At 39.2% G+C, this 121,896-nt stretch overlaps 6 protein-coding genes across 9 annotated transcripts; 2 read left to right on the plus strand and 4 right to left on the minus strand.

Moving 5' to 3' along the window:
- Nucleotides 1–3,821: 3,821 nt before the first annotated feature.
- On the plus strand, nucleotides 3,822–8,164 carry LOC129731177 (uncharacterized). Its single transcript, XM_055690984.1, has 10 exons — nucleotides 3,822–4,567; nucleotides 4,633–4,793; nucleotides 4,856–5,006; nucleotides 5,063–5,328; nucleotides 5,384–5,522; nucleotides 5,585–5,752; nucleotides 5,812–6,012; nucleotides 6,082–6,201; nucleotides 6,269–6,445; nucleotides 6,511–8,164. Exons 1-10 carry the CDS (start codon nucleotides 4,495–4,497, stop codon nucleotides 6,837–6,839), a joined length of 1,785 nt encoding a protein of 594 aa, XP_055546959.1. The 5' UTR covers nucleotides 3,822–4,494; the 3' UTR covers nucleotides 6,840–8,164.
- Nucleotides 8,165–8,202: 38 nt separating this feature from the next.
- Nucleotides 8,203–8,997, minus strand: LOC129731178 (uncharacterized protein C1orf131). The gene is made up of 2 exons (XM_055690985.1): nucleotides 8,916–8,997; nucleotides 8,203–8,859 (listed from the first exon to the last, which is right to left on the minus strand). The coding sequence occupies exon 2, from the start codon at nucleotides 8,833–8,835 to the stop codon at nucleotides 8,242–8,244; it is 594 nt and encodes a 197-aa protein (XP_055546960.1). The 5' UTR covers nucleotides 8,836–8,859; nucleotides 8,916–8,997; the 3' UTR covers nucleotides 8,203–8,241.
- Nucleotides 8,998–16,131: 7,134 nt separating this feature from the next.
- LOC129731726 (nucleolar complex protein 4 homolog A) lies at nucleotides 16,132–19,301 on the plus strand. Its single transcript, XM_055691949.1, has 5 exons — nucleotides 16,132–16,382; nucleotides 16,559–16,676; nucleotides 16,739–17,704; nucleotides 17,773–17,966; nucleotides 18,031–19,301. The coding sequence occupies exons 1-5, from the start codon at nucleotides 16,248–16,250 to the stop codon at nucleotides 18,154–18,156; spliced, it is 1,539 nt and encodes a 512-aa protein (XP_055547924.1). The 5' UTR covers nucleotides 16,132–16,247; the 3' UTR covers nucleotides 18,157–19,301.
- Nucleotides 19,302–20,694: 1,393 nt separating this feature from the next.
- LOC129729232 (uncharacterized protein K02A2.6-like) lies at nucleotides 20,695–23,187 on the minus strand. The gene has a single exon (XM_055687730.1). The coding sequence runs from the start codon at nucleotides 23,185–23,187 to the stop codon at nucleotides 20,695–20,697; it is 2,493 nt and encodes an 830-aa protein (XP_055543705.1).
- A 2,427-nt stretch (nucleotides 23,188–25,614) lies between these two features.
- On the minus strand, nucleotides 25,615–26,157 carry LOC129729233 (uncharacterized protein K02A2.6-like). The gene has a single exon (XM_055687731.1). It carries the CDS (start codon nucleotides 26,155–26,157, stop codon nucleotides 25,615–25,617), a length of 543 nt encoding a protein of 180 aa, XP_055543706.1.
- An 11,292-nt stretch (nucleotides 26,158–37,449) lies between these two features.
- On the minus strand, nucleotides 37,450–113,795 carry LOC129732453 (b(0,+)-type amino acid transporter 1). 4 transcript variants are annotated; one of them, XM_055693349.1, is made up of 11 exons: nucleotides 113,642–113,795; nucleotides 58,759–58,884; nucleotides 51,030–51,149; nucleotides 50,863–50,964; nucleotides 41,849–42,091; nucleotides 40,778–41,048; nucleotides 40,493–40,720; nucleotides 40,275–40,371; nucleotides 40,058–40,207; nucleotides 39,827–39,995; nucleotides 37,450–39,440 (listed from the first exon to the last, which is right to left on the minus strand). In XM_055693349.1, exons 1-11 carry the CDS (start codon nucleotides 113,679–113,681, stop codon nucleotides 39,370–39,372), a joined length of 1,617 nt encoding a protein of 538 aa, XP_055549324.1. In that variant the 5' UTR covers nucleotides 113,682–113,795; the 3' UTR covers nucleotides 37,450–39,369. The 4 variants fall into 4 exon arrangements, with proteins under 4 accessions (XP_055549324.1, XP_055549323.1, XP_055549322.1 ...); XM_055693348.1 differs by having other exon boundaries at nucleotides 58,759–58,887; nucleotides 113,642–113,766; XM_055693347.1 differs by lacking the exon at nucleotides 113,642–113,795 and adding an exon at nucleotides 68,974–69,274.
- Nucleotides 113,796–121,896: the final 8,101 nt, after the last annotated feature.

Here is a 121,896-nt window from a genome sequence, read left to right on the forward strand (position 1 = left end):
CGTACCGGGTCTGGCTGGGAATTTGTTATCGGTGGGTCGAATTGTTAACGAAGGTTTCGATGTCGTTTTCGAATCCAACATTTGTAAAATATTACGTAGCGATGAAGTGGTAGCAATTGGTGAAAGGCTAGGGGGTATGTATTATATCAAACAACCAAATCAGCAGTGTTCAGTGACAGTGGTTGATCACTCATATTCATGTCAGCATATTTGGCATCGGCGCCTAGGACATCGCCACCCAAATGCAGTGAACAGAATCGTCAACGATGGAATGGGAACTGGTTTAAAAATAAATGACTGCGGTCTCCGATCTGTTTGCGGAATTTGCTGTAAAGGAAACTATCGAGGGAATCGTTTCCGATTTCGGAAACAAAGTCATTAGCCGTTTTAGATCTAGTTCATCCTGACCTATGTGGACCGATGGAGGTCACAACGCCAAGCGGTAACGAGTATGTGATGACGATAATTGACGATTTCAGTAAATTTACAATCGTTTTTCTGTTGAAACATAAGTCGGAGGTGCTCGAAAAGATTCTCGCTTACGTAAGTTTAGTGGAGAACATGTTTGGTAGAAAACCAAAGGTTCTGCGGACGGACGGTGGTGGCGAATACTCCAGCAACAAGTTAAGGGAATATTTAAGTAAAAATGGGATCGTACTACAGCAGACCGCTCCATACAGCCCGCAGCAGAATGGAAAAGTAGAGAGAGCTAATCGTTCATTGGTGGAATGACACGGTGCTTGTTGTTGGAAGCGAAATTGAAAAAAAAGTATTGGGGCGAGGCGGTAATGACTGCTTGTTATTTGATTAATCGTCTTCCCTCTTCCAGCTTGCATTGTACACCCTATGAGCTTTGGTATAGGAAGAAGCCTAAATACGACCACTTGCGAGTATTCGGATCGAATGCCTGGGTGCATGTACCGGCTGAAAAGCGGAGAAAGTTGGATGAGAAAGCCACTAAGCTCAAATTTGTCGGATATGCCGAGAACAGGAAGGCTTATCGCTTCCTCGATACCAGTACCGATCGAATTCAAATAAGTCGCGATGCGAAATTCTTAGAATTGGAAATGGATTCGCAGGCGTCTTTGCCGATAAAAACCAAACACCAATCCACTGAAATGGAAGTACTGCTTGGAAGCAATGAAACACCGAATCAAGTAGGAGAAGATGAAGCTTGTTGTAGTGACGTTAATCAAGAAGGTTTAGACGAAACACTACAACCGAATGCAGTGGATACCAGTTACGATAGTGCCTCAGAGAACGAGTTTTTTGGCGATGCAGAAGAACCAGTGTTTGAAGGATTTTCTCCAGAATTAAGACGTTCTTCGAGAATCAACAAAGGTAAAAGGCCAGGGCGTTTCAATGTGGAAGCTAATGTGTGTTTTGCGAAAGAGAAACCCCGTAATGTTGCGGAGGCTAGAACATCAAATGATGCTGTAAATTGGGAAAAGGCCATGCAGGAGAAATTGTTAAGTCATGACACGAATGGAACGTGGGAATTGACTGAGTTGCCTGCCGGGAGAAAAGCAATAGGTAGTAGATGGGTATTTAGGAGGAAATTTGATGCACTTGGCAAAGTAGTTAAGTACAGAGCTCGATTGGTAGCGCAAGGGTATTCGCAAAAACAAGGTGTGGACTACGAAGAAGTATACGCGCCCGTTACAAGCACAACATCTTTCAGGGTGTTACTAGCTGTTGCGAGCCGGAACAACGTTCCGCTTATACATCTTGATGTCAAAACTGCATACCTACACGGCGAGCTTCAGGAGGAGTTATTCATGAAGCAACCTCCAGGTTTCGAAGTGAGAGGAAAAGAAGATCAAGTGTGTCGCCTAAGACGTAGCATTTATGGTTTAAAACAAAGTGCCAGATGCTGGAATAATCGTTTACACGACATCTTGATAAGGATGGGATTTATACAGAGCTCGGCAGATGCCTGTTTGTGTGTCAAAACTATCAATGGAAAGTTAGCATATCTGCTGGTGTATGTCGATGACATCGTTCTGGGTTGCACTAATGAAGCAGCCACTCTTCAAGTTTTGAAAGGATTGAAAATGCAGCTGGATATAACGAATCTCGGAGAACTAAAATTCTTCTTGGGCATGGAAATCGCTCGCGAGAAGGGAAAATACAGTTTGAGCTTGTGTAGTTATATTGAAAGGTTAGCTGCTCGATTTGGATTGACAAACGCCAAACATGCAAAAACACCTATGGATGAAGGATTTTTATAACAGAAATCCGAAGAAAAATTGGAAGACCCATCGGTTTACAGGAGTTTAGTGGCCGCATTGCTTTACGTAGCAGTACACGCACGGCCGGATATCTCTGTGAGCACTTCCATTTTAGACAGACAAGTTAGCAATCCTTCACAGGCTGCCTGGGTAGCTGCAAAAAGAGTGGTGCGCTATCTTCTTGGCACAAAGTCTTGGAAACTTTCGTTTGATGGGGAGACAGGAGATCTTATCGGCTTTGCCGATGCTGACTGGGCAGGCGAAGTGGCATGTCGGAAATCTACGTCCGGTTTTGCTTTCTTGTTCGATGGCGCAGCTATTTTATGGATAAGTCGCAAACAATGTTCAGTGACTCTCTCTCCAATGGAAGCGGAGCACGTCTCTCTGTGTGAAGCATGTCAGGAAGTTATATGGTTAAGAGCGTTACTAAAGGACTTGGGTGAAAAGCAACAACATGCTACAGTAATTCATGAAGACAACCAAAGGTGCATAGCTTTCAACAAATCGGAACGAGTTACGAGAAGGTCCAAGCATATTGAAACTAAGGAACAGTTCGTGAAAAATATATGCATAGAAAACAAAGTCGAAATTAGATACTGCTCAACAGATTCAATGGCGGCAGACCTACTAACGAAGCCTCTAGGGGCTCTGAAACTTCGGCGTTTTTCGGAAATGTTAGGAATGCAGACTAAGACGGTACGCACTGAGGAGGAGTGTAAAAATTAACAGTGCGCCCCCCGTTTAGCTCTAGCGTTTAAGTATTTCCGCTGTCAAGCACACACACACTCACACATTTCGTTATCTTTCTATTCATTCCAACTTAAGACACTGTGAGACGTACATGTTATTAAATATCGTTCTTTTCTAATTTATTTCCGTGGTCTAAAGACATCTTTTACAATCCGAAACCCCTCCACAATGACAACAGTTTTATGTTTATTGTTACTACAACATTTGTTTCAGAGTACCGTACCGGTCGCTGCTGAACGCGCTAGAGAAATAGTAGCCGGGCCTCCGGGAAGCATCGCGCTCTCAAATTTGGCAGCCCGGTAACAGCGCTGCTAAAGGTTTTTGCTGGATGAAACGTCAAACAGAGACGATAGCAACGACCGGTGTGACAACGGGTGAGTGCGTAAAATAGCCGCGCTGTACACAGTCGCCATAACAACTTAAATAGCAGCGCACTGTTACGGCTGCTAAATTTGAGAGCACGATGCTCCCCGGATGCTCGGCTACTATTTCTCTAGCGCGTTTAGCAGTGACCGGTACGGTATGAAGTGATGATAGAGCGCTACCAAACGGGGTATAGAAGCGCACTGTTAAGGATGCCCTAAGTTATACGAGTCGAAAGAAAAAGTTAGTCAAAATTGCGCTTTTGAAGAGATCTGGCACCTCTGACATGTGAAACCTAGTTGCCAAAATGGCTGTTTTTTTCATCGCTTATCTCTCTCTCTCTGGGTATCTCTGGTGTCATCGTCTGATTCTATACCGTTCTCTTGTACACAAAATCCCTTAAGCAATTGTCAGTCAGGTGAGCTGCAGAATTAAAATTCCTTTCATCTCTTTTCTTCATAGAAAAGTGAGAAAAAAACACAACAGCAACGTCGTCATCGCCCTTATCGGGAATACTGCAAACGCGATAACATAATAAAGTAAAGAGGACAAAAACTGCAAAATTTTCATTATTTTCTCCAGCTACAGATAGACCGTCATAATTGCACAAGGGTGAAAAGAGCTGTTCGAATTTCACATTACACTGTATTCTGCTGTGCCTGCTTTTGGTGTCGCGGTTCGTGGGTGTCTGTCTAGCGCTAGAGTGTTGGGTGTTTCGCATCCGCTGCGCAGTCCTGATTTTTGCGAAGAAAAATGCTGTGAAAGATAAATTGTATTAAATATTTGTCTCCTAAAAATAACGCATTCTGTTTTTGGAAGCGATAATTCATTTGGGCGTCGAATAACGTTAGACTAGAGCAGCGCTTAAAGTGCACTTTTTCCGAACAAAAATTGAACCAGCGACGTAGAAGTAAAGCTGTAAAATCATCGCCAACAAATTTACATAAAATTTGCGACAACAGCGACGTTCAAACTGTGCAGTGAATAGTGAAATATTACCGTTAATTTTTCTTTATGATAAAAGTTGTCTGTTTTGAGTTTTGTTAAACGACTATGAATTCTGATAGCTAGGAGATTTACCAGATTTAGTTTCGTTAAGTATAAAGTATTCAGATATAGTGAAACCGTTCTAATCACGTAATCAGAGAGAATGGGTGGACTAAGTTTCTACAACCAGCTGCTGATTAGCTTTTTGCTATCACTGCTAGTTCTTGCCGGCACTGGTGAGTCACAGAAACGGAACATTTGTTGAGCAATGGAATGAATTTGTACTCCTTTGTCACTACAGTTTCAGCGTCCGATTATAAAATCGATCTGAAAACATCCGGTTCCGTCGTCCTTGGGGGTACGGTGGAGTTCTACGCTACACTGCTAACGGACGGAAAGCCTGTCAACGATAACTACGAGGTAGTTTGGTCAGATAACTTGAACCCACCCCACACACAAGAGGTGAGTATATACTGGAATGTTTCGAAGCTAAGAATTGAATTCATACATGATTTTTAACGCAGGGTGGAGGAAAAATTCCGCACTTCAACTGGACTCAAAGTTATGACAATAAAGTTCAGCCAGGAACTTACAGAACTCAGATTATCGTTCGGAAGTTGTACTTCATCACCTACATCGAAGTGGCACGTAAAGCCATAGAGTTTAACTTGACTGGTGAGCATTTAATTTCATTTTGCTTACGTATTTTATTCGCAATTATTCTATGTTAGGTTTGCTCAATGGTCAAATGCAGTTGGCTCAAAATCAGTCCATTGTTGACTCGGAATACGTATCCAGCGCCTTGGCATTAAATCAGACAATCATTTTCACCGATAGCGATTCAAAGGTGCTGGAAAATGCGGCCTATATCCGAACTTACTGGTTTGTCAATTGTCAGTATCTTGGAACAGCTGATGAGCTCACCAAGCTAAGTAACTTTACGAAAGAGAATGAGGAATATACCATCGAAGCGCTGGTAGTGGCATCGTTTGAAAAGGTATCGCGACTTTTAAATTTCAGTTGATTCGATCAAAAGAATGTTTATTTTTCAGTTACCAGAACCGACGACTACCACTACAACAACTACAACAACTACTACCACGACTACAACAACTACTACTACTACAACTACTCCAGCTACTACAACAACTACTACTCCTATGACTACCACCACCAGCACAACAACTCAAGGTAGGTTGAAGGAGTAATTTTTGCTTTAGGTTTTGTCTAACTTTCAACGTGTTGCATCATAGCACCCCCCAATTCTACCACCACATTGTCAACCACAACTTCCGGTACGACGGTAAGTCCGGGCACCTCCACACAGCCATCACAAGCGAACGGTAGTCGACGTCGCCGAGGGGTGAAGGAAACTCTCGCCAGTGTTAGTCCGGTACTTCTTGGAATGGTTGATGGGCAGAGTAAGTATATAATAATAATAATAATAATGTAATATTAATAATATTATTTCTTGTTTCAGACATACTGAATGGAGAAAAGATTCCGGCCCACATGCTGGAAACAAGCAGTGAAGATAGTTTTAGTCGTGTTATCAAAAAAGTTGACCCTACGTTTAACATTGAAGACTCCCGACAGCCGTTTGTCTGTGGTAACAGTTCGAGGATTCCCCCTGATCCTAAAAAGACTTACGGGCATTTCGTTAGGAAAATAGTTGTTCAAAGTGAGTAACAATCCAGGAGTAGTTGTATTGGAAACTAATATTCTGATTGTCAATATGATTTTCAAATAGATCCAATTACTAAGTTCAACGTTACCGGGCCCCAGTGGGTACAAAAAGGTGACATGGTTGACCTCGTGTTTCAATGTTCCGGATCGCCACCGTTTCAGTTTTGCTACGATGTCAATAATGGTATGGATAGTATTATAGTCCCCAAAAAATGAAATGTGGTTACTGTTTAAATCTTGTTTGTTTTTAGGTCAGCACAATGTCACTACGAATGAAACATGTCACGGCAGTTGGATTGCCAACCAACAATATTGCAAGTTCAACTTCAGGCGGTACTTTTTCAGCAAAGAGCAGCGCTCACTAGTAGTTTTTCTGAAAAATCACGTATCGGAACGCGTTTCCCAGGTGGGGCTGCAAATCTATGAAAGTGAGTATCGCTGATTTCAATGTTTATTGTAGAAATTCTCTACAGCTATGTCTCCCTGCTAACAGATCAACCGAAATCCCAGCTTTCAGTGATTGTGGTCCCGATTGGGTTCTGCCTGGTTGCCGTAATAATAGTAGTATTCGGGGTTGCTTACTACATTCAAAATCGGGAACGATTTATCGTTGAAGTAGCCGATTTCAACTTTGGCGATACAAACTCCCTGGATGAGGACATGGAGTACAAGACATTCCAGCAGCGGCTGATCGACAGTTTGCGAGATTCCGTGCGGTTCCCTCGGTTTCGGGTGGGTTCGAGTAGCGCTAGCGACGACGGCGACGATATGTCACCATCGGCGGTGGGCGAAAGTTCACTCCGGTACGGTTCGATGACCTAAGGAACGCCACGTTTACGGTAGGATCTGCTTTACTATGTTTTTCTAGATTGGATTGTACGTTTTCAAAAGCTGCAGAAACAGTGTGTAGATCATCATGGTTCACGTTAAGCTTGCACTTCTATCCGCCCAGCATTGTGCAGTAAGGAACTGATCGGATACCGACTTAAAAAACTTGTCTGTTGAACTGCTTCTATTCAACTATGGTTACTTCTAGCCATACAATTTAAAATACTTCCTTTTGCTATTGTAAATTTAGCGACCTTGGCATACATTTGGTTGTGTCTAATATATTTTTGTTAAGTCAAACTTTAATTTCGCAATATCTGTTTTTCTGAATCGGATGCTTTTTAATAAAAACATCAATTAAGATGCATTGTCTATTATAAAAATACTCAGCATTTAGTGAGCATTTTAATTACTACAAAACTTGGAAGAGGGCAGATTTTTTTGCTGGCAGAGTCTTTTTGCTGGTTAGTGATATACAGTGGATCGCGAGAAATTTGAACGAATTTAAAAATTGTTTTTAAACAAAGCTTTCGTGAAAATTTTGAAATTAAATTTAGGTTTTTCGCATTTTCGCTCATTGGTCAAGAGACAGAATTATTATTACCTGAGATATATCGTCCTGTGTTGAATTGTTACAAAAAATACTCACGCAGTAGTCAGATCCGGACAACCAACAGCCATTTCAGTAGTGAGTGCCGTTCAAGACGATCAGTTCTTTCTCACAGTCAAAATTTTCCAATAATTGATGAATAACTGCAAGCACATAATTCTACAGAAGTAAAAAAAAACCTTAAGACTGCATTGAAAAACAAAGAATTAAAAACAGAGTGAAATCTAGTTGAATAGTTCGTTCGAAATATAAACATAAAAACCTGCACAGAATTGCGATCTGATACTACCTATAAAACCATTTCTCTATCAAATTGCTTGCAGCACCCATTTGTTTTGTTCAAGCTCACAACCATTATTTTTGCACATCAGCATCCCCATTGTTCTTTTTGATTGCTTTTGCTTAAACAATGTGTTACTACTCTATTATATAATTATGTTAATCATATGTGATATTCCAATAATTTTTAACATTTTGCATTTTGTTTCAATCGATTGGTAATTCGACGACAGTCAGTAAGAGTCATGCTTTCAGATGAGGTAAAAAATAACCTAATAAGCACAGAGGTTTTTAAACAAAAAAGTGTACATATAACTACTATAGAAACAATCAATTATAACTGTATCATAGCGTAAGATATATTGTCCGAATGGTGTTAGGAATATCTGGATTAACTAAATACAATACGGACCACCATTGTTCGATCGTATTACACTCTGGCAATTAATTTAAAAATAAAACATCCCGAAATTTTCAGCAATCTTTATTCCACCTCCATTTACAACGTTATCTTTTTCGTCTCTTCTTGTCCGCTATGGTCGGATTCACAACCCCGTAGTGTTTGGTAACCGAACCAGGATTGGTGGATTTCTGACGGACCCGTAGCTGGCGCTGTTGGAAGGATTTGGCCGCCCCGAAGCTTTGCCCCTTCCGGCGCCGGTTAGAGCGTTCCTCATCCTGCTTTTCACGTTTACGTTCCTCGAGAATTTCCTTATAATTTCGGTACATTTTTTTTGGTGGTTTAGCGCCCAGTTTGATTGCCAGGGCGACTTTGGCTTCGTGCTTGGTTTCACGGTCCAGTCCGGATATGCCGAAATTGATAACTTCCTTGCGAGCCTGGCTGATGTCAAAAAGGCGAGGGTCCTTCTGCTGTTTGGGCTTTCTTCTACGTGCATCATCAAAAATGTCTCCAATATCTGGATCAGTTTCGGTGCCACTTCCTGCTTCTTGAGGTTCCGAACCTATCAGCGAAGGTTTCGGTATTTTGGGTTTACTTGCTTTCGCCTTAGTGGGCTCGAAAACTGTTACTTTGAAGTCATCCTGTCCGTCGAGTTTTATTAGCTGCGATGCCTTTGTCTGAATCGGAACAAAATTACTCATCTCGTTCCAATACTCCTTCAGAAACTGTAAGTGTTTTTTATGTTTCAACTAATATTACATTTACGTTGTTTTCTGGTTACAACTCGTGAAGTTTAATTTATCCGAAACAATAACAATTACTTTCCATTCTCGTGTAAATTGTTCATCTAATGTGTAGTTTTTACTCAAACGTTAACCGAAAACGTCAAAACCGTGTACACGCTCAATCATGTCTGCTCAATGCCGGAGTTAAATCTACTAAATTTGTTTTGCTTGCGGTGAGGAACATTGATTATATTACGTAACGCGAAATTTGGCAATTTTCACAAAACGTGCCTAATAAATAAATAACTAATTTGCGGTATACTCGAAAATAAAAATTACGATGTATTTTGCGTTGAGAACAGTGATCGGACAATGTTTTTTATTGTAACCATAAAAAACATGATATTTTTACTGTAAGCTTGCAAACGATTTTTGTCATTATCATGTTTTAACAACGTTTTTCGTTGTTGCGTCTACCACCGACAGTATTTTTACCATGAAAAACATTGTCAGTGATTCTAAATGTATGGGGAAAATGCCTGAGAAAATGCTGTTAAGATGCACAACAACCCCCCTTTGTTATGGTAAAAATGACACAATGTTTTTTATTGTTCTGGAGTTAAATTATGGTATAACTATAACTATACTACAATTACAGCAACGTTTAAGGTTTTTTTGATGTCATTTTTTCGGGTAGTCACGGGTATAAATAAACCGTATTCATCATCATCCATTTATGGTATTGATCTGTGCTATATCAATTGATTTCAGTTTTTATCGTTTCATGAAGGTGCATGAAGAGTGGTTGATCGGGTACAGATTTGAAATGAAAAGTACAAATTTAAGTAAAATAAGACCACAAGCAAGATATTTGGCACAACCTGTATTGCTTTTCGATTGATTGATTGAATAATGATTAATCTTTTCTTTATTTATTCTTAACAGTTTTTTTAGTTGTTGGGTGATGCCGTTCGATATCACCCACTAGAACGGAACAAAAACCTTCATTCTTCATTTAAAGAACTGTGTATTCAAAAAAATTTACCTATGAGTATTGAATAAAAGTTTTCCGTCAAAATTTTTGATTCGTCCAAACGATGTCTTTTAATGTCTAAAACCGATCCTCATTTAATTTTTTTTCTTTTGGGTTATGACCCGGGACGTTTCGTCGGTTTATCACAGCATCATGCTTTTTAATTTTCTCTTTCTGTATTTTTTTTTTCAAGGATACTGCTGACATTCTATTGCTTCTAGTTGAGCAGTTGAATTTTTTGTAATTGGTACAGAAGGGTCTTTACGAAGAAGCTTTACGGCAACAGTTGCATTGGACCCGTATGTATTGACCCGTGAACAACGAATAAGTATGGATGATAAAATGAAATTCGATAGGATTCCCCAAATTGCCATCAAAGACCAGCGCGTAGTGGTAACGGTCATATTCCACTGTGTCCCAATGGATTACAATTCATAATATAGCAGATTTTAGCAAAAGCTTTGCGAATACAATCGCTGCTATCAGGTGACCATTTGGGGTCGGTTGAACAGTATGCATTGAAACAAGCATCGGTAAGGAATCTTGCTAAATCACTTGCACTGCATAGCAGGGATCGGGTGCTACTCATTTTTTTGCGTTCAAAGCACACGCCGTTTGGAGACTGCACATTAATTTCTAAAGAGACGAGTAAGAGCAGTTCAAATTGCACTGTACATTCGTTTCCAAAGAGACGAGTAAGTGCAGATAGCATGTCACAATACAATTCATCCGTCGCTTGCCGGAGATGTCTCTTATTCAGGGATCATTTTTTTACGAGTAGAATACACTAAGGTCGTTTTTTACGCGGGGGATGCGTTCCAAATTTGTATGGGCCCGCGTAGAAAACCACTTGTTTAAGTTACAAATATAACAAAGAAAACCGTCCTTAAACGTTAAAACCTCGTTTGAATATGATAGTGGCCAATCTAGAGACCAAAATTCAATATTTTAAATTTTGAGTACTTACACCAAAAATTGTGATTTTTTTTGAAAATTGATATATGATTACTCGTGGACTAAAACGGAAACGTGATTGAAATGAGGTCGATATCTTGTACCGTTTTTGAGTAATGGAGGATAGCAACCCGCGTTAAAAAAACGCGTAGAAAGCGACCTTACTGTACACGATGTTGGGAGACTGCTATGCTATGCTATGCACATGGTAAAGCACACAAATTAACTGTGTTTTAGTGAAATTTACTGTTGAAAAATAGTTTTTTAAGATAAGTGCGCGGAAAATGTGCTGCGCAGAATTATCCGCAGTCACGGTAGTTCCTACCTCAGAAAGTTTCTTGGGCTTTGTGCGTCTCTTTGTTGAGAGGGTGTTTGATCACGGCCAGTGATGCCACATATTCAGATTAATCTGTAGTTATACAGATTTTGTTTTCCGACATTTTCACGCATAAAGATTTTCTGGGTTTAATGAGGATGCGGATCACACCTTTTCAAAAAGTGAAAAATGAACCGTTCAACGCACATTGTTATTGTTTTGAAAGGTATGCTTCTATGTTGAACAACATACAGATTGAAGAAAATTGATCTTACAACACTAAATGAAGGCACAGCTTATTGCGTTTAAAGTAAAATCAGAAGTGAACAATCAGTCGACGTGTGGGGCACAATGAGCTCCTCACTGGGGCATAATGAGCATTCACGGGGTATTAGGGACGAATGACCGTTTGGGGTTAAAGTCCCTTTGAAAGGAATCAATCAATCAATCAATCACGGGGTATAATGAGCACTATTCTAGAACATATCTTGAAACTGTGTAGAAGTACAACTAATGGGCCAACGTTTGTCGCGAGATGCCGTGATACTTGGCGGCTTGTTTCGTGAATGTCCCGTCGCGCCTTATGGTGGCCAATTATGCCTGCTGTCTCTTTTTCTGACCGATTCGGTCTCAAGGATTTTCTAATATATGTTCGCACCATCACTGTAAACAAAAACTGACTATGGAAACAGATAAACTCACAAGTGTACTGAGATGAATTTCAGGTAAATTTATGTGACAAGGTGTGTTCATTTCACCCCACGATTGGGTGACCATTTCGGCCCTATCGAATTAGTTAAAGTTAATATGAGATTTTAACGCTAATTATAGCTTAAAATCAAAACTTCAATGATGGTGAAATTCGGGGTACGACCCATACGTCATATTGATCTGACTGCATACTTGATTGAGCCATTTAAACGACCGTAGAAGCTTATTTTGTAGTGCGCAATAATAATAATTTTTCCAACATCCGGGAACCAAGTTGATTTTTTCAATATATTTCCATATTTTATACAGACAAATCACTTTTGTTCTACATAAAGAGATACTGTAGTAACTACGGAAGAGTTTCACATACTATATTGAATTAAAAAATGCGTAGTTTCGCATAAAAGAGGGGTGCCCATTTTGCCCCGTGTGTTTATTATTAAGTGATTCCCCTACACAAATTTTAATGCAACATTCGTAGCAAATTTTGAACGCTTTCATTGCACATAATTGCACAGAGACATCTCCGGAAAGAGACGGATAAAGAGTGCTGTGCACGCAAAAAAAAGAGTAACACCCGATCTCTGATTATCAGGTAGAAAATCTCTCTCTCCTTCGTCTCTTACTCCTTCCAAATATTGGAGAAGTGCACAAGAATCTGCGAGACGCATGAAGATTTTTTGCACGGCTCTGAGTAGTTAGACGGTCCCTGCTGCATAGTGATACTTCACAATTAAAACTGGGTCTCGAGCTCAGCTGAAAAAATATATATAACTATAACTTTGGGATTTAAACGGTATTTCAGCATGAAAAAGCCGGTTGCCGAAAGTCGTCAGATTATTTGTCGAGGCTTCGACGAAAAAACTAAGCTTGACCAATCTCGTCTGAATTTTTTGCCGAATTTATCGTTGAACACTGTTGATGCCGAGGTCAGCAAAAATATTACTGATATCTCGGCACGAATTTCACTCGTTCCCGAACTTCGGCAACACAGCTGACATTCTTAGAAATCATTGGCCGCCATTTTTCTTTGTACAAATCTCTGCAAACGTATTAAACAGGAAGCGGATAAAAGTTTTGCTAAAATTTGTGTAAACTACAGATGTTTTCAAGCCGGAAGTCGAAAAAAGGGAAGTTCAGATTCGTGCGAAGTGGCAGTAGTGTACTTGTAAAAATCGTGTAACGCCAGTGCAAACAAGTACTAAGCGGAAAAAGCACCTCAAAGTGAAATGGACGCGGTTCAACAGAAACAGCAAGAGGAGGACGTGAAACTCTTGATTATTCCGTAAACATTCAATACTCAAAATTAATAAATTACTTATTTAGTGAAACTCATCGAGCTCACAATTTATCTTTTGAAAGAAAACTACTGAAGTTTCAGCGAAATTATTCTCTGCAATTGGATTCCGCTGAAAATCGCCTCTATTGTGCCGAAACATTCAGCTTATATAACCGAGAAGTCGTTAGACTAGTATGCCGCCTCTCGGTTATATCTGCCGAAAGCGCAGTAAAATGCGTACCGAGATTCTCGGCATAAGATTACATCTGTCAAATACAGGTTTCCCGAAATTCTCGGCAAAATAAATTCAGGCGAGATGGTTGCTGAGCACCCGGCTGTCCACATCTCGGCACAAATAATGCCGAGATTCGGCGAAATTTTTTAAGTGTGTTCGTCTCCAACCCTCAAAAGTGAAAATAACGTCCTCAGCCCGCGCCGTCAAACCGTTACACCATGTTCTGCTCATGACATAGAATAATATAAATGTTTCTATTTCTTGGAGTGTTGTTGGTTGCTTCTATGGTGTTTGTTTGCTCATTTTTTTAAATGTTTCATTCAAAATATGGCGTTTGCAAATCTACTTTTATTAACCGAAATAAAATTTAAAAAATCACAGGAGGGTTGTGCGCAAAGCCACAACCGCGAGGTTGAAGTAGAATTCTTTTACACAGCTCTACTTACGGCTGCATATTAACCTACGGCCGGGCGAAACGGTTCACGCCGCTTTTCGCGTTTAGCCTGTCAGAGGCCTAATGTGCACGGCCAACACAATAGAAAGGTGTTTTCACATTGAAAATTAGACACGGCCTTACTGGAGTAAGTGTTGGCAAATGCATCTACCACTAATACCGCCGCTATCGTACGAAAGCGCTTCGTTTCATGTGGGGAATAATATCAACAACGAAAAATGACGCGCGTCTAAGCACACCCGAACTGTTTCGCCATGCCGCTTTCATTTACTTCCTTATAACATCCGCCTCAAGGAAGTACCGCTGAGGCTGTTACCATACTGCTACTGGTACCTAAAACAATTAACTCTTCAAATTAAGTGTTTTATTTGTCCTCAAAAGAACAATTGTTCAATTCCATATCGGATATAATGCAATCGCAGCTCTGTAATATTCCCGACAGTAATATTCTTCTGAACAAAATGATCCAACTTTTCCATTAGAGGAAGTGCCGGCTGATGTACGGCAAAAATCTTGTCCGATCGCTCGCGTTTGCGTTCGTTCTCAGGCAGAGGCCTGAGACGTGGTGACCAACCACAGGGCAAGTGATTTGTTTAATTTGAAGGCAGCCACAGGCGCGACCCGCTGATATATTCTGTTACCGCTGAGTGCTGATATCTGCTGCTGCTGCTGTCAACGTTGTTGACGGTCCATCCAGTTCACCTTCCGACTAATGAATGTAGCTAGTTTTCCCAGAAACACTCTTTTATAGCCGAAGGGTGCTACGAAATAGGCCACGCCTTTCAGTTCAGGTTTACCATTTCCTTATGTTCTTTAGACGAATTATTCCACAATTCTCATTTGATTTTTGTATTCAGCGAATAAACACCGATGGTGCTCTCACACACGCAACGGTTTTAACCCGTATCTTATTGCGGTTTGTAACATCAAGCGATTTCGTTTGCTCGCTGTTGCGTGTCGCATCATGTTGCAACTTGGCAGCTGGGAGATGACGAAATTCTGTTTATGCTGATTGATTGAATCGACTTCATATTAGCTCTGCATAGTCGAACTAACTGCTTTTGTGAATGCGTTCTAACAGGGCAGTTTATAATTCAATGTCGGTCATGCTGATCGCAGCCTTTGCGCTGCCCCTACAGTGGGGGGTTTACTAAATAAAGTAAAAAAAAAATAGACAACTACAACAGAATTTGATTGCATCCCGCACAGAATGTCTGCTTGTGTTGATGCCAGAAAATTATTAACCTTCACTTACTTTTTATTTGCCTTGAAAAAAGCATTTTGCGGTTCAAAATCGGTTGCTAATTACAACCTTTGAGCTGCCCTAACATTGGGGGAATTAAGATACACGGACAACATGCACTGTGGAAGCTATTTTACATTCAGTAAATTCGACGGGTGCGACAGATTTGAATTGCTAGGATGTAACACAGAATGCTTGCTTGCATTGACAAAAATTATTAACTTTCAATGACTTGTTTATTTGCCTTCAAAAAGGCATTTTGATTTCCAAAATTGGATTTCCTGATGGCAATCTTCATGCTGCCCCAACACGGGGGGAATAATGGCTGTCTGGCGACACACGCTGGGAAGAACCGCGCTGCTCCTGGGACGTGGTGACCAACCACAGGGCTAGTGCTGCTGCTAAGGAAGGACGATTGCTGTTGTCGCTGTCTAGAACTATTATGAGCGGCTCCGGCCGAAACAGGCTCTTATATAGGCCAAATAGCATGTTTTCAATTGCAAGGTATATGATCCTGTCGACCGTGCTTGGGAAGCAATCATATAACGACCAATCAGAGGTCGAATTTTTCGTTTTGACAAGGCTTGACTATTTTCAATAGTACAATAGTGTGAATAATAAAATTACAATTATCTTATTTTGGGAAGAATCTTAGAAGATTTTCCAATCTATTGCTGCAAGAACGAAGGAAATCCATCGAATACTAACCGATTTATTAGCATTAGAAATTGGACATATTTTTAACTTTTTTCGGTTTTAGATTTTCATTTCACATCCCTATGTAGCCGAACTTCCTGAGAGAAGTATTCTACTTCAAAAGCCCCAAGTTTTAAATTAAGCTTTGAATCGCCAAAAGAAATAATACATTTGCGATCAAATGTATTCCAATTTCGTACCTTCGAATTAATTTAGAGTTCAATTTCACCCATTTTCGTGTCACTTTTAACAATCGTGTACATACGAGTTACAATACGGGATAGCAACCCTATACGCAACCACACACACGTGCAGTATGTGTCATGCAACTTGTCAAAACCTTTTTCTTCTCTCAATCCTTTCCGTGCGTGCCGTGCCGTCGTGAACGAAGTAGCAGTAGCAAGCAGACAGCAGCAGTTTTGGTGGTGTGGTTCAATATCGTTCCGGACAGATTTAAGTGTAGAAAAATGTCTGCTGCAACAGCTGCACATTCTCAATCTTCCTCTAAGTCTTTTGCGAAGCAGCTGAAATCGAAGACTAGTGAATTCCTGGCATCACCACGAAATACCAGACAACTGGAGGAAATTATTGGCTATCTGAAGGTATATTCTTAAAAGTTCACTCAATACGCAATGCAAAGAAAGAAAAAAAAACGCGAATTGTTCTAATGAATAATGCGATTTTTCTGCGTAGTGGTGAATAGGTTTCATAAAATGGAATCATTCTTTTGTTATATCAATTTGAACTGATATTTTCATCGATTATTTTTTCTGTTTAGGAATGCAATGCCAGAAAAGCGGCTGTGGTTCCATGTTTGCTGGCTCTGGAAACTATCTTTGTTGAACTACTCAGGCGGAATGAAATGCGAATTTGGGTAAAACCATTGAAGCCAGTCGGTGAGTAAAAGATGTGCTTTCAGGTTTCGAAAAATGTTAATTGAGTTGGTGGAATTTTGCAGAAACATCTTCCGATCTGGCTTACAAACAGTGTCTACAAGAACAGTATAAGGATGCGTTTAGTGCCATTCTGGAGGGATTTAACCATGATAAGCAAGCGGAGAGTACCCAATCGTTAACCACAGCGATGAAATTGATAGTGGCGGAAACCAAAAATCCACTGGAGCAAGGTGCCATTGCTTCCAACAATTTTCCACTGGGTAAACTTAAAAACATTCTCCAAGCGGTGCTTTCTTCGGAACGACTGAACACTCATCTGATCAATCGTTTCATGGAGTATGCCTCTCATTTAGATATAGTTTACTTTTGCTGGAAGGTATTACCGTCATTAGCACCGAAGGGATTCAGTCCCAACTCGGTTTTTATTCAAAATTTTATCAGCTTGCTTGGAGTTGTCTGTATCGGGGAAGAATCGCTCCACGATTCGCCTAGTTATTTGTGCGTCGAAATGGAAGAGGTCGACTATCCATACATTCGGAAACACATTAACAAAACCTGGTCATGTGTTATAAACTGGAAACACGACGAGGTTTGTCACCGGCAGGTTCTGATTCTACTGCTGGAGAAAGTTCTGGCTCATCTGGATAAACCAGTTCTTTTGACTGACTTCTTGATGGATTCATTGGATGTTGGTGGTGCCATTAGTTTGCTAGCATTGCAAGGCATTTTTGTAATGATTCAACAACACAACCTTACCTATCCAAACATCTACGAAAAACTTTATTCGATGTTCGAGCCAGAAATCTTCCACACGAAGTATAAAGCCCGCCTGTTCTATCTGGCGGACATATTTCTGAGCTCCACTCACTTACCAGAAGCGCTGGTCGCAGCGTTCGTAAAGCGGTTGGCTCGACTGGCACTGATTGCTCCACCACAGGATATCATTATCATTATGCGGTTCATTGGAAACCTGATACTGCGACATCCGGCTTTAAAGCGACTAATTTTCCATCCCAGCGGAGGTGAAGGTAAGTGGAATACTTCGCCTCAAATGTAGCTCTCATCACTAATGATTGTTTCGTTTGAATTTTTGCAGTATCTCAGGATCCATTCATTATGGAGGAACGTGATCCGGTGAAATCGAACGCCCTAGAGAGTTCCCTGTGGGAAGTTGCGGCACTCCAAGCGCATGTGCTGCCGTCAGTTGCCCAGGCTGCCAAATTTATTTCCAATCCACTCCCTAGTGTTGAGTGGGACTTGGCCTCGGTATTGGAGATTGACGAGGATGATGTAAGTTACATGTCTTGTAGCGTTTGCACAGCCGGCGTTATCTATTTGTTCGTTTTTTTTGCAGATTTTTGACAAAGAGATTGCCAAAAAATCCAAAGAATATGCCTTAAACGACCAGCGACCAACTTCGATATTTCTGAACTGCGGAAGTCAAGGTCAAAAGTTTTCACAGTTCTGGAAATTGTTTTAGAGCAACCACATGAGCTTTCTCTCACTGACTAGACATTCAAACTAACAAATTTCAAATCGGAATTTCAACACACGGTGTTCTTACTGAATTATGATGATCTTATGAAGCATCATACTTGAGCTTGGAGTAATGGCAAAACTGTTCAAACTAGTTGTTTTGTGCTAATTTGTGTTTGAGCTGCGTACCCTTTAAGGGTAACGGGTTTACATGCTATAGTCATACTACAAAATGTATAACGAATGCTATTTAACATATAACATATAGGCTACAACAAATGAATTATCCATAGAACGAACACACATTGACTAATGCAGCACAATATAGAAAAAATTGAAACAGAATTATTTCCTCGTAGGCATCAGGACGACACAATAATGTTTTAAATTTCCAAAACAGGAAATTTTGTCATAAGAATAAATCGGAGGGTTTTTTCCAAGTCGGACTAGTTTAAAATATTGATTTTGGCCATATTTATGTATCATATCGATCTGTGAACATGGTCAGCATATTTATCTAACCGACGAACTGCAAATCTTCATTTACAAAGTAGATCTGTAACATCTACAAAATTGTTATAAAAAACGTTCCTATGAGAGAAAAGTCATTAAAAAAACAATTACTAGCAGTCCAAGTTAGGTATCATCGTGCTTTGTTTCTTATCCATCAAATGCAGCACTATTATCTGGTATAATAAAAATAGTAGTACACGTTCATACAATCATAAGAAGCATCAAACAATGTCCGCACTGGAACGCATAACACGTTCGTATATATTGATGGTTCTATTGAATGTTATTTATTTTTAATCTTAGTGACACAGTGACACAGGTTGAAGGTAGAACATGAGAACCAATTGAAGATAAAAGGGCGCTGTCTTGTATCTCTGGACAGTGTCTGTATGCAGCCAATATATAACAGCCTATCTTACGAACAGAATATCACCCGAATATTTGCAAAACCAGCCAAGCGGAGCCCAAAAATTGTGATTCAAATTATGTTTGTTGATAATGTAGGCATAGCTTCTTCAGCTAGAGGGTAGACCTCTTCAATTTTTCTGCCCTCGTCGAATATTTGTGGGGGTTAGCGAACAGGAACACGGATGGTATGATATTAATTGAATAAACTACGCGTAACTGATCAACGTATTGGTTGTAATAGTGTTAAAAATTTTCCAATTCCGAAACACCAAAACGTTCACGAAGGCAGATGTGCTTTGTCGTTTTTGTCTTTCTCTTAGAAATCTCACGTAGGAGGCATAGTAATCATTGCGAAAACCTAAGTTCTGAATTACATAACAACATATTAGTGACTTTTTTCATTGAGTAAATCAACAAAAAGAAAACTGTCCAAATACTCGTAAATGAGAAGCACTCTTTCGGAACGAGTCTTTCCAATGTATGTTTTAATACAGCAAGAGTTATTTTTACTCAGTGACTTTTGCTTGAATAGTGTCCTTTTAGTGAAAAGGCTCCAAATAGTGATAAAATCACTAAAAAGTGATTCACTATCAGCCCTGGAAGCAGAGATGTAATTGCAGTGATTGAGGCTCAGCAGTCCTGAAACTATTAGGTAGGCGGATTCCGGCTGAACTAATGCTTAATAAGCTGATATACAACCAAATTGTTTGTTGGAATGGTTTAAGTTCGTCCCCGAAGCCGTGTTGTTCTAAAAAAGTTTCATTACTGCCAATCACTGCATATCACAATAAAAACATCAAAATAGGACGTCCTTTCATCTCGAAGTGTGTTATCCGGGAATTCCCTGGTTCTATAAATCAATAAGACGATTACTGTATTAACAAACAACTTTATTTATCTACTCAGCGTTCTAACGGTTCTAACGATCTCACAGTGCAGGACCGTACTCCAAATCCAAACGTCACAACAATATCTCAGGACCTCACTCGGGCACCACATCTCCCCTTGTTTTATAATAAGAAATTACATGAGATAGTCATCAAATTTTGCTGGTCTCTTGGTTGATCTACGTTGACGGCTTGGTTGATGGTTTCCTTGGGTTGAATTTGGTCTTTCGGGATTCTCGTCCAACTCGAATCCATGGAACTCTTCTTCTGATGAGGCCTGCGATTCCATCGTAATATGTTGGTACTCAACAGGTGGCTGACCTGAAACTTGAATGGGGTCACACACTTTTTTCAAATGTGCGATGTTCCTTCCGTAGAATTTTCCGGATCTTCGATTGTCACTCGTGAACCAGACCGTGATACCACCAAGTACTGCTTCGGGTTGTATGTGGTAGATAGCTTGTTTCCTGGCAGCAAGTTCTGCATGAGTACAGTGTCTCCGCTGTCAATTGATGACCGTTTAGCTCGACGACGTGTGTGGAACCCTTGCCGGAATCGATTTAGGAAATATGCTGCTCCGCAAAACCAAACGCTACACACTTACTCTTATACACATCTAACTTTTTTTATCCAACTCTTGGCTTATCTCTCAGTGCTGAGTACAGTAGTATCTTTATGTACGATGGTCTCAATACCCCGGTACCACATCTGGTTTTCTCTAGGAAATGGAAACTTTAGTCTGCGATGATGTAGTCCTTGAACTTTGAAGGGAGTTTTACTTCTCGGCGCGTTCTAGAATTTTCAGAAGCCATTAGTGATTTTGTGGAGGGTTCAGCGACGATCGGAGAAGACCCTGTATCCTCAAGTTCTTGACGGCCAGATCCGTTATTCGGTGTTTCTTCGTTTGACAACCTGTTTTTGTCCATTACACGCTTGAGATGAGCGACGTTCCGTTGGTATATCTTGTCCGTTTTCTTATCTCTGATTTTTGCTCTAGATCCTTCTTTGTTTATAACCTTATACTCATTAGTCCCAAACGTTGTAGTCAGTTTATTTCCCGGTAATAAATTCTTCATTAATACTGTGTCTCCTGTTTGTATTTCTGAATATTTGGCATGACGTCTTTGGTCCTCTTTCTCTTTCCCTTTTTGTTTTGCAACAGAATCTCTATCTGTTACCTCATTGGTCGCTACAGCTGTTTCGATATCGTGTAGTGATGGTATCTTTGAACGAATTGTTCTACCATAACACAGTTCCGTTGGAGTCTTTCCGGTTACAGAATGAGGTGATGTATAGTACATCATCATGTAATCCATAAGGTCAGCCTGCCAGTTACGCCCTAACGCGTGGCTTATCTGAAGCCGTTTCAGTAATGAACGGTTCTGGCGTTCTACTAGACCGTTTTCTTGTGGCCAGTATGGAGTAGAATGATTCAATGAAATGCCATGTTCCTTACAATAATTTTCAAATGTTGTACTTATAAATTGACGAGCATTATCCAAAGTAATGGAGACGGGAAACCCCAGCCTAGTAAAGATCTTGTGCAATCGTGATATAGTTTCTTCAGCTGTTATTTGCCGCATTATCTCGACCTCTTTATACCGGCTAAAATAATCGACTATAACCATCAAGTTTTCTCCCGTTGGAAGTGGTCCCATGAAGTCGAGAGCGACATCAATCCAAGGTCGAGATGGTATTTTCCTGCGTTGCATGGGTTCTGGTTTACTTGGCAGCCCCACAAGTCTACATCCTTCACACGAGGTAACAAATTTTTCGGTTTCACGGTCCATAGCCGGCCACCATACGCGATCTCTTAGACGACGCTTCATTACCGTTTCCCCCGGATGACCTTCGTGTGCTAGAATAAGCATTCTGTTTCGTAACGATTTCGGAATCACCAATTTTGTTCCTCGAACTAAAAGGTCTCCGACGAAACCTAATTCATCTTTCAAAATCTCATATGCCTTAGCTTCTGGTTTTCCCCATTGTCCGTTGCGTGCACATTCATGTACTATGGCAAGTTCAGCATCTTCTTTTGATGCCTTTTCCAATTCGCAAGTGTCAATTGCTGCTGACTCCATTATAGCTAACACGAGAAACTGACTGTCGTCGTCAAAGTCTTCACCTTCTTGAGTTTTGGAAAGCCGTGAAAATGGATCTGCTATGTTCTTGCAACCTTTCCTATATTTGACTTCGAATGTAAAACCTTGCAACCGTAAAACCCACCTTTCAATTCTTGCACAGGGTCGTGACGTGGGTGCAAAAATGGTTTCAAGCGGTTTATGGTCTGTCTCCAACTCGAATTTCCTACCAAGTAAATATGTCGAAAATCGTTCGACTGCCCAGACAAGGGCCAATGCTTCCTTCTCTGTCTGACAATATCTGCGCTCTGTCGCACTCAGACTTTTGCTCGCATAGCAGATGATACGCCTATCACTATCATGATGCATGTTTCCAAATTGGATTAAAACTGCACCAAGACCTACAGGAGATGCGTCTGCTACAACACGTGTTCGTAAAGTGTTGTCAAAGTATTGGAGTGTTGTGGCCTGCGAAACCATGCTCTTGAGTTTTTGAAATGCAATATCGTGCTCAGGTGCCCATTGAAAAACTGTTCCCTTATGCGTGAGTTCCCAAAGGGGTGCACAAACGGTTGCCAAGTCGGGTAGGAATTTTCCGACGTACGTCACTAAACCTAAGAAGCTCCTCAACTCTTCAGCCGTTTTCGGTGATCGGAACGAACTGATTGCTGATGTCTTTTCTTCCGCTGGTCGAATTCCGTTTCCTGATATATTGTGTCCGAGAAAAGTGAGTTCCTCCACTTTGATTACACATTTTTGATGATTCAAAAGAACTCCTCTTAAGTTTAGGGCCGTCATTACTTGCTCGAGTGCTCGATCATGTTGTTTTTCATCTTCGCCGAACACCAGAATATCGTCGATGTAAACAACAACATTTTCGCATTTCGACAATATTTGTTCCAGTATTTTCTGAAACATTTCAGGTGCACACGACACCCCAAACATGAGACGCTTGTACCTGAAAACTCCTACGTGACTGATAAATGTAGTGATATGTCGACACGATTCGTGAAGTTCCACTTGATGAAACGCTTCCTTAATGTCCAAACGCGAGAATAATCTGGCCTTCTTTAACCGTGGCAGGAAGTCATCGAACGTTGGCATAAGATGCCCTTCTCGTTTGATCGCTAAGTTTGCCCTTCGCATATCGACGCATAGTCGTAAATCCCCGTTATCCTTGACAATTGCAACTAGTGGTGAAACCCACTGACTGTACTCTTCGACAGGTTCAATAATATCAGCACTCAGAAGTGAGTCTTATTTTTCTTCGATTTTTCCCAAAAGAGCCAGTGGTGGCCGACGTGCGTGTTGTGTCCACTGGCGAGATTGTTTCGTCGATTGGAATTTTCAGCTTGATACCCTTCATCTTTGGAAATGGATGCTTTTTTATGTGCAGCATATATACTTCTGGTGGATTAGTGCAGGGCAGTCCCAACGTCAATACTCCCAGTTCCTTAGCAGTGGCTCGTCCCAAAAGAGGTTGATTTCCACCTTCAATAACATAAAACGTGGTGTCGATAGACATACTTTCCGGTTGGTTTGGAACTTCGATTCTAGATTCAAAAACTTCCTTAACAATAAGCGGTCTCGAGCATTGTCCGTATGCTCTAAAGGTTTGGTCTGAATGTGTTCGTCGGTTTTTAACTTTTATGCCTTGACTTTGCATTCTGTCCCAAGATATATCATCAATAATGTTTTTCTGGCTTCCCGAATCAATAAGAACTTGAAGAAGGACTCCACCAACCGTCACCCACAAATACTCATCACCATCTCCAATATTGAATATGAATTTTGAATCATTACCTTTTTCATCGTTTTCGATTGATCGAATCTGCTTGAACCGTGGTCGTTTATACTTTTGTTCGGAGTACCTATCGGCATCATCGATTCTCCGCTTCATAGAATGACGATTCTGACCTAGGTTTGCTTGTCGAGACCGACAGCACTTCGCAAAATGTCCAAGCTTGCCACATTTATCACATGATTTGTTACGAGCGGGGCAATTGAAATCAGATCCATAGTGACCAGTTCTACCACAGCGAAAACAATCTACCTTTTTCAAAGACTGCTGAATCCGATTTATCTCAATTGGTTCAGCATTTTGAGTATCACGTACCGTTGACATTTGTGTGGCTTGGTATCGAATGGATTCATGCGCGTTAACTATTTTCACAACGTCGTCCAGAGTTAATTTTTCTCGTTCGAGAAGTTTCTCTCGTAGATCATTAGAAGACATCAAAATAACTTTATCAGTTACGCAAATTTCTTGAATTTCCTGTATGGTTGAACCAAAATAGCACTTATTGGCCAGCTCCATTGCTCGTAACATAAACTTGTTCAGCGGTTCTTTTTCTTGCGGCTTGAGAGACCAGAACTGAAATCTCTTGTATGCTTCGTGCTGCTTTAGAGAGAAGTAATCATCAAGTTTTTCTATTGCTACTTTGAAAGGGTCGACTCCCATACGCTCCTCTACTTCAGCTCCTGGGATACTGCTGAAAACTTCTTGAACGTCTGGCCCAGCACGGGCGAGAAAAATATGCTTGAGACGGGTTTTATTTGTGACACCATTTGCCAATGCCAGATACTCGAAGTGTCGCTTGTACCGTTTCCATTCATCTCTTACTTCGCCCGGAGGAAGTGATTTGAACTTAAAATTTGGAATATCGAATTTGTCCATCTTACTTAATATTTTGAATCCTAATCGTATCGATTCTTCTAGGATAATTATCAGTTTTGTAGGTTGGATACCTGTAATGTATGATATATGTCAGTTTCAATTCTCTGTTTTTCACGTGAATTATTGTAGCTTCTAAAATTTTCAATAAATAAACTCTAACATCAGAAACAAAATATCACTACTAGAATTTCTTTTTATCATTATTATTTTATTTTTATTTTTTACCAGCGATGCGCTTTACTAGCGATTTTAAGAAACTGGTCTAATTAGCAATGCATTTTCATCATATTTTCCTTCCTCTATATATGGGAAATTAAACTGAATCGCACATTTGTGCTTGTTATTCTCTTTTCTTACACATTTGTGTCATTTTCATACTGCGCATTTGCGCCAGGTATTTTTCTACTGCGCATTTGCGCCAGTGCTTTTCACTTTTTTTTCTGCTGCTGCACATTTGTGCCAGCCAAAATGAACTCGTTTGCATAAGCCATTGAACTAGCCTTTTTCCACTTATTTGATTGTTTTTCATCTCCGTGTTGCACATTTGTATCAACCACATTGAATTCACGCCTTCTTTAGGCTTCAGATAATTCACGCGATATTCTTTTTCACGCATTATAACCTACAATTCAATGCATTCGCTACATCAAACTTCCATATCAAGAATCTAACATCTTTGAATGCAATTTTTACGGATGCATTCCTATTTCGCTGCGACCCTGTTGTTGAATGAAAAACATCTTACCGACTGTTTTGAGTGCAGGTAAAATCCGAAGTTTGAAAAATCCTGTCCTCCGTCGCCAATTTGTGGAACCCTTGCCGGAATCGATTTAGGAAATATGCTGCTCCGCAAAACCAAACGCTACACACTTACTCTTATACACATCTAACTTTTTTTATCCAACTCTTGGCTTATCTCTCAGTGCTGAGTACAGTAGTATCTTTATGTACGATGGTCTCAATACCCCGGTACCACAACGTGTGTCCTCTATTTCCTTCCCTTTCGCTTTCAGCACTTGGACCCGATCTCGATACTCCGTAGTAGTCGGCGCCGTCTCAACATCATTCACTGCTGGTAACTTTGATCGAATCGTGTGTCCGTACATGAGTTCTGTTGGCGTTTTCCCGGTAACTGAATGGGGCGTGGTATAGTACATGATTAAATAATCATGTAAGTCTTGCTTCCAGTCTCTGCCGAGAGCATGGCTAATCTGAAGTCTTTTCACTAGTGACCGATTTTGCCGTTCAACCAGCCCATTCTCTTGGAGCCAATATGGCGTTGAATGGTTCAAAAATATACCTTTAGCCTTGCTGTACGCGTCCAAGTCAGTACCCATAAACTGCTTGCCGTTGTCCAAGGTTATGGTTCGAGGATAACCCAAACGAGTAAATATTCTATTCAGCCGGCTTACCGTTCCCTTGGCCGTGATTTTCGACATGATTTCCACCTCCTTATAGCGACAAAAGTAATCAATGATTACTAACAGATATGATCCACAAGGCAAAGGACCGAGGAAATCTATTGCTAGGTCGATCCAAGGTGCTGACGGTAATGTCCGTCTGTCTCTTCATAACTGTTTCTCCGGGATGGCCTTCATGGGCTATTTCGATCATCCTTGTCTTCAGCTTGTCCGGAACAACGAGTTTGTTTCCACGAACCAGTAAATCGCCGATAAAACCTAGTTCGTTCTTGAACGGTAAGAATGGTTTGACTTCCGCGTAATCCCAAATTCCGGAATGTAAGCATCGCTTCACGGTCTCAAGAGTCGCATCCGAGTTTGTCGCATCTTCTAGTTCTTGAATATCAATCGCAGCTGACTCCATTATAGCCAGCACCATGAAGTTGCTTTCAGCATCGAAATTTTCGGGTGATGGATTTTGGACCAGACGTGATAGAGGGTCAGCAATATTGGATGATCCTTTGCGATACTTGACCACAAATAAAAAAGATTGAAGGCGTAACACCCATCTCTCGACCCTAGCACACGGGCGAGAAGTAGGTTGGAAAATCGCTTCCAGCGGTTTGTGGTCCGTCTCAAGCTCAAAGACTCTTCCAAGCAGATATATTTCAAACCGTTCTACAGACCAAACCAAGGCCAATGCCTCCTTTTCGGTTTGGCAATATCTGCGTACCGTTTCTGTTAGGCTTTTACTTGCGTATGCAATGGGTCGTGGTTCAGAATCGGTTTCTCCCTCGAACTGGATCAGCACAGCTCCGAGGGCTACCGGAGATGCGTCAGCCACAACTCTTGTGTGCAGATTATTATCGAAAAATATAGTTGCCGAACGTTACCAATCATTTCTTTCAGTGTCATAAATACGTCATCTTGTTCTTTGCCCCACGTGAATTCAACACCTGAACGGGTCAATTCTCTTAGCGGGCCGGTGATAGTAGCCAAGTTCGGTAAAAAAAATCCCACATAAGTAACGAGTCCGAGGAAACTTCGGACTTCTTCGGAAGTCATTGGGGTTCGAAACTGTTGAAATGCTTCAACTTTACTGTTCGTCTGATGCCCTCTGGCGAAATGGTATGGCCGAGAAAATCCAAGTTGTTGACCTTGAACAAACATTTCTCTTGATTCAACAAAATTCCCCGTTCATTCAGAACCGATTTGAGCGCCCCGTCATTTCTTGTTCCGTAGCTCCGAAAATAAGTATATCGTCGATGAAGTTGACGGCATTCTTACTACATCGACTCAGAATTTGTTCTAGAATGCGTTGGAATATTTCCGGTGCGATAGCGATTCCGTACATCAATCGTTTATACCGGAAAACACCCATGTGCGTTATGAATGTTGTTACGTAGCGGCTTTCTTCTTTCAATTCAACCTGGTGAAAAGCCTCTCTAATGTCCAGACGGCTGAAATACTTTGCTGAGGTGAACTGGGGAAGAAAATCTTCCATAGTAGGCATCACGTGTCGATCTCGAAGGATAGCAATGTTCGCTCGTCGCATGTCGACACACAAACGAAGCTCACCGTTGTCTTTTACAACAGTCACCAAGGGTGAAACCCAGGAGCAACCACCTTCAACAGGCTCAATAATGTCACTGGCAAGCAACAATTTGAGCTTTTCTTCTATTTTAGTCAATAGAGCTTTGCGGGGAAAGTAGCAGTGTAGACACAGTACAGGCGGATCGTCTAGACGTAAACACTTAGATATTATTACCGAGTACGGTAAATTAAATTGGCTGGTAAACGGCTGGACACGTGTCACTTGAGACCCTAATATGGCCATTCACCTCTGTCCAGCACCTCCTATCCCAACCTCCATGAGGTGCCGGCTGGGATACGAGTAACCTTAGCTGAGATCCTGGCGGTTACCCAAACCCCGGTGGAAGCTTTGGTTGGATGTTAACTGGAAAGAAGCGGTCGTACGCGACTGTATCTCCATGTTAGGGGCGGCGTACAACAGCGTCTGACTCGGAGCGGGCGCTGAATCATGAAATGCTGTATCCCACTAGCTACACCTAAGATAGCAGCCCCATCAGCAGGATATAGGTATCGCGACCCTGGTAAGGTAGCATACCGAAATCCCTCCTTACCACGAACAACGAAAACAGAAACACGGAACGGATCAATCGGCAAAGACCTAGGCTACGAACACGGAAAAAAATTAAGGTAAACGATTGGAAATTGGGTACTTGGAACGTCCGATCTCTCAATGAACCGGCGCGAGCTGGCTTGCTTGCTCGAGAACTACAGCGGCAGGGAGTCAGGAGGGTCGGAGGCCAAATTTCGGAGAAAGGGAACTCCGTGCAGTGGACCCTATTGCACACACTTCTTTCAAGTACCACATCTACTACAGAGGCGGCAAGGTAGCGGAACGGGGCGTCGGTTTCGTTGTGCTGGGAAATCAGAAAAGAGTCATCCGGTGGAGTTCGTAGATGACCGTATATGCGTGTTGAGGATTAAGGACAAATTCTTCAAAGATGAGTTCTATGAAAAGCTAGAACGAACTTATGACGAGTGCTCAAAACACGACGTAAATGTTGTCATCGAAGATGCAAACCCACAGGTTGGGAGGGAGGACGTCTTCCGTCCGGTCAATGAAAACGGCCTGAGGCTGATAAACTTTGCCGCGGCCAGAGAAATGGCCATATGTAGCACCTATTTTTTACGTTTGAACATTCGGAAACTCACCTGGAGGCATCCAAATGGAGAAGCCTGCTCCCAGATCGATCACGTACTTGTTACTGATGTTAGGTTTTTTCGGGGACCTAATATTGACTCTGACCAATATCTCGTCGTTTGTAAGATCCGCGCACGGTTGTCGAACGTGCTGAAATCTCGCACAGTGATGCCGAGTGCCAGAGAGAGAGAGACAAACGAGAAGAACCGTGCCAGGATCCGCATGCTCACTGCGGCTACGAGTCAAAATAGAGAGAGGTACAGGGAGGCAAGAGCTGCAGAAAATAGAGTCCACCGTCGGAAGAAGCGCGAGCACCAGGAGCAAGTGCTCGCCACCGCACAGGACAATTTTGCTAGGAACGATGCGCGGGGCTTCTATAGAATAGTCAACAAAGTCCGAAGTAGAAATTTTCCTGCCTCGGTCATGTGTAACAAGAACGGAAGCCTATGTATTGTAGATAATAAATATTTTGTGAGAAGTAATCATGATTTAGCACAGTATATGAGCGGTGACATAAAAACAACATTTTACACCCAACTGAACTCTCCCGATTTGCTTGAATGAGAAATACCAGCAATAAATTTCGTCATAAAACGGGAGGCCGTCAAACGTCATCGCACTTATCCGGGATCAGAGCACAAGTAAAAAGACAATCGCACGTTCAAGTTCAAGTTCAAGTGAGTCGAAATTCATAGAATCAACGGAGCCTGCAATACGGACTCTGAGATAATCGCACGTCACTGGTGAAGTGGACGTGTCTCAAGTAAATCGAAATCAACGACACTCATAAGAAGTCAAGGACAATCGCGCACACTGCACGGAGTGAACTTTCCTCCAACCGAAGCAGGATGTGAGTATTCAGATTGAAGGTTAGAATCGTCAGCTTATGATAGCATTTTCACTTGCAGCTATTTGTTGCAAAGACAGCCTAACTGGAAACGCTTGGAGCATTGTTAATCGTTCGGAATTGGCTCGTTCAAAATCTTGAAGTGGTCCCGTAAAGGGTGAGTCAAAAATACTGCGTTTACGATAAGGATTCGAGCTGATGTTGACTTTGTTTCCTTAGAGTCCGTTTGCTCAAATTGATTTTCGGCCTTGGAGGTGTACGCGAGACGAGAGAAGCTTCCCAGAGAAGTGGTGAAACCCACTGAACAGCGAGCCGGAAAGCGGATTGCGCAAAAACGGATGAACCGGCCTACCGGACACCAAACGAAGCTGTGGAGCCCCCAACACAGGAGGAGATAAAAAAGGCGATTAGGGAACTGAAAAATGGCAAGGCCGCTGGGAAGGATGGTATCCCGGCCGAACAATTAAAAGCGGGAAGCGAGCGGCTGTACTATGCGATTCATCAGTCCATTCTTAGGATCTGGACGGATGAACAAATGCCGAGCGACTGGTTGGAAGGCCTCATATGCCTAATCTACAAAAAAAGCCACCGTCTGGATTGTAGTAACTATCGAGGCATCAACTCTGCATACAAAGTGCTCTCCCGTATCCTGTTCTCAAGGTTGAGACCGTTAACGGAATCCTTTGCCGGCGAACACCAGGATGGTTTTCGGCAGGAGCGTTCCACGACGGATCAAATTTTCACTCTGCGACAGATCCTCGATAAGTTCCGGGAGCCACCATCTGTTTGTGGATTTTAAGGCGGCAGTGAAAAGAAGTGAGCTGTGGCTGATCATGCTGGAACACGGTTTCCCGTCGAAACTAATTATGCTGAGTTGTATGATGCTGGAGGGATCGAAATCATGCGTGCGGATAGCTAGCGAGACAGTCGCGTTTAGTCGCGTTCATAACGTTAAATGGATTGAAGCAGAATGATGCGCTCTACCCTACTGTTCAACATCGCCCTTGAAGGTGCAGTACGAAGAGCATAAGTGCAAAGGAGGAGGCCTTCAGGCTTTTCAAGAAGGAAGCAGCGAGGTTGGGACTCAGCATAAACTCTGCCAAAACAAAGTACATGGTTGCTGGCAAGGAGCGTGGGAGTTACCGGAGTTCTATGGTGGAGATAGATTCATCTTGGTACGCTTGTGACATGCGACAACGATATGAGCCGTGAAGTGAAACGACGAGCAGCAGCTGCGCACTGGGCCTTCTACGAACTGCGTAACCAGCTAAGGTCTCGCAGTTTGCGAATTCGCGCAAAACTAGGGCTGTATAGGACACCGAACCTCCCGGTGGCCCTTTACAGACATGAAGCATGGACGCTGAAGGAAGCTGGTCGACGAGTGCTCGGAGTTTTTGAGCGTAAAGTTCTGCGATCGATACTTGGCGATAAACTGGAAGATGGAGTGTGGCGCGGACGCATAAATTACGAGTTGTACCAGGTATACAAATATGCTGATATAGTAGAGGTAATACAGCTGGACAGGCTTCAATGGGCTGGACATGTAGCCAGAATGCCTGACGAGAGAGCCGCCAAAACTATCTTCAGTAGAGAACCAGGCAGAGGCCGTCAACTCCGTGGTAGGCCTCGCACGCGGTGGAAGAAAATACGCGATCTGCTGGTGTACGAGGAGACTGGAGAACGGCTGCCCGAGACAAAAGAAGCTAGACATCTCTAATTCGTTCGGCCCTAAACCGGTGAACGGTCCGTTAGCCAACAAAGTAAAGTAAGTAAGTAAGTAAGATTCATTGTTAAACTAGTAAACCCCATACTCTGTGCCCTGTTTCAGATCTTCTGCACGATCTTATCTAGTACTATGGGTAACTTTTTTCTTGACATCTCTCTACCTCTGTAAAAATTATCAGACAACTGTGAAAAAAACTTAGTATAGCTGTATCAATTTTGTATTGAAACTAATGGACACTGCAATCGATTCATTGGCGGATCTTGAAGTGACTGAAATAGCGTTTTCACAGGTGAAGCATTTACTGTTACCGAGTCTTGTGCCTTCGAAAATTCGAAGTGATGGCTCGAAGTCGGCCATTTGTGGCTCTAATACCGTTAGGCATTAAACACTTGTGGCAATATGTTACGACTGCCTCGCTTCAAAATTTCGCGCCATTTCTACACAACCTTGGTTGTTTTCAAAAATGATGAACACTTCATCCTTTTTATTTAGTTCTAAGCCCTCCAGTACAGCAGCAATCCAGACCTCTTCTGATACCGCAGAGCTAAGGGCCACGTACTCTGCTTTGCTGAATGATGTGGAAACTGTCGTTTGGTTTTTGCTTGACCAACACACTAGATGTCCAAACACCTTGAACGCATATCCGCTTACAGATTTTCTATCCTATGTTGAGGTTCAGTTTGACTCCTAAGTAGTGAACGGCTTCCGCACAATCCAACATGGAGAAAGTTAACATCAGTTGCTTCTTCAGTGTTATAATTGACATAACATCTACCTTCTACCAACAACAAGCAGCTCAACTACATAGAGGACGAGATCTCGTCTCCCGGATGAACTCTTGTGTACAGGCTGGGCAGGACAGTAATTGTGCATTGATCTTCAGAAGCCTAGCTCCAACAGTTACAGAGAGATTTCATCAATCTGCGCACAATGTTTGGTGGTGATTTAACTTTATCCGGAACTGCCATGAAATCGCCTCCTTCCAATCTCCATGCAGGAACGCTGTTTTCACGTCCATTTGGTGGAACTAACAACCTTTGTTGGATTGCGGTTAACTTGGCAACTGGAGCAAATATTTCGTAATAATCCAGTCCGGGTTTCTGCTGGAATCCGTTGACTACCAGTCGGGCCTTGCATTGCACTCATTTACCGTCAGTATTCTCTTGCACTCGAAATTTTATGTTGACTGCAGCGGTTTAATTCCTGGCGGACAGCCTGCGAAACGCCATACGTTGTTTTTTTTTTCATGGAATAAAGTTCATCTACGGCCTCCAACAACGCCTATCGGTCAGGTCAATTTTCGATCTCGTGAAACGTCTCGGGCGTATCTAGTGAAAAGGAACTGCCAGAAGTTGCTCTGTAGCCAGTTAAGTAGTCTGCGCTACCGTCTGCTATGCCATGACAGTTCTTGTTGTTGCAGATGCATAGGGAGCGCGCCATCCACAGCTGTATCTGGTTATCGTTTTGTGAGCCTCAGTCTGTTTATAATTTGTAGAAACAGGGACTTTTTAGACATAGTTTTTATCTTCAAGTTGATCTTCATTGTCGGTGTTGCGTTCAGCTTCATTTTCCCCTTCTTGCCCGTAAGCGAACCCAACAAGTAACGAAACATCAGTTCAAATTTGTTCGGCAGCATAGGAAAACGAGCTTTCGTCGAACTTTTCATCTCTTGCAATAGTCACGGTTCTCGTCTCACTGTTACAAAGGCGATAACCTTTTTGATGACGGATTCTCTCTACTAAGGTTCGGTTGAACCGCTCCGCTACACCATTTTGTTTTAGTGTATATGCCACCGTGGATTCGACTTGAATACCCATCTGCCAGTAGCAGTTATTCTAATTCGTCGAAAAATACTCCCTTCCTTGATCCACGCTCAACCGAGGTGTTGTCTTGCCAATCCTTATAGTAACAGTTGCTTCGTACTTCTCGAATTCCGAAGTGACTGCAACTGCAGTAATCGATGAAACTGACGAAATATCGGGATCCGTGCCATGCTGGTGAATCAATAGGACCTCAAACGTCCGAGAGGAATTTTTCAAAGTGGCAAGTTGCACGGTCTCTTCTGCCACTAAAGGGATCTCTACACTGCTTATCTTGAATACACGGTTTACAAAAGCCGATCTCTGAAGCCTTGTACATTCCTTTCAATACGCCTTGTCGGACCATTGATTAAAGTTCATGTTAGCTGATGTGTCCCGAACGGCGATGCCAAAATTTGTCGGTTTCCACGTCAAATGCAATTGCACAATGGTTCTACGTTGATAGCTCTAGTTCGAACAAGTATCCATAAGGGCTGCTGAGTCTTTAGAAAACATAACGGCTTTAATCATGTTCTTGACCGACATCAAATTTTCTCGCAGGTCTGGTACCAGCAAAACGCTCTTGATGTTGAACTGTATACGTTGGTGCGCTTCATCTTCTATGCCAATAGCCTTTGCTTGAAAATTTCCAGTGGTTTATCATTTTAAGTAACATTTTCCAAACCCATTACAAGTGGGTATATGTGACTGACAGAGTTAAGAAGAGTTGCGACACCAAATCTGCCTCGACCAGAGTAGCATCAACTTTCTTACGAGCCCATCGCATTCCAAAAAGTGGCTTCAGATATCGGACCCGCTCTTCACGCGTAGCCGCACCAGTTATTTCAAGATGAGAGTCTGATTGGCAGCCGTTTTCTTTGTGTACGTTGCCTCCAAACCTTCCCATATTAGCTTTGTCGTTGTCTTCTCCCCAGGGGCTAGAAGTGGCTGGTTCCTTGACGTTTCTTTTCACGCGCAATCACGAGTATGGAAGACTGGTAACCGTGGTTACATTCTCATGTTTCCAAGTTTGTTTATTTATGTTTCGGGTTCTTTCGCTAACTCTGTTGCGATTTTTATCGAATATAGGGTAAATGTGTATAAAACGCCCCCCGGGGCATAACGCCCCAGTCCATTTATTCAGAAACACACAAAAAATAAGACATGAGACTATTGGGAATCCGTAGCGGGTCATAGGACCAACCTTCTGTGCAAGTTTGATAATTGTCACTAGCAGCAAAAAATAAACAAAAATCAATTTTAATTTGAGCTGCTTCAGATCTAATTTCTTGCAGCGTTTCCGTAACGTTTTTTTACTAGCGTATAAAGTTTATTACCTGATATTTGCACTTATATATCTCAAATGAACCTCTAATAAGCTGTATCTAGTGAAGAAACGATAAAAATTATATAATTTGCCTAAGTATTCAATGCTTTCTGCTACATTACAGCTCCGGGCGATATGCCCCACCGCTAGCCCGGCTGATTTGTTCATTGCTTTAGCGTTCGCTTCTGAGACTTCAAGCGCTGTTTCGCTTCGCGTGTTGAGCTGCCATATGAAGCTACTGCATGGGGCATATTATACTGCATCTGGGGCGTTTTGCCCCGGTAGATTGGAAAGCTTGCAATTATGTCATATTTTTTAATAAAATTATGGCGTTTTTGTGTAACAGTAATTACAAAACAAAATGATAGCAGTGCATTACCAACTAAATAGTGTATCCAACTGCAGGAAAGATTTGTTGTTTGTGATAAACATAGCTACAATATTGACGATGTTCCTTAGGGGGGGCGTATTATACCTGTTTACCCTACTGTTATTGTAACGCTTATCGTGTGATGTTATGAAAGATGAAGTGCATAATTCCGTCCTGTGATAGTAACATGCATTTTGCATGGAGTAAAGGTGGAGTTTCAACACACAGGCGAGTAGTACATCTTGTATCACATGTAAGCCTTACTAATAGATTGTCGAATTCTCTCCATTTCCGGACTGTCAAATTTACCTTCTGCTGGGAGCAAAACAAGCGCAAGGAATTGTTCTCGCCACTTCTGCGAACAAGATTTTTATTTAGTGAACGGCAAGCGTAAGTTATTGCGGAGTGCAGTTTGATGATAGCAGGCATTATCTAGTTGGATGTGCTCGATGACGAAGACATCACCGGTTCAAATGCCGGTAATAATTTTTTTATTACCGTATCCAAATCTTAATTTAAAGTTAATTTAATTTAATAATATTCTAGAATTTTCAACAACACAATAGAGGGTCAATCCCCCCTAAATATTGTAAACAAATGACGCCATATTGTGTTACGGTAAAATCACTTGTCTTAAGGCCCCTACTTCTCCCGGACGACCTTTAGACAGTCATCCGCCAGGCAGCTTACCAACAGTACTTTTTCTTTCCGGTCCTTTTCCAAAAACTTGTACCTCTTAGCTGCTGCCAATTTTTGCACTTCTGAGACACATGCGGTTTCTAGTTTTCGTATTCGCTAGCGTTTCTTGAAACTACATTATTCCTTGGGCCAAGTTTTCTGTGAGGTGCTAATAACCTATTGAAAGATCCTAAGGCCTGAGTTTCAAGTAACGAACAAGCTCTGTTCTTCACAGTTCCGCCAGGATTATAACGAATTTCTTTATTCCATCAACTCACCTCGTTTTGACCTGGAAGCAACCCAACTGCTATCAAAACCCTTTGCCTAGTTCTGAGATATAAGTATGCCATGAGATACATTCTTTTCACTTTAGTAAAAAAAACATGACTTGTTTCATCTAAGTCCCAAACGGGATTAATTTATTAAAATAAAACTTACTCCTAGATCACTTCTTAGATTCTAATTGTTCTATGTATGTAATATGTAAATGTATATACACTAAGGTCGCTTTTTACGCGGTTTTTTTACGCGGGTTTATTTTACGCGCCTTTTTTTACGCGATTTCCGGAATTTACGCATTTATTTTACGCAGATTCCGGAATTTACGCGGTTTTTTTTACGCGGATTCCGGAATTTACGCGGTTTTTTACGCGAATTCCGTAATTTACGCGGTATTTTTTTTTTGTCCGGATTTCGTTTCCCCTTCACTCGGAATGCAAAATTAACGATGGTTTTTTTTACGCAAATTCCGGAATTTACGCGGTTTTTTAAGCGGATTCCGGAATTTACGCGGTTTCTTTTTACGCGGCACGTATCCCCCGCGTAAAAAGCGACTTTAGTGTATATTAAGCGGAGGTGGAGTCAACCGGCAATGATTTGTCATAGTATGGACTTGAGTAGGGAGAGCTTGAAGAGCGTCCAATTCTCTCAAGCGTTACAATCATCTGCGTGTTGCATACGCGTAGGCGTATAACAATCAGCACTGTTTTAATATAGTCGCGGAGTCGCTTTTCTGCTTAGCTGCATGCGATTCCGGCTTGGGGGTGGAAATAGAAAGAGAGTAAAAATGGGTCATGAGAAAAGGTGCATGCTGCTTGCTTTGATTGCAGCGCTTGGGAATTTATGTGGTGACGAAAAAGCGGGTTGAGTAAGGTTTGGGTTGTATCTCATATGACTAGCTCGGTGGGAATTCTCAAGTGGATTGCGTATGGCTAGTTGTCATATGCAACACTTGTCGTGGAAAATCGTATGTTAGAATAAGGATATGTTAGGTAACATGGGTTTTAGGAATTGGGTTAGCTCGGTGGGAAAGAAGTGGTTTTCGTATGGCTCATGTCATATGCAACACTTGTCATGGGAAAAATTTGGAAGATGTTTGACTATTCGGCCCGTGGGAATATGTTTTCTGGGTCCGTTTGGAAAGTCATCAAAATTTGGAGGATCATGTTATCCTCGTAAGGTTTCAGTTTACAGTTCGTAAACCCCCGTGCTTAGTTCGTAAACAATTATTTTGCATCTCTTTCTTACATATGTCGTAAATCGCGATGTCGTTTCTTTATTCCTCGGTAGATTTGCCCTGACCTAGGTGAATAATGAAATTCGCTATTAGTGTAGACAAAAAAAAGTACGGGCATTTTCACAAAATCACAAATGATATGAGTTTTTACGCACGAAACATTGTAAAACCATCGGCGCAGAACAGTCACTACACATCACTGTCGATAAGGTTGCTGATGAAAAAAAAAACTTTCTTCTAAATTACGGAAGCGAAAAATACTGTTCGATACTCACCATGACATACTTTGATGCATTTCACAGAAAGAGTTACAGCAACAGAATGAAAACAACGAACGCACTTTCCTAAAATAATCTGCTCTTTATTCAAAATTCCTTATAGGTGCTGCTTCCAATAGTGTCAATTAGTGTTACTTTATTCCAGTTACAGTATTTTGCTCAATTCAATAAGTACAGTAATATATCCTTCTTTCTCGGTTCCAACCGGTATAATAATAGATCAACAGACTAGGGTCAGTACTTTATCACGACTATTATTTTTTAATTAATCTGCCAATGTTGCTTCAGACTTTGACGTTGTGTAACAACAATTCGTTTCGAATTAGGCGATTGCATTTTATTGTTTGTTTTGTGTGTTTGTTTGCTTGTCACAATGATGAAGTTTCAGTTTTTGTTTTTATTTTTTTTTAATAAGTCTATACGTCTAATACGCTACTACTGTGTAATGTATTATTGAGGACAAAAGCAGTATCAAAGATAAATAAACGGTAATAAAGCTAACCAAACTTACTAGCACTGAATGATAGAACACGATTCGTCGGCACGGAATGATAGCTCCTTGGTGTACCGATCGGATCGCGAGCGAACAACGCTATATACAATCAAAAATTATGCAATAATATCAGCGATAACGTAGTATTATAGTAGGATACTATAAGATGTGTGCATTTACAATGAACTTTTTTAATACATTACGTGTGGTATACTTCCCTTTAGCTCGGGTGTTCATGTTTTTAACTACATTACATCCTCAGTCGAATTGTTTAAATATTTGCCTCATCCATCGGATTTATGGCAGACGGTTTTTCTTTGGTATTTTTTTTTCGCTAGTGTGATTTTCGAATCCTTCAAAAAAATTTTGATATCGCCAGTTCCTGCACCAAACTGACGAGGCAATAGCTGTTCCCCAAAAATTAGTTTCTATCGTGATTTTAAATATTTAGAATCTATATGTCTCAACAAAAGAATGCTCTTCTTGCATAATAAGATAATCTTTCGGGGAACAACCATCCGGGAATGATCCGTGCAGCTTTGCATGGTCTTTTGTGTTTGGAAGAGAGAAAAGGTTTGATGAATTTATAATGCTTTGAAACAAGTTCAAACGGCTTATCTGAATTTCTGCTTTGAATATCACACTTCTAGCTTCAAACATGAATCACTCGCTCAGGGAGGCTGATGAGTATACGAAAATAAAACTTACAGCTACAAAACGTAATTCCGCACTGCAGTAGTGTGGTTCAAAGTTTTTGCATTTGGTAAACTAACCAAAACTAATGACAATGATCAAAAAACTACTACTCTGTGTGTGCCATTGCCGTCATATGCAATGATTTCTAACATTTAAACTACGGCTGATGTTACGCTTGGTCTTGGAGTTTAAATATTTTCCCACTTTTTCCAAATTGGTTTATAAAATATAGCCTTTTCCATTCATACGTCTAGCTTCTTCTTTCACTTAGAGCTACATTCGCCTGATAGCGATTTTCTTCTTTTGCTATTGATTGAAACAATTATTGCATATGTATACTTTTCCAAAATTATTGAAAAACGATTTGTTTAGGGTTGTTGTTCTGATTTGAGCAGTGTTTTCGTTTTGTTGTGTCTCGTATGCTGTTCTTCTTACTTGTATCGATATCAAGAACAGAAATATGTATGTGTTTTGCTTGCTCGATCTTACTGCCCTTGTGTTATTACTTTTCAGTGGTTATATATTTGTTTGATTGGCACGTTCTTACCTTCTGTGAAGCTCATTAATGACATTTCAATCTCTCTGTCTGTCTCAAGCAGGAGACACATTCCAATCTACTTCATATTGCTATTTGATTTGATTTGATTCGTTTGTGTAGCTTGAATTGTGAAGCAAGTTTACGCTCTATTCAACAATCTTTTTCTATTCACGAAAAAAAAAATCTACGGTTAGATATACTTTAACTTGGCTGATTCAGTTTGTCTTTTCGCTACTAGTGCTGGCTGCCCGATCAGTCAAACATGGCCATCGATGTGGTGGGCACAACCTCGAAAAGCATTTGGAAAAATAAGGTGACGTTGCCTGAAAATAGGGGGGGAAAGTTAAAATAATTCCAGGATAATAATTTTATAAACGAAACTTAGTCAAAGCATTTTAAAAAATGTATGGAAAAATCTGAAGTGTTTCAAAAGTTTTTTGTTTGGAAAATAAATGACCATGCGCCCACTTTAATTTTTTAACGGTGGAGGCTCTTTATCGTTTTCTTCAGTACTAAAGTGTAAATCCTTCATTGTATGCAACAAGCATTATTATTGCATGCATCATAATTTTAGCAAACGGAAAACTTGTATCGCAGTAAGCATGCATATTTGACCCGTGTTGCAGCACTGTTGTTATAGAATCAACCTTTGTGATTCTAAACTGGAACGATGTTTTTAAACTAAAATTAAAATTTTTATTTAACTCACCCATAAACTTCGGATGGTATCCAAGATGTACAAATGGCACGTAGAAAAAGAGCCCAGCAAAGATGAACAACACTGCGTACAGGTACTCGATCTGCGGTTTTTCGATGATGGGTGCTACCACCAGATAGCCGGAAATAATCATAACCAGTATTGGAATGATAAGTGGAACCTGCATACGGATGGGAACGGTAGTACTTAGTTTAATCTTTTCACAATTTTCTATTAACGCACCTTGTAGGGTCTCGGATAGTTAGGTTTGGTGTAACGCATCACGATCAGTGCCAGCATCGCGCCGCCGTAGAAAATCCATGCCGTGAAGCTGAAGAAATCGATTAGCGAATCGATCGTGCCGTACAGGACCATCGCGCTGGCAATCAATGACTAGTGATGAGAGAAAATGGATCATTAGCCGCGTGGGCACATGCTGTGGGTTGAGTGGCTACATTACATGGAAAATCAGCCCGGGAGCCGGAGTCAGACGACGCACGTGTACATAGGAGAGAATATCCAACAAATGTCCTTCGCGGCTGGCGGCAAAACACAGCCTGGAAATGTTTGATGGACAGGTAAATAAGTTAGCACGTTATCATTAATAATAAAATTATTAGCCCCCTTCCCTTGGAAGGGGTGAACTTTTATTCTAACGAGGCCGGAAAGTCTACGTACCTTCCGGCGGCAAACAGCGTACCGTTGGCACTGCCAAATGTGCTGATGGTGACACTTAGCGGCATAAGCCACGCCATTACACCCAGGATGCGATTACCGAATGTGATAGCAACGGCTTCCGACTCAATCATCTCGGTCGGTGACATTGCGGCCAAATATGACACATTGATTAGCGCATAGCACAGCGTTACCAGCGGGATGCCAATTATGATCGAACGTGGCAGATTTCTGGACGGTAAAAATGTATTATATTTTATTTTAGCGATTGAAATAACATCGACGTACTTGCTGGGGTTCTGGATTTCTTCGGTTACATAGTTAAGATTGTTCCATCCATCGTAGGCCCAGAGACCGGTGTAGAACGCTGTTGCGATCGCACCCATCGAGGGCATCGGTCCGCTAAATGCATTCTGCAGGTGCTGTGTATTGCCCTGGAACAGCTTGTAGGCGCCACCACAGATTACAATCAGCACCGCGATCAGCTTTGCAGAGGTAAAAACATTTTGAACAGCCATTCCTAGATTAACACTATAACAATTTACAAATAAAATGCACACTATATACGAATAGTAGTAGTAGTAGTAGTAGATACAGTAGTATACAGGCAGACGACGGCAACGACGATTTATTGGTTGATGATTGTGGCGGGAATCATGATGAGGAAGAGAAGAAAAAGAAAGAACAGACTTAATTGTGATCTGAACTGATGGATTCGTTTCAGTAACTGTATCGAACAACAAATGAAGATGATTTGGATGATGAATCTGGATGTTTGTACTTGGTGGTCGATGAGCAGTGGATGGCACCGTAGTTATGAGAAACGAATCCTTTGGTTATAGTTTGATCTTGCCTAAGAGATCTTGGTCTGCCTGGATCGTGATCTGGATCACTACAGGCACACACACACTCGATCGCGGGCGACCTGCGATACAGAGCTAGACAGAGGACACATACTGTTCACAGATGAGATCTCGCGAACGGGTCTATAAGAAAAGATCTTTTTATAGCGCTTAGGAGAAAGCTGAACTTCAGAGTAAAGGACATTTGGAGATTCCCTGCGTGATGCTGTGCAGCATGCGGCTCCATTGTCCAACTCCATTGGCCTTTTCGGGTACTGAGTTTATCCGTTTCGATGGCCGAATCACGCCTACTTTCTATATATTTTTGGTAAACCGTGATTCTGGAACAGAAGATTGAAAACATTTCGCTGACGATTTCAAACGAAAAACAGAAAAGGTTAAACAAATCAACAGCTCAACATGGCGGCGTGAGAAAACAAACGTCATATGTATACCATAGATAAGACCTAATTTGAGCTATCAGTGCTAGAGGGCGGTTCGGTCGCCAGATACTTACCTATCGCCAGTATTGCAACCATTTTCACAACGGTCTGCGGTGGGTCGCATTCGGCCACGAAGGCTTCGACGGCGTACTGGGCGAACGAGAGGCATATGATTGCCATCTGGGACGGTTTGAGCACTAGCGTCGATACCCAGGAGAAGAGGAATGCCGGCCAAGCGCCGAACGCGTCCATAAAGTATGCCCATTCTGCCCCGGAAGATGTGTTCATCGTGCCTAACTCAGCGTACGCCAATGCACCTGCGGGTTGTAAGTGAGGAACGGTTAGTCTAGGAGTGAGGCACTGTTTCAGCCATGAGCAAAAAATAAAACTTGTTATAAACATTCATTCATATAAATCAAGTAACAGGTTTAACCAGTTTTCGGTACACTTTTAAGTGAATTTTTAGAAACTATCAATTTAATCGTTAAAACCTGGTTTCTGAATATTCCTTCCTCTTCGTTAAAATGTATGGCTGAAAAAAATGCTTTTGATATCAGTAGGCAGTCAACATGTGCTGCATATGCATTTTTTTTTATTCTCGTTTATTTTCCGTCGGTCTAGTTCCGCCACTGTTGTGGCCAATCACCGACGCCCAGGGAGGCGACTCCACACCCAGGACCCTAACTCACGACCCGTTTATTAACGGACCGGCGCCAAAGGCTTTTCTTCCTCATGCGATGGAAGGCGTGATCCCAGAGATTTTTCGCCTCAGGAAATCTCCCGGTGTCGGCTAGGGTTGAATCTAGACCAGTTGGGTTGGTTGTGAGTGGATCACGCCACCTCACAACCATCGACACCTATGTCGGCGGTGGGATTCGAACCCAGGCGTCGAGCGTGGTTGGCGGAGACGTTACCAACCACACTAGGCCCCCGCTCGTCATCCATGTGCTGCATATGCATTCAACCCATTGTTTTACTTAAGTTGATACAGCTCTTAAGAAGGTAGAAGGGTTATATCCAAGACACGTCCGCGTGACATTGGATTAACACAAATTTATATTACATCAAAGAAAATAGTAGACAGAATTGTAATGACGAAACTCTTTTAAATTAGCGCCTCCAGTTCATACATATTTGAATTAGACAAACCTTTGTTCGAAGCTTCACTGGCAAGATAAACATTTAATTTAGCAAATTTGGTATAATTTTTTTTTCTCATCAAACGGCAAACTGCAAGAAAGTATTTGGAATTGGAGATCAGAACGATTCGAGCAATTCTCATATTAGAAATTGTTTGACAATAAACGGAAAAATTTCATTATAGGTTAGCTGCAGCCCAGGATATACAGTGGATAAACAAAATATTTGCACATAATCGTTTTCATTGACTTACTTAATCTTAATTCCCTTAATTCCCGATGATCATTTTGGAACATTTGCATCATAAAACAGTGTGATATTGCAAGCACTTCAACGTAATACACGTTAATTCTGCAATCCGAGTAAAGAGAAATCGAAATCCGCGCAAAAAAATACCGCGTAAATTCCGGAATCCGCGTAAAAAACCGCGTGAATTCCGGAATCCGCGTGAAAAAAACCTCGTAAATACCGGAATCCGCGCATAAAAAACGCGGAAATTCCGGAATCCGCGTAGAAAAAGGCACATTAATCGCGAACTTAGTGTATTGCGCTTGTTGTAGGTATGGTAACAATCGAAATAATTTTAAGATTTCTGGAAATCATACTCGAAAAAAGTATTTGCACATAATCTGGAACACACAAATACGTTCGGTGACTTTCCAACACACATATGTGGAGACTTGGGTACATTTTGCATTTTTGATTGGTGTACTTTAAAGTGTGGCTCTGTCAGGATATGTTCGAAGAAATCTGAAATTCCCTCGTCGATTCGAGAAAGGATTGTTTTTTACGCGAATCAGGGGAAAGCCCGGAAGTTAGGATTTCCTACAGTTCGAGATATAACTTGTATTCAATAAAATTGAGGATGATTTTAATATTTTTCTGTAAAAAAAGTAAAGAGTAAAATTCTATCTCACCGAAAGAATTGCTCTCTTGGCTCACCAAAGACTAGCGAACCTATACATTAGAGAGATGACAAGACACTCACCGTTAAGGCAACTGTCAACATCAAAACGGATGACGGCAATGCCAATTTATACAGCTCGCCCGTTTTGATGTTGACAGTTGCCTTAACGGTGAGTGTCTTGTCATTTCTCTAATGTATAGGTTCACTACCAAAGACGGGGCCCGCTCGTTTCTCTTTGCTCGGGTGCTATCAGTTCGATCAAAGATGCCGTCGAAACAAAATGCACCCCGCGAGCGCATTGTATGGTTCTTCGAAATGCATGACAGTCAAGGAAAAAAGTTCACAATAGATCACTTTCGGGACCAAAATGTGACCGTGAGCACTGTCTACCGGATTCTGGCATCCCGGAGCTTCAAGCGGAAGACCGGTAGTGGCCTTCCGGCGAAGATCATGTGGAAAAAGAAGCATGCATCTCTGAAAACTGACTTGACATCAACCAGAAGGTGTACCAGGAGGAGTGTCTGGCGAAGGTTCTGGTTACGTTCTTGAAAGAGCATCGTCCTGATGGGAAGTACGTCTTATGGCCGTACGCACCCAAGAAACAAAACCCGACCAACTTGCCCCTGTGCCGTCCGATCGATTTTTTTTTAATCCACTAGTGCCGTCCGATCGAATTTTTTCGTCTCCCTCTGTGCCCTGGTGTACAAGAATAATTAACGAAACACAGACACGGGATATGGCTATCAGTGCCGTCCAGCGCTCTTTTGAGAGTATCTTCCATAATAAAATATGGCGGAGGTCATGTAATTGTTTGGGGTTTCATGTCTAGCAACCGGATCGGAAATATAGCTTTCATCTAGGGGACTATGACGGTAAAGAGTTACATCGACATATTGCGTAATAATTTGAATCATCACGCAAAAGTTGGATGGTGTAAAACCAGTACAAAATTGTGCGTTTTTAGAGCCATTGTTGATGTGATTTGAAACCAGTACAATGATTGCGTGTTGGGCATAAAGCTATTAATGCTCTAGCGTTTTTTCAATGTATTTGGCAGCCCTAAACTACTACACTTGAACAATTTCAACTGGTATCAAGCAGCATTGCAAAGCGAGCGAAAAGCAAAACCTTTCTCCTTCTTTCTACTTGAGAACGAGACATATGCTACATTTCTCCAGTCTTCTGCACACACGCTTTCAAGATACTCTTTTTTCTTCATGCATTACCCTGAGTAGCAGCAAGCATGCACCGACAGCATGAGTGAGATTAACAACACTGGTATCAAGTACGTACTGCATTGGTGTCTCGCTCATTTCGTAAAGCGACGTGCCATCGCCTTGCACGTCGCAATCCGAACCGAAAGGGAAGCGAAAGAGCAACCTGCAAACTGTATGTGATGTGTCTTGTCTCGTCGCACATACATGGAAATCATACGAGCGAGAGAGAAATTTCTCCGTCGCTTGAAAAAGAGGATGACAAATAATAATTATTCACAATTTACAAGTGTTACCATAAAAAATCGGCAACGCTTTTGTGGCTTTGTGGAATGGAGGGTTTTGCTACTTTTGCGGTGAAGCTAGCGTTGATTAGAAAATGTTGTGAACAGAATTTTGTTTCGTTTTTTTTTTGCAAATCATTCAATGGTACTTTTTAATGACCAAATCCATCGAGATAAATCGATCGAGTATTATAGCTATTTAAATCTAGTGAGTTCACAAGTTGTTGTTTGTTGCTTGCACTGCTCCATGAGTAGCAGTCACTAATAGCGAATTTCTTTATTCCACCAGCTCACCTCGTTTTGACCTGGAAGCGCACTAACTGCTGTCAAAACCCTTCTTTATTCGCTCGATTTTGACCCAGTTTTGATCTGCCGTGCTGCCCGAAGCGCACTGTAAAATTTGTCAGCTTCAACCCACCACCGCACGTGCTAAGTTCGTAAACAATTATCTGGCATCTCTTTCTTACTTGCGTCTTAAATGGCGATGACGTTTCATTATTCCTCGGCAGTTTTGCCCGCACACAGTGGAATAAAGAAATTCGCTATAATACACTCGACGTGAGAAATAAAGTGTCGGTATATGATACATATTCTGATTTCATTCTATGTCAATGTATTCGCCGTACAACTGTTGCGTTATGCGTTTCACAAATTTATTGTGCGATTTCTGTGCAACATTTGTGCGAATCGGGAAGACACAATGATTGTACAAGACTGCAACTTTTGCGTTTAGTTTTAAGGAGCTAAATTCAAACCGCTCGTACTACTCCCAACAGGATAACAACCCCAAACACACAGCGAGAATGACACAAAAACAACTGCTCTATAATATTCCACGCAAACTAGTTACATTACCCTAATCACCAGACAAGAACCCTATAGAAAATCTTCGGTGTATCCTAGACGGGGCAGATTCGAAAGGATTTCCTTGAAAGAGGCACTTGGTCCAAAGTTTCACATGAAACATCGGCTTAATTAATTGATTCCAAACCGAGGATTACAAGTCATCATTAATGCAAAGGGGATGTATACGAAATATTGATTTTTATATTCTGAATACCTGAAGGATAGACATACTTGGTGATACTTCGTGGAAGATGCGTGATCGTGTGGATGATCTGTTTGGGTGACTTTATGCGGTGAATGGTTGTAGAAAGGAGCGACACAATATATGTACATGATCATATCTATATTGTTGCATTAATCCAATTAAATCATGATCATATCACTTTTTAAAGTGAATCTTGATCAAAAACTCACCCCACTAGGTCTCTAACATAGCAAAGACTACATTCTAACATTCATGACTGATTGTAGGTTTCGTGCCGCACTCGCACAACTCGAAATTCATAGTTCCAAGAGAAACGGGATTGAAAAATTAGCGTTTGAAATTACCTTTATCATATCCACGAAAACTATGAGCAAGGTAAAATCTCTATTTTACCATCTTGGGGGTGTGTTTTTGATTTGAATTTAAAGACACATCAGCTGAGGTTTTTTGTGAATTTTGAAACAAGTCTTTATGAAACAAAACATAACCGTATTTGGCACGTTTGACATCAAAATTTCAAAATGATAAAAAATTGAGCTGTGCCTGTGCGGTGTTGTGCGAAACCGACGATATCCCCAACCAGGCCCTTCCACATGGCCTGCGCACAGTGTGGCCGTTTTGAAAAAAGACAGTCAAAAATCTTTTCTCACTTTTCCTCACATTTTAGGGGTTTGGTGTCTTCAGAAGAGTTGTTCAGAATACTGATTAGAATTATCTGACATTTTCACTTAGTTGCTTATTAAGCTAGTTTTACACTTAGAAAAATTAACTTTTATATTTTACGAGATATTCAAATTTTGTCTTCAGCAATGTTGTAGAGCTATCAATTTCATGAAAATTTGCCAAAGACACGAAATTCCTAGGTCTTTTCTATGAAGAGATATAACTGTCTTTCCTAAAGGACTACCTTAAAACTAGTTTTTTTCACTTAAATTATATCTTAACTACTTTTGATCAATGTTGAATGTTGAATGTTTACTCAACGTCATTTGTTTTGGCTTGTTTTGAGGAACAAGTAAACAATGTTTTCAGAATCGGGACTTTTCGGGACCTTCGTATTTTGTTAGTTTTGAAATTACGCTTTTTAACTACTTTGTTCACCTAAATACTGAAAAAAAACTAGTTTTTAAACTCAAATGATATCTCAACTACTTCAGATCAACTTAAGATGTAAGTTTAAATAAAAATTCAATGCAAAACTCATCCGGTTACTGCATATGCGGATGTTACATTAAAATGAATGTATGCAAAACATCAATTGGTAATAGCCTCCTGGGTTTATCGCTTTACCTCAAACAAAGCTATCGTCCATCCTAATGCAGAACCCAAAGCTCGAAGTGGGCGGTGCCTTAACGCTTTTTGTGTACTTGTTATCGCTATCAAGGTCTTGGCGAGTGATAGAGACACACCTTAACTTCTTCAATTATGATTACGAGGGTTGCTAAATGCTTTGGTATTTCTCTCAACACAAACACATACACACTTACACACAAAAACGCACACAGCAGTGATTATATGATTGAAAGTAAAAGCGACGCGACAGATCACGCGACAGAAGTTATTTTGACCCAAAAAACTTGATTTTGAAGCCGTAGTGCCTTCAGCAAAGTTTTTCCATTGATTATTCTTCACTTGCCATTTTGTAATTATTCTAATTGTAAGTGAGAAAATAGTTCTATTTATTTCCAGTTTTCCATATTGTGAAATTCATATCTTCATTGGTGTTATTAAATACAAAAAATATCATCCACATACCTCCACCATCGAGCTGGTTAGAGATTTTTTTTCTCCAAAATATTTTCTATACTTGCCATGAAAAGCTTCAGATTGTATTTTTTTTTTTCAGAAATATAAAATTATCATCGTTACACCAATCAAACAACCTATTTTGACTCTAGAAATATTTGTAAACTACAAATTGCAATAATCGATTCTTTTTCTGCACAGTATTTTTCATAGCTTCTCACAAACGAGTCGTGGTGGCACAAAATGTTATCTTTTGCCAAAAACCATCTATGCAAAGTTTCAACCAAATTAAAAATGGTTGATTAAAACGATTACCAGTTTTTTTCTGTGGAAAATATAATAACTTGTATTTCTCAATTAATCCCCACCTATTTGTGCGTTGTCTAAATAGCCTTGTTATGGTATGCTGATTTCACTTAAACTTACCACACACACATCTGTGTGTGGCTCCAAGTTAAAAAATCTTGAAATAAACCACACACACACACACACCCATACACTTGTGCGTGGCCCCAACAGCACTCTTATTATCTGTTGGTCTTAAGTGATACCAAAAAAAAAATTAGCCAATTGTGCTTTTCTGATTACCCGACTGAACAGAGAATAAACCGAAACTTGCAAAATAGAGACGAGTAGAAATTATATCACCACTTATCAAGGTGAATCCTGATCCAACGTACCCTTCCCTACTAACAAAAATCCTTTCCTGTGACCTTTTTGGAGATGGAGATCTCCAAACAGCAAGGATCACGCTAACATCCCTTACATCTTCCCATCTGATTGCAAGAATGTGACAAAAATGATGCATACATAATCAGTAGCAGAAATGGAGATGACAGTGACTTATAGGATAATTTTAAAATTTAGTTGAGATGAATCTATCACATGCTGAAATTGTGACACTCCTTAGTCATTTCTAGAGGAATTTCTAAGCGAGACAAGATTAATTCGTGTTAATTCTCGACACCCTAATTGAAGCAAATTAATATAATACTACATAATATAGTTATTCCAACAAAACAGCATTTTACCCATCGGTGGTTCGATGTTTGGCATGCAAACATGCCTTCTACAGGTGGATAAAGAAAAAACAAACACATTGGCTTGGCACTAGTGCAATTTTGTTCAGTACATGAAAGGTGGATACCGCAATCAACAGCACCACCCATTTAGTTTTGTAAAACTAGTCGGAAAGATACAAAAAAAGTAATACATTTTCCCTCAGACTATGCATTCGATTGTGAAATTCTGTTGTATATCAAAAGTTAACATGAATTAGGAACCTTTTCGTTTTACGAATTTCGGAGATGCAATAACATATATGAATTGGTTTGGGATCAATCTTGGCTCGCCTTAACAAAGGACCTGAGCGAATATACTATCATGTTAACTCGAAATAAATGATGTTAATGTGATAGTATATTTTGAAGTTTTTAAAACTGACTTCTACTTACAAAAAAGGAACTAAACTATTCCCCTTATGAACGTCTTGCACCGTGGGAAGTTCATTATTACCCGTTCCGCGCTAATGGCATTTCCCGCATAACGCTCTGCTTATTGCCTCGTTTGATTCTTCAGGGGGCCAAAACAAAACCATTACGATGTTCAGTCAACAATCCGTTATATTTAGCTGTTAGCTAGGTAGCCACGTCAGGGGAAACTGTGTGTTGTCTTTTTTTTATTATAATTATAATCATCTCGCCAGGGTAGACTGCATGCAAGTGTAAAACTGTGAAGTATCTTGCATGAAATCATCAGGGGGTGCAGAGGGGAAGCTTCTTCTTTGAAAAATAAAAATAAAATTGTAAACTGCAATGTATAGTAGTACAACAACTGTAGTGTCGTGCTTCTCCATTTTATTATTTTTTATAATTTTATTTCAAAATTCTAATAATAACACATTATTCTCGAGTTGCAAACTTATCCTAACAAGTAAACAGTGATAAAAAAATTAAACGGTTAAAACTGGTAAATTTTTACTCAACAGAAAATTATGACGCAAGTGAATTGGATATAAAATGTGGGACGAAAAGAAAAACAATTGAAATGAATTTTCCGAAAACAAAGATCATATACGTGAACGCGTGAAGATCATTATCGTCAATTTTTCCTCAAATAAATTTGATGAAAACAGATACGAGTGCACTAAAAACACAACATGATGAGCGAAGAAAGATCGCGAGAATGTTGTTAACCCTTTATAAGGCAGTGGCAACTATATTGCCACCAACAACTTTCGTTTTTTTCTGCTTCATAATTACGAGCTATTATCAGTGATCAGAAATAAACAATAAAATTTAATCACATTTTTTTGGCCTCGGCCCGTTAAAGGGTTAAAAGCACACGACTAGAACACACCTCTCGTTGAGGAATTTAGCAGCAGCAGCAGCAGCAGCTAAATGCTCATTCAGGATGCCGTAAATTTAAGCAAAACTGTCCACGACGAAGCGTGATAAACGGTTGAAGATCATTCATAGTTGAAAACAATTTTCAAGCAGGTCAGTTCTGAATCTTTCATTCATCGTAAACACTCGTTAAGTCACTCAAAGTGGACTTTATCTCGATCTTCGAGAGGGTTTAAAGATTATTTTTCAGATTTCACGGTTGAAAAAAAGGTGTTTATCATTTATACTATCGTTAGCAATTCACGAAACCCCAGAATAAATCTGTCACTCTCACTCTTTAATATGAATGATTGGCTATTCGCGTTATCAAAAGTAAACTTGTTTACTCAAGCAGAACTTACCTAACAATGAGAGCAACCCACAGGCCATCCATATAATAAAGCTCACACCAATGGAACCGGTTCGCACCAGTAAACCAGATGGCGATACAAATATTCCAGACCCTGTGAAGCAAAAAAAAAAAAAACCAGTGAATAACTAGCGACGTTTCCACACAAATCCGACTTACCGATCATTGTTCCGACAATTAAAGCCACCCCACTGAAGAGTCCCACCCGTCTCTTGAGGTGAATAAGGTCGTTCTGCGCTGAGCCCGTCCCCTCCAGCGAGTCCCGCATCCCCCCGGTCCCTGGAATAGAAAGTTGAGAGAAAAGGGTAAAAACAATTTAATTTGCGAAGAATTTTTAATTACATTATACCCAATGTTTATTCATAATTTTTGACATGCAAACATCAATTTTCTACGGATTGGGATCTATTTTAGTTGCAATAATGGTAACGGATGAAATAATGGTTCTAATTTTTAAAAATAGTTGTGGAAGGAAGTTTGTTTCCTGTTGCTAGAAAAGCTGCAACTCGCAAGGTCAGCGAAAAGATTTATGGATATAGTTTTTACCGCGAATATAAACTCGAAACTAATGAGGCAGTTTCCAGTGAACTCATTAGCCACAGGATAACCAGAAAAAAAATGAACATCCTCGGAAATAATTTAATTAGTTAGATTGCGAACGTGCCCCTGAATTCTAGTAGCCAACTGCGGAGGGTCATTGCCTTATTTTGCTCTTTCCTCTAATGCACAAAAAAAAAGTTCACTTGACATTGACGACGGTAATATAACACTTTAGCGTTTGGCACGGCCGGTTTCGCCAATTCGGCGACACATTTTAATACTTTCCCTTTGGTGATAATTTTTTTACTGTCTGGTTGCCACTTGGAATTTTTATTCCTGATAAAAAATTGTGAATGATGCCTGAAAGGTGGTTGTTTTCTTGAATTATACAAGTTTGATGAAATTAAATTTGAATTGTCTAGAAAACGGATGCAAAGAGGAATGTTATCTTTATAAGCTTAAATTTTAAAGCAATAAGCCTAATAAGTGTACGTTCGCGACTTGCGATTTATATTCACAGCTCTATTTTTTCCACATAATATCTGCTACAGCTCCTTCCGAATCGTTACGAGAACAAATACCTAGGTAAAAGAATATAGATTTCCTTGTAATTTGAAATTATGACCTGACTTTTATATTTGCTAAAGATTCACCTATTTATATTCAGGGGAATTGCTCCATTATTCATTTTAGCCCTTATATTCATCTCATACAACATGAAAACAAAATTGAAAAGTGGTAAAACGCATATTTTCTAACTAAAACAATCTGCTAATCCATGGAATGGCTTCTTCTTAGTTCACTTTAGATTTCTCATAAAGTAGAATCCTCAAAAATTCACTTAAAAGCTCTAAATTTGATAGTATAGTCGGGCATCTGCACACGAAAACTCATTCAATTCAATCACCTACCTCAAAAAACAAAATCAGCGCATTGTTGTATACGACTACAATGGGACTCGTTCAGCAGCCAACCAAATTTTTTTCCATCACTAGCGGACCTCTTTTTATTTTAATCACTATACAAAATCACTTACTACTCTAAGAATACTTTAATCTTTGAAATGTTCACCTCAAATTTCCAAAAACAAACCTGAATGAGCATGAATATATGAGAAAAATTTCTACAATTCCTAAATTTCAATTGTATGTGTTTTCATTTGTTTCCACTGCGTTAAAGAAAATCAAAAATTGCCTAATCAGTCTCTGTTAATACGAAAAAATCATACTGAAAATGTAACATTATTCCGACATAATTGACATAAATCAACGGCACTGCAGTGGTTACCTAGGTTACCAATTTAGCACGTAAACAACTACAGCGGATATCTAGGCATTCATGATCAACAGTGTGATGAATATGGGGGCGTCGTGAGATGAATTAAGCAGTAATTCAAGTTTTGAGATGGATATGGAAGCGTTGTGAAAAATGTTTTTTTTTACAAAATTCAATTCGTAGCAATCATTGAATCCTCAGCTTGCTTCTATAATTGAGAACGGGATGGTATGAAAAAATGGACCGAAAATCATCTGATAAAGCAGCGGCCAACCAACCGCAAGCTCGCTTTCTGTTCGTGATGTATATTTCAGAATCATGTTGTAAGAGGCTCCACCTTTTTCACAAGCTGTGTCATTTTCCCAGTTTCGCAAGACGCAAACAGTTTTGAGAAAAATGAACCTCATTTCGTATTAGTAACCAGTGCACAATGGCCCAGAAACCAAATTTAGGGGGAAATTTGGATCTAGAGCTCTATAGCAACATTTTAGAGCAAAACTTTCTTCTACAAAGTTGTTACATATGGTAAAGCGCTTTTGAAAAATAATCAAAAATCAAGGTGACCAACATTTTCGAAGCAAAAAAGTATCTAACTTTTTTATTTTTGTAGATAGAAGCAAAACTTGTTCTACAATATTATAGCTCCATTTATTTTAAGTAACTTTGTAAAACAAGTTTTCTCTATCTTTAAAAACAATCGATTTTTATTGAAAAAAACATATTTTACGCTATAACTTTTTAATTTCAAGATTCATCTCAAAACTGTCTTTGAACGACTTTTAGAGCTTTTTAAGTGAAACAATTTACAATGCTGACATCGTAAATATCTCAATTTTACTCCAAGTTATTATTATTTTCATTAAAAAATATGCGTTTTTATTTGTATGTCATTCTTTTTGGGGCAAACAAAAAAATTATCACTTGGTCTCATTTTTAAGGACATACTCGACTCTATAAAAGGAGGAATTTTTAAAAATATGTTATTTTTTAAATTTGAGTAAATTCAATTTAAAAACAAGACAAAAATTTCAATAATTTTATACATTATGCATATGAATGCATCCAGATATATTGTTTGGTATTTTTTCTTATAACTAGACGTAATTACCTTTAATTTGTTCCAGAAAGTTCAAAAGTTATGATTTTTTTAAATAAAATACAACGAATATTGCCGTTTTTTTTGGTCACTCTATTTTGGAGCTTATTTCCTTAACAACCCAACGAAATAATACGGGTTTGATTATTTTCAACATATATGCATCCCTGCGATTTTGAGCACAATTGAAGCACTTTGCATGACCAACTTCGACATAAGGTAACCATAAAAAACGGCAATATTCGTTGTATTTTATTTAAAAAAATCATAACTTTTGAACCAATTGATCGATTTTAGATCTTTCTGGGTCGAATTAAAGGTAATTACGTCTAGTTATAAGAAAAACTACCAAAAAATGAAGCTGGGTGTTTTTATATGCATAATGTATAAAATTATTGAAATTTTTGTCACGTTTTTAAATTGAATTTACTCAAATTTAAAAAATAACATATTTTAAAAAATTCCTCCTTTTATAGAGTCAAGTCTTCTAAATGAGACCAAGAGATATTTTTTATGTTTGCCCCAAAAAGAATGACATACAAATGAAAAACCCATATATTTGGTGAAAAATATTAATAACTTTGAGTAAAACTGAGATATTTACGATGTCAGCATTGTAAATTGTTTCTCTTAAAAAGCTCTAAGAGTCGTTCAAAGACAGTTTTGCGATGAAACTTGAAATAAAAAAGTTAGAGCGTAAAATGAGTTTTTTTTTCGATTGTTTTCAAAGATAGATTTTTTTTTTACAAAGTTACTTAAAATAAATGGAGCTTTAATATTGTAGAATATATTTTTCTTCTATCTACAAAGATAAAAAGGTTAGATACTTGATTGCATCGAAAATGTTGGTCACCCTAATTTTTGATAATTTTTCAATAAGCGCTTTATCATATGTAACAACTTTGTTGAAGAAAGTTTTTCTCTAAAATGTTGCTATAGAGCTCTAGACCCAAATTTTCCCCTAAATTTGGTTTCTGGACCATTGTGCAGTGGAACCAGACTTTTGGAACTCTCAGCCATGCAAGATAAAACACGTTGTATCGTGTTGCGGCTTAGAAGGAAGATAATCGAATTCTTCTCGAGTCGAATGGAAACAGGTAGCAGAAGATGCAGCGCACTCTCGGCCATGCAACAGTTTATTACTCTGTTGCGTGTTGCATATTGCAGCTGTGCGGCTGAAAAACAACAAAACTCTTTTTTTAAGTGTAATGAATTTTGTGAAACAATTTCAGCTTTTTAGCAGAGCTTTTACATGGTGAGCAAGCACTTTACCACCTTAGCCTCCATTGGAAATGACTTGATAGCCCCTTCAAGTCAAGTTCGTTGCCGCTGGTAAAGGCGGCAGCAGACTAGCGCGTTTCAACCTCACACCGATATAGTGAACCCTACTATGACGTGAGACTCTCACGGTTAGAGTGATGAAACAAAAAGCCAGTCACCAAACAACAGCTTTCTACTGAGTAAATGCATGAAGTACGAAAGATAGGAGAGTAATACAAGTATCAGTTGCGGTGGTGTTCAAAAAACCGCAGTCTATCCCCAACATTTGAAAAAACTCCATTGAATTTTCAGACCTTTTTGGGCCGAGTACTTCTTTATCCGCATAATGAGCATATAAACAACTATCCCGATCAACTGAATTAGCTGAGAGAATTCGTTATCGATATTGTTTTTGGCACATTTTGCATTAGTACAACGGATAAGTACAACGATACACCGTGCCCCAGTGCTGAGTCGAGAAAATTTCCAGCTCGAAAAGATCGTCGACTCGATTGGGAATCGAACCCGATATCACAACCGTGTGGGAGAGCTAGCCGACCGGCCTCGCTAACCACAAAGCTGCGGGGTCCACACATGAGCATATGCTTATAATAAATTGTAGGTTGTAACTTAAGTTTTTTTTTAAATTAAAAATAAAAAAAAAGTGAAACAAAATAGATAGAAGAAAAAGATTGTTCCTTTTTGAATTTAGCAATTTCATTTTCGGACTTAAAAATTCATAACGGTAAAAATTGTAAAAAAATAGAAAACATATTTGAAAAGTTGATTAAAATTAAGGATACAGCAACGTTGTAGAACAAAAATACGAAAGCCAACTATCTCACTTCATCGAAAATGTTCGTCACCCTAATTTGTGACAGCTGCATCATATTACATAAATTTGTAGAAGAAATTTCTCGCTGAAATATTACTGTCGAGCTCTAGAACGCTGTCGAATGAATAACTTAGCGTCTCCACCGATTCAACAGAGAAAGGAGGCGCATGGTTATCGTTCACGTTGCAGTGGGTGGGGGCTAGGGTGGCAATGCGATGTATGGAAAAAAATGAATTTAAAGAACCGACCATGTACATTTTGTTTATTTGCCCAAAATAATAACCTGTGCAAAATTTCACCTTAATCAGTCATGTTTCAGGTTAAAGCGCTTAAAGTTTCGATATTTTGACCCTCGAAAATTACCATTTCTAATGGAAAATTATCTTTAAGATGCCTAATAAACATTAAAATGATTTACATGTGGTTTGGTGAATCATTTAAATGTTTATTAAGCATTTTGAACTAGATTTTTTATTAGGGATGTCCATTTTCGAGGGTCAAAACATCGAAACTTTGAACACTTTGAGGCACCCCTAAATCATGCCTGATTGAGCTGGAATTTTACATAGATCATTTCATAGGTCAATAAACAAAATGTATATGATCGGAGACATGACCATTTTCGCTGCCACCCTAGTGGGAGCTTTAGACGCGTTTTCGAAATGGTTAGTGGCATCAAAATTCACAGGAATGGTTAAATAGCTTTAATTTTTTTTTTTTTTAATTTACGTTCATTAGGATAGTTTCTAGGAACATCTCTACGAAGTTGGAACCATAGTTTTAGGACTTCAAAAAGCCTAGAAACCGACTAGATGAGTGCTAAGAGTGGTAATATTTTTTTCATACTAAAATAATAACTGGTTTTTACAATAAATTATTGTTTCTGTTCGTTGTCTTGTTGTTACCAATGTTTGAGTAGAACATTAGTAACCTTTCAAACTTTGATTGTTTTAAAAACTGCATGCTTTACGAATTTTTCATCTTTTGTAGAGCTATTGTAAGTTCTCTGAAATGTTATTTCCATCAATCTTCTCTTTGGGATTGTTTGAACATAGGGTTAGTTCAAATAAGGACCTATTTTTGTTATTACTTTGCTGCAAAATGAACTATTTGATAATGTCTGAAATTTCCCGGGATTCCCAAACCCTGTGAAAAAGTTTTTCAAATTTCGGGAAATATTTTCTAAAACAAAGTTTATTTCAAAATCGATTTAAAATAACTGACACATTTAAAATGGTGTACATTTTCGTGCAATATAGAGTAAGATTTTATGAGCGTGTGCATATGAATGGCTTTTGTTAACCTCGTTTATATTTGTATTGTTATCTCATGTACATTAACCCGGCGATGTGAGAAATGCGACTTGCGTACTAGTTGAGGGTCGTTTCAATTTTATCACGTTTAAAAAATACTTTCCGGTGAATCTAGTGAGGCTGTAGATTCGATGAAATGGTGGAGGTGAGCATTTTTTTTGAATAGCATTGAAATCTAGCAAAAAATACTGATTTTTATCATTTCATCAATTCCACAGTTCCGTTGGATTCACGTGAAGACGTTTTGTGACCGTGATAAAATAGAAACAGCACTGTAGAATGTTTCAGACCAACACACTCCATTTATTCATCATTTCATCATTATGCGACAAAATTTTCGCAGAACTAGACATTGAAGTTTAGCGAATTGCCGACCTGCTCTAAGGTGCAGGTAATAAAATATTTAAAAGAACCTGATTGGATTCTTCAATTTTTTAGTTGACCAAGAAGGTGAGGAAGGCTCGAGTTCGAAAAAGGCAACAGCACACAAGTATAAACTAGCTCTACAGGAAAAGCCATGAATCGCTATCATATTGAACCGCGTGAAAAGTCTTCATAAGAAAGTGATACTCCACTTACTCATAGATGAGTTGGCTAATAATTTCTGAAAATTGTTACAGAACCCAATGTCCATAAAACCGAGCTCCACAAACAGTGAGCGAGTTTGTTCTGATTCGGCTAACGTCAGCAGAAAAAAAACGCTCATTTATATCCAGAGAGAGTCAATTTCACGTTCTTGAAGTTACGAGGTTCTTGAATCCCATGAGTCGTTCTTGAAGTCGTGTTTAAAGAAAAGTATACCATTCAAACTGATGTATTTTTTCCAATTTTTTTACAAATTGATCACCTTTTTTATTGTCTCAATGATTTGTTATAAATTCGAATCTTTTCCTCTGCCTTTTTTTTCTTGATGAAAATAAGGTCCAAATTAAATCAATTTTATTTTAATTAAATTAATTTCATTTTCCGAATTCAAAGAAGCTGGAAACCGTTGGAAAATGGACGCCTAAAGATCAAGACCTAGGTGAAATTCTTTGTTTTCAATAGGTTTTTAAAAGTCTTTAATATACACCAAATGATAGAATAATTTTTACACAATTTGCATGGAAGAGCTGTGGCTATTTTGACGTTTTTTGTTCCAGTTAAAAGTTACTCTCCACCAAGAAAAATGAAAATAAATAAATGCAAATGAATAAATTGGTGCCGTTCAACATTAATTTGTATGTATGCGTATGCGTGTCAAATAAATGATAGATGAGAAAAAAATTATATCAGCAAATGTCAATTCAGATTAGAGACAGTTACGTCCTTCCGATTTACTGTTTGTTGTATGAATGTTTCATTGAAAAAAGTAGACCAGTAGAGTAGTATGAAGTAAACAACTAATCATGCTGAAATAATTGGACCAATTTTTGACATGCTGATTCTTCAAAATTAGTCAACAGGGTCCAATTTAGTAACTTTCTTAGTTGGTCGTTGAACAGAGGATTGCCAATAAGGTTGTAACAAGGTGCACACCTTTAAGGTTATCTTCCCGTGCAAAGGCCGTTCGAACTACTCGGCACTTACCTGATGAGTCGGTCTCTGCCGTTTCGGACGTCCCTCGCCCGATATTCCCGTTGCCATCCTTGGTTCCGTCCCCACTTTGGGAATTCCAGTCTGCACTTGATACGTCTTTAAATAACACATTATGTCCTGCTTCGATAGTGGGGAATAGAAGGCACGGTTTTGAAGAATAGAGAATAGAGAAAACAAAGTACGATTAAGTGACGGTTCTGAATCCCTACAGTTGATGATGGATCACGACAGAATCGTAAGTTATAGTTAAAGTGCACAAAACAAATCGTCAATAATGATCACGGTTGGTAACGTCACCATGATGCAATTACTTCTGCTAGTTAAATCGTGCTTGATAATGCGACTGCCTACTAGATTCGCTTCGGTTCCTTTTTCTTGGCGCCTGGGCCGTGTCAAATTCCAAACGCTGATTTCACAATTTAACAAACATTTTGATGCGCTCGAAATACGCCATTGCTTGCTGTCCGTTGTTCACTGCACACACAGAGATCGCGAAGAGCGGCCTATCGTCATGTGACTTTCTGCGTTGTTTTGCGGAATCTTTCCTCGAATGCGTCGCTGCCGACGCAAACGGACGCGTAGCTCAAAACACCGAAAAGAAAAGCACGTTACGCCATAAAGCGGGGGCGTGTTATGTAAAACGGGTGTAGCCTCGGGCAAATTAGGTAGTAATGGAAAATAAGCATTCGGGAGAATAGTATACGTACCATAAGGTACGATTTGTTTCTACCGAAAATCTGTTCTATTTTGCCGCTACAGTTCGCACGAACTGAGCCGCAAATCGAATATTAGCTGATTAGATTGATATCAAGGTGTTGCGTGACATGGTTCAGGTTTTCCCTCTATCTTTAACCTTTCTACTCATGGCGAATACCAACAGCTCTTGAACTCGCGACTTGAGACTACTTTTGTGTGTTGAGCATAGCCGTGCACAGGGGGGGTTTACGAATCACAAAAAATCACTGGGTGCCACAGCGTTCAATTTTTACGACGGAGGAAAATTGCTTGGAAATATCGGAAAAGCTTTCCTCTCTGAAGAGATCCTCAAACGTAAAGCCTACGCACTGGCATGGTGTTTGGATGATATAAGAGTATACATTGAAAGCATCCTAGGAGAACAATAACTATTAGCGCTAGACGTATCTTACTGTGCAACCCAGACAGCGCCGGCCGAGCTTACATTATAAATAGTTTCTGAAGTAGTTAACCACCGTACGGTTTTACAGTCTGAGCCAGATGTAGAGAAACCGCAAATTTTTCATAAAATATGGTACGAAATTTTTGTCGTCAGTCCAATCGGTTGAAGCGATTCTAAACAGTTTTCATTTGAGAAAAAAAGTGGTTACGTTTTCTCGGCCGCAAACTGTCTCTTCGAATGACGACATACTTCAGCACTCATACTGTAGTTTAACCAATTACCGGGCTAGAAATCAATTGTGCTATATCAAGACAAAACATAAATTTTCCAACATGCATTCCATTATGCATAATCACAAATTCTGAATCATAAGTATGGAAATAATTCAATCGATCCACCAATGCGTGAATCTAATGAACATGATGTAAACTATCGTCCAGTGTAGGTACAATCTATCGTGGCATCATAATCCACAAAGGTCAAGCACTGGTTGCATATGACGACTTGCAAGGCCAAGGGCGTTTTACCTTTTAACACGTGTGCAAATCTCATTATACGCCATGGTAAATAAGTAAAACTTCAGCGGCTTCAATAAAAAACAACATTGTAAGTGAACTGTACCCCGGTGATGACCGAAATTTGCTTGTTGATATGTTTCCTTTGCCGCTCGTCTGTCTCGTGCTAATTAAATTCCAATCAAAAGGCTGTCGCGACGTGCAGTTGTAAGCTTTCGGTCTGCTTTTTTTTGTTGCAGTCTACGGAAGCAGTCTTCTTAATACTGTCGTCATCTGAGCGCTCAACGATAAATCATTGTAGCGTTGAAGAGACTTTTCGCGATGTTTCACTTTCCACCCGTGAAAGGTTTTCCTCTGCTGAAACTTCCATTTTATCAACATAACTGCGAGGTGAATTGAGAGAGGTGTTCTAATAATAGAAAAGGTGACCATCCAATTAATATGAATCACACAACAAACTGAAAAATGTTGATAGTCTAAACTGAGCGGTTTGTGTACCATAATCCCAAATTTTCTAGAGATTACAGTACGTAAAGCTCAAAGTTCAGTCAGATCAAATGCATGTGGGGCAACCACGTTGCGCAAAATTATGTCACTCAAATCAGTGTTGGTCAGTAGACGGCAGACTACCGATACCACTCTAATGGTCTAGTTTGAACAGATCTTTCACTCCTACAAGCAAGTTATTTTACAGTTTACCACACGCATTACGACGGGTGCAAATCACTCCACATACGAAACAGAAGATCGCGTTTTTCCGCCGAAATCCTTCTCTCACAGGTTTGACGGGAGGTTGATTTATACTAGCCAGGTAGTATGTACAAACAAATTACCAGTCGATTTTCGTGTGTGAGCATTGCAACGTTGGGCAAGCTTCGTATTATTGCATATAGCAACATTCTTGCAAACGATCATCTCTGACGGTAATCCGTCATTGCTGGCGCCGAAGCTGGTAATCGTGTCACGAAGCCCCGAGATCGAAAGTGAAACGAAATGATGTTTTCACTTCAATCAAGTGTAAAATTTTTACTTCGTCTGGTGCTGTAGATCGAATGATGTGAGGATCACATCTACTCCATCTACTCAACTTAGGTTCACGTTTTTTCACTGAGTTTACGTTTATGGGTGTTGTAAATATAACAGACATATAGTTTTTTCTTCGCATGAAACAGTAAACTGCAAAAAACACTAAAATAATGATGTGACCCATAGTCTGTTTTGCACGATAGATTTAACTAGTTTACTAAAAAAATTGTTACCTAAGGTAGATTATCAAATTGGTCATTATAAAAAATCATCAAAATCGAATACCATTCAGTTCAGGTCTATCAAACTATTCGTGCATGATTCGTCCATGTCTATCAACACCACTTATGTCGATTCAGTGTCCGAGCTCAAAGCATTTTTATTTTAGATCGTCGCAGCGCATATTCAAGTGACGAAGTCAAGTTCTTGATTCGCCTTTGATACACTGAGATTTATAACAACAACCAGAGCGGCGCGCATTCCAATTATTCGAGAAGATAAAGACACATTAGTATAAGAATGATTTTATCAAATTGAATCTGTTTGTTCGACTTTGTTGAAGTTGTCCAAAAAAATAACATCTTCTGGAGCTTGTTCCATTTGTTCCATTCATTCCATTTGTTCCATTCCATTTGTTTTCCATTTGTTCCATTCATTCAATAAACCATGAAAATATAATTCAATTTCTGACATATTTTTGCAAAGATACACGCAAAACTTGGATGTTGCGAAACTACATCAATACAGGTCGGACTCGATTATATATACTCTCCATTTTTTTCACTGTATATATCCAAATCCTGTTCATAACGCTGGTCGAAGAAAGCGAAAAAAAGTTGAATAGATTGTTTATTAGACACGACCGCAAGGTTAACGTAGAATTACGATGTTTGGGAACTTTCCATTGGGTTCAATCAATTTGATGGTGTGAAGCGGGAAATGTGAGCAATAATTCTCTTTCAACTCTCTCTTTTATACTAAATGATTGGTAACCTTGAAACGTTAGTTAGTTGACTTGAGGTTATTCGAAAATCATGTTGTAGGTTGCTGGAACGCAGTTGTAGGTAGATTGCCACATCACTTTTAAAACAAAACAGCGTGGGCGGAACTGAATCTCGCTCAATAAAAATGTTGTCAAATTTGAAATTCCAATTAAAGGCAAAACTTCATTTTAATTGCTTCACGCTGCTGCTCGCATACACGCGACAGATGCATTCCATCAAGTGGCATCGGCAGCCGATGAAAACAAGCTACTGGGAATTGAAAAGGATGATGTAGAAACCCGTGCGGTTGTCTTGAACACCTACGGAGAGGACTAACGTAAAAACCAGGCGGTGCGGCGTAAGTGTTGGAATGAAGGAATGTGAAAAAAGGGCACACTGTCTATAGGTATACAGACGAAAGTTGTGCGCGAAGTACATTAGTTTTCCGTTAACTGTATAACAATAAGCGTCAACAAGTATAATTGGCGCTAAAGCTCAAAAAAGTTGCCCTGAAAAAATTATAGCACAGACAAACAGACGTGCCACTCGATGACGATTTCATCGACCAGAAAAATAACGACTATTTTGAAATTTTGCTTAGTGGGCAATAATGCCACTGGGGTTGATTTAAGCAAGCGTGCACATTCATTAGCAAAGACAAAAATAATTTTACGAGAATAAGTTAGTAGGCAATAAGCTCACATGATGGCGCATGAGTGTAACGTTTCGAATAAGGACAAAGATTTTTCAGGATTTTTCTTCGAAGAGGCACGTCCCGTTGTCTGTGATTATAGCTTTTTAATTATTCCTTTGAAGTTTGTGCTCCTTGTAAATGCAGAAGTGCGTCAAATGGCCGCAGTGTAATTGATTGCGACACCACAGGAGTTGGTTAAAAGCCATATTTTTTTCAGTTTGAGCTTTAAGGCAAAACTGGTAAACAAATTAGATTCTTTTTATTTACTTTGCATATATGTCAGAAAACAAAAAAAAATGATATCTTGTAGTTATTTCCAATGTTATTGTAGTCAAATGTCTAATCTTAGTTGATCGAGACCGCTATTGGCCCCACAGGCTAGCGTGCGATATTGTTGTTGTTGCTGAATTAAGTAATCTCATCTGACACTCTAAATAAACTATTTGAAAAAGGAAAACCAATAAAAACATACCGCGTAAAAAACGATTTTTCTGAGAAATCCGCGTAAATTTCGATATCCGCATAAATCCCGAAAATTGCGTGAGAAAAGCCACGCAAATTACGAAATCAGCGAATAAAAGGCGCCTAAAAACGACGTAAAAAGACCTCAGTATATTTATATTTTTATTTCACGAATTAATCAGCGAACGCCTATTAAGGCGAAACTGTGTTTCACAGGTGACACACTAACTATTTCCGAGTCTTGTGCTTCCGGTAATTCGAAGTGATGGCTCGAAGTCGGCCATTTGTGGCTTCAACATAGTTTCACTTAAATTACGTAGCGCAAAAATAACTATTTTCGATTCCCTCTCCTTTTGTATAGACCTTTAAAATTTTCCGTATGGGTTGCAATGCTTTGTCAGACAGACCGCTGCGCTCTTTCTTCGCCTCAAACGTTACGTACTTCAAGGACGATATTTCATCTTGGATAAGTCATATTTGAAATTGAAAAAACCAATCCTATCCAATCCTATCCTATTTTATCGTGTCTTAAATTGTATAGGAAAAAGTTACCATAACTAGGTCAGATGTGTTCCCGTTACACCACCGCAGAACGTTAAGCCATAACTAGACCTTCAACTAGAACAAATGAAAGATTATAGCTTTTCAACCATTTCTGTGAATTTCAGTGCCCCTAGTAAATGTAGAAGTGCGTCGAAAGATCGCAGAGTAATTGCTCGCCGGGTTCGTCGCTTCTGAGTTTGCTCATGGAAAACTCTACCAGCTTAATCGAATCCTATATAATCGAGTCTGTATATAATCCTACTATATCAATGTTAAAAAATTCAATAAGGTTAAAAAGATTCAAAGTAAATTGAATACATTTAAATTAGAGCTGTTGTCAATAACGTTTGAAAATGGATAAATTGGAAAAATGGCCAAAAATTGGCGATTTTTCATGAGTATGCCTTCACACGCACTGACGAAACTACACATGCAGCATCAATCATAGCAAACCATGAGTCAGTAGAAAAAAATTGACAACTCTATCAGTCAAACTCTAACCGTGATGGTGAAAACATAACATAACTGCAATCCAATCGAACTAAAAATGAATGCACTCTTCGTCATGAACGGAAGAAACAAGAGACGGGGAAGAACCTTCACAGATGCTTCTAAGGAGGGGAAAAAATGCGGCATAGGAGTCTTTATCGATGGCATCAATCAACGATACAGCACTCGTTTGAAGCACGAAGTCAGTATTACGTCGGCGGAATTGCTTGCCATCCGGCTGGCAGTTGGACAGATTGAAGAACATGAGCTGCACAACCAGGTGATTTACACAGATTCTAAATCAGCTTGCGTGATGCTAGAAAACGCTCAACAGTCCGGGAAAAATGAGAGCATTCTGAGTGACATCTTACAATCCTGTAGACGGTGGAACGTGTCGATACAGTGGATTCCAAGTCACATTGGAATTCTTGGTAACGACCTCGCGGATCAGCTGGCAAAGCTCGGTATTAACTCGGAAAACGAAATGGAAAATAATATTCTGCTGCAAGATGCTATGTTTCTCCTGAAGCAATCTCTTAGCGAAAAGACCAATGACTGGTACACGATTTACTCCTCAGAAAAGGGAAGACAGTTCTTTGCTCTACAACCATCGTTCAACAACAAACCGTGGTATACTAAAGTGGATCTGAAAGGAAAAGAGGTTAAAATAATTAACCGTTTAATGTCCGGGCATGATTTTTCCAAGCCCTGGCTAGCGCGTATGAGAATATTAACAGATCCCAATTGTGAATTATGCGGCATCCAAGAAACTGCCGAGCATTTAATAATGCATTGTCCGCGATACGCATCTCTACGGAGAAAATACAGTTACAATCAGAAATATAACACACTAACAAATTTGCTGAAAACGGCTACAGAAAACATCAAAAACACGGATTTGCTTCGCGAAGTAACTGATTTTGTAAAGAAGGCGAAAATCTCACTGTGATCGTTACAGTTACTGGCAGGCGATGCCGGCTGTAAACCAGGGGTAACGCACATGCACATTACATAGATACAAAATAAACACGTCATTGGTGAGCACACGGTGTCCATACGGACGTTAAAACATACACAGGGCATATAGTCACAGCAACTAGCCCTTTACACAAAGAGCTGTCAAAAGACGACTCAAACGAGAATCAAGAAAAAGAAGAAGTGAAAACAGTGAAGCTACTTCGTTCAGAAATGTGCGCGTTCAAAGAACGGTACCCCGCCGCGTCGAGAATGGACATCGGACGTCGGATACGCCCGTTCCGGCATCAATCTCACCCTGGATGGCAACGATTGGCAGGGCACTTCGTATTTTCCTTCCCCACGGAGGAAGTGTGCTCCGAGGTGACAAACACCGAGAAGGGGATGTCAAAGCCGTTGTTCCTTCACTCCGGACTGGCCGTGAACGTGGAAGTGTATCGTACGAATTGCCTGCCGCAAATTGCGTCGTTTATCGAAAAACACAATAAGGGCGAAGATGCGGTCTTCTGGTTGGATCTGGCTCCGACCCACTACTCGAAGCGATCGTCGGAGAAGATGAAGCGGCTGAATATCGATGTCAAGTCGGCGAACCCGCTCAATCTCCCTCAGCTGTGTCCCATCGAAAACTTCTGGGCATACTTGAAGCGTAAGATCTACTCTCACTGTTTTGTCGCGAAGAATGAGAAGTAAATTGACAAATAAACGATGTCTACGCGCATGTTTTTGTTTGTGATGGCGAACGTTCTGGTTAACTGCCGAAAGGCCGTTCGCGAGGGCGCAGACTTTTTTTGTTAGTAAGCTCATATAATTACAATGCAAAATCGATCGAAATCAATTATCTGTTTAGTTTTTTAATCACCATCCGAAAAAAACTATTTTTTAAATGCAAATGTTATCTTTTTTTCATAAAAAGAAGTGAAAAAATGTGTGTTCGTTTTTTAAACTAACATTTCATTATTTTTAGCAAATTTAATAGTTCCGAGTTATATATTTACAGCAACCGAGAGTACATGAAATTAAAATAGAATCAGACTTTGTGTACAATTTCACTGGAAATAACGTGTAAAATATATATTTGTTTTTTTTTTTTTTTTTCTTAATTCAGTTGTTTAGTTAACCCGTAAAGACCCGGTACGGAATTTTTCTTTTGAAAACAATCGTTCTCAGCACTGCCAAGGCCGATTTGAGAAAACTTAAAATACTCTTCGATGGGGAATAGTTGGTTTAAGTTTTGGTAAAAGTACCACCTATCTGTTCTCGTGTGATGCAAATATGTCTGTGTTTTTCATTCTAAGTTTTCGACCAGATTGAGCAACCACTGAGAAGTTTCACACGTATCAATTGCTCCATGTATCAAAGCATCCCAGGTAGATAAAATGTTGTATGTAAGAGTGAATTTCGAAGTTTAACTATTATTTTTTCAAGTTTTTAGCTTTATATTTTAGATCAAGGACTCCTGAATCCATACGCGATGGAATTTTTATTTTGATGTGCAAAGATTATTGATAAAAATTAGTTTAAATTCATCAAAGTGAGTATTTTCACGGAAACCTGATTTTCTCAGTCTTCCGCGGTAGGTTTCAACTTAGCTATTCGATTTTTAAGCTGTAAAATTTTAGAGTAACGTCTTCTAAATCCAAAGCTGGCGAGAGATTTATTCTAGTATGCAAAGATGAAGAGGATTTTGCATTAGAATGCTACAGCTAACCTTCCGAAGTAACCCCCTACCGAAGTAATTCCGTACCCTAAGTAGAAACAAAAGTTGTTTGTATCATCAAACTAATAAGAGATGCAAGAGGATTGTGTAGTTGTAAAATTATTTGGTGGACGGAGGGTTTATAATCAAATAATTCTTATGCTCGGCAAGGCCTTGGAAAAAAAATTATAAATTGAACAAAGCGTCTGAAAAGCGACGGTGACGAAATGACAATTTGCTGGCCTGAAATTTTGCATCACCCGACTAAAGGGCTATGGGATGAAAGATTTTTACTGAGAGAAAGACTTAGCTTTAACAATTTCTGACTTATGATTCGCATATCATAAAAACAAATCTAGTATATAAATTTACTTCAAAATAGCTCAGCAATTCGGAAAAAAGGTTATCAGCAGTAAAATTCAACAGCAATTTTCACGGTGAAGAAAAGTTGAAAAGAAAAATGAAAAAGTTATCTCTAAGATGATGAAATATTTTCATCCATTGGTTTTCACTGGTGATATTTTCAAAATGTAATCTTTTCTCAACTAAAAAAGCAAACAACAAATTAATAATTTTCACTAGACGTTACTTGAGAAGAACAAAAAAATCCGTTCTATAAACTGAGGCATTGAAAGATCATCTTTTGATCACTCTTCCGATTTTTTTCTCTCATTTTGCCTCGATATGCTTGAATTGTTATTCTTCAACCGTGCGTCTCCACTTTTTACACCATGTGTCCATTCCACAGCATTCTTCTATTTCTGACCAAACGTAAATCCCTCCCACACCCGCAGACCAAAAAAACCGAGCTGCACGGTAATCACCTGCGAAACTATTATCCGAGGATGAACTGCTTTTCCGACAGTCATGGCCTGCTGCAGCTTCTGAAGAAATGTAATGCGAGAGTTTATCGCGCATGGCATGCAAGTTGCGATCGAATCGAGTAAAGGTCGGCTCAGTGCGTCTCGTTAAGCCGCAAAGTCCAGCAAAGTTTCGAAGCTACGTGGTTCTACGTGGATCGATATGGTGCAATCCAATTATTTCACAGCCACTAATACCACTAGAAAATTTCACCAGCCGGAATTCTTGCGAAAAATGAGCGCGGACACTACTGACTGGGACTAACTGTACGAAATTTGCGTAATCTGTGAAGCGAGTTTCCGACGTTTACCGGCGAAGATCCCAAGGTGTACTGAAAGGGTTACTCTTAGGCCGGACCGTCTTATATAGAATGGTAGGACGATCGGCGGCGCAAGCCGAACCGAATTTACGCGTATTAGTTAGCGCTCGGATGCAGTGAGAAGGTGTGTGTTTAATCGTTGTTTGAATGTGTTGAGTCAACCGGTTTTTTCGAGTGCAGGCAACAGGTAAAAAAATATAACCATCCGGCTCGGTTATAATGTGACAATAAACATTTTAGCTTTTTTGTGTTTATCAAAATAGTCTTTCATGACCTTTACAACTTGTTTTCGGAAATTTCTACAAGAAATGTTCTTGTGACTGAACCACTAAATTTACTATTAATTTATCACGTTTTATATTCAAAACTATTTTCGACTAAATAGCTTTTTGGCCTTTCGGAAAAAAATAACCAGGCGTCCCCATCGGACGCCCTTCTTTCATTGCTAGAACCACAATCCGGATGTGCAACTCATACTATTACAAGTGGGTTATGCGATAATCACCTGGAAAGCTGTTATCGGAATCTGAACTGTTTTTCCGGAAGTCATGGCATGCCGTATCTGCTGAGGAGAGGAACTGAGAAATTGTATCGCGCATGGCATGCGAGTTACGATCGGTTCGGGAAGAGATCGGCACCCGCTCAGCTGCGAACTACAGCGAATTTCGTGGAAGTTCTCCTGGGCGACGACGATATCGGTATCTACTTGGCACTTAATTCGGAGCACAATTTCACTACTACCACTACTAAACGCACCAACCGAAAAAAAAAACTGTTGATGGACAGACAACCGCGACGGCAAGGACACACCGGCAATCGAACGAATTCGCGATACTAACCGGTGAAGATTGACGGGTATACTGAAAAGAACTTTTTCACACCAGATCGGCTTATATAGAATGGGCAGACGATTGGGTGCGAAAACCGGACGGAGTCTGCGCGTGCTAGTTTCGCTCCCCTCGGCTGTATTCGTTCGGTTCGGTCGATCGTGATCGTGAAAGACATGTGAGAACACCGGTTTACCCGTGCCCGAAGGTGTGTGCGATGCGCTGAAAATCGTGATCGTTTGACGCAACGACAAAATGTGCCGTCAGCAAAATTATTTCGTACACATAATAATTGCACACTGTAAACTGAATTTTGATAATAATAAAATGTCACTCATGAAACCGTAAAGAATGTGTCTCAGTGATTGATGAAAGTTAATATGTGACTTTGTCACAAAACATTGGTTTGTGGTTCTTGTTGAATCCCAAATATTGCATTATTCCATTATTCGTTTTTCACCACAAACTTGAGCTCGACGTGATTCATACATACTGTTCTTTCAGTAATAGTCACAACACAATCACTGCCAACATATCGCATGCAGCACGCCAGTCATAAATGTTTTGTTTTAAAACAACACGCTACGCACGTTGCTTACACACGATCGTGAATACGACAAATTGAATGTGGACTCAATCAAAATACGCGACGATCGTAGTTTGTGTTTTAGACATGATGAGAATTTAAGTTCTCCAAATTATGACGAAAATGCTTCTGTTTTGATATACTGAACAGGCTTGTTAATACGATAGATTATCGTCGATAATCGTCATCGCCGATACCGATAACGTCTGCTATCGTTATTGACGATGACGATAGCGTCTTTAAACATTACGTTATCGATGATAACGATATTTACCTGACGTTATCAGCTCACTAACGTCTGTCAAAGCAAGTGCACCAGTGGCTATATATCGGTTGCTAAAGCTGGCTGGATAACCAACAAAATAACCGCACCGAGCGATTTGACAAGTAGGTTCAAATCCCTACGAACGATAAGTCCTAACTGCGAAAGCAAATAAATCCTAACAATTAAAATTACAAATTTCTAACAGTGTTGAGAAGTCACCATTTGTGATTAGACACACACTCATTATTTACTAATATTTATCATAAATACTTAAGCTACTAACAAATCCCCCTTTAAAAAAAAAAAAAAAAACCGCACCGAGCGTTGCTATTTACTTTTGGAAAATAACAATTCAAGGAAGGAAAAATTCTCGAGTAGCAAGGAATTCATAAGTTTGGTAATGCAATAGCAACGCACCGATCCGTTGCTATAGGACCAAATGCTGCTTTTTTTGTGTTGCTATCCAAGACAGCAGCCAAACTGAAAACAAACTGCGAATTCGTTTATCAGACGTTATTGATTCGATACCGTCCAGTAGCTATCGTCCTTGGCAATGACGCTAATGTCTGAAGACGTTAGCGTCATCGTCGATAACGATAGCAGACAGTATCGTTATCGGCGTTCACGATAAGTTATTGATTAACAACCTTGATACTGAATATATTAAATTAATAGAAAGTCTGCTTTTCACTAGCAATACTTAAACTAGAGATGGGTGAAAACACTGTAGGGGAAAGTAGGTAAAGACGGACACCCTAAGGTTTAATCTAAATAATTACTTAGGTATTGCTATTTAGATCGCAGTAGTCATACAAATTGAAACTTAAGGTCATTTGTTTTAATAATCATTTTTGGTATAAGTGAACTTCCTCCAAGTTTTATGTGTTTTGGGTCTTTAAAAATAAGACTACAAATTGCTGTTTTTTTTGACATGGTCGGGAAAGACGGACACTTGGGGTGGGTAAGATGGACACTACGAAGGTAAAGGTGGACACTCACAAAAAAGATATAGTACGTTAAGTATTCTTTTGATTTATGTGTTAAGTGAATTACTCTACGTTATTAGAGTCCATCTATACATCACGTGAACAGTTCGAAAGGATGGGTTTCGATGAAGGCGAAAATTCTCCGCCTATTTGGCCTGTTCTAACTGCTAAGTGATTAATATCTGCTGGTTTTTCTCGCGGGTGTACTTTGTGAACATCTGTAGTACACAACAGATGCTACATGTGAAAATTCTTGGAAAATCCGTGTGTCCATCTTTCCCTACCTTAGTGTCCGTCTTGCTCTTCATCGGAACATCGAAAATCTGCTGGATTTTCACTAGAAAACCGAGGAAAGACTAATTCATTACTTCACTATTGTGAACAAATGAAAACACGTAAGTTTCACGAGTTTTTCACTATTTTCCGTGGAATAAAAATTACATCAAATTGCGCGTTTACGAAAATATTCTTTGTTTTACTTACAAATTTGAGAGTTTGCTTGCTAAGAACCGATAATGCAACTCAAAAGCATTAACACACTATAAAGAAGGTATTCGCATCACTCAACTATCATAATACATTCTAGTTTGTGAAATATTAAAAGTGTCCATCTTACCCGCAGTGTCCGTCTTTACCTACTTTCCCCTACTGATGCCAACCTAACTGTCAGAAACAATTCTAATCTTGTTCCATTCTTGTGCTTAAGAAATGATTATAACTGAAATTTCTAGTCTTCTTCACGAAATAAATCAGGAAATTCTCTAAGGTTTGATTACTCATGAAATCCTATTCACTTATTTAAATTCTATTGGAAATGTGTTAGTGAATGGTTAATTATTGCGACACTTTCAAACTTCCGTAACTCTTTTCATATTTGACCGAAATTCATCAAGTTTTACCCAGTTGCTCTTCAGAGTGTTGTTTATACATCCGCTAAGGTTTTTTTTTTTGTTGGTGCGACTCCGAACGAGATAGAAGAAAATTAGCAGAAGGATTTCTATTTCTTACACAACAAATCATGGGTTGCTTCAGTAACGATTGCTGGTGGACCTCAAGTCCACCTGTACGCAAAACGGTATAAACGCGCAAAAAAAAAAACGAAAGTCAGTGTTCGTTTCGAACGGAATCCGAACATTTCGACGTGGAACTTGGTTCGGAACTCGTAGAGGTTAAAGACAAGGTGATGGTCTCTCGTGCCTTACTGTCTAATATTGCCCTGGAAGATGTCATTAGAATAGCTGGGAATAAAACAAGGGGCAGGATATTCCAAATCGTGCATACTTTAATCTCCGGAAAACGCTCCGATCGAGTAGAATTCGTCGTCGCACCAAGTCAACCATCTACAAGACGCTGATCAGACCGTAGTCCGCTACGGACATGGTAGACATTGACTATGCTTGTGGAGGACCAACGCGCCCTTCGAGCGAAAGGTGTTGCGTACGCAAGGGGTTTTCTCGGCTTTACAGTCATTTGGCGAAAGATTCAATAAAGCACTGAAACGTTGGGCATTGAAAAAATGAAACCGTTTTAACCGCTAAATGACTGTAAAGCCGAGAAAAACCCTTTTGCGAACAATAATTCAGTCGAAAGCAAGTCTTGGGTGCTGCGTTCCTACCATCATCGGTGGACTGCTAAGATTGGCAGGTTGCGGTGGGCTGGGCATGTCGTAAAGATGTCGGATGACAGCCCGGTAAAGATGGTTCTTGAGGCCAATCCGTCAGGGACGAGACGGAGAAGTGACCAGCGGGTAAGGTGGATCGATCAGGTGGAAGACGACCCTAAGCAGACTGCAGGGCTGGCAAACTGCAGCCATGGACCGAGTGGAATGAAGACGACTCTTACGTACAGTAAAGGCCACGCGACGGCTTAGGACTGTTTGGTAAGCAAGCGGTATGTAGGGTAAGGAACGGCTCAATCAGTGCCGTCTATTTTAATCAGTTTCAGAAAACGGGCCTCAAACTCCTCAATTTTGATCAATTTTGACAATTTCAATGACGAGAACTCTGATTAATTAGCTGTTTTACATAGAAAATTCTTTGGATAAACATCAATCGAAAAAAAAATCAATCAAAATTGCTGTTATTCAGATGTCACTTCGGGTGCTAAAGAAAATCCCATGCCAAACAGATGCAAACTGCTTGAAATAGGTTCGGGATGATTGGAATAGTGTCCCTCTATATTACAATCTAAAAACAAGTGCTGAAAGAGAGAACCCAGACGAACACATACGGTTCGCATAGATTCTCTAGGATTCCTCACATTGGATTCGTGAGCGTCCTTGAAAAGAATTCCTGAAAAAAGAATCCTCAGGAATGCCCTGTATATGGCTCTAGGATTCTTGAATAAGAATCCTGAGTGGGAATTCTCCGGATCGTGTTTGCGTTTCCTTTCACAATCCCGTCACCGAGCTAAAGGTATCCTGAGGATTCTTACTCAGGATTCTTCGCGTGTTAGTAAGGGGATAGTAAACAAATTGATATACCTGTGTTTGAATTTTACCTTACACAGGTCATTTTTCAAATGTCTCTAAACACTCCATGAAACCTTACACAATTGCACAATTTCGTTGATTGTAGTTTTAATCTTAAATTTTATTCATTAACACGAAACATTTTCGGATGAAATTTTAAATATAAATAACATAACATAGGGTCAAATAACAGAATAGGAATTTAAGCATTTGTAATTTGTTGGTAAATAAAAGGTCTTACAATAATGATATGGTACATTCATCAAACTTTATTCATTTTTCTACGTTTGACGATATTTACAGTTTACTTTGAATAAACTCAATAAATTTTTCGATTAAATTTGATTGAGTTTTGACAAAGTTAGAGAATTTTTACGAAAATATGTAAAATTTCACCAAGGATTCAAAGGTTACCTCAGACAGGTACATGATTCTCGTGAAAGTAAACCTTATGTTGTGTTGTAAATTAGAGATGGTCGGGTATGGGAAATTTGTTACCCGTACCCGACCCGAATCCAGAAAGCGCAAGTTTAATAATCGAAATACGCTGGCAGGATTATTACTGAAAGCTTATGATATTTATTATTTTACGTGGAAATAAAACCAAAATGTTATGTGTACCCGACACTGAATACAAATACTTTTTCAAGCAAGGCGATACTTTCAACTTATTAAAATACCTGCTACTAAAAGATGCTTTTTTTCCTGGTTCTAATTGACAGCTCATTCTGGTTCATTTGACATTCCCACAGCTTCTTATCCATTTCTCCCTCCCAGACCAAAACTATGCTAAACACCTAGGCTTGAAAAGTTAATAATTAAATTCTCATAACGCACGAAAACCGAATAACCCGTTTCCGACCCGTACCCGACCAGTTGAGAATTTTTCAAGCCCGTACCGGACCCGACCCGAACCCGAAGCCTAGGTTTTTAAACTACCCGTACACGACCCGAACGCGAAAAAAATTTTTTGGCGTTACCCGAAACCCGACCCGAACCCGTCGGGTGCGGGTCGGGTACGGGTATCGGTTAAAAATACCCGTACCCGACCATCTCTATTGAAAATCCAGTATCACCTGTTCAATATTTTTAATTCCAAATTTTCAGGTAATCGATTTCACCCCATTGCACGGTCCAATTTGGCGAGCTGATATTTTACTACGCAGTTTTGTTGGTTACCATGACAACTACGCGTTGTTATTGTAGTCTGATCCATCATTAATCGCGATCAACAGTGATAGGGTAGATGTGCCAGTAATAGTGGGTGTACCAGTAGTGGTGGTATACCAGCATTTAGCGTTATTAAGACATTTTCCGGGATAATTTTATATTATCAGATAATTTGTATTGATTCTGTGAAAATTTGTCTACGATTTGGTTAACTATATTGGCTTGAAATCTCATTTAAACACTTCGTATTTATTAATTCATTCGAGAGTTAAAAAAACAGCATGATTCTTACGAAATTTGTAACGCAACAGTGAAATTTCTAAGATTGAAATATCAATATAAACACGATTTCTGTCACAACAGTCTTTGTAGAACTGTTCTTAACTATTTTTCTTACCATAATCAATCGAAAAAATCACAAATAATCATCAAAATACTGAATAAATTGAAACTCCACTACAGGAACAATTTAAGTACCCCTGTTCCAGTAATAGTGGTAGTGCTTCAACCAACATTCGAGGTTAGGTTTGTAACTGAGCAGATGTAAACAAACTATGGTGCGCGAGCTACTCTCGTGTGTAAATTTGATTCTGGTTCACTCAATACAATCCACTTTCCTTTATTCTTACATTTTAATATCATAGGTAAGCTTCTATTTTAATTTGCACCAGTGGTTGTTACCAGTCATGCTTTTTTCAGAATGCAGCAGCAAAAGAAAAAAAACGTCACCAGGTATCTCGTTCGTACACCGAAGAAACCATCTGCGAGTGCCTAGAAAACATCGAAAGCGGTGAAAGAACGATTTACGGTGCTTATTGACACTACGGAATACCTGAGTCAACGATCCGTTTTCGTCTGAGTGGCAAATGGAGTAAAAAAACAACCAAAGGTCCATCGACAATCCTGCTGCCGAAAGAAGAACGGAAAATCATTGCCCGGTTGCAGGTCAAGTTCCAAATCGGAATGTAGTACCAAGGCTTTGCTTGTTTTATGCTAGACGTTCAACCACGGTGAAGAAAGAGGTCTAGGATGCTACCTTAGAGCATTAAAAAAACTAAATCGCGACTACCACCATTACTGGCACATTTTCCACTATTATAGGAACATTGCCTCCATCACTGGTACATAAGATTGGTTCACAATGACTCATTTTTCATACATATTTTGTTTATAACATATACAAACTGTAATTGTGCATGACAATTTATGATATTTTCAATTACACCAAAGTAACATGTGTTGGATATTTGCGATATGAATATTGGTATTCTCGTTTTTAAAAAAAAACACTGGTACTTAGACCCTCCATTACTGGAACACCTACCCTATGGCAATCACAACTTTGACTTTCAATTTTTTTAGTGCGGGACACACAGATTGCACAATTGAATACAGTAACGCATTTTTCTCACATTTTGAAGGGCGGCGAATAATTGACGATGAAAGTGAAAAGAAAAGAAGAAAAATTGTGGATCTGTTCTGTAACTTTGTAGCACAACTCTTCAAGTGATAAAAAGTGATATTTATATAAATTGTAGTGTTACGTAGCTGTGAAGTAGTTGAAGTAGTCAAAAATTTTGCTAAGGTTAGTGGTAAAAATTGCTCAAGTCAGTGGACTGTGTTAAATCGTGTGCTGTGATTCTATCCCGAAACCATGAGCAAGGAATTCTGATTTTTATTGCGAACTGTGGATATTTTACACAAAAATGCTAGTCTATCAGTTTGCGGTTTGGAAACGTTTTTTTACAATGAAAAAAAAAATCAGTCGGCTCTTTAAAGTCGAAAGCTTCGAGTTATTGACCAGATTCCATTCTTTGTGAACCACAGTGAAATTATGACAATCGAAGTTTCATGAAGAGAGCCAACCTCATGCTACTCCAGCACAGAGTTTCCTGGTTCTTGAACCTGCAGTTCGCTTGCCAACCCCGTATCTCTTTTCGGGAACTTTTCGACCTCTATCAGGGAACCGAAGCAAAGCCCTGGTGCTACATTCCGATTCGGAACTTGACCTTCTTTTTAGTTATACACAGACTTCGCAGCCAACTGTTTAATGTACAGGACACAATTTCGGAGCTAGCGCTACGATCCTACTGACACTAACAGTCTCTCCCGAGCCAAGACTCGAACCTACGACGACTGGCTTCCTCGAGATCATCTGGGAGATCATTACGACGTAAATGTATTTTATAAGTAAAAAATAGTTTTTGATACTTGTTATGGTCCAGTACCTACAATTTGTGCTTTGATTGGAAGCTCAAACTCGTCTCTTGATGACAATTCAAGGCCGCGTTTGAAAAAAGTTACCACTTTCGTAAGAATTTTGGGATCAGCAACATTTATGTTGCTGCCACTTCAGGGTTTGCTGTATGGGAGTCGTTCTTTAAACAGCTCAGCCAACTTACGAGTTTGACTACATTTTGTTTTTCATTGCGAGATTCCATGATGAAAACAAATGTTTATAATAAACAATATTACAGATGATAAGAAAAATTTCGAAGCATAAAAAATTGTGTCGACTTTTTCTGTTTCTCATACATTTTAAGGGATAAATTCATTCATTCAAAAATCACAGTCTGCATAATGGGGCACTTTCTTCGACATCAGCAAGTAGCTTGTGTTGACGTAACAAGCAACGAAATTCTTTTTGTCCATCATGTGACAAGCAAGCAAGACGAATGACCTTAACAGATGGACGTTGTATTATGTACAAGTTAAAAGATTTAAAAAAATGCTGACATATGATCAGCACAGTATTTGTTTTCGCATTTGGGTTCGAAAGCGCATCTCAATTACCAGTATGATGGATCACGCAGCAAGAGTGTGTCTTCCTCAGCCTAGAATACCAAGACGAAACGAATGTGATAATCGAATGATAGAAATTTTCCATCAACCTTTTTTTGTATGTAAAAATGTAAACTGAAAACATTACGCTTAATTTAAACATGTAATTGTGCCTTGAATCGGGGCCACACTAAACCAATCGTTTGCTTCGAACCAACCATTCTGTGGCGTCACTCCCGACAAATTTTGACGCCAGTCATCCTAAGCCGAGAATAAATCTAGGAAATATTCATGAAGACAGTAGTCATCGAAATAATAGTTTTGTTGATGCCGACTGGCCCTGAGTCGTGTCGTAGTAAAGTTTGCGAATATGCTGCGTATGCATACATAGATATCACAGCCGGTGTCTCGGAGGACTGCGTCGAGTTGGATGCCGAAAATAACTTGATGAAAATATTTGGCTCCAAACATCCTCTCTGTTCTGTTTCAACCCCTCCTACCCTGAGAAGGCGGTAAATTGGGGGCCGAAAAAACAGATGGCAGCGTTTGAAAACCACGTGAAATTCAGTTCGACTTAGTCACGGATTGTGACGTCAAGCGTGGGTCCGTTTGAAACTGTGAACCGGGAGGTGTGCCTTCGCAGGCAGAAAAAAAACAGGAAAAAAGAAAAGTAAACGTAAACAAACAAGGCATTTGAAGATTTTGAAATCAACATTTGCTGCTAAATCGCCGTTCCGGGGTAAGAAGTGTTGATGAATGAAATTGCACTCGACAGAGTATAAGGGTTACTAAATTAGTTGCTGCTCAATAACGTCGAATTGGATTGAATTATATTTATCATCATAAGTTGATTCAAATGCAGTATTGAAATCGATGTAATACACGATCATACGTGACTGGAAGCAGCAATAACCGCACAGCATCATCAAATCAAGCCATAACAGACTACCTAGATTTAAACAAATAATTAGACTGTATTCTTAAACGAAATCCAATCCCACCTGCACCGTGACATTCGCATATATTACTTTTCGCTTGTGTGAATACTGTATTTCAACTCAACTGGTAAACGGTACTGCAACCAAGCCCCCCACCTCCAATGGTCTCTGGTATGACCCTCAGTCCAAGTGGTGGAGTTTGCTGAACGATTCAGTTCAAACTGAACAGTTCTTGCTGAAAATCTTTACGAACAACACGATTTCACTCAGTTCACTGATCTGAGCCGATCTTATTACTATACCTTTCTAAAAGAAGTAATAAGATCGAGCACAACAAATGTGGAAAATATGGTTAACACTCTTATTGTGATGCGCTGACGGAGAACGTCAGTCAGCTGACGGCGACGTTCGACTTCTGCTTCATCTTTACACTGTATTTTAGTAGCACCACTGTTGTTTGCCATATTAGCGATCAGTCACGCGTTTTTAAACGAAGTTGCCGTTCATATGGTGCGTTGTTCCATGCAGTGAAAATTGTTACGCAACTATCGATCGCGGTCGACTACTGGCGAGTATTCCGTTTTCAAATTTTGTTCCACACTTGACTCAATGCGACATGTCCAGCGTTTATTTCATAAAACACAATAATAAAATGACGTCAGTAGAAACTAGAATGAAAGCGCTACAAACCAAAAACAGAATGGACATTGATATATCATTATTTTCGCCTAGCTAGAGCCGCTAAATGACTTGAAAATAAAACCAGATTTCATAGCTTGATATGTGTTAATCAGCCTTACTGAGTACTGCGTGGGAGACTGGATTGTACAGAATTACCAGTCATGGAAAGAAAAATTGGATGCAATTATCGGAAGAATAAACGCACGAACCTTTCTCTGCGTTTGTAAACAGCCAAAATAAAGGAGCAAACATATTGTTAGCGATTATTAGGCGCCTAATTGCTAATTACTATCGATCAAAAACCAAAAATTTCACCCTGAAGCTTAGCTTTTTTTTGTGTAAAAATTCTTTTTTTCAACATTCTGCAAACCGAGTTAGACACGGACGAATAAGCCCTATTTAGAGAAAAAAAACACTTTTCGAGAGTAAATTTTTTTGTATAAATATTAAATATATTTATTCAACGTTCATATTTCCAAAGTTTTTAGATGAACGACTTGTACTATAAACTCAACAAAAATAACAAAATATCAAAAAACAAATATGATTGTTTTATGTCCTGTGAAAAACTTTCACATTGAAACCAAAACAAGATTAACAGTTAACCAAAATTATTGAATAATTCTACTGATTAGCTGATACTTTGCTCTTAGTGTCAAACATAGAGCTGAATAAATCCGCCATAAGCCAAATAAACTGCGGCCAACAACTTCTGCATCGATTGTGAAATTATTTATTCTTCCGCTGGTTCGAGAGTTAGTTCACTTCCACGTAGATCGCATGATTCTTCAGCTTAAATATTTGGTTTACAATGTGGTGCGAAAAAAGGGGAAAGGGTAAATTATTTTTGTTTATCAACTACTAGAGTAACATTTCAATCAATTTGGCCTTCAACAACAACCTGTAATTCCCGCGGTTATAGCAGTATGACAACTTTGAAAAACCGCAAGTTTAACGCGATCAGAGCAACCCGTTTTAGCAAGATGCACTGATAGCTGTCAAAAGTTGAAAATCAGTGCATCAAAATTCAGGAGTAGTTTCTCGTTTCCGCTGATTCGAGTTTTGTTTCGACCAATTTTTTTAAGAAAATTGATTGTTTTTTGTGATATTTTGTATTTTCCGGATGCTGTAAAGCATTAATCATGTAAACAAAAAGTAGGTAAGGTTTTCGATCTCTAACTCTAGCGACAGACAACGAAAAATGGGTCGCACGCATAATGCCACGGAAACACAGCGGATGGTCATCCGGAAAATGTCCAAACTTTCGTATTTAATGCTCTCTACGGTCGCAAAAAATCCGAAATGACTGAACGGCCTAGGAAAACGACCGTGAAGGATGACTCGTCTATAAAGCGAGCCTGCCTATGAACATTATGGCGTGGGGGTGTTGGCCCTTTGTATCATGGTTGTTGCTACACGCCGAGTGGGAGATGACCCTGAAATGGCAATCCATACGAGATAATGATTCGATCCACACCGCCAAGACCGTCAAAAAGTAATTCCAGGATAACAAAGTCAACGTCGTGGAGTGGCCAGCGTAGTCACCGGGTCTGAACTCTATAGAAAACCTATGGGAGATCGTTTGAAGGTCGGTGTACACGGACAAGTCGAACAAGCAACTGTGAGATGACATACCGAGTGCGACACGACCAAGTGCTGTTCGTCAAACTTTAGTAAGTTCCTTTAGAAAATCTCTGCGCCATTTCCGCTCTTTTCATCTTCAAATTGCTGATAACACTGGTAAACACAGATTTGGCCCGAGACCTCAAACTGGAGAAAAAATAGTTAATAGTTTTTAAGCTATTCCGTTTAAAGCAACTTTTTAAAAGACCTAAATGAGTTTTCCTGTAAGCAAACGTTGAAGCGACTAATCTGACGAGCCATTACTCTGGAGTCTTTTTACGCACTCCTGCAACTACTAGGGACACCAAAATTCACAGGAATGGTTTAAAATCTATGATCTTTTCAGGGGAATTTCTTTGTGCTTTAGGGCAACTTTTTTTTCGCTTTTGTCGACCAGTGTTATCTTATCAGATTTCTTCTATTTACAAATTGAAAACAGATTAATTTATTTTTGTTTATTGAACATTGATGCGCCGTGAACAACATATTCAACCACTATAACGATATCAGCTACGTTTCTATTTTTAAAATATTGTTTTAGATTCGGAGGTGGTCTTAATTTCTACACTAAACTGTATTTTAGTATACAGTTTTTTGTTGTTGTATGCATTAGTATATTTCACTAATAGCATGGGCGCAACTACGGGGGGGCTAGGGGGGGGGCTGAAGCCTTTCACCAGTTCCCCAGACGTCTCATCACTCGCAAGTCTCTTTCGATCTGGTCGAGCCATCATACACGCTGCACCCCTTAGTTTCTTGTGCCGGTAGGGTTGCTGAAGAGAAGTGATTTCACATGGTTGTCGTCCGGCATTCTTACGATGTGACCGGCCCACCGCAACCTAATGTCTTTCGCCAGGTGTGCAATGGGGTTCTCTCCAAGCAGCGCTTGTAGCTCATGGTTCATGCGCTGTAGCCATTATCCGTTGTCCGCTTGTGCTCCACCGTAGATAGTCACCCTCTGTTCGCCGATAGGCACCTTCTGTTCGAAAATATCAAAAGGACTTCCGTAGAGGACTACCGGTTATCAGGGTTTTGTAGTTTTTTGTATCGAAGTGGTCATGTCCGATCATCACCGTGATTGGTGTGTACGTTTGTAATGTCTGAGAAGAACGGGTCGTCGTTGAGAACGTGGTCAATTTGTTTTGCTGTACGTTGGTTGAGGTAAGAAGGGACTTTGGACTGCTAATCCGCGGGAAGCTGCGAAGTTGGTGCATAGCAGGCTGTGCGGGCCGATAACCGGCTTATATAAGTCTATCCTTCCGTTCATGTCCCCAACGACGATCTTGATATCTCTACGCGAGCAGCTATCGTAGAGTTTCTCCAGCTGTGCGTAGAACGCTTCTTTCCCTGTATCAGGTCTTCCTTCGTGAGGGCAGTGCACATTGGAAATAGTGTAGTTGTGGAACCGGCCTTTAATTCTCAACAAACACAACCTGTCGCTGATTGCCTGCCGCTTTGGTGGTACTGCGCCTTGCGGCCACAAATCCACCGTACCTTCTCTCCTTTCAGGCAAAGCTCCTGGAGCGCAACGATGTCGAAGTGGCGGGGTTCTAGCTGATCCAGCAGAATCCGGTCGACATCCGGGTCATTAAGCGATCTACTGTTACATGTACTGAGCTTCTAATCGTCGTCCTTATTTCGTCGGCTGGGTCATTGCCGATTGTTCCGGTTCGTTTTGAATTCTTGATTCTCCGTAGTATGTTTATTTCAGTATGCTGCCTTACTAGGGCTGCGATGCCTAGTCTTGCGACGGAGCTGCCGCCATGGATGTAGCCGGCGAGACACCGCATTTCATAGTTCAACCGTCCGGTCCGGATCAGTCGCTGTTTGAGCCGCCCCTAACCTGTGGGGTAGACGCGCAGACAACCTGCTCTCTAAGGAGAACAACTACCCCACCGGTTCACCGGTTTTTCCTTGGTTGCTCGTATCCCAGTCGGTACCACGTGAAGGTAGGAATAGGGCATTATGCTTTGAACCACAGTGGGGTCTATTTTATTCTAACTAGTACGGGTGAACTGTTAAAAAGCACTGCCCAGCTGTTTACCAAATCTAGCTCTCCTCAATATCGAATCATTGTTGCTGAAAGAGCTTGGCGTTGACGATGTGTTCAAGATATTCAGTACATCTTCGGAGATTCTATCCCGAAGTGATTTTTTCTGCTTTTACGTTACTATTTTAAGCGTCATTAAAAAAGCATATTCAAACTCTTTTTTCTCTTTTTTAAAATGACATACATGAAAACTAGCCCCCCCCCCCTAGTAATTTTCCTTAGTTGCGCCCATGACTAATAGCATTTGGAAATCAACCAATGGAAATTCTTCTTGAGAGAATAATCTCCAGCGTAAAGCCAGGTGAAAACAGTGCCGGGGTTCGGATGATCATCAGCAGTCAGGTACTCATTGTAATATCGGTTTCTAAGAGTGTATATTCCGCATTGCACCTCCTGGATGTCCCATACGCCATAACCTGCAATAGTGCCTCCGACCCAAGTAAAGACACGACGCCTTTCGCCATCGATAGCATAGTTGTTGGCAGCTGCATAAAAATACTCCATCTGGTAAATGTTCCAAGTTCTGTAGAAATCATCCTCATAGTTGGTGATGTTCCAATAGGCAACTTGGTTAGTGGTTTGTATGTTTCTTCGATCTTTGTTGAAAAGTGATCCCACCGTGAGGTATTCGTTGTTGATTGCGTTTTGCAGTTTCACACAACCGGTGGGAACCTTAGACTCCAAAACCGTAGCTAGTATCAGAAGGGATACGGTGATCCAGACTAGGTATCCATTCATCTTCTTCATTGTTTAAATGACTGAGTCGTAAAACTATGAATGTCGCCTTATATAGGCGAAAGTTAACAACCGTCGGTGGGTCGATCATAAATTACGCCTGCTTTTTTGCTCCTTGCTATCATCTTGTGTACTGTTTGTTGATTGCGAAAAATTGGGTTATCTTCATTTTTCCCGAAAAACGTGGCGTAGAATAAATAAAAACTTGAGACCTATCCTATTTTTACATGAATAGTAAATTGTTCAAGGTTAAATAGCAGTTCCCTAGATAAAAGCGAAACGACTAATGAGAAGTTGCCAACAGGGTAATTCGCACGAACTTGTTGATGTTTTTACAAACAAGATAAGAGCAGTCGTTACCTTCCTTTCTTATATGAGCATCATAAAGAAAAATGACCTGTCGTATTTAATTTTAAATGAGAGTACGTTCCACTGTCACAATCAGTTTTTTCAACCAATAATATGATTTTCTTTTCGTGAGCAGTTCCAGTTTTTCAAATAAATTAAATAATCGAAAATTCAATTCATTTGTGATCATTTCAACACGATGAATTTGTTTAAGATCTCAGACAGTAAAAATTGATAAACAACCAGAGACTGGCAAAATAATTTTTAATTGACAATTATCAGGTTATAGTGACGCTGTGACCCGTCGCTTTCAATTGAAAAACATTTGTTTCATTTTCGAGCACTTTCTGAGTCAAGTAGAAACTACTCGAATGCTCTTGTTCTAATTTTGATAGCTGAAGGGCTTGAAGAGGAAAGAAATGATTTTTGGTTTAAACTGAAGACTAACGGCGTCACAATCAACTGACGATTTTTTTTTTCTTCACCTATCGTTTATTTGACACGGCACAAATACAATTTAATGTTTAACGGCGCCAATTATATCTGATGACTTAAAATCTTTAAGCAAATTTTTTATACTCGCTGCCGACTACGAGCTGAAATTAAGTCTATCTTAAAACTAGCATATATTTTTCAATTATTGTTTTGTAGTTGAATGGTCGTCTGATGATCGTCGAATGGGCATGAATATGCAGCATGTATGGATTTGTTCTGCTAAGCCACGATGTTATGAGCTGGGACAGGGGCCTGTAATCCTCGGGTCCTGGAAGTATTGTGCGGGGTTCAGTTAACTGACGATTGTTAATTGAAAATGCCATTGAGCGCTAACGGAGACAGGGGACTTCCATACAGCATTTCACGCATATAGAGCATAGAGGGAGTTGAGTAAATTGCCGAAAGATGCCAATACCAGTTTCACAGACCGGAGTGGCTACGGGACGCCTGGGAGGGAAAGACGGATACGAAGCTGTGTGAGTGTCAAAATAAACCAGAATGAGCTGTCATTGACTGTCAATTTGAACCAAGGGAAAAAAAGCATTTTTTTTGCTATGAGTATTGTTATAACTGAAAGGTAAAATATATTCATCGCAAACGGTTTTTGTATTCATTGCCGTTTTGGTTTATTTTCACGTAATTTTGGTTTATTTTCACGTGACTCAATAAATTTCATAAGCTTTCAGTAATAATCATGTTAGCCTACTTCGATTATTAAACTTGCGCTTTTCTGGATCTAAGGCTTTGGTTGCAATTTCGAACATACTTCATCACGGTCGAATGTTGATTCTCGTTTCACAAAATAGTGATCACAAAATCCTGCTTGGATTGTAAAATTTTTGCAATCGCATGAAACCCCGAAAAATCTGCCTCACAGGTTATGCTCTCGCACACATTTTTAGAAAATCTGCGAGCGCAAATATATATTAACTCAAAATTCCGAAGAAACTTTTATACAACAGCAAATTGAAAAAAAAAAAACACAGACTCGAAAAAGTTGTGCTTTACAGGCAAATTTTCAAATTCAGTATTCCTGATATTAGTTATAACTTCGTTTGTGTCTTGCAGGCCTTACTGCTGTCAAGAAACGGCGCAAGTGCGTGTTCTCTGTTTTGAGTGTAGTATTCGTTTCTCCCTCCCAGCGGGAGTGATCAACATAAAATAAAAAAACTTTCGAAATATTAATCGGAGCTGGCGTGACTTTCTTTTTTAGATAACATTACTGTTACAAACGCGTTATGCGGTGTAAGAAAACTACTTATATTCGTATATTTTGTAACTAGATTATAGCAAGACTTACATATGAACAGACATTTGGGCAAAAAGAGCATCACATTTTTTTTTCGTATTTCAAAAATATTCAAAATTTTACGAATGCTATCTAAAATTTTAAGGGGTAAGCGATATACTTTCGCAATTTCAACTTGTTTTATGTTATTATTCATAAGTACACAGTTAATTATTTAATCGGCGAAATTACAAAAATTCCAGAATTGCAATGTTAGGGATTTGGTCGCGACTCATTTATTTTTTGTTTTTTTCGAACTTTGTCAAGGAAAATTTTCTTGAATGTATTGATGAAAACAACACTTGCGGTGACAATTTAGAAAATAGAAACGTTTCTGGTTTCTCCTATAAATATCACCAAGTTGAAAATATGTAAATGTAGAATTGGGTCCTAAAACTATACCAGTTTTTATATATCATTTGAAAAGCTGCGTTTTCTGAGCAAAACGTGATTTAAAAAAAAATGTTTATTGTTTTCTTCGATTTTTCAATGAAGAATAACATAACTGCTCGAAAGGTCTTAAATTACCAGGGGTCTGACGTTTAATGAGTATCCCGTATCCAAAATCTTAATGCAATATGGCGTCATTTGTTCATTAAACAAATTGAAAACGATGATTTTTCTCGACCACAGTGCAGTTCTAACATGAAGATATATTACCGTGTAAATTGTGTTACCAAAATTATCACAATAATGATTGTCATTACTGGCAAATTTTGTCGAGTCTTGCGGTGTCAGTGGTACCGCAACGTCAGTGGTACCACCATAAAATTTGGTAACGCGACTTTTATATCGGATTTGACGTTTATAGCATAGCCCTGTAAATTACATTTCGCCCATGTACAGTATATGGGAGAACTGTCATTTAAGGCATTTCGAAAAGTTTTTTATTCTTCATTCAAAAATCGAAGGAAAACGATAAACATTTTTGAAAAATCACGTTTTGCTCAGAAAATTGAACTCTTTCAGCTGATATATAAGAATAGGAAAACCGTGTAAAACTTTAGGACCCAATTTCCAAAAGTTTGTATAAAGCTCCAAGCCCCGCCTTTTCGACGCTTTATCAGCATTCCTGACCATTTACAAGACATGTTCTTCATACGAAAATGAATCTTTTCTTTAAAAGGAGCGTACGGCCATATAAGTAAGTAGTTTATGGATGTCACCTCAGCAGTATTCCGTGGTCGACTTGATCGAAAGCAGCCTTCAGGTCTGCGTAAACATTCTTTACTTACTCCTTCCAGACGGCGTAAACAAAACGAGACAAAATGAGTCAAGTTCGTTGGTTTCTTGAGAAAGAAGCCATGCTGATCTACGGGTATGTATTGAGAGTTACAAGCAAATAACGCTTCAAGGGCGAGGAATTCGAACGAGCAGCGTAATTCCGCTTAGTTCTCAATATTTCGTTCAACCCCTTTTTGGTGTACTGGAAACGTTACGGATTTCTTCTATGCCAGCAGAAACGATTTAATTTCCTGGGTTTCACGTCTTTTTTCCGGTGATTTTTAAAATCCCGCCTTTTTCTGTTGTTTCGGTGAGCCCGGTATATTTGTTTTATAGCAGTCAGTCTAATTGAATTGTTCAGCTATACAAGTTTTTTTATCACTTGAAAAAGCTGCGTTTGCTAAGGAAAACGTGATTTTTTAAATTTTATATCGTCCTTCGGTTTTTATATCACGAATTAAAACTGCTCGAAATCGCTTCAACGACAGTTCGCCCATGCACGAACTGTTGTTCAAGCGATTTAGAGCGATTTTTATTCTTCATTTATAAATCGAAGGACCAGCTGATATAAAAAAATAGAAATCCTTAAATAGCTAAACAACCCAATTAGGCCTATAAAAAGGTACCCTTTTCCTTAACCTGAATTGCGATGTTATGATGACATCATGAAACCTTTGTTTTGATGTAATAACTTATTTTTCGAATCAACGATGACACAAAACTCTCCCAATGATCATCAATTTTAATGATAGTTGATGATAGACGCTTCGCTTTGTTATGAATACGGTTGGCTCGGAATAAAAACGGACCCGGAATATATGTTACATATAAACCCAGATCAATAACATAGACGTCTAAGGCCTGAATCTAATGCAAAACCTGCTGAAGAAATCCGTTGCCGAAGTAGTTTGATTCCATTATGTATTTTTGTAAAGTGTTCAATCTCATGGCTTTGCTGGAATGAGATTTTCAAAATCGCTTACATTTTTGTGTACTTTACTTGCCATTCTCAGTAGAATATTTGAGAATGCAAACTTGCAAACGTTGTATTTGAGTGGCAATAACTTTGGATCCAGAAATAAAAATAAATGTGTTAGGAACGCAAACGTTATAGATCTCAGTTTTAAAGGAATTAACTCTAAGTTATTCAGCGGATAAAATCTTTCCTTCACAACAATCCAAATAGATCCAATGTAGCGAAGGTTATCCTTCCAGGATATATTCCTAGACGAAGCACGTTTCCTATTATGCTAACAAACTGTGTGCCCTAGGAACCCATTAATAAGTGCATATATTTGTATATTGACGGCCACCAGCTGGGAACGAATGTTTTTATTCGTCGTTTCCCGTCCGATGATACAACAAGATTTCTACATTTTTTTCCGAGAAGGTAAATTTACCTTTCTCGTCTATCATTTGACAAGGTCGATCCCTGTCCATCAAACCTATTTGCGTCGGTAATCCAAACATTTGATAGAAAGTGAAATTAATCTAAGTTTAATTAGGAATCCTTCCGAAAGAGATCTAATCTCTCATTTATTTGTAAATTCGAAAGTATTTTTTTCATGTCGTCCGATTTTAAGATGAAGACTAGTGAAATACATTTTTAACACTGTAGGGAGAGTTCGGCTCATTATTATAAAACAAAATTAATTAACATTTTTAAAAGCTTTTCAGCGACATGAATCGTGCGTGGTGTGCTGTTCATAGCAGTCATTAACGAAAATTTATTACCAATAAAACCCAATTAAAATTTTGTGCATACGCGAAGTAAAACTGGTAACGAACACAAATACACATTACTTACTCGCAAAACGGCGGCTGCGAATAATAATTTCGCATTCAGTAAGTGTCGCACCTATAGAGAAAAGACGCAAAATCTCACACAGAAAGACCTACACGAAGCATCACCACAAGGAACAGGAGCAGCATCGTCAGCAGACGCAGAAAACATAATCTCAAGGACGAATTCGTCATCAAGCGGTTCAACCTTGCCATTGTGCCCCTTTGTAAGGAAAGGCCTCCTGCTAGCTGCTCATTCCACCAACTTCCTGCCAGACATCTCCACCTCTCCTCTCTGTTTTTTTGGAGTTCTACCAATCACCCAACACCCTTCGTACTACCCAAGCCCACAGATTTTCGCTTTCCATTAGAGCGGCGCCTGTTTACCGGCCGCTTCCACCACGCGTCGTGTTTGGTCGTGGGAATTTCGTTCAACGATAAAAAATGTTTCCCTACCAGGAGCGAAGTTCTTACTGGAAGCCAACAAGAACCGGTTATCCTTTTCTAATTTTGGTTATGTTTTCTCATTTGTTTCAGGAACTTCGCCAGGATACGTGAACATTTGGCACTCTTCAATGCGTGAACTCAAGTTACGCTAGTGTTGGTGGTAATTTATGCGAAATTCCATTCCACCCGAGTAGCAGGAAAGACAGGAAGGTTCGCGCTATGAATGAAGATAACCCGCGTTCGCGAAAGGTGGTACAACCTGGTACCGGCTTTTCGGTAGAGGAAAACATAGCCGTAGTTGTTATTAAGAAGAACTCCATGTTTGGCGGTCAGACATCAGAACAGGCGGCGGCCGCCGATGCTGAGAACAGACGCATGCGCATGGTAGTAGGCGAGCAAACGATTCGCTTTATTTCGCGAGGGCTGCGAAGCAACGGTACAGTGAGTGACAAATTTTGAAAACGGTGGCAGCCGAAAGCAAAAATGGTGTTCGGGTGTCCTTTAGTTTTTTATTCGTATGATTAGAGTTTTCAAATGGACTTTACTCTCCATTGTGTTTGCAATGCATATTATACTTTACTCAGTAACTTATCGTGCTTGCCATATTTACTGAGGACTTATTTCATTCCCTTCACTGAAGCTTCGGTTTGTTTGGAGTTGAAACGAAACCGAGATGAGTGACAGAAATGTGCTTTGCTACAGACGTGCTCAGGATTTTTGTTTTGGGGGAAGATTTTATCCAAAAGAATTTTTGAATACCTATTCTTAAAAATATAATTGAGTTCATTACTTAACCAATCTGTTTCAAGAGAATGAAAATTCGGATTTTAAAACTCGTAAACCACTCCATGGCGCCCAGCAGCGGCTAGAGACTTTTCAACAAGTTTGTCAGTTTGCAAAGGAAACCCACGTAGTGCACAAAGGTCAAAGCTGCATCTGATAGTGAACTGCATGCCACGTGGAATGCACCTACATTGCTTTTTCCCAGTTTTCTCAAATAGGAAGTCTGCACGGACGACATGCATTAGAAAATTGCCTCACTGTTTCAGCGGTGGGTTTTCGTGATTAGGGACTCGGCACAAATTCTTTTGAAGTAAACTGTCGTATCTGAACGTTTGGGGCTTACGGAAAACAGATAAGTTGGTGATGATCGATTTAATATATTTCCCTGTGTTCCCATTCAAGTCGGCACTAAACTTGATAGGAAATAGTGCCCTACAAAATCAAGAACCAAACTTACTGGGCATGCAATTACTTGGCAATGCATGCGCCTTGGCTATATTAGGGTAGAGGTTGCTAGCAGCAAATCACAGCTGACGTGTGCAAATCCATTTCACTTCGTACAAAATAAAAGTTTATTGGATTATCCGTCCATCTGTCTTTGCACCACCACCCAGCTGCTGCTCAACCACGCAGTCAGTAAAGTATGCTGTCAACGGCGGTGGTCTTCGTCTGAAGGCTTGTTGGCGAAAAGGCACCTGCTGTTACAATCACGTATCGTTTGAGAGTGTCACTGCCATCAGCGTAATGGCACAGAGCACAGGGAAGTGAATAATCTGTTGAGTGTTCGTATACCGTATCGATATAGTACCTGGCGCTTGAAGTGTCCATCATAATTTTTGAAAATATAGTATGTACAGTTATGTACAAGTTCAATTTCGTAATTTTGAACCGAGGAACTGATTCGTTTCCGATCAAATTTCAAAAAGAATTTATTAATTCACTGCTAGTACGGAAAATTTTATCAACAATGTAAATTTCAATGCGTTATCCCTCTGCTTCGCCTTCAGTTTAACCTTGACAATGAAAACGCTCTGAGAGATTTGCTATATAGGCGAGGTGGCAAAAATCAATATCGTAATTACTACTACAAGGTACGTTTTGCTGTGACGGCTAAGTCAGATCGCATTATTAGCAAGCAACTATTTGTTCGAGCTACGTTACATCCGGTTAGCAGATAACTTTCCGGTTTGTGGAACACGCTCCTTATCGGCTGATAAAAAGCCCGCACAGAAAGCTTCTCCGTTCGAACGTCATAGTTAATGTGCTAACTTGCTCCATAAATCAGGTTATCGAATCAAAAATGGACGTCAGCTGAAAGTTTAAAATTACCGCCTCCAGCCAAAGAACTCGTGCAAATGAGTAGTAGCTCTAAATACGCAAACCAATTGATGGCCAATTTAGTTTAATTGAGCACAGTATCTGCACGTATGTACGCTGTGAACTAGCAAGAAGCAGATCGCCGGTCTCGCTTAAAACGTTCCACGAATATAAACCGAACTGCGCGGGAACGCCACATTATTCATTTTGATGGCATATTAGTGGCAATTGTGGGTTTGAACTTGACAATGTAACTATCTGTGACAAATTTACATCACCACTAAGCTCGGCATCCTTCAGTGTAGTATGTTCATAGGTAAGCATCGCGTTGGGATGTTATCTTCGAATGTGCATTTAATTAACACTAGCCGTTTAAATCATTAATTAATTTCCGTGCCCCGTTTCAATTTCCGAGAACTATTACATTGAGTTGAGGGTAGTGTTACGTTTCAAGCAAACGTGAGCAATCTAGCACAGTTCCATTACAGTAACATGATAAGAGCGGGTTAAGGGAGTATTCAATATGTTTTCCGATTCCATTTATTTCATCATCATTCCATAATAAAAGTAACAAAAGGTAAATCGAGTTGTCATCAATTTTTGATTTTCTTCGTCAGTTAAAAAAAAAGTTTGTGAAACTATACTTGTTTCATTATTGTTCATCCTTTTCACCTTGAGAACATTGTCGTATCTGATTTTTTAACTGGTTTATAATTCCAAGATGGCGACTCATGGTTTCTAGCAAACAGCGACTTGCATTCAATATGAGTATTCCTGGAATCGGGAGGACTCCAGGTGCCATTTTGGCTGTTTTCAAGTTATCATCTTCGTTTTTAAAATGATGTCTTTGGTCAATTTTTAGCCTTTACCCATTTGGAGTTCAAAATGGCAATACAATTTCTGACCTCTTAATATCATCCTGGTGCAGAAAATACCTATATTGGATAGTATTTGACGTTTTTTTTTTTCCTGTGTGGGCTCATCACTGCGACCAGAGATTAGATCTATTGTGATATTGCCCAAGTGTTTTCTGTACTCCGCACTGCATATTATTGACAGCATCACTATTGTAGTAAGTGATACGCTTATCATTCATATCCGTGCTTGTGTGTAAATTTTACCTTTCCGTTTCAAGCTTACTACTCTACTATAATACCGAGCCTCTGTCCCTCCTAACAATATCGCCTAATTACAATTCCCTGGAGAGAAATTTCATACGTTACTCATACCAGTTTTATTATAACAGGGACTTATTTTTGTTAGAAGGAGAGTCAACAAAGGTACTTGTAGAATTCAGATTGAAGGAAAGGTACTTGGTGGGAAGCCTGAGAATAAACCCATGCTAAAGTCCTTTGGCAACCAAATTGCCTGATTTTACTAAGATTCGAACCCACGTCCTCCCGCTTACCAAGGCGGACTCTGTAACCAAGCGGCTACGGAGCTCCCCTATTTGACCTTTGTTCCAGAAAAGATGTTTTTGTGCCCAAATGATTGAATTCATATTGATGGACCCCTAGAGTTCCAAAAAAAGTATATTTGAAGAAATTCTTGATCTTTTTCTCTTGAATTTGTAAATGAACCCTCTACAAACAGCACGTCATATTAAAGAAGAATGATAAAGCTTTCTGAACTAATCATTTGGTTAGTTCATATTGATGAAACCCTTGGGCACCAAGGGGTTAAACGGTTCTTAGAAAAATTGTGTTTTGAGAAATTTTTGATCTCTTTATTGATCATTTTTGTTGAATTTATCAATGAACCTTCTGCAAAAGCATGCCATTTTAAAGAGGAATGATAGAGCTTTCATTTAAGTAGAAAACAATGGCCGCCATATTAGATTTTGTCAAAAAAACTTGTTTTTGAGCAAGTTCGCAACCACCGATTTTAAATTTGTCACCACCATTGCACAATGGTCGGAAAAGGCAATTTGACGAACTTAATTCATTTGTGCTTAAACTGTTGATGTAAGCCAAAGACAATGTTCTAAAGAATTGTTCACAAAAATATAACGGAAATGTTGATAAGAAAATTTTTTGATCATGGGCGACTATCATAAAAATAAAAAATCTAACTTTTGATACAGCGAAGATACATAAATAGTTTCTTCAGCAAAGTTGTAGAACTTTTCAAAATATGAAACTTTGCAGAAGATATCAAATTTCTATGACGTCTGTGCATTAAGATACAAAGCATTTCCTCTGTCAACCCCCTCAAATTTAGTTTTTCTAGTATAACTTTTGAAATATTTTTTGTTCATGCCCATTCTAGGCAAATATGACCAACATAAAAATACAGGTTTCTTTCGAAGACAGCATGAAGCTACAATCATTCTATACAAAGTTAGAGCGTTTTTTCATTAAATTATTTCGCATATTTAAATGCATATAGGGGAGAAAGAGGCAAACCGGTACACATCACCAAATACTTTTTTTAAAGCTTAGACCCTGTACTATAAGCCAGTTAAACTTTGATACTTGACAATTCATAAATGAATGAGTAGAGTGATGTTTTATGTATGTATGTTTCTAGGGTTTTCTATACAAAAACGCACCAATTTGAACGATGATTTGTGAATTTATGAAACAGATAACTCGCAATACTTTCAAAACTAGTGAGAACACTTCTTATGTGACCTGGACTACACGACCATTTACTTCAAAGTTTGTTGGTTGAAGATTTTCGATTTGCTTATCCATGTAAAAAATTTTCTTGTATAGTAACATCCGTTGTTTCATTGACCAGTTGAATCCAAACAGGTCGACAGTATCTTGTCGAGGATGGTGTTGGATTTTGGAATAGGATTATAGATCCAGTTTCAGCCTTAACTGGAGCCACAGACGTTAGAATTTTCAGAAGATGCTAAGTTTATATTAGATTTCACAGAAAGTGAAAACGAGACAGAAAAAGATGAAATAAATAATTAACGATAAACATTGCTGTCATGCGTTCAATCTACTCACGTCGAATTAGTGATGGATGCACCTATCGACAACTAAATATACCTAATAAGTGTTCTCACTAGTTTTGAAAGTATTGCAAGTTATCTGTTTCATAAATTCACAAATCATCGTTCAAATTGGTGCGTTTTTGTATAGAAAACCCTAGAAACATACATACATAAAACATCACTCTACTCATTCATTTATGAATTGTCAAGTATCAAAGTTTAACTGGCTTATAGTACAAGGTCTAAGCTTTAAAAAAAAGTATTTGGTGATGTGTACCGGTTCGCCTCTTTCTCCCCTATATGCATTTGAATATGCGAAATAATTTAATGGAAAAACGCTCTAACTTAGTATAGAATGATTGTAGCTTCATGCTGTCTTCGAAAGAAACCTGTATTTTTATGTTGGTCATATTTGCCTAGAACATTATGTGCATGGAAAAAAAATATTTCAAAAGTTATACTAGAAAAACTAAATTTGAGGGGGTTGACAGAGGAAATGCTTCGTATCTCAGTAAACAGACGTCATAGAAATTTAATGTCTTCTGCAAAGTTTCATATTTGCTGCAACTTTGCTGAAGAAACTATTTATGTATCTTCGCTGTATCAAAAGTTAGATTTTTTATTTTTATAATAGTAGGCCATGATCAAAAAATTTTCTTATCAACATTTCCGTTATATTTTTGTGAACAATTCTTTAGAACATTGTCTTTGGCTTACTTCAACCGTTTAAGCGCAAATGAATTAAGTTCGTCAAATTGCCTTTTCCGACCACTGTGCATTGGGGAGCTGAGAAAAAAATCATCAATACATATTTCTTAAATTAGGTGAGCAACGAGTTCATTTTATCCTTAATTTTTGAAATCGAGCTTCGAATTGTTCAACGCATGACAATATCAAAGTGTACCACTTCGAATGAAAAAGGTGAAAACAATCAAAGGAACCTATAAATATCACTGTTGTTTGCCTCAGAAAAAGTACATTCAGACAATTAAACAGTATTCCGCGAGTTTCGAGAGTAAAGTTGAAACTTTCAAGTAAAATTTTGAAATATTCGTTTATTCTATTGTTTTTGTAATAGCACTGTTGTTTTCATTTAATAAACTACAATCAAACAACATAGGAAATATATTTCAGATTATAGTATGAACCAAGTAAGAAATCTGGAAAGGGTACGCTTTACGCGTATGCCATCGCAATTGTCAAACAAAATCATCATTTTGATTCCTTATTTTTATCGACAAAAAGTGTACGTTTGCTTTCTAGTGAATTTCAATCAAATTGACTAGAGGGTGTAACGAAGAAAAATTGGTCAACTTCAATTTGCCGTATTATTATTATCGTGTATCAAAAACAACCTGAACACCCCTCATTTCAAAGACGTGTGTAGTACCATGCCTCATTTTTGATTTTGATATTTGCTCTTCAGTTGTGAAACTGACGTCGGCGCAAGAGAAGCAACACATTAAAATTTTGCTCGCGCTTTACCAGAATCTGAACTAATCGCACACCAAGTTGGCAAAATTGTTGAATGTGGTCAAATCAACCGTCACCAACGTAATAAAAGTGTTTGGAGAACGCTTGTCGACTGCCACGCAGTGCTGATAAAAGTCATTTTCCCCAGCAAAATTCTTCGAAAATTACAGCCAATCATTTTCAATTTTCACTTCCAATGATCGCAGCACTCTTTCAGATACTCTGGATTTCCGTCCTAGTAACGTGCTGTTATACTCAGATGGAATAGATCGCGCGCATCGTTCACGGTTACGGAATAATATTTGACGACAAATCCAACCAAATGATCTTCACTTCGAAGCGAAAAAGAAAAAGAAACAGTCCACTCAACCAAAATGAACCTAACCGAAACACTTTTTCACTGACACTGACCGATGCCTTGACAATCTTCGTTAACTGATAAACTGATTTTGTTGTCTTGCTTCCATCGCATGAAACATAATGAGGTGTTTTGACAGTTCACTTCCATGCAAAAAGCGGGAAGGGAGAACTCTGAAAGGATTGTAAAAAGTAGGGGATTGTATCCAAGACACGACCGCATAAATGACGTAGAACTACGTACACTATTAACAAATGCATCAAGTGTTTCATTACCCTAGTAACACAACTGGTTTTATCAAAGTTTCATAGCGCTTTTTTGGCTGTATTGAGCGCTATAAAACTTTGATAAAACCAATATTTTCACTTGGATAATGAGTTATAATGTCTACTAGAAAAGGATTGTGAATTTCGTGAACCGGATTCAGCAGTTAGCAGAACGTGCCGAGTTAAAAACCATACACAGCACACACACACATCATACCATATCATACAGACACATACACATCATACCATATCATACAGACACACACAAATACACACATCATACCATATCATACACACATACACACATAACACCATATCATACACACATCATACCATATCATGCACACACGGCAAGCAAGCGACCAATCAGAGGACGTTATTTTTATTCCAACAAGGCTCGACAATTTTCAATAGTGCAATAGTTCGTAGATTCAAACAACATTATTCCGCATTTAGGCAGATGCGTGTATAATTTTCCAATCGATTGCTGCAAGAATGAAGAAAATCGGTTGAAAACCAACCGACCTATAAGCATTTGAAAAGGGACAAATTTCGTCCCAGTTTCTCAGTTTGCATCCCTGTGTGGTATGCTAAAGTAAAACGTAGTTCTACGTCAAAAAATAACGTTTATGAATGCTTTTTTTCACTTTCACTCAAGAGTGTCAACAAATATCAACCCTGCTGCCACGGAGACAGAATCGGGGGAAAATCGAAATCCAGAGGCCGTAAAAACGACGAAAGAGTGGCCAGCAGTTTCAAGCAGAATCCCAACCTTTCCGTTCGAGATGTCGCAAGCAAGCATGAAAATTTTCACTTACTAGCAACATTTCATGCAAATGTGTTTTTTGATTTATCAGGTATCGGTGAATTATTTCCACTCGCGTACAAGTTTTCCATTGAAACGCTGCTGATTGTTTTTCGCTTCTAAGAGCTCCGAATACCATAGAAAGAGACTGAATGATTCAAACACGATAGTATTTATTGAATCCAAGTTCACTTGCAATCAACAGTATCGCGAGAATCTTTGAGATATTATCGCCAGTGATACAAAATTATGACTCCAAGTGAAAGTTAGATTGCGTTCAACTGTTTGATTACCGGAGCAAGTAGGTATCATCAATGCTTAAGAAAATTGTAGCATGGTGCATTGGCATGTGATATTTTAAATCACTAAGAATCATCGTGGTATATCACGGTGAAAAACGACGTGGAGTAGCCGAATTTCGCCTACAAGCAAACAACAATTGAAAGAATCGTTGCGATCGCTCGAGTGCAATCGTGTAAGATTCTTTCATAAAACACTCGCTATAAGTTGCTCGATCCGCCTAAAGCAGGCAATACTGAAACAAAATCATCAAAGAAAGCTACCATATATTTCTTTGTCCTGAGTTGTTTCTTGCATGCGTGAGAATGTGTAACTTTTAATAGCTATGGTTTGCTGGGATTGAAGGCTTATGAATAGCACGTTCAGAAATGATACCCGAATGATTGTTATGCGATACGATTTTTTCCATCTTTGGTCGCAAATAAACTGGGAGTGTAGTCAACAACTCTACTTCCTTCCTGGACAGGAATAATATACGGCAACTGGAAGACACAACACTTTAGGCTGTCGAAGTTCTCGTGGAGCAGGCCATCTGTTCCTGTGGTTTGAAAAGCAAAATTTTCAGAACAGAATTTATGTGCGGGAGTGCCTGAAAAAACGTCGGACATAAACCCTCCTAACCACAGCTCTGCTCTCTAGAAAAATACTGGGTTATCGTCGAGCGGAACCTCAAGAAGACACTAAATACAGTTGTCAAAGAGATGCATTTCAAAGCTAACTAGCGTTCTACGGCGAACAAAACAAAGTGACCAAGAAGACTGTACAAAACTTGATGGAAGCGTTAAGAGAAAGGTCCGGCAATTCGCATTCGCTAAAAAGGAAGGCTTGAGCATTTTTTCTTCATTCTGTATAAATTGAACTTAACAAATAATTTAATTTTTATAAAAAAAAAATGACTGATTTACACACATTTTTGTTTGACCAATTTTTGATCGTAATTTAAAGGGTGTATGTCACCATCTAGAATTTCAAAATGGCGTGTGAAATTGATTTCCGGTCTCTAGGCAACATCCCAATTCCAGAAATAGCCATATTGGGTGGTTTTCGGCCATTTTTGATTTTTTTCCAGAACCGAAAATCACAATTTTGATATTCAAATGGTCGCTAGTGTCGTTTTCAGGTCTCTGGACATTGTTCCGATTCCGAAACTACCCGTATATACGAGACAGTTTTGCTCAATTTTAGCTATTTACTGGAAACCGAAAGTCAGCATCTTGAATTTCAAAATGGCGTCGAAAGTTTATTTCCAGTCTCTGCGCAGCAACCCGATTCCAGACATACCCATATTGGATGGTATTCGGCCAAAATTAGCTCTCTTCCAGAAACCGGAAGTCGAAATTTTGAAATTGAAAATGACCTCTGTGATCGTTTTGAGGTCTCTGGACGTCGTCCCGGTCGTTTTCCGGTCTCTAGATATCATCCCGACTCTGTAGATACCCATGTTGGACAGACGTAACACTTTGAACAAATTTTCAATAATATCATCGTTCGGATGATACCAGTACTTTACGTTAGTAACACGTACGTGCATGTGTCGAATTGGGAACTACAAAATATGTATGAGATTGCGTGAAAGCGCCCCAGAAGCTAGGTTCCAGTGTTACGTTGTTATTCATCTTGACAACGTGATTATTGTTTGGTTTGAGAAAGGAAGCCCCAGTTTTATGAGGGAAAAATATCGATTGAGTTTTAGAAGCATTGGGAGAGATTTTCCATTTTTGCAAGTAGGAAGTGAAAATATCTATACTTTGATGAGGCACACCTGTTCTGACAGGAAATCCATCAGATTATGAATTCTGGTAGACAACCTGTAGAGTTCGATCAGTTTGATAATTTTTTAAAATTTCGATTATAAAAATTGAAACATTGAAACATTTTTTTTTTTTTTTGAAAAATTGAACATTTTTTGCAATTAAACCTTTATGCGAAACACTGTCGAATGCTTTTTCTATGTCTAAAAGAGCAGCTCCAGGGGAATAACCTTCAAGTTGGTTAGCTCGTATCATATTGGTAGGTCATGGGCAATTAATGAGTAGAGGAATGCCCGTGGCGAAACCCAAACTGTTCATCTGAAAAAATTGAATTTTCATTGTTGTGTGACATCATCCTGTTAAGAAAAATTCTTTCAAACAGTTTACTTATTGAAAGCAAACTGAACGGTCGAGAACTTAGAACCTCGACTGGATTCTTATCCGGCTATAAAATTGGAGTATTATTTGCAGGTTTCCATAATTTGGGAAAACATGCGATTTTGAAACAGCAATTGGAAATTATTGCTAAAAATTCTTCTGTGCTCTCAGGAAAATGTTTGATTAATATGTTAAAGATTCCATAGTCACCAGGTGCTCTCATATTTTTAAAATTTTCAATAATTGATTTAACCCAGAAAAGATAGTCTTATTTTAATGTGTATAAAAGGATAATCATGCGTCTAATTGACTCCCGACTTTTGAATAATTGAACATGCAAGTTTTTCCTCAAAAATTATTAATTAATGGTCATTACGGTGTTAACACATCGATAAATAACAATCACTTGAATTCAGGCTTCTTTTTTTATTAAGAACAAACGAAAAAAGACCAACGCACTGTCAGCAAAAACACGAGTAATATTGCTGAAAGCGAGGAGTGAAAATGACGCAGACGATCTTTTCAGGGTTAATCTCATTCAGGTCAGTTGCAATTATTTCTGCAGGTGAAATCCTGGGAGAAATTAAATCACATTGACGTGTGACTCCATGTTATTATGCATACAAAATCAGAGCTTATTTCTTTGAACCAATGGTTCCCGGCAAGGGGGCTGTGAGGCTCATCTATGAGGCCGCGAAGCTTTTGGGTAAATTTGAAAGGTAATTAAAATTTCTTCCTAGGTATCCCTGTGAAAGCGGATTTTCAATTTTTTTGCGTATTAGGATCGAAACGTGAAACAAATTAGATTTGCAGGACGATATTGAGACTAAGAGCTAGAAATGTTGGAAACCACTGTACTGTGGTTTTTTGGTATGGAGGTCCAAAAACAAGGAATGTTAAACCATTTCTAGTGATTTTGGAAATGTTGTGTTGTTAACGAATATATGAGTGGTAAAATAGGCACATTTTGATATAAAGAGATATCTACAATGAATTTTCATATGTCAATTCAACAATGATCTTAGCGAATTTACGATTTATATGTCCAAAACACAGTTTGGCTACCAAGACCTGCCGACTGGTTTGTGAGAAATGAATAAAAAGGGGTTGTTTTTGGGATGTTTCCTTCTTTTTTTTGTGTGTGTTTTTTTCTACATTTTTCAAACCGATTTTTTTCGACGATTTTCGTTTGACGTTACCGTTTTGTTAGGTTCACTGCTTAGATGTACATTTCCCAGAATGCATATCTTTCTGATATCTAGTAGAAATCATGAGAAAATACAAAATGATCTGGAATCTATACACTCATCATCATTGGATTATCATAACATGAAGCTAGATAAATTCTAAGCTCGAAAACATTACATTCCATCTGATTATCAGTTTACTGGAAATAATCTACAAGAACAAAGAGCAGCTGCGTAAAAATTTTGCCATATGGTTCAATGATGTAGAGCAGATCGATCTTTTATTACCGAACGACACCTGCAAGGAGAAAACAGTTTCTATTCGTGGTCAGCCTACGCAACGAACAATGGTAGTTTGGAAAAATGAACAGTATAGAAATAACAGCATTCACGTTAGCAAAGTTGGTGAAACATATTGGTACTTTCAAATGACCCTTGGTCACGAACCTACAGAAAATATATCAAAAAGATGTAGATTTGTTTGGCTGATTTTTTAGAAAACAATTATCTCGATTGGATAAAATAATTGGAACATAGGATGTATCCGCTAATTGCTTTGTTTTACTATAATCACTGCTCAACCTCAATTGGTGTGTTTGAGCTATGTTTCAGTGGATGAACAATCGGTAACATTCTGTGCCATATAAAAAGGCGATAGATCAGATACAATTTGACCTGAAGCTTCCTAATACTTGTTATAATAATTTAAAAAAAAAAATGTATTAGAAGACGACAGAAAAAAATAGAAAATACACGCATTTTCACCTCTAAAGCTTAAATTATCCACCCTATTGTGTGTCGTTTGTCATGTCTTGTCACGGGCAGCGAAGGGAAAAAATCACCTGTAGCGATTAATGAATACCGTGCTGGATCGAAGCCCGTACAGTATCGAAATCCGTACACCTTGATGTTTTTCTTCAGTTTTAAGCATTATAAAAGTGAAAATTCATATGATAGTTACATGTACATATCCGTTGAGTTGTTGGCCTTCTGTTAAATTAAACTATGCGCCAGTAGGCCATGAAATAAAAATATTAAAAATGAAAAACCAATCGTGTATCGGTTTCAGTTGTCATTTCGTTGTATCATTAGAGAATTGACTAAGGAAACGTTCTTCAGATAAAAACGATTTTCAAGTGGGATATAAGTGTTTTACCCTGTGAATCTTTTTAAAATTGATGGAAAAGGTAAGTCTTTGTCATTTTCGAGCTGTATATTGTCTGGTAAATAGTGTAAATTGTATTTATTCACCAAAAACTGTGCCGTACGGTTTTTGATTCTTGTTATTTGCTTGAATCGAAATCCGTACAGCGTGTGTATCATGCATATATTGTTGAACTTTCTTTTTGTTTTCAGCATATAATGGAAGAAAACAAGTATAAATATACGGCAAACAATTTTAAACGAGCTGTGACTGAGGTGCGCAAGGGAAAGTCGTACCGGGAAGCTTCGAGAAGTTCCGGCGTTCCGGTTACTACGAAACGCTACGAAAATTGCACTATTTCAGCTGATATCAAAAATTATAAAACCGTGTGAAACTTTAGAAGCCAGTTGATCCTCAAAATATACTTATTCGGTAATTCAAAGATAAATTATAAATATAAGATGTTCATTTTTGTACTTCTTCATCTATACGGAGTTTGATTTATTGTTGTATGGACTTTGATCCAGTCTATATCGCGTGTGTGCGGATTTCGATTCAAAAGTGTACGGGTTTTGATTCAGACGAAAAGCTGTGTACGGATTTCGATTCAAAACCTGTTCTATTTAAACATGATTTTTTCGAGTTTCGGAGTGATTTTAATCATTTTGCTGGAAAATAGTGATAAAATATAAGTAGACCTATAACTAAACATGTCAGTTTAAAGCAATATGTAATTTCTTGATTTTATATTTACCGTCGAAGATTATCATGTACTTAGGTGTACGGATTTCGATCCAGCACGGTAGACATAAAACAAGCCTCAGATGCGTTGAAATCGTCGTCAGTATGCGAAAAACAAAGTATCGGTGCTGGTGCACTCTCTTTGCTTTCCTCTTTACGATATATTTCTATGCATTAGTGTACACCACAACACGTGGTTCTCAATGTGCACAACTCGGTATATGAAGTTATTCGTCTCTGTTACACAGAGGGATCAGAACTTCTTATATCCTTATTCGTTTGACTCATGAACAGGCTTTTTTGCCAGAAAAAGAAAGAAAATGACAGTGTAGGCCCTCCTACTCTCGCTTAAACTCAACCGCTGCCGAAGTACTCCCTTCCCCCACACATTCCCTTTCACCGCACCCAACCTCTGCTGCTGTTCAGGCGACATGATATTCTCTTGTTGCTATCCTTTCTTCCCCTAACTATGGGCCTATGGAGAGACAAACGCAACGATCGAATCGCTTCTCAGAGCTGATGTAGTCTAGTCATGTGTATGTTTTCTCCCAGAAACCATTGCACCATATCATCATTTCATTATGAGTTGAGAGGATTCAAGTTTATTCGCGGCCTGTACACGCGTGAAGTGCACAAGTGATGAATAAACGACGATTGCATCATATTCGTTTCGTTTCCATCACTGCACGGGAGCATTGCATTCTGCGCTCCATTGAATTCAGGACAGGACGCTGTCGTACTGTGGGTGTCCACACCGCATTAAATTCACCACCTTTATCAAGCGGAAACCCCAAGCTGCGGCACGTTTTTTATTCCATCTTTCAGAAGCTGCATCTTTTTTCTTCTATGAGATTACACGCTGAACCGTGAAAAAATCCACCGCAGCAATAATAAAAGCTCAGGATTAAATTGGTTTTCAGCTGTAGTTGTACTAAGGCATTAGTAGAATAAACAAGCAGAGCTAGTAGATACAGTAAACGAAAGCTGAAATCTGATATTTGGCTCTGTGTTTTATTTGAACTTAGCTCAAGGATATTTCGCTTTATTCAAATCACATATTTCCTTTACGCCCGAAAGGATGTGTGGAAGTTGACACTTTTAAGGCACTTCAAACAAAATCTTTTGAATTACGCTAGGAGGAATGAGTGCCCAACAAAGTATCTAAATCGTTTCCTTTCGGTTTCATTCTAAGCCAAACGAAATGAAATTTTGAGTTCATTGATAACTCTCTTCTTCCCAGGTTATCTGTTCCGAATGGAAGCTACAGTGCGCAAACGCTGCCCACAGCACCGAGACAGGTCGTAGACACTACGACGTCAATCGTAATGTTATCGGCAAAGTTAATCGTGAGTTATGACAATGGCTCAAACGCAAATTGGCTCGTTTAGAGAGAAATTTTAATGCAATTTGCTTGTTTATTGCACGCAAAGCTTCGTCTAAGTTGCGATAAAAAACGCCATAAAAAGATTCCGGATTAATCTCAGAAAGTCAGGAAAAATCGTGAATTATGCTCAGAATCACGAAAACTCGCTTATAAAGACCAGAACAGGTTAAAAAGTAAAGTGAACACAAATTAAGTTCGGACTGGTGAAAAAAAGGTATTGAAAGGTCCGAAGAGGCACAAAATTCCAAAATGGGCTCAGAAGCACAAAAATTGTTTGTGAATAACAAAAAAGAAAATGATCCCACATTCAGCTCAGAATAACAAAAAAGAAGTCTGTTGATTGGAAAAAATAGACTTACTATTTTTCTTCTTTTCTTCAAAGTACTTTGTATTCAAAGATTACAATTTTTTAGCAACATTGTCCTTTTTGACAATGTTAATTGAAGGAAAGTGTTGGCAACAAAATAATGAGGAACACGTAGGTGCGGAAAAGCTTTCGCTTATTTGACACGCATGCTATTTAGATTTTGACGAACAGTTAAGTCACAATAATGTGTTTTGTTGCATCAGACATTGAACTGAAACTCCCGAAACTCCATATTGAGAGTAAGTAATAATAACAGACGACAAATAATGACACCACAACCACTCTGAATAAAACCTAAGGCCGTTCCCTATATAAACTGCGACTCAACAACTGCACTAGCAAAGTTTTAAACAGCCATACAAGGAGTCCCTAGGGATAGCTGTTACCCGAGGTCATGCGAAGGTTATTACCACTGTTTTCCTGTTATTCCGGCATAACTTTCATCGTTTCATGTATGTCCGGTATCGAGAGTTTCGATTTCGAAAACACACTCGATAGTGTTCCGGTGTTGCGTGAGAAAAGTTTCGCTCCGGATTGTCATTCTCTCTCGTTCCATCACACACTCACGCACACACATACACGGACACACTTTCCCTTTTGGCACAATATTTCAGCCCGAATCTCACCCCCTTTCGCGAGCTCGGCGATATGGAAACCGGGAAAATAGTGAAACACAGCACCTAACCTCAAAGTAGCTGTGCGAAACGTGGCACTCTCACCCCGTTCACTCGGGTGGATTCTCATCTCAGGAGCCGCAGCCTTCGAACAGCAGCGAAACTTTATACCTAGTTAACGTTTCGTACCGGTAAAAGCACGAGGAAAAGCGATTGTTTACTGTTGAGTTGAAAATAAAGCAGGCCGCCCCCACTGCACCGGTCTGAATTAATTCATAAATGCCAAGCCATTCAACTTTTATCGCCATCTCGATTAAATAGAGCGATTGCGAGACTCAAATAATAATTACCGCGATCGTCTTCGGACCCGCTGAACTGGCTTTCTGCGCCACGAAAAAAGAGGTGGCGCAATTAAAGAACAACTCGTTTTACTACTTCGTCGCTGTTTATTTTATTGAGTTGCTTTATGGCTGCAAAAAAGATTGTTGACTGTTCGAATTTCCAAGTTGTTAAGTTTGAGGTGATACATTTCTGAACAGTTTGTGTTATGATAATGATTAGGTAACATGATTTATGAGTTAAAGAAGAAACATATTTTTGTCGCCCAAAATATGAAGACTGTGTACTAACTTCTTTTTTTCGTTGCGTTCAGTTTAGCACTTGTTGAGTGGTTTAGTCACGCACAGTAGAAATAAATGGCTTCCGTGTAACAAACAGAATGGGCTTCCACATGCTTCTTTGCTAACCAACAACTGAATCGTTCTCAATAAATTGGTACTTTACTGTATAAGAAACTAATAAAATCACAAGTTTTTATAAATTAACTGAAGTTTTCCGGAAAAACACACTTTTCCAGCAAAAAAATATTCTAAAGCGATTCGCAAGCGAAATTTCAAGCAAATAGAATTAAAACTTCAGAGGAGCCACTGGAAATTGATGTGAAAACCAACCGGACAATGCAAGCTTTGAACATAATTATAGAAAAAAATCATCAGGAACGGTATAAATCTTAAACCCCATCCCGAATCAAAACTTAAAACCAATCACAAGCATACAATTTATTCAAAATTCAAATCCATTATGAATCCCATTCTGCAAAATTATTCTTGTTGTAAAAAAACGTTTTTTAAAAATATATTTTCCCCAAATTGTTGAGAAATTTGTACCTACATAATTTTCTTGAAAAGATGTCTGTATCCCCATGTAAGGGGCGGCGTACAACAGCGTCTGACCTGGAGCGGGTGGCTGAATCATGAAAAAGTATCAGCGGTGCTTCAAAAATTTTCATTGCCGAAAATTAAGTTTTTCGGGAATAAGTTCCAAAACTGAGGAATTTTATGAATACACTGGGGTCTTTTTAACGCGGTTGATTTTACCGCATTTATAAGATTAGCTTAGATTTACCTCAGTATAAACTTATCTGGCTCAATTTGGGCTTATTTTATATTTCGGCCTTTTCTGGCCTTCAGGAGCATTTTTCGACAATTCTGAGCTCAATTTGGGATGATTTTCTTTTTCGGTCTTTTCTGGCCTTTAACCCGTAAAGACCCGGGACGGAAATTGTTTTTTGAAAATTCTCGTTCTCAGCACTGGAACGGCCGATTTGAGAAAACTTGAAATTTTATTCAAGGGGAATAGTTGCTCAAAGTTTTGGTAAAGATGCCACCCCTCTGGACCCCTCCCCGTTTTCACAAATCACAAAACTACGTATTTTTATAAAAATTCAAACAACAAAACCGTTCTTCAAATTTTGAGCTCTACATTTTTGCGGTAAGGTCTCCTGAATCCATACGCGAAAAAAAAAGCATGCACAGATTTTTAGAAAATCAAGTTTTCATAAGAACTCGTACTTTATTGAATTCAAACTCGTTTTTCTCTAAATCTTTGCATGCTAGAATAAATCTTTCAGCATCTTTGGATTCAGAAGATTTTACTCTAGAAATATAGAGCTTGAAAATTGAAGGGCCAAGTTGAAACCAACTGTGGGAGACTGAGAAAATCAGGTTTCCATGAAAATACGTACGTTAGTGAATTTAAACTCGTTTTTCTCAAAATATTTGCATGCTAAAATACATATTTCATCGCGTATTGATTCAAGAGACCTTACTTCAAAAATGTAGAGCTTAAAATTTAAAGAACGATTTTCTTATTTGATTTTTTTATGAAAATACGTTTGTTAGTTTTGTGATTTTGTACTGAAATAATTTAGAAACTCCAAAATTCACTTTTACATACCATATTTCATCCACGTGACAGAATTTGTTACATGGAGCAATTGATACGTATGAAAATTCCCAGTGTTTGCTTAATCTGTTTTAAAAATTAGAAAAAAACACAGACATATTTGCGTCTCACTAAAACGGGGAGGGGTCCAGAGGGGTGGCATCTTTACCAAAACTTAGAGCAACTATTCCCCTTGAATAAAATTCCAAGTTTTCCCAAATCGGCCGTTCCAGTGCTGAGAACGAGTATTTTCAAAAAACAAGTTCCGTCCCGGGTCTTTACGGATTAAAAGCACTTTTCGGCGATTCTAAGCTCATTTAGGGATTATTTTATTTTTCGACTTTTTCTGGCATTCAGAAGCACTTTTGGCGATTCGGAGTTCAATTTGGAATCTCTCTTAAGAGTCGATTTTGAGATTAATTTGTTCATTTTTTGTTCATTACTTCAGCCTTTTCTGGCCCTTAGATGCATTCTTTGTCTGCTCTGAGCTCACTTTGGGGCCTTTTCTTTTTCTATTTCGGCCTTTTCCAGCCTTTAGAAGCATTTTCGGCAATTCTGAGCTCGATTTGGGATCATTTACTTTTTAGACGTTTTCTGGCTTTTAGAAGCACTTTTTAGCGATTCAGAGTTCAATATAGGGTCATTTTCTGTTTCGGCCTTTTCTAGCCTTTAAAAGTACTTTTCAACGATTTTGAGCTTAATTCGGGATCATTCTCTATCTTGGCCTTTTCTGGCCGCGATTCTGAGCTCAATTTGGGATCATTTTCTATTTAAGCCTTTTCTGGCTTATAGAAGCACTTTTTGACGATTTTGAGCTCAATTTGGGATCATTTTCTTTTTTGGCCTTTTCTGGCCTATAGAAGTACTTTTCAGTGATTCTGAGCTCAATTTGAAATCATTTTCTATTTTGGCGTTTTTCGGTGATTCCGTACAAATAATCTTCCAAATCGCGGAAAATAATTCGCGTAATTGTAGAAAATCGCGTTTAAAAAACACATAAAAATAACTCGCGTAAACAAAGACCCCAGTGTATTTTAACAGAATCTTACAATTATTAGTTCAAAGTTCATAAAATTACTTCCACATGCAATTTTTATGGTTTTTGGTGTTATGGTGAAATGCCCTCAAAATTGTTCTTCCGGAACAGATTCCACCGGGTCTTTTAGTTACTATAGAAACAATTAAATAATACAACGTCGCATACCATCCAATATGGATATTTATAGAACCAGGCTCATAACTAGAGACTAAGATAACGACCCACGTGGCAACTTTCGGTTTTTGGAAAAGAACCAAAACTGGCTGAATACCATCGAATAAGGGTATTTCTTGAATCAGGATGATGCCCAGAGTCAGAAAATCAATTCGAGACGCCGTTTTGAAATTCAGAGTCCTGAAAACGACCACAGAGACCACGAGCATTTTGAATTCTAAATGGCCACATCCGGTTTTTTTTGGGGACAACTTGAATTGGCCGAAAACCGTCAAATATGAGTATTTTTGGAATCGGGATGACCATTCACCATTCCAAATTCAATTTTGGAAGTTTCTCGGTGTCTCACCGGAAATCAACTCCAGATACTATTTTGAAATTTAAATTGGTGATTTCCGGTTTCCGGGAAACTTCCAAAATTGATCAAATATTTTCGGAATCGAGCTGCCCAGAGATCTCGAAACGACACCAGACGAACCGGAAGTCACCACTTTAAATTTCAAAATGGCGTCTGGAGTTGATTCACGGCCTCTGGGCATCATTCCGACTCTGGAAATACCCATTTTCGATGATACTCGAACAATTTTGTTTCTTTTCCAGAAAGCGGAAGCCGCCATTTTTAAATTGATTAAATTAATTAAAATAGTTTTCAGGTCTCTGAACGATTCTGAAAATACTAATAATAGGTATCAATTGTAATTGTACCAATAATATTGTAAAACATACATAAATTTCTTAGTTCTGGAACATATCCCCGGAAAACCACCGCTGACGCTGATTTTAAAGTAGAAAAAGTTGCTGAATCTTTTAGTGTTGAAACTATTGAAATCGGATGAAAATTGTCAAAGTTGCAATAATTATATTTTGTGGGTATCCAAGTCCTTCGGGCATGTAAGGGTGTTTTTTTAAGGCCGAGCACATAAATAAAATTACCCCGGAGCTCGAACTGGAAAAAAATTAAAGATTGGAGCATTTTAACCATTCCTGAGAATTTCCGTGCTCCTAGCAAACTCGGAATTCGTAGTCTTCAGAGACCTTAATGCAATTTTTTCGTAAACGCAAAAGCGATGAACCCGGCAAGTAATGACTCTACGGCGTTTTGGCGCACTTCCGAGCTGTCTCGTTTCTGTGAATTTTGAGGCTCCTAGCCAAGTCTGTAATGCGTCAAATCTTCAGAGATTCAAATGAAGTTTTTCCGTAAGCAAACGAAAAAGCGACGAACCCGACAAGCAAATACTCTTTGGCCTTTTGACGCACTTCCGAGCACCAAAATTCACAGTTTGAGTCCTGTGGGCAAAACCTGTGTTGACCAGCGTTATCAACGTTGTCATTAGAGATTTAAAAAAAATATTTTTGAAAGTTTGTAATACACTGAAGCTTTTTTTACGCGGGTGATACGCAGCGCGTAAAAAACAGCGTGAATTCTAAAGTCCGCGTAAAACAGCGGTTCTCAACCTTTTTTTGTACACGTACCCCTTGGCGATATTTTTCAACTCAATTGTACCCCCTGGTTTGGAATGTTCTCGCGAAGTGGGAGAGATTAGTGGTAGATCATGTTGTCGTAGCCTAGTTAAGGTTTCAAATTGAACTATGGTTTGTTTGATTGTTACAGTCATGTTTTAAGAGCAAGTTTGAACAACAAATGAAGTATAAAGAAAATTGGCTTTGTCCGCCATCAGCGTTGTTAAACTCGCTCGCAAAAAGCATGCGATACTCCAAGTGGCGTTCTCGCCGCTACCAAAATCTCACACTAGAGATACTCCTGTCGTACTGTTTCTCGTTCTCTTTTACTTTTTTCTTTTCACACTACCGAGCGTTGATGCTTGCGAGTTTTCTCACACACACTCTCGCTCGTGTACTTTCCCACTAGCGAGTACCTCCCTTTCTCGCGAGCACAACCAGCGGAGGTGATTGTTAAGACCGTCAAGACGCATTATGACGATACGGAGTGACAAGGCACGACGAAGCGGGGTGGCAAAAAGAATATTTCGACGAGTAGGCAGGGATGCCACAAATACAGATTTATCAGTATTATACAGATTTTTTGTGTATTTTTCATACAGATATCTGTATATACAAATTACAGATTTTCTAGAAATAGTACAGAACTATACAGTTTTTTTTTTGGTTTTCATGAAGTCGCGAAATAAATTTTTCGATATAGTTGAAAACCGAAAATGAACTCAATTGCTATTGAGCGTGTTGGAGTTTTCATTATATTTATATGTTACGCGTAAACGTGTGCATAAATGAGTCAATGAACAAACTATGTTGCGTTTTTTTCTTCTAAGGGATATGTTGAGTAAATATGCAGATTTTTATATAGATTGAAATATCACCAAGGAGATTTCCTGAGATTCGAAATACAGATAAAAATGTGGCATCACTGCGAGTAGGTATTCCGATACCCTACACGTTCAAGCATGCGATTCTATATAGATTCATCACCCCACTTTCGGCTGTCGGTGCACGATGCAAAACTGCTTGGCATCAGTTCAGCGATTGACAAACCGCATGCGTGAGTCGGCGAACGAAGCATTTTCGTTTTCGGGCACATTTTTTCAAGCACTCCTAGTCAAGTACTCTTATTCGAGTACTCGCGTACTCGGCGTGAGTAAAAAGATAGAAGAGAATTTGCGAGCGGTTGTATGCTGGCTGCTGCTCTGGCAAGTGCGTGAATAATAAAGAGTGTCTCGAAGGTGTGTGTGCGAACGACTGGAGAAGCGTAGCACACATCTGATTCTCAAGCAGAAAGGAGTGGATATTTTATGCTTCTCGCTCGTTTAGCAACGCTGTCCGCCATTACTGATCTTGCTTTCGGAGTACGCGAAAGGCTTTCGTGTTGAGAACCACTGGCGTAAAAAACCGCGAACCGCTGGCGTAAAAAATCGCGTGAATCCTGAAATATTCGTTAAAACAAAGCTTCTTTTGCTAAAGGTTTTTAATCATTTCTGCTTAGTACTTTCGAAAATGATTCAATAGCAGTGCTCTCCGCGAAAAAAAGACGCGTAAGAAGGACCAGGCAAGAATTTGCATACTACATACTAGGAACATTGTAAGTGAGTTTTCGATGCAATTCAGGTGATCTGTCAATGGGACTGGACTGGCAACAAGGCCAACTAAGTGTTGTGCGCGTTTTGCCTCAACGTAAAATTATAGTGATTAAGGCTGTTTCCCGCGGAATAATAATGAATCAATTGGTGAAACCGCAAAGTTCCGGATCCCCTGATATATAGAAAAGTGGAGAAGAGCATCAATGGACCGCTCTGAACAGAATAAGTATCGTTATATTTTCGAAGTGTTTTTTTTTTGAGGATCTCTTGAACCAGCCACAAAACTCATCGACTAAGAAGTGAAATTTGATACGCTCGCAGTGCCACCGCCGTTTGGTGGCGGGTAAACGAATTAGCTGCCACGGAAAAGTTGGGCAGATTTGAATCTTTATATTAACAGCGAGGAATTTCTTTAAGGAGAAGTTGGTAAGATCGTTCTAAACTGTATTAAAAACATCAATTAATAATAAATACGAGCACTAACACTAATGTAAATTATTCTGGAAGTGTGAATACAATGTTATGTCTAATAGATATAACAACGTATCCATGCGGGGCTTAGTGTTTATGAAGGCGATCTCGAAATGTACGTGTATTACCAGGCATTCTTGAAATGGGTCGTTGGATGAACACTAGAGCTGTCACCTTTCATCTCCAGGGCTAAACATGTTTGCATCTCTATATTATGTAATATATTTAAAAAAATAAAGTATAAATCAGCTTAAAATAGAAATAGATGCAGATAGGTTTTTTCCATAAAATCACTGCCGGCCAGTGGGAGATGAATTGTAAACACACACACACACACAATTCAGATGATCTGTAAATTTATATTTACATCGGTAGTAGTAATGCATTAAATTTTAATCTAAGTCGATACCTAAAGCTCTATTCATGTGCAGTAAATTTACAGTATGCTACAGCTTTTTGAAAAATTTCTATGAATACCATTGCATCATGATCTAAAAATTGTTGGCAAGGATGGAAAACCTCTAGTGTGCACACACTTTTCACTTAATGTTGGCGAGAATTTAATGTAGGTATTCATTTACACATCCACACCAATGTAAATTAAATTACGTACAAGTTTAATTTCTTTTATAACATAACCTATGAAAATAGATTACGTGATCCTTCATGCCAATTAGATATCTCAATTTATTATGTTTGAAAGGCTTAAGCAACGTTTTAATCGAAGAGCAAAATCATTCCATTATTTATACCTATCGTTATTTGCACTCCAGTTGTTGAGATACTGATCATGACGTAAATTGAAAAATCAGCCATATTGAAGAAATGTAAAATCTGATTTTTACCAGAGAACGAGATTGTTTACAAACAAATGATCGAAACGCGAACTTAGCACCACCATCGGAAATAAAGAGGAAATTTCCAACGATTCAACATCAGCAGCAAGAAACTTTTCGCCGAAAATATTCAACATCTGCCAGTTGAAAGAGTAAAGAGCGCTTAGGAAAACCCCCGGAAAAGTTATTAGCTGACGCAAGGTAACGGAAGTTCTAAATATTGATAATAAAGTGGGCCGCATGAGTTCAGTATTTATTTTGGTCACATTTGAGTGTCACAATGCTATTACAACCAATTTTGTGTATTTTTTTCGGAAAGGTGCGATAAAAAACTTCACTCCCATAATCGTAATTTATTCTCCAAATGGAGTAATTAACGATTGCTTCAAACGAAATTTCTGCTTCAACGCAATGCGACAGCCTGTTCCAATCGTTCAATGAAATATTGAAACTAATTACAGCCGATTGGCTATTTATAGTCGAAGACCAGTCTAAAAAAGTTTCACTTTTATCCTGGCCGACATCGCTGCGCGTGCCAACATTTTAACACCCCGGTGATGAAAATGACCTAAGAAGTGCTGAGAAGTGAGCTTCCCCGTCCTTCTTACTTTACCCACGAATGAGACGATGGGAACTGAACACGCGAACCGTATTTTTCCCCTCCAGCGAAGGGTCGAATAAAGAGCAGCACATTTTTCATGGGTGTAGTAAATTCTTCTATAAAATTGAATTGCATCATCGTGTACTTTTAAGCTGGTTCTATCGTCACCAATCATCAACTATTGCTTCATTTCACTAATGTTGCACAACACTAACGAGTGATAGATTGCGGGGAACAACTGGTACTTAGCTACAATGGTACTTACCACCTTCGAATCGATTTGCTGGATAAGCATGCTGAAACATGTCTTGTGATCGATCACTTTTGGTATCTTCACTCTCATGTCACTTAAAACACTGAACATCGCGTCCGTTTCGGCGATGCAATATATAGGGTTCAGCATTTGAGAGTGTGAGAGAGAACAGAGGCGATCCCTTTACGATATGCTATGGTAACCGATACCAGTAGTGCCAGAAAAGTTGTGTGCTTGAATGACATCCGTCGTCTCCACTGCCCTTTGCACCGGGGGAGAAGCTTGGTGTTTTATGAGCACGTTGCTGATGTGGTTCCGTCATTTTTGTTGGTCGAATAAGTAGAAAATAATCCAAGAGTTAAATAACAAAACAGTACTGTTTTTATTTAATTTTGTACGTCACTAGACTGGCATCGCTGAAACCAATATCCATTCAGCAACCGGTATCTCGCAGCTCTATGAACTATAAATTCTAACGACACCGACGCGCGCCGACGCTCTTCAGCAGGCAGAAAAAAAAACTTTATCCTGCTCTCTTTCTGCCCCTTCCGTGAGTTTTTTAGTGCTCATTCATTCATTCTGAAAGATCCTTATACGCCAAAAACGAGTGTATTTGTTTCACGACAATACATGATAAACGAATCCATTGAAGCCGGAATAATCGGCGAACAATACCTACTGGAAACAAAAGTTTTGCGCGCTAATGCATTCAATAAACATGCTCAATTGGAAGGACACTCTGAGAAATCAGTATGTCCTCACAGGAAAGCTGCACAGTGAATGACCACGGAAACAGGTCTTTGATGGCGTTTCTACCATACCACAGCCTGCACAGCCAGGTCTGGGAGTTCTTTTCGGTTGTCTCCGCTTTCTTGATTTACAGGACCTCGAAGTTCCCCAATTTTGCTGACCACATAAAAAACTGGGATCAATTTTTGTTTAGCAAAAAATTCCTGATTTCATAGTCCAAACTCAGTTTTGCGGTCTTCAGGTCCACTTTAGCTACTTGGAGAAAAATTACTCCTCGTATTTTTTTTGCTGTAATGCCATATGATTTGCTCAAATTAATATCCGAAAGGTAAATTTTGCATAAAGGCCAACATTCGCGTATTCTATTCAATCGTTGCTCTCCATTGAGAATTCAAAAGTTCTGCCGATCAAAGAATTTAAGCTTCTGTATTAGCACCAGTATCATTATTTCCTGAAAGGTACTTATTGTGCAACGATTTTCGTTTCATAACTGAAATATCATTCAATTCTTGTGTTACTGTGGAACACTTCGTGGCCCGCGGTAAAGTAGACCTTTGTAAGTGTGGCAGGACTTCAAGTTTGGCGATTTGAAAATAATGTCGAATTTGTTTTCACGGCAGGACTATCCCGTCCCGGACTACGCTTTGCAGCTGAAAAAAAAAAACACTTTCCGAGCAGTTGCAATGGTGTGCGTAATACCAGAGGTAACTGTCACTTTTGTTTTGGTCATTATCGCCGTTGTCTTTTATCGCATTTGTGCTACTGTACGAAAAATTTGCCAATTTACTGAAAAATGACAAAATAACAAAATAAAATAAATAAAATTCAACCTGATGTTTGACACGCGAAGAACGATAATCAAAGCAAACCGATGTTGACACATTGTTTTTTTTTTTTTGATTTTGACACATACTTGTGAATGTGTTGGTGTCTTCAAAACTGCACTCTGTTTCTTGCGCGGACTGTCCGGGACAGAAAAAGGGTAGTCCGGGATAGTCCGGAAAATGTAAAAAAATAACAGGAGGGTTGTGTGCAAAGCCACGACCGCAAGTTGAAGTAGAATACTTTTACAAGAAAGATGACCAGGCTGCTTGCGTGTCAGCCATTTTTTCTAGTAAATAAACGTTGACTTATCAGATCAATCGAATTTTGCGCTTCAACAAGGATTGACCTTTTTTAATAATATAGTAAGTTGCTTGTCATGGTTGGGGCTTGACAATTTTGAAATTTTGAGATGAAATTTTTTCGGATGTCGTGCCCATGACTGAAGGAAAAGATAATTCAGTACGTTTTGAGACACGAACATGAAGTAAAATTTATAACTTTTACAAATTTAAAAACGTGAATTAACTCATTAGAAAATATTTTCATCCTGATTTTATTTCATCCTGAAAAGGACAATTTGTTGTTCATTTTAGTATCGGATAAGATGCCGATCACATCTTTGCGTTATCACTGACAGTGTGAATAAAATATTCCTTGTGATTAAATAAACAGTAAAAAGCTGATTTAACACTCAAAACTAGACAGCTCACGTTTTGTCAAAATGAGTCAACTTTTCTTTGAGTGCATTTACTAGTGCCCACTATCGCACAGAGACTGCATTTCACTAAAGTGCCTCACTGCATCAGCCGCTATCGATACTTAGATCCGCTGCAACTAGTTCGCTATCCATAGACATGCCACAGTTGTGGCCGCTATACGCTGCCATTGGTATCCACTGTCCCTGCATCAGCTGGCCCAGCTGCTATCATTACTGGATTCCGCTGCAACCAGGGCCGGCGGTTGATGTGGGTAGTATGTGTAGTAGTACCCACTCGGAAAACATCCCTGTGGGTACTTACCCACACGGAATTATTGGACAAAACCAACAAAAATTTAATGTTTTCTATGTTCGAAACAATTTTACCGCGCATAATTTTTTTATTAATATCATTAAGCGAGATATTATAAAGCTACAGATTTCATGCATTTCTTAAAGATTTCGATTTCGAAAATTTCAAGAACTACTCTTGTGCATTTTTTTGTTAGTCAAAACAGTTAGATTTTCACGATTATAAGTAAAGTCTAACCAGAAAACTGCTTAAGCCTGAGTTATGGATGGGGACTATTTTTGAGAAAATAAAACTGTTATGCCGTAAAGTTTGCATTAAAAAAATGGACGAAAACTGTCGTTTTTCGTGGTTTTACCTTTGCACGCACTGACGAAACTACCCATGCAGCATGAACCATAGTAACCCATGAGTCAGCAGAAAAAAATTGGCTCGAATTCTTGACGTGATGGCGAAAAAAGTAAAGTTATTTCGTTCAAAACTGTGCGCGTTCAAGGAACGGCACCGTGCCGCGTCCTATACGGACATCGTGCGGCATTTTGTGGACGCCGGATACACCCGTTCCGGCATCTACAAGACCGTAGCACTTTTGGACAACTATCAGAGTATCCAAAGAAAGCCCGGTCCCGGTCGGCCGGTGATCCTGGGCGACAAAAACTCTAAAGGATGCTGAAGAGGAAGATCTAGGGAAAAGTGGATACATCGCTACGTGCGCTTGGCCGGGAGATCGGTACAACCGGCCAAACAGTAAAAAAATACCTGGCGAACATGAACATACAACGGCAGTCCCGCCCACTAGTTCCGGAGCTGCAGACAATGACGCAGTGACAGCGGCTTAAAAATATACCAAATCGATTTTCCCGGCTAAACACACCCTGGATAGCAACGACTGGCAGGGCACTTTGTATTTTACTTCCCCCACGAAGGAAGTGAGCTCCGAGGTGAAGTTCATTTCACACACTAAGTTCCCCACAGAGAAGCTGCTGTGGCTGACAATCACCAAGATGGAGATACATTCCTTTGACATCCTATTGATGATGCATAGGTCGCCCCCCTGGCTACGTCTTTGTCTCCCATGAACCTTCCCTATTCCTTACTACCCACTCGGGAAAATAGTGTGACGCTGGCGCTGGCTGCAACTAGTGCGCTATCCATTGCTACGCCACAGCTGTGGCCGCTTTCCGCCATCGCTGGTATTCACTGCACTGCTAGTGCTGCTGCTGAGGGAGGACGACTACTGTCGCTGTCTAGAACTATTATGAGCGGCTTTCGGCTGAAACAGGCTCTTATATAGGCCAAATAGCATGTTTTAAATTGCAAGGTATATGATTCTGTCGACCGTGCTTGGGAAGCAATCATATAACGACCAATCAGAGGACGAATTTTTCGTTTTGACAAGGCTTGACTATTTCCAATAGTACAATAGTGTAAATAATAAAATTACAATTATCTCCTTTTGTGAAGAATCTTAGAAGATTTTCCAATCTATTGCTGCAAGAACGAAGGAAATCCATCGAATACTAACCGATTTATTAGCATTTGAAATTGGACATACTCTTCACTTTTTTCGGTTTTAGATTTTTATTTCACATCCCTATGTAGCCGAACTTCCTGAGAGAAGTATTCTACTTCAAAACAGTGATAGGACAAAGTGTAGTCCGCGGGGTAGCTACACCGCAAGAACGAAAACGACATAAGTTACACGTGCCAGAATTCTGTTGCATTTGTTGAAAAGTATGTAAATTATAGTTGCATACAATGTAAAAATGTTTTTTTAATTAGGTTTTAACAGACACACCACCAAATCGTGTAAACTGGAGTACATAGTACGGAATTCACTCTGCTTAGGAAACAGCAATGCTTATTCTGGATCACTGCAATCGTAAGTAAATCAGACTATTAGAAAATAGCAGTGCCAAGACAACCAGAAGTTGCATAAGATTGCACGGATTACCTCGTATAAAGTTCTATGGTGCATCAATATCGTATAGCTGTGTGAACAACGTATATGTTTCATCGCATATGGTGTTGTTTTGCGAACATCTTGCGATGAGTGTAACATACTCGCATTGCAATACAGATAAACTCATATCGTGCCTGTTCAAACTCGTAGTAATTCCACAAAGTGATAATTATACATAAAAGCAAATATCTCCCATATCATATCGTATTTCATATAAATTTAGCCGCCAAAGGCATAATTTTGCAACACCGTTAATGACTAAATTAATGATAACAAGTCCAGACAACTCCGAGACAACTAAAAATCGCATAAGATTGCATGGATTACCTTGTATAAAGTTCTATGGTACATCACCATCGTATAGCTGTATGAGCAACGCAAGTGTTTCATCGCATATTGTGTTGTTTAGCGAACTTCTTGCGATATGTGTAACGTACTCGCATAGCAATACAGATAAAATCATATCATGTCTCTTCAAACTCTTATTAATTTCACAAAGTGATGATTATACGTGAAAATCAAAACTCTCATTTATCACATCGTACTGCATATAAAATTAGTCGCACAAGGCATCGTTTTGTAACACCGTAAAGAAATGAATTTATGATAACTATATGCCGCTAATGTTTTGCACAGATTACATCGCACAAAGTACTACGATAGATCATTACCTTATATGACCAATTTCATCGCATATAACGTTGTTTTGCGGAATTCTTGCGATAAATAGGTAATAGCTCCCGATTGAAACACCAATTAACTTTTCCAATGCAAACTCGCAGTTAATTTACACATTGACGGCTATGCGTGAAAATCGAAAACCATCCGCATTACTACATAATATCACACATAAATGTAGTCGCTACACGGAGTTGCTTCTTCTCAAAAACATGAACCACGGAAAACATCTGCAAACAACTCGGATCATCTATGCACTACTTTGCTTCATATTTTTGTTGAAAACTTACCTTTAATTGTTGTTGAAAACGGCAAAATCACTTAATTTTGTTTAAACAATTGACTTAGCTCATCGAGCGGCCATGACAGTTCAACCGAAATATAAACAACGAACATTCCCGCATAAATTTACAAACTAACTCGCAATACGAAATCTAATTAGATTCATGCTTTACGATGTCTCGTGGTAATTTATGCGATGAAATTAGAAAGTTATTACCAAAACTTAGAGATTATCGACAGCGAGAGCACGGAGGAGTGGAATGAATGCTGCTTGACAATCTAAGAGTTCAAGGTTCGAGTCCGGATGGATACCCAAAAAATGTTACAGCGTGTGCCCACATGAAAAGAATGTTGAAAATTAAAGACATTCATTTGTAATTTACTATTCCTGGTAATATGGATAGAAAGGGATAAAAAGGAATATAATTATTACCTACTGTTCGCTGTTTTTTTTTTTTTTTTATTAAAAGGAATGATTTTGGTCGCATGTTCTAATAAACTGACACGTAAGAATATATAGCGAACATCGCATGGATATCTGAAATAATTCGCCAATGTTGACTTATGACGTCGCATTAAGTTATAAAAGAACCCGTAGTGTGTATTCATATATCGCTTATAGTTTCGTTTCAAATCGCAAATATGAAGCTGTGAAGTCGCATTAAATAATAAAACAACAGGCTTTAACAGTTAAAGTCGTATATATGAACTTTTTTCATCGTAGAAGTGTTTTGATATTTTGGAAATGCACGCATATCGCCTCCACTTTTGTGCGTATAAGCAACATTCGCAGCATCTTGTGCGATGTAACTTTCACGTATAAATGCACGTACATTGCGATGACTGTTTGCGTTATACGCGTAAATTGGTTGTCTGGGTGAATGGCCGGTTGCCTCGGCACGCAGGTAGAATGTGCTTTACAAAGCAAACTACCTTTCCAAGATTAGCAGACCAATTTTCACTCGGTTACAATCAGCCTTTGCTAAGTAAATTTGATTCTGCTCATGCAGATGTACCACATCTGTATAGCATATGTTCTAAGGTTTCGCTTTTCATGTTGCACAAGCGACAAGTGCCATCCTGAACTCGACCGATGTTATGCAAATGATACTTATTCGGGCAGTGCCCAGTTATTAGTCCTGTGTAGGTACAAAAAGCCTTATTGTTGAGCTCTAGAAGGTTTTTAGTAATTTTTGCGTTTGGCGTAATTACCCCTTTCGACTGGTGACATCCTTTGACAGCCAATCAGTTAGCTGTCAGCGGTTGTTCTTCCCAGTACTTAAGTCCCACTTTTATTGTACAATTTGAGATACCGCGAAAGGTTTTCGGACCAACAAATTGCGAGTGGGAAACGTATTTGGCCAGTTCGTCTGCTTTTCCATCAATGCCGCAGTGCGCTGGCACCCAGTACAAATTGACAGAGTTCATACAACACAGCCTCCGCAGTGACAGAACACACTATTGAACAATTTTTGACGTACATTTGTGAGCACATAGAGCCTTTAATGCCACTTGACTACAAGAGAGAATGCAAATATTCACTTGTTAATAATTTCTCTTCAGGCAAACGTTGACACATTCGATTATAGTGTAAATCTCTGCTTGGAATACTGTAGGCCAGTTGCCCATTGCCATTGATATCTGTACACCAGGACCAAAGATTCCCGCACCAGTTTACGAACCGTTTTTTGAACTGTCCGTGAAGAATACCGTTGACCCCTGACGAACCATATAAACTCCGCACACCCAGTCGGAGCTCAATTTTTCTTGAACCTTGTAGGGAAATATCGTAGTTGCCTAAAGGTTTCTTCCAGTCTCCGCACATACTCATCACTGGTTTAAGACGTTTGAGCCTCAGGGCACTCCTTTCCGCTTCTAATTGCACAAATTCATGCAGAGGCAGCAGATGAAGGATTGCATCCAACGCATTCGATGGAGTGCTGTGCATTGATCCAGTTATGACAATACACGCGAGTCTGAAGCTTTGCTAACTTTGTTCTCGCAGCAGTCTCCGTAGCTCTTACAATTATGGATGATCCTCCCAGCTTCAAAAAGATTATTCTTGGTGCAAACATGGTATGAATCTAGTTGACTATGCATGTGTCAAGCATCCTCTTTTTCATCGCATTCGCCATAGGTCGTGCTATCGAAAACACTTACAATATTTCTTTTACTAAAATAAATCTCTCAATTTTTGTTACCAGCGTGTGAAGCGCTGTAATTGTAGAGATATCTGTTTAATATTGCATTGAAATTTAAATAAAGGGTATCCATACATGTATGTCGTATTTAAATATTCCATTAATACTTTTTCCATTGTCTTCAGCAGGATCGGAGACAAGCTTATGGGTTTAAAAGATTTGAGATTATTTCTATCTATATTGCCTGTTTTTGGTGTGAAGATAACCCGCACTGCCCTCCATTTCGACAAAATGTAGTTAAATCTTAGCCTCAAAATTCTTCCTTAGTAACGGTATCAGGGCTGTCTCACCTTTTTAAAGCGACGCCGGAAACACTCCGTAAACACCTGCAGACTTGAAAGGTTGTAAAGATCTCACAGCATTTTCCACTCTGGTTGAAGTGAAAATTTCGTCAAGAATGTTAGAAGTTGGTACACCTTCTCTAACATCTTTGTAGTTTCAATAGTGGACTGTAATTTTCATCGAAAGAAAACGCAACTGTTAACGTTTACTTCTAACTTGTATTTCGCGATTCGTCTTTCACAAAAGATAAACACTGAAACACTGAATGAATGATGCGCG

This window comes from Wyeomyia smithii, chromosome 3 (assembly GCF_029784165.1).
Source record: "Wyeomyia smithii strain HCP4-BCI-WySm-NY-G18 chromosome 3, ASM2978416v1, whole genome shotgun sequence".
Taxonomy (NCBI): domain Eukaryota; kingdom Metazoa; phylum Arthropoda; class Insecta; order Diptera; family Culicidae; genus Wyeomyia; species Wyeomyia smithii.

What these genes read in the sequence shown, in the direction of transcription:
- LOC129731177 (XM_055690984.1), top strand. Translation starts at nt 4,495, where the DNA reads ATGGGTGGACTAAGTTTCTACAACCAGCTGCTGATTAGCTTTTTGCTA. An exon ending in TAGTGGCATCGTTTGAAAAG is followed by an intron (nt 5,329 to 5,383) that starts GTATCGCGACTT and finishes TTTATTTTTCAG; the next exon opens with TTACCAGAACCGACGACTAC. An exon ending in TTGCTACGATGTCAATAATG is followed by an intron (nt 6,202 to 6,268) that starts GTATGGATAGTA and finishes GTTTGTTTTTAG; the next exon opens with GTCAGCACAATGTCACTACG.
- LOC129731178 (XM_055690985.1), bottom strand. Translation starts at nt 8,835, where the DNA reads ATGAGTAATTTTGTTCCGATTCAGACAAAGGCATCGCAGCTAATAAAA.
- LOC129731726 (XM_055691949.1), top strand. Translation starts at nt 16,248, where the DNA reads ATGTCTGCTGCAACAGCTGCACATTCTCAATCTTCCTCTAAGTCTTTT. An exon ending in AAATTATTGGCTATCTGAAG is followed by an intron (nt 16,383 to 16,558) that starts GTATATTCTTAA and finishes TTTTCTGTTTAG; the next exon opens with GAATGCAATGCCAGAAAAGC. An exon ending in CCATCCCAGCGGAGGTGAAG is followed by an intron (nt 17,705 to 17,772) that starts GTAAGTGGAATA and finishes GAATTTTTGCAG; the next exon opens with TATCTCAGGATCCATTCATT.
- LOC129729232 (XM_055687730.1), bottom strand. Translation starts at nt 23,187, where the DNA reads ATGCGAAGGGCAAACTTAGCGATCAAACGAGAAGGGCATCTTATGCCA.
- LOC129729233 (XM_055687731.1), bottom strand. Translation starts at nt 26,157, where the DNA reads ATGTCGAAAATCACGGCCAAGGGAACGGTAAGCCGGCTGAATAGAATA.
- LOC129732453 (XM_055693347.1), bottom strand. Translation starts at nt 69,067, where the DNA reads ATGCGCGATACAATTTCTCAGTTCCTCTCCTCAGCAGATACGGCATGC. An exon ending in GGTTGCAATACTGGCGATAG is followed by an intron (nt 41,049 to 41,848) that starts GTAAGTATCTGG and finishes ATTCGTATATAG; the next exon opens with TGTGCATTTTATTTGTAAAT. An exon ending in ACGCTGTTTGCCGCCGGAAG is followed by an intron (nt 40,372 to 40,492) that starts GTACGTAGACTT and finishes AAACATTTCCAG; the next exon opens with GCTGTGTTTTGCCGCCAGCC.